The sequence below is a fragment of the Rhea americana genome, unplaced genomic scaffold, assembly GCF_003343005.1.
Source record: "Rhea americana isolate MKP2758 unplaced genomic scaffold, rheAme1 scaffold_84, whole genome shotgun sequence".
NCBI classification, from domain to species: domain Eukaryota; kingdom Metazoa; phylum Chordata; class Aves; order Rheiformes; family Rheidae; genus Rhea; species Rhea americana.
In genome coordinates this window covers 2,365,588-2,506,739 of record NW_028187023.1, presented here as the reverse complement: position 1 = coordinate 2,506,739, position 141,152 = coordinate 2,365,588, and the positions used below count along the sequence as shown (strand labels likewise).

Here is a 141,152-nt window from a genome sequence, read left to right as displayed (position 1 = left end):
CCGCGGCGGCGGATACCTCACTTCTCATTTGAATGGGGTGGTTYAGGGCCGGGCTTGTGCAGAGCTCATGTCCAAAAATGGTAACATTCATCCCTTTTTTTTAAACTTAGAGGGTGGCGGTGGGGAGGGGAGTGCAGGAGGAGTTGGAGCTGCTCCTTTTCGTTTTCTTTCTTCCTTTCTCGTTTTCTCCTTGAAACCGAAAAGCAGCGTGTGTTAGAGCACCCTGCAGTCCGCATCCCCGGAATATTTCCGTCTCGGTCGCTGCGCCAGGCAGCAGTAACGCAGGATTTAAACCAGCGATAATGCTAATGTGGCTGGGGCGCCCAGCGCGGCGGGAGGCCCGGCCCCCGCGTGAATCGCTCCTGCGCTTSGCTGTCCTGAGCCTGCCTGAGCTGCAGGCGGGCAGGGGGCACCGGGGCGAAGCGTGTTTAAACACACGTGTCCATGCGCGCGTGTATTTATGTAGGTGAATGTGTGTACRCATGCATGCATGTATAGCGTCTGCAAGGCTGTTCTCAGCCCCTTACAGGAAGCCTGACAGCAGATGGAAAGCAGGGAGCATGAGTGAGAAGACTCCTCTCCCTCTTTAGCCCCTTTCTTCCCCCTACTCCGCTTTCACAGGAGGGGGCTTGGAGTCCTCCTGCTCTGTAGCTCTCTGAAATGGCGCATTTGGGGAGCGTTTCCCCTGGAGTCTGATGAGTTAATTGAAGGTGATGGCTATGGAGCTTCTGTCAGCAGTTTCCTCGCTTGGAGAGACTTTCGTGCTGAGGGTAGACAGCATGAGAATTAAAGCATACAAACAAGGGCATTTAATTGAGAAAGATGTCGTGGTGTGTGAGCTTACATTTCAACAGAGGAGAAAAGAGGAATGTAATCTCAGCTTGCGGTGTGAGTGCCAGATCRCTTATCTGAAGGCTAGGCTCCAGTCCTTTGAGGAAGGAGGTTTGTTCTCTTTCAGAAGAACTGTGTGGCTGCGATCCCTATCTTCAGTTGCACGCCTCTGTTTGGCTGATACAGCTGGGAACAACCTGTGGGGCCTCCTGGGGTCCAGAGCACGAAGGACAGTATTGCTCAAAGGTTGAGGGGAAAYGTTTCGTCACACTGCTTGTGCTTTGCTGGGACGGAGAGTATTTTGTGTGTGGTGGGATGAATTGTCAGAAGCAGGAATTRAACCTTTAAAAGTTCTTTAAAAAGTCCCAGAACACAAGTTCTGGCGTGTTCCCTGAAAGGTCAGAGTCTTTTCTTTTTTCCTTAATACTATCTYCTTCCAGGAGCTCTTAAGTCATCTTGGTCCTATCACAAGAGGGGGACAGAGAGCTACTCTGTAAACTTGGGTTACATGAACAGAGGAGGGGAGAAAGAGAGTTTTAGAGAATTAATGTATCTACTTCAAAATCATTCAAAACAACTTGTTTTGCTAGCAGACTGCTGCTAGTGAACTTGGTGTACAGGGTGTCATTCTCCAGCTCCCTGAAGGAAGGGGCTCTGTATGGTTAGGTGTCCTTCTCTGTGGTGGCAGAGTCACTTTATTGTTTCTTCTCCTGCGGCTGCACAGCTGAAACCATTCTCTTCTGCAATGGATGCAAGATAATAGTTTAACTGTGACCCACCTCTCTAGTTTTTGTATGTGGAAAGACCAGCCTTGGGAGGGACAGTTTTTCCCAGCTTCTGCCCACCAGGCTAACCCCTCTCAGGGGAACTGCTGAACTTGGCTCCTAGCCAGAGCAAGCTGTGCAGATGCTGAAGGATGGTCTTGTGCCCTTCTCAGCTCTGGAAGTGATGGAGAGCCCTGCTGGGATCTTGGGGCTTGCCTTCTTCAGAGGGTGGGGAAGACAGTGGTACCCACCAAGCACAGGCCTGAGATTCATAGTAAACTTCTGCAGTCTCCTTTTCCTCCTACCCTCCACCCCCTCTTTTCTTATCTGGGAAGTGAAATAATGACTGTAGTTAAATGTTCAACACCATACCAAGATGAATAGGACAGTTTCATGTCTGCCAAAGCTATTCATGTAGGTTCTCTTCAGGCTCATTCTTGATTCTTTACTGTTGGCTCTGTTTTTTTTTTTTTTAGGTTTTTCTTCTGAGTAGTACCTAGAGAGCTTGTCTGTCTGAAATAAGAGCACTGAGATTCTGGAAGAACAGTAACAGTGCATGGGAAGTGTCCTGGGATGATGCTAGGTGGGCTGAAATTCGCTGTTTATGAATCCTGAGTGCGCGTGTTACTTTTCCACACACATAAATGAGTGTTTGGACAATCAGTTCTTAGAAATCTCTGTGCCTGTTTCAGTGTTGCTGTTTAGTTAGGGGTGCTACATTTATCGATGGGAGAATGCTGCTATTTCGCTGTCTGCAAGCAGCAGGCCCAGGGGTTGCATACGAATGAGGAAATCTGCTTGAGTTTTTGAAAACAGTAGACCCCAAATCTTCCAAGCTGTTATGGAGGAGAGGTGCGAGGAAGAGTGCCTGTATGGGGGTTTAAGTACTACCGAATTACTGTTATTATTATAGTACTCACGACAACCAGTGAGGCAGATTTGAAGCCTTCCTGCCTGGCTTCTCTCTGGGAGCAGGGGCAGTGTCCCAGCAAGCAAATGTGTCTTTGAGAAGCATCTGCGCTTTGCTGGCCGTTCCCGTGCCAGCCCCGACRTCCCGGCTCGGTCAGGCCCCGCGGGCCACGCCGGGCATCGGGGGAGAGCTACACCACGGCGCTGTCCTGCGTGGCTCTGCGCAGCTGGGACTAACTGAGACTTGGGAAGCAGACAGTCCTGTGGAYGTTTCTCGAAGGTGCATTGAGTCCGGTTCCCGTTCTTGCGGCTCTGCAGAGCTAACGCCGGGCATGAGAAGCGGGAAGAGTGGCTGATTTCACTGACCGGAGCAGGAGGCCTGTTGAGTCAAGGAGGAGGTGCAGTCGCCGAGTTGTCAGGAGTTGGACCACAGATTTCCTGCCTGTGCAGGGTGGTGGGTACAACAACCTTCCCTGTCTGGGAAAATGCTGGAAATAGGATCTCRTGAACTGCTTTGAGATGGGTAAATGGATGAGCTGCAGAGTGAATTTTCAGTCTGGAGAGTGAAGCTAGGCCTCTTTAACGTGATGTAGAGAAGAGCCTGTGGTCCCGCATCTTTTCCCATCTGCCCTTTCCAGACCAAGTGCAGTAACTGGAATCCTGTGATTTGAGGACGAGAGGTTACTGGATTAAAACATAGCCAGAAAGTGACAATTCTTGGGAGTGAAACAGCTTTCCTCAAGATGCTTCCCCCCCCGCCCCGGATGAGCCTCTAGAAGGCTTTAAAGAGCTTGTGGCATAAGGAGCAAAAAGCAAATTCTCAAAAATCTAACTTTATATAAGGCCTGCACAGCCCTTTTCACAGAAGCAAAGGGTTTCTCTGTTGGGAGTGAAAACACTTTCTGCTTTGGACTGTTGGACTCCTAGTAACTTCTTCTAGCAACCAAAATTTCTTTTCCTTTCTTTCCTCTCCAGATTCAGGCCTCAGAAAGTAGCACTAGCTAAGGCATAACAAGACTGATCCCGCTCCTTTCCAGCGTTACAAAGCAGAACTTGCTAAAAGCTGTTGCCAGAAAACCACACCTGAAATGTAGCTGTCAGAGTAGACAAGCTTCCCTTGTAAAAAGTTTGCATGTGGGCATTTACTGCCTGAGGGATTGCCACGTGATTAAATTGATCCTCTTGATGAGAAAAGGCCAGCGCCCATGTTTGAACTTTGCTTGGGWCGTGCAGGGGCTTTTGCTGAAGGAGCTGGATTAGGCCCTGAGCGGCTGGATGAGCCGCTTGGTGCTCAGCAGCCCTGGCTGGCTGTCTTTGCCCGCGAGGAGAAGAGCCTGCTGCTACCATCTCCCAAATATCCCGCAGGTTTTTAGAAACGATATTTTGGTGAAGCTGGTGCTGTCAGGGTGCCGCAGCTGAGGTGCGTTTTGGGTCGGGGCCAGCCCCTGGCCCTTTGCTCTGCAGGCTCTCGAGGTTTTGTGCTGGTCACAGTCATTTCATGAACTGGTTACTTACGGTTCACGTATTTAAAATCTGGCCTCAAGTGACTTGCCCAAACTGCAGAGCTGGGGGAAGAAGCTTTAAACTGCTGTCTGACCTGACAGCTGCTATCTTGATACAAGCAGGAAGCGGTGATCGTTTGCAGCACRAAGAGGAAAGCCACATGCAGCTTCAGCTCTGTAGGGGATGATAGTAATGCTTTTATTTTAAAATACTGGTGAAATGGCTACAAATGTAGCCATTTCATCAATAAATGTGCCTCCTCTTTCTCCAGCGCTGCTCTGCCAGGTTGGTGTTTCTGCGGTGATGTGGCAGTAAATGATATCTCTGGCTGAGAGAACTGAACCATTCAGATTTATGGTGCTACTGAAGCAATGACAGTACATAAATTTTTAGAGCACCTTTTCTGCCTTAAAGAAATATTTATCAAGTACAGTTATTTATGGAAATTACTGAATTCCCTGTTAAAAATGGCAGCCTCCCAGAAGCTTTCTCACCCCTCTGTGTACCACACGCTACGTGTGAAGGTACACGTGGAGACAAGGGTGGCCGTGTAGCTCACCAAGCCATGCATCTCTCACCCTTGCTGTGTCTGCATCAGACAGGTCTTGCAGCCCTTGTGCTCAGCAAAACAGAAGTCAAATCATGACAACCTCTTCTGAGGTGTTTTGAGGTGAAGTTGTTAATAATAAAAACTGCCCGTTAAGCATAGCTGAGGTCCCTTGTGGAAGTGTCCCGCTTCTAAGCCTGCTGGTATACACTCGTACCGAGTGGCGTGAGTCTAACTATTATCTGTGACAGAATTTAAAGTTGCAATCACAGCTTCCTTTTCCTTTGATTTTTAACATTATCCCTTTCAGGCATTTCTATGTTGGAACCAGRATCTAGATTTTCAGAAAGCTACAACTGTGGTAACTGCTGTGGACCAGCTAAGTGTGATACCACGTTTCTTAATCTCCGTAGTTCGCTAAAATTCCTTACAGTTCCACCCTTGTTTTCTTCAGTGAGATTAATTTCTGTGGCTTACTGTCTCCTTTTGCACCTCCTGTAAGGGAAACTGCATAATCATCAGTTGATCATAGCAAGGAATGGTCCTTGCTTGGTCTTAGCAGTGTGGATGTGCGTTAGAAAAAATGGCCCTGATGCACGTAAAAATCCCGTTCCTTATTTCACGCTGAGTGATGCCCGTACTGAAACAGAATGGTGAAATTCATAGAGTTACTTGCTCAGCTGCTGTCTTACAGCCGCATAGACAGGCAATATAGGTCACTAGATATCTTACTCTTTCCCTTCAGGTCAAGCTTTTGTTGTTTAACATAGGTAGCTTATCACCAGTTACTCGCTCTTTAAAACACTTAAGTTGCTGTAAGGGGCCCTGGAAATGTCTTTCTTTGCAAATCAGTTATTTGTTCTTGAGCGTGGGAGYTGGCTCATACTTTCTGTGATCAGGTTTCGCCAGGACATGTGTTTGTGGGTTTTTCTTGAGGAAAAAAAAATGTTATTCATTGTAACCTCTTGGTTATGATGAATGAGGCATGTGGGCTTTGCAGTGACTTACCCTCCCGTACAGCATCCTGTTTTTTAAAGGAAGAACCACRGAGAAGGAAGGCACGGATTAAAAAGGAGACTGTGCATTTTTTGGGAGGCCCCTGTAACAGATCCCAAGGAGCAACCCATGAGAACACAGTGCTTGCGAAACTGGATTGAACCGTTCATCCTCCTAATCCTCCAGGAAAGGGTGAAACACTTCAAAGGCATCCAGCTACCAGCACACTGATGTGAAATGTGTCTGACTGGGGAATTTCTTACTGACTGCTTCAGGCAACCAGTTTAAATTCTTGTGCATGCGATTCGGTGATGACGCTTTTACCATGCATCACTGTAAGAGCTAAAGATGATAACGCTGTTTGCTTTCCTGGCTGCTCATAGTGCGCTCTGGCGAGCTTGGAGCGTCTGGTGTGCTAGCCTGCCATCAAGGCCATCTTTAAGCAGAAGCTGTTTGGAAACATTTATTGGCTGTCTGGTAAAAAATGATCCCCTTAAAAGGAAATGGATGCTTTTGTATATAGTAGTGTTGTTCTGCTGTGAAAGTCAAACGTAGCTAGGCTGAGGGCAGTGAGAGTGTGGGTCAGGAAAGCTGTTCAGTAAAAGCGTTCGGCCTTCGTGAACGCTTAGCCCTGCACGTTACGGTGGGGACCAAGTGAACGCTGCCTGCTCTCTGCAACACTGGAACGACCTCCAAGAATCGTAGTAATGTGCTCCCCAGCTGCTCCTCTTGTAGGCGCTTTGCTCTTCTCGCATGTGCTGCACGTGAGACTCAGTCCCACGACCTAATGTGCCTCATGTTGTTAACTGGAGGAGGAGCAGGGTTTAGTCAGCCTCCCCGACCAGGTTACGAGCCTGTGCCCGGCCTCACTGGGAGCCACCYAAAGACTTGGCTTGGAGTTCTTAAGGATGGCACAAGCAGTAGTGACAGGGGTGGTGCAAGCCAACATGGCCCTGCTGGAGAAGRATGGTGAGCTTTTTCCAGCTGCTTGTGGATTGTCACTGGTGTATCTGACGCTTAGGCCGTTCTCCCGAGGGTGGTTAGGCTGGTTGGAGATGGCTTTGCTCTTTCTGCAGATGAGGTGCAGGGAGCAGCCTCTGTAGAAAAGAGGCTGGAGCTCTGTCTGTGGAAGCTTTGGGAAGCTGCTAAAATACCACAGATGGAGCGGGCCTGCCTCACCTCGGTGTTGTCTGTCCCAGGGGCCCGCGGGATGTATTGCTGGGATTCTTGAGGTATTTTGTACAGTCTAGGCAATGATGATTGAGAAAGAGGATAGAGAACAGTTTACTCTTAATTATCTAAGAACATAAAATGGATGTCTTGCCATGTGTGACTATTAGAAACATAAAGATTACCGTAAGTCAGTGTCTGTGTGTGCTGGGAGAACATGTGTGTGGTGTGCTTGGCAGCTGCTAGGTGGAAAAAAAATGTGATCATAGTGAGAAAGGCAGAGTCCTGTACTTTCCTTAGTCAAGCATAGGATTTGCTCCCCTTGGGATTTTGGGGGTCAAAGCATGTTATGTAGAGTTTGGAGTTATTGCAATGAGTTAATGTAGAGTGGTCAGACACACTTGTCAGCAGTGGGACCTTCTGCCTGGCACTAGTCATACTGGAAAAATCTGTTTTTATTTCAGTCTCTGAAGCCATCTGCCACTGCGTTTTTGGCCTCTCCAAATGAGACTGACTTACAGGTTCTAAAATGAATCACCCATACTCCTGAGACTGAGAACTGGGAAATTCTTGGGGCAACCAAAAAAAAAACGTTAAAGTGAGTAAAACCACTGGCATTAGTATGATTAGCAAAAAAGCTAACTTCCTGTTCCCTGACTGTTGTCTTCCCTGCTCTTGTTCCCCCACCRCGTTACAGCAGAACTTGGCCATAGGACGTTTGTGGTGTGGCCTAGTGCCAGTTTAACCTCTTAACTCCCTATTAGGCAGYAAAGCAGAACCCTTTTTTCCCATGTTGGTTTCCTGTCGTTGTGTCTCTCCTGCTCAGCTGGCAATGCATGTATCCTATTGCTAAGGGCTGGGTCAGACATCTGCAAGCCAAGCCTTGTCGTACCAGTATTGCAGCTGGCTGACCTCAGGCCTTTACCTGTAGTTTTCTTCTCTCCTCCTTCCAAATCCATTGCTGCCTTGAAGCACTAGGACATGAGCAAGGCTTTGCAGGGACTTTCTCAGTCTTCTGTGCACTGGAACAGCTCCAGTTGATAGGGTTGGGATACACATGAATAAATAGAGAGGATTTTGGTTGCTCATCTGAGTCTTTGATTTGTCGTTCTGTCTATTCGGCCTTCTGGAAATGTGTTCATCTCTGTGGTGTGGGAAATGACAGCAAAACTGCCTTTCTGTTGTGTTGGAGCCAAGGCGCTACTCTGAATGGGAAGTGCTGGCAGGTGAAAAGGCCATGTCTTGGCTATTAACACTCACTACAGTGGACACCACTGATGTGAGGCTCCATTTATCACCTATCTGTCTGCTCAGAGTAGAGTGGTTTCCCGTAAGCCCCTAAATGGCAGCAATCCAGTACTTCTGAGCGATTTTACAGAAATATTCCAGTTTGGATACTTGAGAGACTAGTAGGCTGCAGGGGAGACTTATTCACAGCACACACCATTGCAGGCACCTTCCTTGGTCAGTGGGAAGGCAAGGATGACTTGATGTACCAGCTCATTGCTGCTTTGGCAGTTGCTTGACTTGCAGTGATYGCCTCATTACTACGCTGATGATTGCTTAACATCTTTGACTTAAACTTCTATAAGAAAAAATTAGGGCAGGATTTGCACCTCTTTCTGCAGTGCTGTATAGGCAGCTCCGTCCTGAGCAGTATTGCTGGCTGCGGCAGGGATCAGTAGCAGTTCAAGCAACAGTGGTAGAAACTGGCTTAAAAACATAATATCAGCCCTTGTAGCTGACTGCATTTGGTCATCAAGCAGGAGGGACTGGCTGCAAGAAAGAGGGCTTGTCCTTCAGAATAGCACAGCTGGGCTCTGCTTTTGCCTCTTACAGGCCCACGTTTTCAGAGGCACCCTTGCAAAATCTTCTGTCTCTGTGCCAAGCAGCACGTAGCGTATGGGTAGCCCCTTCGCTCTGTTCCTCTTGTGAGCGTCATATCGGATTGCTGCTGTGCTAGATAAGTTTCACACAGAATATCCATGCTGTCTTTTACAGTGTTGAGGACAACTCCCCCATCCTRCAGAGGTGTTGATCCAAGGCCTGTTGGCAGCAATGGAAGGACTCCTGCTTTCTGTGGGCTGGCTTTGGATCAGGCACTCAGGGGTCTTGCTAGTTCTTGCTGCAGTATGCAATGCTAAGTACTTCAGCTTCACTGCTGCTGTAAATGGATGTTGAGCTGTTTTATCTTTGCTCCAGGAGCTAGCCTGTAAAGGCTTCCATGAGAGGAAGAGAGGAGAGATCCATGTATGGTCTCTGCATCCCAGCTGAATGCTCTTTTCTTCATCATGGAAAGTGATATGTACATCCCAGAGTTTGTTTCTTGGCCAAATTTCTTGGCTTGATAGCAGCAGAGTTTCTTTCACTCTCCACTGTGCTTACCTGTGATCCTCTTAGTTTATTTATATGTACGCCTTGGTAAGTGATGAGTTAGTTCTACTGTTTAAATAAATTATCCTCAAGAAAACTTCAAAATTTGGCACAGCAAAGGAAAAGCAAGTACACAATTGTCAATCGCTAAATGGTGCCAGAGACAGGACATTTGTTTAAAACTGTTTAGACCATGTCTATGCCAGGGCTTATCACAATGGAAAATACTTAATTTCCTGAGGAAAACTCTTGATTGAAGCCAAGAGCAGTTCTAACTTTTTAACACCTATGTATGCTTCCGGGTAAATTTCCTACACGTTCTATCTGGTTTGGGAGATCTGGAGATCTTGTAGAGGAAAGGGTGGTAGCTCAGAGGCAAAGGGGTGGTGGAAAGAAGAGTGTGTGAGTGCATTTGTTTAAGCCTCTGGMTTCTCTACCTGCACTCAGGGTTGCTTGTAGAAGTAGCATATGCAGAGGAAGCTTCTTGTTTTGGCCATAGCTGGCTCTGCACACAAAGCAAGAACTTGCATCTCTTTAGTGCTTGCTCATCAAACACCTTTTGCCAGCAGCACTTTAAGGCAGCCGAGCTGTGAGGAGACTGGGTGAGGGCAGCGGAGGAGTCACTCTATTTCGAAATGGCTAACGTGTGGAAACTTGCTGTTTCCTGAGGGTTTTGTTAGGCTGTTAGGGAGCTCTGGCCGGGGATGAGACTATTTACAGCTGTGGGGAGCCAAGTGTGAATTCACTCTGGGCAATATGCCCARCTCCACGGGCTTTTCCCTGCCAGAAACCTTCCTCTCCACCCCAGCCAGTGATACCAAATTCAATTTTTACTAGTCCTCAGCTGAAGCCCTTAGCAGGGAAGCAGCACAAGTGGCAACTGAGTGGAGCAAGGTGTTGCTCAGGATGGGGATGAGGGAAARGACTGAAGAGCTTGAGCACTGCTGACCTTGATGGGGACCTGCATTGACTTGCACCAACCCATGACAGAGGAAGCAGTAGAGGATAGTCCCCACCAAGGACTGTGGCTGTGTGGGTAGGGGTTGGCAGACAATGTAGTCTCCTAGGGTGCTTGGAGATGGGAAGGTGTTGGTAAGGAAGCAGTTGGTTGGTTTTGCTTGGTTAGGCTGAGCTATCCAGCCTACAGGGAGATACTGGCTGGTAGTGCCAGGGTAGACTTTTGGGAATTAGAGTGCATTTTGCCTTTGTTGTGATTGTAGCAAGCTTCTGTTAAATAGGAGACCACTTTCCTCTTGAGGAAGGTGCTGTGGGGCAGGAGGTATCCTTCAAGGGGGAAGCTGTGTGACTAGGATCTCTTGCYCTCCATAAAAAAAAGGTATGGCTGTGCAAAACCTCCAGCTACATCTTCCAGAGCTGCTAGCCTTGCTCTTCGCAGTTGCTGYGGTGGGATAGGACTTCCTGCAGTGGTACACTGGTCTGGCTGCTTTTCTACTAAGACAGCAATCAGAAAGATGCTGCTGAAGATCAAAGAGGGAGGTGTGAAAGCCAAATATGTGGGGATRCTTCACCACATGTTCCTTCTATGTGTTTTTGACAATAACTAGAGGGACTAAGACTGATAAATGAGGTCCTTCCGGCGGTAGCAAAAGTTGCTAGTGAGAGGAAATTTCTAGCCGCTGTTTCTGCTGAATGCCTYGGCTCCTGATACCGTGGGTGTTTGTATCCGGCTGTTCAGTTGGAGCCAGCAGGCCTCTTCTTTTAGAAGTGTTTCCAAAATGCCTGTAGTCACAACCCATTGCATGCTGCAACAAAGCATCATAAATATGACACTGTGTGAGTAACTTAGCATGCACACACCTGTCTGCAGCCTGTCTTCTGGTCCGGTCACGTAGAGGCGTTGGAGCTGATAGGGCCGGCATATGAACAGGAGTCCTTCTGTTCCTGCGAACACACCTACTCCAGCACTGTTAACTTTCATGTGCCAACGTATCGTGTACTGACGCATTACGCTCCGCTCCATGCTGTTGCGGGCCCTGCAAATGCACTGACCCAGGCAGCTACTGACAGCTTCCTAAGGGGTAGTCCACTGAAATCTGAAAGAGGTTTCAATCCTAGACCCAAAGGGATATTTCCCTCCCCCTCCTGTAATAGTTTGTTTCATTAAAGCTGTTAACTGGCTGTAATCCAATCATTACTACTGTAATTAGTGAACTGCTTACAGTAACTAAAACACTCAAAGCCTAATACCTTCTGTGTTTCCATGGCTTGGAACAACTCCCGGCTGAGRTCCTGTGAGAGACAGTTATAGCTGAGAGCCCAGGAGTGGGTGCAGAGGGCTYGGAGCAAGCCTGACGCGGGCCCGTGCTGCCTCCTGCACCGAGCCCTGGCCGGGGACGCGTGGGCTTCCTGCCGCAGGTAGATCTTTGAGGCCCAGCACGGGTGGGCTGGCATGCCTGGGCCTCAGCCTTGGAGGCTGCGGCTGGAGCTGGGAGTGTGCGCGTCAAGGGCTGCTGCCCCAAGGGTGCTTGTTCAGCGCCAGCTGCTCGGGTCCTTGCTTTGCCTGAAGCGGTACAGCAAAGCACGAGGCGACTTTTGTCACATTGAAGGAATCTCTGCTTCACCGCCAGCACGTCTCAGCGCTGCAAGCCGTGCATGGCCATCTCTTGCKGCCCTTTCGTCTGGAAGGAGCCTCCTCTCTGCCAGTAGAGATGAAGGACACAGGGACTAGGAAGAACTGAGAGGCAGCTGGTGGCACTGAACACGTAATATTTAACGTTTGGTTTTTACATGGTAATTTTTTTTGCCATGTTGCAGTTTTGGTAGGCTCAATGTCTACTCTTTTTGTCAGAAAACCCTCTTATCCCTACTTAAGTGTCTGGGTTACTACTTTGTGCTGCCCCCCCCCCCCAAAAAAAAAAAAAAAAAAAAAAGGAAAAAAAGTGTTTGCAAGCTTCCTAGACAAGGCCAGGTGACCTCAGCTCAGCTCCCCTCTCTGCTGATTCATTCTTCTCTCCAGGACTCGGGGTTTCCAAAAAGGCATATGCCCTTGCTGTGTTCTTTGGCCACCTCTCCTTTTAGGTGCGGTGGCTTCCCTGAAGCCACCTTCTGCCCTTCCTTTCGTACCTTGRCATGAGGGCAGTGCCAGTGTACTGCCTCCAGCCTTTACCCTGCTGCTTTTTCTTTCCTTTTTTCTCTTTTTTTTATCTTAGCTCAAGCCTGTTGTAACTTGAGATCTTTTTCCTTGGGGAGGAGGGGGCCTATGAGGAGGAAAAATGGATGTGGCAGCTTTTAAAGTCGAGGGCCCTACAGGATGAGATGAGGGGAGAGGGGGGAGCACACAACTGCAGCAAGCAAAAGGGCTGTCATGTTAAAATCCCAATTTTAATTGCACATGGCTGTCCCCATGGATGTGCTGGGACCACTGTCTGTTGTGTCCTCCCTGTTCCCTTGTACTCAGCCTTCTCAGTCTGTGTCTTCCTGCAGGCTATGAGCATCACAAGATACTGGAAGGTGTGAAGGGGACTGCTTGCCCTGCGTTCATACAGAACTCTTGTCCATGAGCATGATTCCCAGATGCTGCAAGGCCATAAGCACTGAAGAGATTACTAATTTTAAATGGACTCTGAGAATTTACTTTTAGATGCTTTTTAAAAATTCATTATGGCAAATAGAAGCTACTTCCTTGCTTGTGGGAAGAGCCCCTGTTTGTGTTGCTTACCATCAACTTGATTCAAAAGAAAAAAATATTTGTTAATTCCTTATTCTCCTGCACTAGTGCCATGCATTTGACTTTCCGTCTGTTTTAGGTGCTGTCTTGGCCACTGTCTGCACTTGAGTGCATCTCAGTCTCTCTTCAGCGTGAGGTTTAGTAATTCAGCCGTGCTTTTGTRTGTGCCATCTTTAGCTCCAGATGTCTGCTTGCAGTTTTGTAGTGACATACTGCAAACATAGATGTCCCTCTCCACACCTTCCCAGCCCTGCTGCTATTGTACAGCAATGTTCCTTACTGAGTCGGATATTTCTGACATGGGCATAGAGAACAAAATTACCAGCGTACCAGCTCATGTTAAATTTTACTTTAAATTTAAACCTCAGACAGTTCTCCTTTATTTCTTTTTCCATCTGTATTTTTCCTATTTCAAACTCTCTCTCTCTCTCTTCTGTTCCTTGCCTTTCCCCAGCCTCGTGAACAGGAGCTGGGAAGGGAAGTCTACATTCCCAACCTATTCTGCCATTGTATTCCGCGTGCTCTTACACTTTGGGTTGAAGAGTGCTCTTCTGCTAAAATGGCTTGCTGGCTCTCATGGCTTGRTACATTAACAAAATAACACAGTACTGCAAAGAGCTTTTGAAACAGTCTTCTGTTAATACGTTTTTAATAACTGTCTTCAGCTCTTTCTTGTAGAGAGTATTTCAATGGTGTCGCTTTTCTTAAGGGCTTATTTTGAAGGCTCTGACCTGAGCAAGCCTAGTTCTGGTCCTGAGCAGGCCAGGAACAGATAGCCTTGAAGTGGGGGAGCTTGTGCACTGTGCAYGTTCAGGCTGTGGGAGTCTGAGGTGGGAATGCAATTTGCATGGTGCAGTCCAACGAAACAGCTCTTCAAATAGCAAAACTCSCCATGTGTAATGGGGTACAGTACACAGCAAGAGATGTCCTTTGGATKAATGTGCTTCTGAGGGTAAGAGAGTTGTCCTGGTACTGCAGCAAAGAACTAGGCACTGAAAGAACCTAGTTCTGTTCCTGTTCCTCTCTGATTTTATGTGATGGGTTGGTAAGTCGCATCCTTCTATGACTTCCCATGTGAACAGGCTTTTGTAAGGGTGCTCATTTGTCACAAAATTGAAGTGCATGGGGCAACTATCCTCCTAATCTTAATGGAAGATCATAGAAGCATTAGGTAAACATGCTTGCATGCATCCACCTCAGAAGCTTACTAGGTCTTAATTTGCCACCCATTTGCACCTTGCCTTGCCTTTCCAAGAGAGCCTAAGTGGGCTAAATGTTTTACATATGTATATTGGGGTGGCAGGCTTTGGAGCTCTTAATGCAGTTTATGCAGCASTTATCTGCTGTTTGAGCACTGAAATCTAGTACTTCTGTAACCTTGCAAAAAGGGATGAATAAATGTATTGTGTAATTGCAGTCTGTAAAAAGTGTATTCTAGATGGTTTGTCAGAAGGTGACATAAGATATCTTCAAGCTGGCAATCCCTGACGATTCCAAAGACCTGGCAGAAATCTCTTATATTTTCCTTATAGTTTGTTTACCTTTTCTGTATTCAAATATTGAATATTCTGCCTCCGTTTTGTGGGGGCAGGGTTTACTTCAGGTGCAGTTTCACAGTTCTTAGTCTTACCTGACTGTGGGCTTTCTTGTCCCTCCTCTCTTTCTCAGTTGTGTACTCTCACGATCAGTACTTCTGAGCCTATGACTGCAGGCTAAGTCTACAGGCACACAGTGGGTTTTCAGCYAGATCGGAGAGTTGATCCTGCTGAGCCTAAGGTTAAGAGGGAGGTGACAGGTTGGAACAAGTAAGGGAAAGTGAAGGATGCGACTCCCCATTTTCATGGCAACTTGATGATAAAGTGGGCAAAGCCAACTATGAAATCATGTTCTTAGCAATATGGTATCTGGAGGAGCTACAGCAAGTGCAGACAGGACCTGTCTGTGGCAGTAAGGGAGCTTGAGGTTTGTTCTTTGTTCCAGGTTTCTGAATAGCTTTTATTAGGCTGGGAAACAAAGCAGTCCATTCTCACTCTCTAAGCCCTGCCCAAATTCCTTGAATTTTTGCAACTGGGACCAGGTGATAGTTCTAGTCTGCATGTGAAAAGAATAAACTACTGGCCTGCTCTCCATAGATAGGAATGCAGCTTAAACTACCTCTGGCTATGCAAAATACTGACATGTATGGGGGAAGGGTATTGGGATAAGGGAATGGGAATCTGCCTGACACAGGTAATGTTGCATCAAACATAAGTGTAGTCCTGCTCCTTCCAACAAGGGGGCTGCACTTGCCATAGCTTCCTGAGAAATACCTCTCCCAGGTGCTCCTTCCTGTCCTGTGCAAAGCACAGCCTTTGAATTGCTCCAACATAATGGCTTAYGGACATGAACTCTGAGCTGGATCACAGAACATAGTGTTAATTTGCCCCCCAAAAAGAGGGAGAGGGTTGAATCCGGATAGTTCCCCATAAAGGAAGGAGCAGCAAGTAAATGAGAAAGAGATTAAGCRGGTATAAGAGTCTTTCAGCTCGTTTGGCTGTGGGAAGAAGTGTCATTGGATCAGTGACAATCTCTGCCTCATTCCCCAAGCCCTAGCCTAGAAGGACTGGGGTTTGGCATCTGTTGTCTTCTGAAGTCTTGATGCCTGATGGAATGCCTGAAGGCAGTCCCCTGCCTTCTGGAAGCAAGTGCTCAAGTAGCCATTCAAAGAAATGCTGAGCAGCAGCTGCTGAGCAGGGAAAGGTGCTGCCTGTGTTGCCTCTGCAGGGATATTAGCCTYCTCTTGGTCAGCCCTGCAGGTAGATATCTGAGCTCAGAGTGGTTCCAGGGTTGCTGAAGCTCTGAAGAAATAGCACCTCTCAAGCATGATCTTTAGCTCCGCAAGTCTGAAGGCTCCAAACCTGAAGATTTTACCGTGCTTCTTTGCAGGATGTCGGTGTTCTTCTGAGAACAGGTGCCAGTAGTCTGCTGCCCATCTTTGAAGAATAGCAAGTAGGGACTGCAGGGAGCAAAGAGCAGTGCTGGGGACTGTCTCCTCCTCCTGCCTGGGAGCTGGCACTTCCCTGTTGGGATAATGGCAGGCTGGCTGTTCCCACACTGAGCTGGGTGTGAATCCCCCTGTCAGCAAGGAGATGCTGTGCTGCAGCTGTCCCACTGGTGGATGCCTGGCTCTTTATTTTAGCTGGTTCCTTAGCAAATGCACAGTGCTCTGATCTGGTCTGCTTTTGCTACCCAGTGACTGCTCGTAKATCTATCTGGCCTGCCAACTATTGCCTCAGTGTAGCTCAGTCTGCAACACAAACATGTCAAGTCAGGGCTCTATGGTGAATCTTCCTGGGTAGAACTYAGCCTAGAGCAGTCCTAAGTATGGAGGAACAGTGCAGAGAGCTGGAGGCAGGCTCTAAATTAGAAGGGTTGGTTTCCTAGCACTTTTTTTCTGACTTCCTGATGTCTAAAGAGTAGCCTGCTAAGCAAAGCAAGAGGCTTAACAGTTCTGGCAACAGAGAAGGGAAGGAATAAATTCTAAATCACTTAACAATACCTTACCTGTGTACAGAAATGGGCTGGCTGGCTCATGGCATGGGAGACAGTCTAGTGTGGAAATGACTAACTTCCTTTTAGCCGTTGCCAGTACAGCACGTAGGATGTAGGAGGTCCTAATTAGCTTGGGTAACTAGTAAGTGCAGTTAAACTTGCTAAGTACTGAACTTAATGCTGTGAAGGTGCCACTTTCTGGGGTGAACTGCCAGATTTGTGTGGGAAGACAGTATTTCCCTTCCATGCACAATGCTGTATGGCTACCCAACTGCTTCGCAGGAAGGAAGAGTCCTGCAAAAAGTAGACTCTATGCGCATTAATGACAGGCCATGTGATGCCATGGGAGGGAAGAGCAGGGTTTGAAATTCATTGATTACCTGGCTTCCAGCCTGCTGGTTCCTTTCCCAAGCTGTGGTGGGTGCATAGTTGCAGCTGCAGAACACGCATGGTCTTTGCCTGCAGCAGTTAAGAGGGTGGAAGTACTGCACTGGATTGTTTGTATGGCAGACATGGTGCCGTGGGGCAATAACCAATACCTCTGTAATGCATAGCAGTTGCTTGATGAAGAAAAGGCCATGACAATTGTGCCTCTGCTCTTCAAGCCCACCCGCTGGTTATCCGGATGTTGGGAGTGGGAATATTTCTTCCTGGCCCATACACAAGATTAACTTGAGCCTCCCACTGTGGGATCTTAATTACCCATACCCTTTCCCTGTAAAGCTGCACATAGACTAGCGTTGTTCTTTGACATGGTTGTGGCTGCTGCCCAGCCATAGCCTTGGGCCAGAATGGGATAGACCACAGAATAAAACAGACTTCCTGGGGACTGGTTGTGGCGAAAATCTGCATTCATTCTTCTGTAGCCTTCTGTTGTGTGAACGTTTTTTTTTTCCAAATGAGACAGTGCTTGTGCTAAGGATAAAAGGCCAACCAGTCCGTGAAGCRGTGTTTCGCTGTTCCCATTGCAACCTGGTACTGACATGCAGCTGCTGGCAGGAAGAGGGTTAAACACACATATCACACAGCAAGGTTTTGTTTACTGCATACTTCTCTCATAATCAGGGCTGGCATCCAAATCCGGAAGAAGATTAGCACTTAACCAGAGACCCTGAAACAATGTTCTTCATGTTGGTATTCCTGTGAAGCTATACAGTCTGCTATCACCTCTCTTGCAGAGATCTCCTCCCTGCAGCCCTCAGAGTTATGGGGAGAGCAGAAAATGGATGATTTTAGGAACAAAGATTGGACTGGTCTGTATTCATCGTTGATGTTAGCTTGAAGCCAGAGGAGTTTTGCCAGGAGTTAACTTATTCCATAATATCTCTYCCAAGGAGGTTATATGAGTTTCTGGCTGGGACTGTGTGCTGAGACAAGTGCCTAAAGCTCTACAAGCTCAGCAGTGATTCCGTTTTGGGGGGAAATGGGACCACGCCTCTTGGCATAAGGGTTCAGATGGGTGGCACTGGATCTTTGCTTGGTGATTTGGCCAGTACTGAATACAAGCAGTTATGGTGATGGAGAATGACCAACTGTAAAATGGAAGTTAGTTTTTGAGGTGTGATTTTTGGACAAGAGGTCTTGGAAGGGAAGATGTAATTTTGCAGGAAACCTATAGCTTGCTCTTGCTATCAGGATGGGCAAAGCTATAGTGGACTTCCCTGGGGCCCAAGGCAGAATGCAGTTTCCCATCCTACTCCTTCTCCAGCAAGAAGGAGATCCCTCCATTTCATCCGTTCTCCTGCCAACCTCATCTCAGCCTTTTTATACACACATACAGCATGGAGCTTTGTGTTTCTTCCGTTTAATACCATTTCTCTTACAAAGACCCACCTTGTCTGACATAAGGACTGGGGCTCCAGCCCATGGGAATATCTAGCATTGCTGGTGATTTCCAAAGCCATTTCTGAAGGTTTTTTGCCTCTCCAATTCAAGCCCTGTGAGGGAGTGAGCTTAGCACAGGGTCTGGTTCTCTCTGCAGTGTGGTGATGTTTTTTCTGCTCCCCTGTTGGAATCCCTGTTGCTTCTTAGGAATTCCTAATGTTCTCCGTTTCCCACAATGCTTCCAGAGGCCTTTTCCCATTCTCCTCCTGTCTTACTTGAGAAGTCTGATCATCATCATCCATGGATGAGGTAAATGCAAATTTGACATGGAAAAGGAAGGCTAGAGAAGATTCCACCACCACAACTCTTCTTTTCCTTCTGTGCTGAAACCTAAACTAATGGAAAAGGAACTTGTCTCTCAACCATCCTGTTTGTTAGTGGGGTCTGCCTGCTTAGCAAGCTCTTGGGCTGAAGGGGTGTGGGAGAGAGCTCTTGGGCTAAGCACGAGTTTGAAATATACCTGTCTGTGTGTCTGTCAGTACTGTCAGATGGAGCATCTTTCTTCCCTTGCCTCCTGCCCTCTTTGCCTGGCCAGGGTTACCTTCTGTTTAACCACTCTTCTGTACTGCAGCAGAAAAGATGATGAGTCCTGGGTTCCTATTCTGTTGATTACTAGATTGATAACACATGATACAGTTTCTTAGCCACAAATAAATATAACAGTTTGTAAGTCTGTCTTGAGTGAACTTTACTGTATTGGTCTTGCACCAAACTAGATTATTATAGGAGAAACAGATAACCACTTGGTTATTTGGATAACCATCTGCAAATCCCAAATACCTCTAATTAACAGACTCGTGATAGTATCTTGGGGTACTAGCGAGATACCTATTTTCAGCCATTATTGTCAGATGTGTGAGATGATCTATATCACTGGAATGAGCTTTTGGGTCTAATGAAACAAGTGGAACTAAAAGTTTCTAGACTTCTTGCACCAGGGTGTAATTTGACTTCCAGGTGGTAACTAACACTCTGCTATCTGTCATCTGAATGTCACTTTGCTGCATACATTTTGCCTCATTTGGATGATTCCTTAGTCGGGAAAACAGATGACAAACATCATGGCAAGGATAATTTATAGTTTACTCATAATCTGCATGCCTGCCATTTGTGTTATCTTTTTCTTGTCAGTGCTATTTTTGTCGTGTAATATGGAACAGGATCYAAGTTCTGCTAGTTTTGTTATTCCTACTGTATCTATATATTAGCAATAGAAATGATTGAGTTCCTTAGATAAGGAATTAAAAAATCCTGAGTGTCACAGATCTGGGGGAAAAAAACAACAAAAAAAAACGAGGGTAGGTCAAACAGGGAGAAGGACTCAACAGCCGTGTGTTTTTACCGTGTAACCGTTGGGAACAATCCCCATGTATCAGTTGTGATAGTAAACTGAATCGCAAATGTTTTGCGTAGCAACTGTTGCCAAGGAAAATTGTCAGGCAACTGCAAAATTGGGGACGGCGAGTAGGGAAGGCGCTCCTTTTCAGAGATGAGCTGTGCTCTGACGTACCGCCCGTGATTAAACGATTTGGCATTTTCTTGCACCAACATGTAAGAGTATGCACATTTCTGARTATACATCAGAGAAAGTGTGATGCGGTGCCCCGGCTAGATGAACGTTTCTGCAGGCTCTGTGYGGTGTAGATGCCCTCGGCCGCTTCCCAGCGGCCCTGCAGGGTAGAGGCATGTCGGGCAGCGGCAAGCTCTGTGGCTGCTCACTGGGCAGCGCTGGGGAGTTTGGATGGACGTCCAGGCACAGTAAACGAAGGATGGGGGTCGGTGTAGTCGCTCCCCACTGAGAACCGTTCCCTATTCCCTGAAACAAGTCATATACTCGAGAGGGCCGTGTCCGATATGACTTGCCTCTTCTGGAAGTGCGTGAAGGATCACGATAGTGTGGGTATAGCAAGACAGGGCGAAGTGGTGGGCAGCGTGCTGCACCGTCGTAGCGGTGTGCRAACACCAAGCGCCTGGGCAGGGGCGAGTCGGCAGTGAGCAAGGCTTTAACTCTACCGCAGTCCGGTTTAAAAGACTCTTTGAAGGGGGCTATTCCGGGCGTCTTGAGGCCTAATAATCTGAAATAGGAAATGGCACTAAGCTGAACAGCCGCTTTAGACGCTCCTGGCAGGAAACGTCTGCTTCCACGCACACCTCCTGCCCTTGCTGCAAGGGGCTGTCTTAGCAGAGGCATGTGAGTAGTAGCTAGGTATCGGAATACAAATACTGCCCAGGTAAGAGCACTTTCATTTGCCGTTACTTATTTATGGGAGACACGATTAAAGGCAAAGGAAACTTACCTTGAACTGTGCCTCTCCTCAGGCTGCGCAGGGAGCCCTGGCAGCTGGGTTGTCTGCGAGGGGGTTGCTTGGCATGTGGCTTACGGACTTCTTAATTGATTATGAAATTCGATGCAAAAAATAGCTTGAAGAACTGAAGTTATGTAAGGGAGAGTCACGGTATAGCTGTGTAGCAGCCTGCCCACACCGCTTGCCTAGTCTTGGAGTGAAGGTTTTGGTTTTCTTTTTCCAGAATCCTGGTGTTACAGTAGGGTTTTATAGTGCTCTCATTGCCCTTCAAGACAAGGGATCAGCTGTAACCACGRTGTGTCCTGAGTACTTGCCTTTTCTTCCTTGCCTGTCCCTGCTGTAGGAAATGGGTTGCTAGGGTGAGAACGTTCTCCTGGTGAGCCATGAGGGCCTGGCAGGAAAACACTTTCAGCAAGGCCTCGTCTTTTCTGAAATTTTCTTCCCACCTGAGTCCGAGATATTTCTTCAAGGCCTGTCTCTTGCAGTGGAAGAATGGTGATGATGAAGAGGACGTTACTCACGGGCGTGTTGTGGCAGTTTGYATATGAGCATTCACGCTACTTGCTGTGCTTTGGACTCAGTTGTGTCATTCTGCTGGTCTGCGTGATTTTTTTTCTCTTTCAAAGGAATCCTGCTTATTGCAAGTCATAGTAGCTCCCAAATAAAGGTAGTCCCCACTAACCTCATCTATGCTCAGATGAAATGTTCTTATGTAAATCACTTGCCTTTCCCTAGGCAGGAGCCTTATTTTTTTTTTCTTTACATCAGGAATGAGAGCCTCTCTAGTCTCACTGTGCCACTGAACTTGTCGGGCAGCAGAAATAGTGAGGGATGTGTCTGTAGCTCCGTTAGAGACGTAGTGCTGTATTTGATATGCTCGATCTCTTATGTCCTCTGCCTTTATCCCTATGTTGACAGCATGAAACAAGATCCTGGGATCTTCCACAGCTACTGGAGGAGGCAGATGCTGCTAGCGGTTACCGGGGAAGCCTGTGCTGTGGTTACTAACTTGCTCCTTCCTGCATTTAAAAAAAAAGAAAAGAAAAGAAAAAAGAAAAAACAACAACAACAGAACCCTTCCTGAACGCACATGCTTTTCTGAAGGCTGTTCAACAGTGTGAGCTGGAGGCTGTTTCAGGAGAAGTGGGTGGGAGGATAGGAGGGCRAAGCGCTGGCCCTGCAGGTACACTGGCCTGCTAATGGGCCTGTAAGAGAGCATGTGATTGCCAGGATGCTCAGAGAGTGTGACCTACGCTATCTGTCTCCTGGAAACCAGCTGTGGTGCGGTTGGTCCTTGCTGTGGCTTGTGCCTCCTTGGCACTCGCCACCYCTGTTTATTCCAGCTCTGGCCTCGGCGCTTGGCAGAGCGATCTGCCAGCCTAGCTCATGGTGCCCCTCTCCTTCTGTGCAAGGTTTGGTGTGCTGTTGCTAAATCTGTGCGGCTGCTGAGGCTGCATCCCATGTGCTCGCAGCTCTGCTGCCTCCTACTTCAGCAGCAGTGACTCATCTCTGCCAGTCTCTCTGTGATCATGTGCGCTACGTGCTGTGCTTGGTTTCGCYGCTCTCGCAGGGCAGTGCTGGATGCTCTTCTGTGGGAAGAGAGAGGGGATTGCCACCCCRCCACTTTCCCAGTTAGAGGGGGGATCCTCCACCCTGCAAGGGTGCCGCCTGTGTCTGCACCCTGTGAATTTATGGCTATATAGTCTCAGTACAGCTTTTGTCCCTATTTACTGAGCAAAGACCTTGGCAGAGCCTGGAGCTTTGCCAAGCTTCAGCGATGTATCTGCCGACACAAGAAACCGGTTTACTTGTGCCAGGAGGCATGGGTGAGAGTTTAGATGCCAGCTCTAGTAGCAGAGGCCACTGAGCGAGCATCCATCTGTACGTGCCTCGGGGTTTTGCTGATTGGGCCTAGCCAAAAGAGCCCGGACAGAAACAGGGATGATGGCTGAGAGTTTGGATTTTCAAAACACAGCATCGTGGTGCTTGCACATCTTATCACACCAGCGAACTACRCTCTCTGGGTCCTCAAAGTGGTTTTCCAGGAACTGAAAAAAAATCCCCCCTCCTTTTCTTTTTTTTGTGTGTGTGTGTGCCCAAATTAAGGCACTGGTGATGGACTTTAAAGCCTGTGGGACAGTGATAGAAACCTAGGAGGGTACCCTAGTCCTGCGGGAGCTCCTGTCTTATTGCTGGTCGTAGGAGGCATCTCAATAGGGACCAGTGAGAAGATGAATTCAGTTTTTTGCCAGCATGTTGCTTAGATCAGTACACTTTCGGAATTGTCACAGAGAAAAGCTCATAACTTTGCCTGGAGTTTTATCATCCTGCTGGATTGAAGAAAACTGGTTAAACTTCCAAAAGAAACTAAACTTATTGGAGAAATGCTATATTCCAGAATTAAAATGTACATCTCTAATGAGTGCATAGGACTAGAGCTTTTCCTTCTTCCTGAGGAAGAAGGTGCCATTCTGCTGTGCCAGACTCCCTGGGTGACAAACTTCTCAGCAATAGTTTGGGGCCACAATTATAAGGGTACCTTTGCATKTCTTAATGTATGCCCCCTTTTTAAAAAAAGTTAAGGTTTCTTTCTCTAAGGTTTCTTTGCAATTAATTTGTGCAACAGAGTTCAGGCACTTGCAGATGTTTCAGGCATCACAAAAACCAAGATGAGCCCACATCCTTGAGATTTTCTAGGTAAAATGAGTATTAGAGKTTCCAGCTACCCATGTACAGGTATAAAGCAGCGGGCATCCTTGTGCTTTGTTCTTCCTGACAGCCTAGACCACAGATTGCTTCCTGTGGTCAGGAGCCACATCTGGGAGTTTCGAGAGCAATGTAGGTAGGTTGGAGACCTTCTAGCTAAATAACATACAGTTTAGATGAGATCAGAACTTACTAGAAAGAAAAAAAAAAGCTAAGGAAGGATATGGGTTAGAGAGATGATTACATGGTTACTCAGTTTAGGCAAATTGTGTGTCGTGATGATTTGGTGTTTTAAATACCTGATTTTTATAAGGGGTGCTGGAGCACTGTGATTTTAAAAGCAGCACAGTTCTGTTACCTGCCCAAAATGACCCTGTTACCTGCCCAAAATGACCGCATCTTTGTAAGAACAGTTGAGGACTTGCAATGCTCAGGTAAAAGGTACTCCTTCCTCTGAGTGGTTTGATTTGAATATGAGAGAGAGGCATTTTTTCCCCACTGTCCTCAAAGCTGCTGCTGTTGGTGGCAGTTCTCACTGGTAGTTAATATGCAACCCGAATGTCCACAGAAGGTCTAGGTTTCGATAACCATTGCTGTACCTTGACAATGTCTTTTTTAAAAGTGGCAAGGGAGGGGYAGGAAAGGGCAGATTTACTTTGCATTGCCTTAAAAAAGCTAAACAAGCTGACTGTAAGCCACTTAATGTAGCTCTGACCTTCATCCAAGTCAAACTCTACATAAAATCTGCCATAGGTACCTGGAACAATTGCTGCATAATTATATTCTGCTCTTTCCTACTGAGCTGTAAAGCAGAAGTAAAGCGAACGCTGCAGATGATTTAAAGAGTTTGCTTACAGTAATGTTTTGTCCCTGCTCCTCCGTCGTTAAAGTTCAGAACCGTGCAGCTTTCCTCAGGAAAGCACAGCATGGGTAGTGTGCTGTTACTGTAATGGCAGTAATTATTTTATATGGCATTCCTTACTTTTACTTGTAGTACCTCTTTTCAGGTATTACTGTGCGTTAAGCAGATGAATTGGTGAGCTGTCCAGGGCTCTTGCTTGTTTTGTCCCAATTAATTTAGAATTAATTTAGGATCCAGTAAGATATTTAAATAGTTGTTATACAAGTAAATCCTTGGAAATTTATCACCAGTGACTTTTATGCTGTTGTGTTGCCTGCTCAGCTACCTTTGATTAAATCTAGTTCTTTGCAGCTAGTTAGGCTTTATAAACCTGAATGTTTTTTCACCTTATTGATCAGTTCATTTTTCTCTATCATGAATAATTATATTAAGTGGTATTTGTTCTTATCTGAAACAGTGGATCTAACCCCTTKCATAGCTCTTGCCATGATGAAGTCACTTTATCTTTCATTTTCTRTCTTTCATCCAGTTTATAGTCCAGGAGAGAACAGTCCTTTTTCCCTATGACTGTTTGTCTTTGAAGTGTCAATGATTTTAAGATACAATGAAGTTAGGGAAAATAAGTAACGAAGGAGAAGGATGCAAAACATATACTTGTTTCTGGAGGTGTGGCAGGATGGGAAAAGGGAAATAGGTTTGCTCATTATTAGGCATCAGAGAATGCACACCAGAGCAGCAYAGGAAGCCAAACTTCATTAGTTCTGCTGCTTACTCAGTGGTTTCTTATCAAAGAGTAAATAGGTTAATATTTGACTTTAGAGGTGAGGTATTAATTTTCAAGAAGGGCTGAAATCAAGTAGAAATTTAATACTGTACATGGACGTGTACTGTGTTGCATGAAAAAGTGTGCACCAACATTATTGCGTCTTTCAAGAATGGCACGTTCGCTGCGACGCTATTAGTGATGTGTGTRTGAATTGACAAGGACAGCCAGTGCTTAATGGTGCTAGGAGGGTAAGGCAACATCCTGGAAAAAAATAAGCTGCTGATAACCAAAGTAGCTGTAGTCTTTGACAGCCCAGTAAAGGTGGGGAGTAGCTTGACTGACGTACAAGTTTGATGCCCTTTTAATGGTTAGCCACAATCAGTGGCAGATAGTGCTTAAGGCCTTGAGTGGGCAGAGGTTGACTTAATGCCAGTGGCAGGTGCAGTCAGTTCAGCTGTATTATACAGCTGACCCATGCGAGTGTGATGGTGGTAATGCAGCTGGATCCCGTCTCCTGAAGGGGTGTCAGATGCTACTGCCCTTTGCTATGGGACCTCTCCCCAGTGGTCTGTGGATTTCCAGTACTCTGCTTGTGAAACAGAGTTTGTGATGGGGTACTAGTTTTGGTCACCTCTGGTCCTTTTCTCTGGGAATGCTGCTGAATTACTCTAGACATCATAGTTGAATTATTTTCACAGTGAAAGTAAAATGAGGTGTATCCTGCTCCACCTCTTTATCAAGTAGGGGGGAACTCTCCTAAGGCTTACGCTCRGTTTGAACAAATACTTTGGACTGAGAACTGGAGTAGCCGAGGTTCGGTTGCACACTCCTGCCGCACCTCTCAGCAGTATTGTCTTAAAAGGCAGCAGAGTCTGTCGGAGCCTAGCCCCTCTCGTTAAAGCTGGGGAAGTTTGGGGGGTACAGAGTTACCCAGTGTGTGATGCTGCTGCTTGTATGCTTCTGCTGCACGGGATCATAGTTGTGTGCAATGTGTGTGTCCTGCTCTCTGCTGTTTAACAGCCCATCACGTGTCAGACTGCTGCTTAACTCTTTCGACCTTAATTAAAGGGGATGTGCCAGGCGGGAGCCTGGGAATCTTCAATTCGGATGCGGTCGCTGCGTAACTCTGAGATGTGCGGGTGTTGTTCTGTTTATTAAGTAGGTAGTTTGTGCAGAGACCCCCCCGCACATTCTGCTAAGTGCATCTGGCATGTCACCTCTCCCTTCCTTCCTCCTCCAGTTTGGAAAAACTTGAGTGAACAGATGGCACTGGGTTAAGCCACTAGCGTTTATGTGGTTGGAGCAATGAGCAGAGCTTTCGTGTTATGACTTCACCTGCAAGGCTTCTGGRCGCCCGAGCGAATGTGCCGAAGAGCCCGGCGGGCTCTTTGCTCTGAGCGGTGGTTAGAAGGCCGGGGTCTCRGCCTTCCAGACTCGCAACGAGCACGTGCTTCCCGGGGTGGTCGCAGTTATGTTCGGCCAAGTGGGATGGAGTGGAGAGATGAGGAGTGTGTATAGGCCCTTTAAGAAGGAATTGGCAGAAGAAGAGCTCAGTATTTAAATTTAGTGCAGACGAAGAGGGAAAAAATTCCCCCCAGCATCTGTTTTATATTACTGCTCTCAGCTTCAGTAGAGGGAGTGTTTACAGTGAAGCTCTCCAGGGCGTAGCAAGGGGGGTGCTCGAGCTCTTTGCTTCTGGAGGCCTCTGAGCTCGCAGTCAGCCTTGCAGCCCTCCCTTTGGGTTCCTTAAATAACCCCGTGTCGGCCGTCCGGCAGAGCGGAGGGGGCCCTGTCGGGTCTGAGATGCCTGAACGCTGCAAGCGCGCCGTCTCCCAGGGCGCTCGGGCTGCGCTCACTGTCCTGGCAGCTTCCCGTTTCACGGAGCTCAGAAATGGAAGGCAGATACTCCCTTGCTTGTGGAGCGTGTTTGGCCACCCCACCAGCAGCTACCTACAAAGACTATAAAGCTGCTGRTGCAACTGTGTCCTGGCTGCTTTTGTGCTTTGAACGCAGCTGGTCATTTCTGACTCGTTCCGAGCGCAAGGTTCGGGATCAGAGCGGGAGGCRGAGCGAGCAGAATGGCTGCGTTTTAGCTCTGGTGGAGTTTCTCTTCTCTGTGTGCATGTGTGTTTTCTTCATTAAAGTGTGGTTTGTGGTCTCTGAGTAGTTTTAACAAAGCCAAGCTCTGAAAGGAAACCTGAATATAGTAGTATTAGTTGAACGAGCTACTTGTAAGAAAGTAAGTCGGTCATGCTTTGCACAGGACGGTGGTAACCCACGTAAACGCTCCCTTCTGCTGGTATCTTGTGCATCCTGCAGTGCATTCCCTTGGGAATGACTGCACCTTTAGTCATACAGGCTGTGAAGCACAGTTGTCGGAGACAGCAGTGAGCTCCCATGCTCCATTTGGCAGGCGGGGAGGTAATAAATAAATAAAAACAGAAAGACACCCCCCCAAAAAAAAAGAAAGAAAGAAAGAAAAGAAATAAGCCTAGAGCTGGGAAAAATAATCTGTAGTCTTCAGGGCTAGCAATAATTCCAGTGTCTAGTGTCTGCTATTTGAAATTCTTGGGAATAGATGCCATGTGCCTCCAGGCAGGAGAAGGAAGGAAGAGGAATGGAGAATTCTGGATTTGTGTTCATGTAGAATACATTTATTTTTTTTTTTTTAATATGGTCATTCTCTCCAGTAGCTGCTGGACCAAAGCCTGTTGCCACCACTGCCAGCTGAGTTTAAAGCTCATAACACAAACTTCCCCCAACTATTTTTGCAATTTCCCTCATCCAAGGAAAGATTAGTCCCCACCTCCCTCTTTTTCTCCTCTTCCCATCCCAGGACGAGTCAGAAACAGTTCTCATCTTGCAGTTTTCATCATGCCTTCTCTTTAAACAGCAGCAAAAGCAAATGATAATTAATCCCTGTCTGACCCCATTAAAATCAGTACCCCCTCCGCAACCACCAGTCATCTTTCTTAACTAAATGTATCTTGCTACAGATGAATCATAGTTAAACTCTACCCTTGTCTCTGTGCCATGTTCTCCTAACTGCTGTCTTTTGAACTGCCATGTTTATCTGAATAACTGCTCCTAGGGCTAGTTTGCTACCAGGGAGGAGAAAATACCCTTTCTGCATTCATGGTAAGCCGCCTGAACAGCAGTACCTGGGGGTGGTTTCTGTCCCCTCTGATTTGAGGCATCGATCACTTGGATCCCTGTGTAATTACGACAAAGGACTGGTTCTTTTCAAGCTGTTAGAATTGTTCCTTGACCAAAAATGCATATATTTTTAACTGCAGGATTACAAGTTTTTAACGAAAAATGTGCTTTCCATAGGAGAAAAGTGATATTTGTTTTTTTTTCCAGCAAAAAGCCAGATACTGAAAACCCCAAATATGTTGGCCAGTTTCCTTTACCCTTTGCAAAATGCATTTGGGTGTGCAGCTCATACAGCTGGTTCAATCTTATCTGTGGAGTGGTTTCCCAGGGGAGCTGCATCTCTCCTGGTTTGTACCTGACAGAGATTCCTGTAATATGCCATCCATCTTGGTAGTTCATCGTGGAAGATGCCATTGAACAAGAGTACCTGCACTAGACAAGGAAATGGAAGCGTGAGGCGTCCAAACTGTGGCTCCCAGAAGATACCATAAGACTATCTCCAAAGCAAAATGTTGCAGCTTGTGACAAAATATTTCTTCTATATGTGCCCTCGCTGAAAATAGACCTTTTTCTGTAGAGGAGGAAGAAAAAAATCTCACTGATTCACTCTAGCCGATATCTCAGATTGTCAGAGCTGTGCTGGAACTGATGATCTTTGCTGTGGAAGGGTGAAATTGCAGCTATCAAACGGGATCACTCACTAGTTAGTAAGAACATAGCTGGTAGTGTTGTTAGGGTTGAAATGGAGCTGCAGAAAGGACAGGTAAATCCAAATAACTTAAACTGTTAAGTAATGTAGAAACATCTAACAATTCTAATTTCTGTTTCTGAGTGGGATTTTATTGACAGTCACCCACACTTCTCACCTTCCCCTGTCCTCTCTTTTTCCCCCAGGTATTTGCATCAATGCACAGCGTCCTGGGAGGCTCAGCGTAGCAAATAGAAATTGTTCCCACCCCCCTTTTCTTTAGGCCAAAAACTGGATAAAAAGAGCTGAGATCTAGCTGKTTTTATTGGAATTAGCTAAGACACCATTAACTTAGAGACTTGTTCATTTTTCATGGTGAAAATCTCTGATTTTCCTCAGGGAGTCTCTTTTCGAGCCCCTTCCAGAAAGCTGCTCCTCGGAAGGATGAAATGTTTGTTGTTGTTGTGGTGGGGTTTTTTCCAGTCATCCTTTAACTGGGAGTGATGAGCTCTGGAAATTGTGCTAACGTATTTATACCCTCCTCCGGCCTGCTGAAGAATGCACCTTTTATACCAGTGGCCTTTCCTATAAATGGAAAGGCTCTGGGTATGTTCAGAGTACGCTGAAGAAAAATTAGTGCTGGCATTCAGCATCCAGTTTACATCATCCACCCTTTCTTGTGGTGAGCTCTTTGACCTCATCTCCTAGAAATGAGAAAATGCAAGAATGCGAATGTGTCTGTGGCTAGGGCTTAAATCACACTCTGTCCCCAGCACTGTATAGCTGCTGTAGCTCCAGCTCATATCTTYGCTTTCCTGACTGGCTCGTGTGCTAAGTTAATTTCTCCAGCTGGATACAGTAATGGGGTGTTTCCAGTCTAGGTACGGTTAGGGCTTGTCACATCCTTCTTGAGGAAGGAGCAATTGAGAAACTGTGTAGCTTTTATAGAAGATGGGGATCCTGGGCTGGGGACACCCAAGTCCTCATGAACAAATGGGAACTTCAGTTTGCCCAGGGCAGCAGTACCGGACTGTCCTCCTTTGCCTCCCTGCCCTCCCCTTGTGCTTTGTTGCATGGAGAACATTGCATGAGGCCTCCAACACTTTTGAGCGGAAAAGTAGAAATAGCAAACATTTCCGGATGGGCTGAACTGGCCTGTAGTGGTATTTTCCTTCCAATTCTTTCTGCAGTATGTTTTTTCCCTATGTTCGCATAGGTTTTCCTGTCATTAGGACAGTGAAAATCTTGTTGCTAGATTAAAAAAGAGTCATCAAATTCTTACTGGTAGTGTTTGGCAAAATGTTGTGCGTATCTGCTTTGAAATAACAGAGCAGAGGCTCCTTTTGGCTTCTTGGGACTCGGAGCCATCAGACTGCTGTTCTGCCATTGTCCTTCGCAGGTAGAGCCTGATTCAAAACCCACTGAAGTCAACAGAAATGTTTTTAATGACCTTGGTAGCCTTTGGATCAAGTCCAGAAACTTTGTCTGTGTTTCCTACTCTTTACCTAGGACAGCTGTTCTAACAGACTTGAAATCCACCCAAAATGTTGCAGATMCTAGGACGGGTGTCTTTAAGTGTCACTTCCTTCTTTTCTTTTCATATAAGCTTTGAAAAATTAGACTGTAACTATCATGCAAGCTTTCTAAAGAATAAACAGTACCAATAGTGTCTCATTTTCTACTAGCTTAGTGCTACTGAATTCTTGTTGAATAAAACATCCAAAAAAAAAAATGCTTGAAGGTTCCTCCTTCCCTGTCAATCATTGGTTTTACGTTCCGCATCTAACATGTTTTAGTGAGAATTTCTTGCTTTCATGAACTACATAAACAGTTTCAAGAAAAACAAGGTAATCAAAGTGAAGATTGATGAAAATCAARTGAGGTTTTGTTCATTAGGTCAAGAACGGTGCATCCCCTTATAGTTAGGTCATCTTTCACTTAGATCCCCAGTTGGGAGTMTTGGTGGTCATGAGGAAGTCAAAGGAGCATGGGGTCAGAGTAAAGAAGGAAGACTAGTGAAGAAAGAGGACAAATGCTGTGCTCTCCTCAGGTGTTTGGTGGGATGAGCTAGCATCACCTGTCCCCCCCCCCCCCCCCAGCTAAGCAGCCACTTCTGTCTCGAACGTTGAACCACAGCAGTCTGGAACAACACTGCTGCTGTAATTATCCGCTATCATAACTTCTTATCTTCCGCTGCCTTTTTTCTTACTTTAAGATTTCCCTCCTGATTCGAGCATGCATGCTAGGAAGAAGACCTGGCCTGACTTCCCATGTTCCTYTGCCCCACCTCAGCATTGCGCCTTGGTTTCTATGCCTGCAGCATGCTCATTTCTGCTGGGGAGGCCTGGCTGTGCCCCATATTCACAGTATGGCTCTTGCATCACGTGGCCCTTGCTGAGCTTTGCTTTCTCACTGCTGCCCTTTCCGCTGCCGTTGCTCAGATGCCTCTATGCAGGGTTTCACCATACCGTCTAGGTGTGCCCATAGAGACTTGCCACAGACCACTCAAAGCACAGCTCAGTACCAGGCAGGGTTATGTGTGCTGGGTGAAGAGACGAGATCCCATAATTTGCAGGGTGGGGAGTGGGGGAGAGGTGATGCTATAAACTTGCCCTGGCGTGCGGAAGCCTTAGGGCCCACAAAGATGCTAATTAATTAAGGCTGTTCCTTGCCCAAAAATGCACACTAAGGAATAGCTTGCTACTCAGTGCTAGTGTAGATGGCTTAAATCCTCCTTTAGCTTAGTTCTTAGATGACACATTCATGCCTCAACAGTGAATGTCTTGAGATCCCATAAAAGACCATCTTTATAATCTCACCACCCACAGTAGCTTTAGTGCTTTTGCTATCCAATTAAAAATGGTCACGATGCAGTTCAGTTATAAATATGACCATTACCTTAATAAATAACCCTTTCCACAGTCACAGGACACACAGACACTCACGTGTATGAATTTCTCATTTTCTTCACTATTGGATGTGTAGGATATTTAAACTACAAATGAAAACACTCTGCAAACTAACTGCAAACATGAGCACCTGCTTGAGAGTTACAGCCTTGGAGGAGAAATACCTGTTGCCAGATAGAATTTTCAGTAGGTCACCGAGGCTCTGATCATCCTGGTGCTGCTTGTCTGTGTGCTGCTGAAGGTCTGCAGGTTCAGTGAGACACRTTGTGGACTCACTGGCAGGTTGTGCACAGTAAAGACCCACTTCTCTTCATGCAGCAGAAGGTACAGAGCTCACACTTCCTGGGTTATATGTGTTGCCTTCATGGAGGTAACAGCAGTGAAAAGTGGTAACACCTGCTGCTCTGTGTGTGTGAATGAAGGGAGCACAGCTACCCATGGGATACACAGAGGAACAATTCCATCTTTTCATGGTGTCTCTTTTCATGTTAAAATTGTACCTTTTTCTGTTTTTCATTTTTAGGAGGTGGGAGGGATTGGGGGAGCTGGGTGATTCCAGAGTCAGAACTCCTTAGACTTCAATTTTATATTTTATTTTTTAAAAGACATTTTAGTGCTCACAAGGTAGAAGTGGGACTTTTTTCACAGTGTCTTTATGTAAATATTTAAAATCTTGCCTCCACTCAGATCAGTTAAATCCTTTCATCTAATAATAGACATGGCGTTCCCTGTTCTAACCTGATATGTCATTTCCCTCCAGAATGGTTGCTGGATCTCCCCTAAGACTTCCACCTGGGCTTTGGACTATCTTGTGTCTCAGTAACCACAGCATCACTTTTTTCTGACCTTAGTAAAGCAATCCAGCTACGTGCATTCACCCAAACAGCTGCAGCACAYGGCATTTTCCTAAAGCATCACTTACACACGTGCCCTGCAGTTCACATCTTGCTGGTGACTCCCCTTTCTTCATCTCATTATGCATCAGGTACCTGTCTTTGTTTTCAAGGCACTTCATGGTCTCACTCCCTCTCCTTATCGTTTCTTTGCTGTGAGATGTGAGCTCTCACCCCTGTCAGCCCCTGACGCCAGCTGTCATAGCTTGCTCACTGCATTTTGTAACAAATGCTTTCTAGCTCGTTTGCGCTGCCTCTCTCACTCAGGAGGAGCCTGCTATCAACAGCCGCAATTCCCCTTGTCCTCTCCCCTATATTTAGGCTGTCAACAATAACTGTATGGACCAAGTTAAAATAAATTGTACAGCAGTAGCAGGATGTAGCTTTGGAGAGCAAGGTGAAAACATCAAAATATAACTTTGGTAATATGAAGAAATTGGTCCTGTGGTCTTGCAAAGGAGGTTGCTGACTGAATGCAATGATGTTGCTTTTAGGGACTGTGTAAATTGTGGCTTTCTTCAGATAGGGACAGCTGGAAATGCTGTAGTTTATCTCACCATTTTGGGGGGTTAAATCTCTCTTTTACTGTGACCTCTGCAAAGAACTTGACAGGAGATAGATTGTGGGTATGCAGAGGCCACTGTCAAGCACCTTGGCTGAGAGGACCTCAGTGTTTTGAGATCCAGCGTATCTATTTTGTTACCTCTGTCTTACCTGGAAAGTGCTTTGGGGCAGGGAGCAGCTTTTCATCCTGTGTCTGTGTAGTCCCTAGCACCATAAAGTCCCTGTCCATCTCCAAGGATGCTTCTTTGGTAGTATGCGTGTCACAGTCATCTTGACCCAGGAGCTACTTTGTTAGTTCTGGAAGATCACATTTCAAGTGTAGRATATTAATAATTACAGGCCTGGTTGGCAAGCAGAAAACTCTGGAGCTCAGGTGGCACATTTCACAGATGTGAATGAACATGAGAGCTCTGCACGTTGAGGGACCYGGGTTCAGGATATGGTCAGCCTGCTTTGCTGGCTGATGCATATGTGGCTGGTGTTGGCTACATCCAAAGWCAGGCTGCCATGCTGGAGCCTGAGGAACTGCAATTTAAGGAAGCAATAGCATATTGAGCTAGGAAGAGAGATGATGACCAAAAGAACCATTTGAAGCCAAACCGGTGACATCTTCACGGCAATAGCAGTGCTGAAAAAATTTCGGGCCTTATGCTGTCTTCTCAAGCAAACAAGGGCTGAACCAGATCCACATGTCTTGATTTGTGTTACAGGGCCCAGGTATTCACTGTCTTCCCTCCCAGCCTTTTCCTATGGCTGAGTGAGTACTTTCCTTCAAATTCCCTCCTGGGCCTGAGTAAACGGTCTCAGAAACTTTGTCTGGTGAGATTTAAAATGCAGACCTGCCTTCAGTGGCATGACGCTTTATGAAGGCTTTCATCATGGTGTCCTGGCCCAGTTCTGTGCTGGATAGTTGAGTTCAGCATCTCTGAACTGAATAGCTTATTTTCATCCTTGTTTGCAGTGGTTTGCTGCCACTTTTCATTCCATAAATGGTTGCATCCTAGTACTCAGTAAAATGGTTTCTTTGAACGTCTCTTCAAATGCTATAAAGCATTTGGGACGCTCTGGATATAAAGCGCAGAGACTAGCTCTGTTTAACTTTTGTTATGAGAGAGCTTTAAAGGCATTGACGTTTATGAGCTGATTTCATAGGCTAGGGAAATGCCTAACGATGTCTTGCTAGTCTGACCTTCACAATAAACTATAAAACCAGTTCTTACCCGGTCGATCTCATTGTTCAATTTTATGCATTGTTTTTGCGTGTCCTGTAGCTTCCTAGCTATTAGTACTCCCTGGTAACTCTGGAGGAAAGACTGCTTGTACTTTGTTGGTCTGAAATGCCACCGACTCTTTGATTTAATGGTCAGTAGCTTTCCAATGCCAGAAGCAGATTCTTCTTGAAATGGTGCAGCTCTGTATCAGTAATAGAGATAAAGGTGCCAGAGGTACAAACGTGGAGAAGAACAAATATTTATCCAGCGTTGGAAGGGAAGTGCGCTGCATTGAGATTTCTGCTCTCGCTGTTTCAGCCTGTCGTTAGCTAATAAAGGGATCGTTCTGGCTCCAGAGCAGTTAACACCACTCCAGGGAAAACAAGCGTGGCAGGGATTCCAGCTTGGTTTTCTCCTGCCCTCCAGGGGAGAAGAATTAAAAATTGTGCAACAYRGTAACTGTCTTCCACTGAGCAAAAACAAAAAACTGCTACACTGAATTTACTTGCTTATTGTGTTTCCACTCTCCAAAAGGATGAATTTGTTGTCAGGAGGGATATATTTTCCCTATACTTCGTTTCCTAGCTGTTCTGGGCAGGGAGGGACTCTGGTGGCAAATGCTATGTTCCCTGTGGGATCCAGTCTAGCTTTTGCAAGTGCAGTTAGGACTGCTGACTTAGCGTTGTTTTCATTGCGAGCTGCAGGGCTGCTTTGGGGAGGTCACTGAAGCCAGGTGTGCTGAGGGCACTAACCCTACTGGAAAGCAGAATTCTTCATTGCACGTTGGTCTCATTGGCCATTGCGCCTGTAATTCCTTAGATGTCAGTAAGTGATAGCATAACTCTTCAACACAGATCAGGCTGTTTGAACYTCTCCAGCATCCTGGGACATGGGCTCTGAAACTGAAGTGGTTTTAAATACAAAGCACTGTGCAGTGAGTCGAAGCTGGATTTCAGGTTAGAAGAAACTAGACGATGGGGTAAATGATAGTTGATCTCTTAATTCAGGTTCAAACAAAAAGTGCTTTGAGGAGCTCCCTGGAGCTGTGACGAGGTCTGTGTAGGGGAGTTCCCCTAAACCCAGGAGCTCCTCTGCAGGATGAGGACAGCTGCCTGTGAGTGTTTGTGGGCATTGTAGTAGAGCTCTGAATATGCCAAAGAGAATAAACTAAGGGGCATAGTATACAGAAATGAGAGCTGTAGGACTGCACTTCCTCTGTCCCAGCTGAAAACAAGTAATATGCACATTCATAAAGCTTCTGTCACTTGAAGGTYGTGGGTACAGAAACTATTTGGTTGGGCCAGGAGACTCTCTGGGCTTATTTGATCACAGTTGTAGTTCATGAAAGCCCCTTTTGATGCCAGGCTTTCTTCACTAGGGTTGTTAGCGTGATCTGCCATGTCCAGCCATGGCCTTTTCTCTGCCAAGGAGCCAACAGGATCCAGGATTATTTTATAACTACTCAAAGCAACTGAGCACCTCCTTGTCAGCTTATGCTACAGCCTTGGGCAGGAAACAAAGCTGCGACCGAGCCTGTCTTCTAAGCTTGTGTTAAGTTTAGGGAGGGAGTGGGTGACAAGTAGCCAAGGGGACAGATGATCCAGCAGTTCTTCCAAATGCCCTAAGGTGTGAAATGGGGGCAGGAGAAAGGATTGCTAGAAAAATGGTCAGAGAGCACCAGAAKAGCACTAGGCTGGGGAAAATCACATGAGACTCTGGAGATTAATGCTAATAATGACTTGTGCTGAGTGCAGGGAAACTTGGACCGGATAGTCAAGAGACATTTCATGGCCTCAGTCTTTTAGCCCATAAGTTTCTGATTAATAAGGTAATGATGTCCTAGTCTACATGTTCAAGTGGAAGGAGAGAGAGGTTTGTGGAGTCTGTGGGTTAGGATCCTTCTTTCTTGATACAGTATATTCAGCTCCCAGGTTACCAAAGGGGAAAGGATCCAATTTTGGGGCAGCTGGAACTGCTTTATTAGTAATTTTATTGCTTAAAAAAGCCTTGTGTGCAGCAGTTTTCTGCCTGTTCTTAAGAAACTATTAGTTGTTTCTGGGTGAGTGCCTCAATCGTTCTGAATAATTTCATTTAAATAAAATTCTTTGCAGTATGGAATTGGCTGTAGAATTTGCTTGCAAGAATTAGTGGAATTGTCTAGGCAATCCTGCAATGTATGGAATTGTGCTAAGCAGGCACTGAAAAGTGCTTTCAAACCAGGCAGCAAATGTGGGCTGTGAATGCACATTCAGAAACACAGGTGCGCTCGTCTGAGCACAGGACTCTCCAAAGAGAAGTGCTTGCAGCTGGGTAAATCGGTTTTATTTTCCAGCTGTGCATGAAGTGTCATTTGAATATACATCCACAACTTTTCTCATGGTTGAGAAGGAAGTCTTCCTGTCAATCTACCCACAACACCAGAAGAACACCTGGATCTGTAGTTTACAATTTGTTCAAGACCTCACTTTGCAGAGTACATGTACAGACAGTGTAAAACATTGCCACTGGGTTTGTACGCCAGCAATTCTGTCCCTTTCTTAATAGAAGCCAAACCTCTGTGGATGCATCTCAACAGAAGAACTGTGTGCAAATACCTAATCAAACTTCATCCTCCAGCATAGGCACAAGGAAGAGGATGTCTTTATGGCTGTGAACACTGCCTCCCTYTGAGCATGGTAGTGGTGTGCAGGTGAAGCTGTGCTCCAGTGAATTCTTTCTTTGACTGCTTACTCCAGACTTCTTTCTCCTGTTAGACAGGAGGCAAACAGGACTGCTCTGGCTCAATTACAATTTCCGTTTTGTAAATRCGGCAGTGTCCTTGCTGTCCCAGCAAGTTTCTGCTCTCCCATGAAAAAGCAGGGCTGTGTTGAAGAGTGATTTAGGAAGGAGTGAAGAAGAGAGCATCTGGAAAGGTCAGATAAAGTTGGAATGTCATGTCACAGCCACAAAGAGATAAAATTGCCCATTTATTCTTTTAATATCTGTCATTCATGTCGTTGTGATGACTTTGACATTTACATTGCTAAAACTGCTCAAAGGCTGAAGTGCCTTATTTTCTCACTGCAAAGAGCCCAACTTACTGTTGCTTTCCAAGCAGAAGCATTCTCTGAACTTGAAAAGATTAACTTACTGTCCTGTTTCTCTGGATCTCAGGAACATTATGAGAGCCAATTTGATGCAAGAAGGGTACAGAGTCTGGAAAAGAAAATGCAAAGAGAAAAGGTCCAGATTACTGACTTCCAGGAATGGAAGCAAAAGTTTGGAGAGTGTGAAGAGTGCCAAAATGTGTGTGAGCGTGTGTGTGTACTTTTAATACAGGGATAACCAAAAGTAACTTTACAGTTGGCAGGAATGACAGATACTTGGAAGGAGCTAGYGGAAGATGGTATTTCAGAGCTTTGGTTGCAGGACCTCCAGCAATCACCTGGCTATTGTTTCTAGGTATCTCGTGTACTCTGAAGAAGCAGAGATTTCCCATATAGTGTCAGGAGAAGGGTGTGCATGCCTGTTAAAGTGGGTATGCAGGTAGGCTTGAGGAAGTTGCCTCAGCAGTRAACCTGTCTGATACGCTGAGGCAACAGAACGGTTAATCATATTTGCTTGCTTTTATTGAATTTTGTTACTCTTTATTATCTGGTAGGTTATATTGTGGTAGAATTTGAAGATCCTACTGTTTGTATGGCACYGAGTATGCGAATAGCAAGAGGTGATCTCCTTCTCAGAGACCTTGCTAAGAAAGCTGAGGTGTAAGCAGAGCTGCAAGTCACAGCCACAGGTGGAGGCAGGGAGGATTCGTGACGAGTGCGCACGTGCACACTCGCACGTGCTCCTTCGCTGGGCAGCACGACATTGTGAACAGCAGAGGAGGGAACAGCAGCAGAGGAGGGAAGGCAGCAGGGAAGCACTTCTGTCGCTTCAGAGCAGCGGTTTGGGTTCAGGACTAAGGAGACGGGAGCTGCGGCTGTCCCTCCTGCAGTGCAGCCCGCCTGCTGTGACCCCGGAGACACGGGTGCTTTTTTCATCTGGCCGCCCCCAGGGCCGGGCTTGTGCTGGACGTAAGGCTGGCTGCTCTCGGCAGCCCTTTCCTCTCTCAGAAGCCTGCCTGCTAGTGACAGCGAATACAGCGGGGTTTAACGGCTGCCAGGTGCCGATTGCCGCCGCCGCCACCACCACCACCACCACCACCACCACCACCGTTGGCTGTGGCTGAGCGCGTGGGGAGCAGCGGGTTTATTGCCCACAGGGCGGATGGGGCGAGTGGGTGGTTTCAGGAGGCTTCTCAGAATAACGGAAAGGATCCTGCGCTTAGGCGTGGGGCCAAGTCAGTAATAATGGCTCCAACCAAGACTGCCAGAATTGCAATGCCCAGTGGACAACAAAAATTTCTCTCTCTCTCCTTCTCCTCCTCCCTACGCGCACTGTTCTACCACATTTCTTCAGCCTTTGGCTTCTCTCATCTCCTCTGTCAAAACTCCTTCCAATTTGCTACTTTGTAATAAAGAGGAATTGTATCCCTGTGCAATGTGTGCAGCAAATGTAACATAAAGCTCTTTTCTGCTTATTATGTTTTGACTGATGTTCCTTTGGGTTGGTCTGTGAGAACTGTGTGTGAATCCCTTTGCGATAGATGCCCCTGCTTATTAAAAGCATTCATCATCCTGCTTTCTTGTGAAATGGCCTAATGCATCTGCACAGGGCTGTGGCTTGTTGCCATTCCCATATGCTGTTGTGCTTGTTACTGTACTTTGGAGTTACTGTAGGACCTGAAAGGTGCCCTGAGAAAATGTCGTGGCATCTGGGAGTCGCTRTCTGGGAACTGCAGGTGCTCTATCTATTAACCCTGAGCAGTCCACCTCCTTGAGGAGCTGAGATGTCAGCTTTGCCATTGATTATTAATGGCCATGCTTTGCAGAAGTGTCTGGCCCCAGCACGTCCAAGGGCACAGTGTGGTGGAAATGTCTCCATCAGAGACATTGGGGTGCTGGCTGTGGTGTGTCCTTTTCCATCAAGGCTTAGGTGACTCTTGMAGAAGCTAAATACAGTCACTGTAGTCTCACTGGTCTGGTTATTATGCCAGACTTTATTACTTTATAGTAATACACAGATTATAAGATTTGTGATTTGTTTTTAAATTCCTCTGTGTTGCTTGGCAATGTTGCCGTGTCATCCTCTAGCATTCTCAAAATGTACAAGGAGGTGCCCAGTTGAGCTGTGCTGGGATTATCCATTATCTAGAGCAGAGACTCCTGATCTGCTGATGGAAAACTGTGAAGTGGCTTCAGGGAAGTTATAAAAGAAGTAAAAGTGCACTCTGGTGGCCTTGTGAGTTAGAGCTTGGGCTTCCTCCTCACATCAACACAGATTTGTAATGTGACCTAGAGCCAGGCACTAGCTCTAAGTGTCTTGCCTCCTCTGCRAGAGGGAGGTTAATGGACATCCACATCCTTCGTGTAACTTGCCATCATACTTTGATGTGTGATGATGATGTAGTATTTGAAAGCTTCTCTGTGCTGTCGTTTGTCCCTTTAGAAGAGTGAGAGCCTGACTGCAAAAGCCAGGTGAATAAATTTCTTCTCACATAATAAAGAGCAGGTGATAGAATAAGGGAAGTAGTGCCAAAAGGATCTACCTCAGGATACAGGATCCATTTTCAAATAAAGTCACTCTTATTTCTCAGGGGAATAACAAAAAGCAATAAAAGATGCTTAGTGATTTGTTCTTCTTTAAAACTTGCAAAACTAGAAGGAAATCAGGCCATCTTGAAAATAGAGATCCCAGGCTTTCATAATACATGTACCCATCCAAAGGGCTATTACCACGAAAGTATTTACAGCTGTGCTGCTATCCTGGTCCATCCCACAGTCCCTGCAGAGCACAAGGCCAGAACACAATAGAAAGCTCATCAGCTGTTAAGAAATGCCTTCTCCTGGGAAAGATTCTGCTATGCTGTTTGTAGTCACTTAAGCACAAACACAAGTAAGTCAATAGTGGAAGCCCAGCATCCAGGCAAATAGGGAAAAAAAAGCCCTAATACCCTTTACCATTTGAGGCAATCTTTCTTTTGACATCTTATGCATAGTGCAAGCAGTGGTGAAGCATTTCTAAATTTTTGGCGTRCCTTGTTCCATACCAGCTGTCTCCTTTTGCTGCAGTTCCTCAGTGGCCTAAGATGACTTGACTGCTGTGGTCTACCCTCCTGCTTGGCCCATGTATGCCCAATTTTCTTTTGTAGAGGCTCATTAGACTGCTGAGCTGTCTCCATGCACTAACTCAGCAGAAAACCAGCCTTACCAAAAAAAATGAATAGTTCTTTGCTAGGTCAGTGAGTTGAACTGGCTCTGGAAGCACATCTGACAGAGAGAGGGGGAGAAAGACCTCCTCCTTTCCGTGACAGCCCTAAGCTGTTGGAGCAGCTCAGKTTTTGAGTAACCTCATCCTTCTATTTAGAGGATGTTTGAGTGGTTATCATTTGTACAAAAGAAAGGGTTTAGTTGGTGTCCTGTTCAACACCATGAAATGCGTTCATTAGCACTTGGGCAAACCTGTCAGCCRTGAAAGAGTTGCTGAGTTGCTCCCATTTGCTCCTCAAACTGTTCTTTTGTTTCAAGTAGTTTCTGGATTTTCRTTTGGATTCTTTTATTTGTCTAGTTAAGAACATGACACACTTCAAATCTGAGGTATTTTTGTATTCACTTCCTGTGTTTTGAGCTTCCAAAGACAGCACTTGCCTTTCTCTTGCAGAGCCGTTCACATGGCTTCTGTGATAATCTCTATTATCACATCTTGGAAGTTCAGACCATAGCTTGGGTCTTACTCATAATGATGAGATGGGCTCTTCCCCCCGTTAGTGCCCCACGTGTCCATTGTTCAGAGCATGGGCTGAGAGAATGCAACCACGGAAAATGTGTATTGTCATCAGTTGTGGTGATATTCATTTCTCTCCTATGAGAGATCCTCTGTCCTAACCGCTTGAGGTCAGAATTACTATATTTAAGACCAGAAGGCATTTCCAAAAAGGGTGTTGTTTAGCCTTAATGCTAGTGCCTCTGTTGCAGTTTGGACCTTATCCCTCCTGCACTTCAGACTTAYATAATTACTCCAGGGCTCCTGTGTAGTGTCATTTATTACAGAGTGGCTGCGATTTCTATCATTGCAGTGGCTGCAGTAATCCCTCTGCCAGAGRCTCTCAAACAGTGGGGGTTTAGGAGTGTGCTAGATGGTCAATGGTGGTGTTAGGTAGTGCTTGCTTTTTTTTCTTTACGGCACCTGTAGTAGTACGGAGATGGCTGAAAGCATCGTTATTCAGAACACATTTACTCCTCCACRTGAGCAGCTGCTGCAGCTAGCAGGACAATGTGAAACAGTCACAGAGGTGGTCTGCTTAGCAGTGAGTTGGAGAGACTGTAAACAGCAGGACATACCCTACTGAGATGCAGTTTATGAGGTTCAGGTGCTCTGCACTCTGTCCCCTGGTGCCTGTCTAAGAGCTGCAGCGTTTACTGATGATGGAGCACACTTGAAGCAGTTGGCAGTAAAAGAATAGTCAGTTTTGGGGGTGGGTTTTTTTTTTTTTTTTTTTTTCAGTAATATGTGACTGGAATGGAAAACATTTTTCTCCTCTTTGCTTGTCATTCTTTCTCTTACTGACCCTTAGAAAGAAAGACACTTGAATTTTTTTTTTTTTTTTTTTGGGGGTGGTTTTTTTTTTTTTTTTTTTTTCCCCGGTCACCTAGCTAGAGCCAAGGAGATCTGGTATACTGTTTCCCTTTCTCTCTCATACTGTGTTAACATGTGTTGCCTAACACCAGCTGGAGTCCTAGAAGCTTTGAGAGCTTAGCATGTCTTAAAATCAGTTTCTGGATATTTGAAACTGAACACAAAATTTAAGGGTCTCTCTAGAAGATCAGACATGCCGAAGCCATGAAGTGGCTGTCTCTATCAAACTCCCACTCTGATGGAAGGACCTTGCAAATTCTTTGGATGTTTGGGTACTAGCACTTGTGCTCTACACGGACAGCAGATGGAAAGACAATAATCTAATTATCATTTGAATTTATATAGTGGTATCCTAGCACCACTGCTTTGGTTCTGAACTGTTGTTTGGCTTCTGGGAAGATTACTGACTACTATTTTTTTTTCTTCTTGTGTTTTAGACATTTACAGCATGGTGTAATTCTCACCTCCGCAAGGCCGGGACACAGATTGAGAACATAGAGGAAGATTTCAGGGATGGTCTTAAACTCATGTTACTTCTGGAAGTCATTTCAGGTGAGAGAGGTTCTGTGTGATGCTCTTAAGTGTTCTTTTGGCATTGCCAACCCAATTCTGAAATTCCTTCCCCTTTCCTACAAAATAGGGACAGCAAAGGCTGTGATGCTGTAGGTTTTGCTGGAATATAAGAACAGCTGTTTTCTGATTCAAATTTTCAGTATCTGATCTTCAGTAATGGCCATTAATGTGCTTTTGGAATGTGCTGCAAGCTTCACAGCCTGTACATGGTGCCCGTTGCATTTCTGCTCCTGCTTTTGGGCTTTCTTCACCCATAAAAATGTGCAGCCTCCTGTAAACGCTCAGGCAACCTGTTACTGCTTTGCAGGGCTGACAAAGCTGCTCTGAGAAGCACGTGGGAATGCTGCACTGGCAAATCATACCACAGCCTCATGGCAGTGGGAATGGCATAGAAGTTATTGAAGGAGAGGAGTCAAACTGGTAAATCTTTTGGTGTAGTTCAGCTTCAGTTGTGACTGACGTTTTTCTGGTGTAGTTTCCATCTGAGCTTAATGCTCAAGCCTTCAGGGGAAAAAGAAATCCCAAACAAAAAGCAGAATCCCAGCAAACACAATCTGAAATAAAAACAGTGGTGTGAATAAGTTGTGGGGTCAAATTTGCTTTGACTCCCTGTCATAAATGTCCCACTACTTGGCAGTGATCTCCCTGAACAGGGATTATTTCATGTAATAATCCCTATTCATGTCCTGATGAAATGAATGCCTTAATAAAGTGTTGTGAGAGACATCAGAGGAGTTAAGTCTGTATGTGTGAAACTGGGGCCTTGTGCTCACAGGCTTACTTTGGCATCTGAGCCTGTAATAACAATCCTTGACTTTTACCTTTGCACTTCTTGGTATGTTTTCCAATAAAATTGCCATGGTAGAGGCACTCAGACCACCTTCTCTTTGCACTTCCTCCAACCCTCCCTTCCTCCATCTCCTGCAAAGCTATTGTCAGTGTATGTGTTCTGGAGAATTTGTGGCGATGGGATAAAACCTCATGGTCTTTGCCCATCATGGTGGTTTGGAGGGATCAGAGTTCAAAATATTATCAGAGCTTTATGACACGTGTACTGCTTCTGCAGTGCCTGTAAGAAACTAGCTGATGGAGTCTTGTTAGTTTATGTTCTGCATTTATCTTGTTGCTGAACAGTTTGCTTGCAGAGGAGGATGGCAGCCTAGAGGCAGGGGCAGACAGGCCTTGATGGTTTAGTTTGATTGCTGAGCTGGAAGATAGGGAGAGGAGGACGTATGGAGGAGGGAGGGTGAGTGTGGCAGGCTGGGTGCTAAAGCAGCAGGTCTCATGCCTCTCACCACTCACAGCTTAGTTTCCTTGCCCCCTTTCCCACCCTTCCTGTCTTGTTGTCCCTTCAATAGCCCACCAGCAGGACCTGTCGATCCCCACCTCAGTTTGGGGAGAAGCTAACAGCTCCCAAGCGCAGCAGTAATGAGGGCACAGCATTTTCTCATCCACCGCAGCGTGGCTCTGCGCCCACAGCCTGATACTAGATGACCAGCAGGCAAAGGCATGAAGAGGTGCTGTGGGCTTGCAGCCCTTGGGAGGCTGCACTCCTTCACACACTAAGGATCAAGCATTCTTTCCTTAGAGCTGGCCGAAGGTAGAAGTACAGTTTTCCTATCTGCAATGGCAAATGATGGTAAAAGAGGAGGAATTTAGCGCCGTTGTTTCTTCCTGTGTCGTTTCCTTCACTGGTGGCTTGAGGTCCTGTTGTGAGCCCYGCTTCTCCTACCGAGTCTCTTTTTGACCGCTTAGCTTGGGAAGCAGTGACCCAGCGGTTCCTAGTGCAGCCCATGGGAAGGGAGYCTCCTACTGGTGCCTTCCGTGTTGGTGACTTGCCTTTATATTCCAGCCATAGTTTCTGCTGACCACCGKTCAAAAGGGTGAGTCTCTGGATGGCTTTTAGCCTGCCAGTTCCAGCTTCTGGCTTTTCCATTCAGCTCTTAGCTCTCTCCTAATCTCCTTTTCYCATATTTTGGGGAATTGCAGAACTCTACTGACTGGGCTCTGAAGTGGGCAAGGTCGCTCTGTGCAGGCTGATCTTTTCATCTTACTCAATTAAGCTGTGGATAGAGTGATGACAGCAAGACAGTCCAGCTGTGAGAGTACTGGTAATAACTGGCCAAGAGTTGTGTGGAGCTGAGTGCCTCCTCCACGTGGTAGTCTGCCCTAGATACTTGAGAAGGAGGGAACATTATCTCCCATCTGCCTCAGACTACAGTTGTGGCTGTGACTGTCAKGGCTGTGGGGAGGAAGGGTGGAGACTGCAGCCAGGAAAGTGCCAGAGGCTGCAGGGTGAATGAGGGTGTTGCTAGGGCTGTGCGAGCGCAGATGTTTCGGTGCAGCCTGGCTTGATCTCCTGCATGTCCTTTGAGAGGCATCACTACAGTGCACCTTAGTCAGGTAGAAAACAGTGTCCCATCCTATGACACTTCCCAAAGTGTTGGAAACAGTCATGTTCTGCAGGAAAACCAACAGCAGGTGTGCTAAAGACCTCCACACCAGGACTGCCATGCATTTGCTGACTTGTAGAGTGTGGCCCTACCTGATATGCCTCCCTCCTTCTCCAAGAATGACACGTGCACACGGTGACAGGACAGTCACATAAAATGAGGAAATCAGAGTTCAAGTCCCTGCTCTACTTGAGTCTGTTCAGGCAGATATTCCTCCAGCAAGAAGCCTCCCCTCACCACTTCACCACCACCTTGCCATGCCTTTTCATAATGACCGGATTTAAATTCCATGCTGGAATTTAGTTCTCATCAACGCAAAGGTTTTTTTCTTCAAAATCTGTACATTTCCACAGAAGAGCCTCAGTTTTACTAAGTTTGGTATTTTCTAATACATAACTGTACTGCTGAAAGATCCCCTTCAAGCTCAGCCAGAGCCCCCACCAGAGGCATCCCAAAACAGGATGTTGAGGGAGAAACTTCACAGGTGCTCCTGCRACTTCCTCATCAAAAGTCCTTCACTGTTGGCTTTCATGGTGAGAAATAACAGTTTAGCCGCATAGAAATTGCCCCAAAGATACACTTTCATTATTTACTGSATGTATTTTCTTCTCCTGGCAAAGTCATTTAAAAAATATTGCTATCAGACTGAAAAGAGCTGAGCCCGCATGTACTACTTTTAAAATAAAGTTRTAAGACTTTTTTTCCCCAAACAGAAGGGTGACTAATTGAGATTTCTGCTAAACAAGCTCTGCTGTAAACAACTTTTATGCCAACGTTTCCTTGCATTGTTTGGCTTCTGATCTCTGGCCTTGGGCTAGTACATGAGAATYGGAGAGTGGAAACGTACAGACCATTTTCATTGTCTCAGCTAGGAGGAAGACTGAGAAGTAAAGCAATGATGCAACTAGCTGAAAGTAGAATGTATTTCTAGCACACTTCCATTTTAGCAGTGTAAATCATTAATAATACGCGCTGCAGATCCAAATGAAGCTAAAACAAGTATTGCACAGAAAGGAAGACAGCAATTTTGCAATCACGATCAACTGCCGTAGGAGCGCGCTGCTGTYGGAAGGAGGCTCCCGCCCTCCCCAGCCCCGGGAAGAGCGGTGCAGACGCTCTCGCTTGTGTTGGCAATRTGCATTATGCAGCCCCAAGGTGAGCTAGGTCACCTTGCTGTTCCGCTTGAAACTTTATCTCTCTTCTTTTTTTATTCTTCCTTTCTCTTTGTGCAAGGCCTAGTTTTCAGTCACATTAGCTGGAGAAAGTGGTTATTTTTAACTGGCTGAACCCCTTTTGTTGAGACTTGGCAGCGTAAGTCCACTTCGGTCTATTGTGAAACTACGTGTAAAAATGTCATTGTGGAACTGTCACAAAAAATGCTTCCACTTCTGTTTACAATTRCTAGTGTTATCCAAATGGATAAAGAAAGCAGCACACCATGACGTGTACTTCAGGCTCCATTAAAGCAAAAGAGATTTGCTTAATCCTAGGATGGAGCTAGTACCATAAATGCATCTTTTTACTTAAATTGTCAGAAATTGGTGTTTCACTTTCAGAGTGACTCTTTTTTGTGTCCTTAAGCCTGAGAGCTAACGACAGCAGCGTACTGTAATAACTGAAACGGCTTGGAAGGATTTTCATTTCCAGATTTTTTCTTTGGAGGGCATGGCTATGGTGATAATCTGTTTTTCTCCCTTTTAGCTTTTCTTCACTCTTTTGTTAGGAACCAAGCCATTGAGTTTTAAGATGAAAATKAGTTCTCTAAAAAGTGCTTTTCTTTCTCACCTTAAGCCTCAAGTAAAAGTTYTGAGTCAGCTCTCAGTGACTTAAATATTCAGGCTCAAGATACAGCAAGAGACTCTGGAACTGAATAAATCTGAGTGAGCAATTACTTGCCTAGACTTGCCATTTGATCTCTTTTTAGTTATTGCATAAATTCTTCTTCAAAGTGGAAAATCTTCTTGCATTTTGTTTGGATCCTTTTTGTATTCTGGAGCTTGTGATCTGAAACCCAGGCCAATTTTTTTTTTAGTTTTTGGGTGCTGTGGGTTGTATACAGGTGGTTTCTAATGTCTGATCTGATTATGTTTCTGGTAAGGATTCCTTTGAAAAGTCCATGTGTTGTCTGTATAAGCTGTAATTTGCTTACTGTGAATAYTGGGTTAGTGTTAGTAAAAGTAGGCTATGTGAGTAGTTACTGGCAGCCTATCAAGAAGAGCATAACTGTACTACAACTATACTTACTGTTTCAAATAAATAAGATCAAGAAAACAGTTTTCAAAATTTTGTAGCACTATTCAAGTCAGAAGCTGGTGTTTGCTGTAAGGCTTGTTTCTGTCAGAGATTTACCTGCTCTTACCTCAGAGCTGGGCTACTTCTACCTGTCTGCCTCCTCATAAACATTTAAAATGCTTGCCATTGTGTTAAGAGACCATTTGACAGAGACAGAAATGTGTCAGACATTTATCGGAAAGGAATTGAGATGGCAGTCCTTACAGATTCAAAGCTGCTCACTGGAGAGGTGATTTTATTTCCTGGTATGTGCAGTCGCAATCATTCAGTGCAGAGGCTATGCACTGAGGAATGAGGTCTGCATCCTGTTTGAGGGGGAAGGAAAGATGATAGATGGACCGTAGAGAGGTCCCAGAGGGAAGAGGTTTGCTTTGTAAGTGCTGGAGATCACCTCCTCACCTGTCCCTGTGAGGAGGTGAGGTTTGTGCCATTTCAAAGCACTGTTACCTGTGATTAATGGTACAGAGTTTATTTCCACTGCAGTGCATCAGTTTTTAAATTGTCTAAGACACAACAAAAAGATAATTTTCTGTCTATTTCTTTCTGAGAATACTTCAAAGTGAGTGTGACCATCCTGCATTTACCATCAAGAAAAGATTCGGGGAAGTCTACCCTCTGCTTGGCAGTAGCAGCCACCAGACTGAGGAAAGTCCATCAGAAAAAGGTTCAGGATTATTTTCTAATACTTCTTTTTTTCTCTTTTCTCAGGTGAACGTTTGGCTAAGCCTGAAAGAGGCAAAATGCGAGTCCACAAAATCTCCAATGTGAACAAGGCCCTGGATTTCATTGCCAGCAAAGGAGTCAAACTAGTATCTATTGGAGCAGAAGGTAAAGAAACCAGCTGATTTGTCTGAGCCCAAGCTGCACTTAGCACTGCCTTCTCCTCACCTCTGCATACCAGTTCCCTTTGTCCTTTCATAGCTCTGCCATGTCCTTAAGCTGTGGAGAAAAAGAGAACACATTAGGTCTTTGCTAGRAATTTGAATCCCACCTTCACACTGGCCAAGCTTGATTCCTGGTTGGGCTTTATTGGTCAGATTCCTCCTGTTCTTTTTTTTTTTCTTGGCTCTCATGAGTTACAGACAATGTTTTGAAGTGATAGAAACAAGTTCATTGGAATCTTTCTTTCCTGAATAAGAAAAAATTCTCAATTGAAGTAGAGCAACTGCTTGCTTTCAGTGTGCTGCAGAGCCACTAGGAAAGATCCCCTGTTGCTGTAGAACACCCATGGGTTGGGGCTGAGAGTGGATTCTGGAGGTTCCAGATCTCAGGGCTTCCAGGCTTCTTGTCACACACCCCAGAAACCTGGGTGTTCTGGCTGGAAGCATGTGTACCCTTGTGCAGGATTTGTTGAGGGCTGCACCAGAGATACCCTCTAGACATACTAGCGGATTGTGCGGACAGCAGGGAGTTGGTGTCRGATTTTTGTTTTTCTGGAAAAGATGGTATTTTGCAGAGATGTCACCCAAGACCTAGAAGGGCTTGCAGGTTATTCTATTTGCTCTGACTTTTATAAACCTAAGCAACTTGTCATCTCACCTGGGTTACATTTTCCTGACAACTGTTTTCATGTGCTCTGAGCCTGTGTCCAAATCCTGCCTATGTAGTAATGTTGTCACTGTTGCTGGGGAGACACTCTGCTTCTCTGGTGTCTCTGGATTTGTCTTTATGGTGACTGTGGAAAATGAGGGAGGTTTATTATCTCCATCTTACAGATGGAAATACGTGGTTTCTCCATGGAAACTTGTGACAGAGTCAGGAAATCAGCCCATGATACTGTTCTGGATTAGCCTTCCTCTGGAAAGGCTGAGCCCTGCCTGTTCTTAGCCCAGGAAGTTAGAGCTGTTTGTACATGCTGTCTCCAAGTTTGGCATTTCCTACACGCTCTTGGGAACGTCTGCAACACATGGGTCCATCTTGTGGTCCACTTGTTCTGTGTCAGACCAGGCAGGATACCTTAGCCTCTGCAGGCATTTGCATTCACTTTTCCTAGACCTTTATCTCAACTTAAAACTTTATCCTTATGGAGACTTTGGAACAATTTCAAGCTAGCACTGTTTATGAAGCACAAGTTATTGCACATGTAAGGTTCTTCTGTACCCTTACAGAAGGTCAGTATCCAGTTCAGTAGTCCACACCTTTATTGGGCCCTTTCAAATTGGAGGCTSGACCTGGAGCCAGAGGTCTCTTGCCTTAAGGCTTGACAGCTCCTGCATGCCATAGATCTTGGGTAGCATCCTTCCCTGGGTCTAGAGCATATGTAAAAGCCATTGTCTTCCGTTGTCTGATCCCGTTTTTTCCCTGGTTCTAGTTTCCCTGCTACTAGGTTGCCTTTTCCACACCCCCTGCTGGATTCTTTTCTTTCATTCTGTGCCCATGAGTCAGCTGTGACTAAACCCTACAGCCCTTAAAAATAATTTGCAAGTAGAAGGGTCTGTTTCCAGTGGTCTCTATGGTCCAGTTATTTAGTTGTTACCAATTCATTGCAGTTAACTTGTTCTGAAATAGGCTGAGATGCAGTTTGCAGCAGGAACCATGGTTTAGATCAGCCTAAACTGATCCTTACCTCCCCTGCCAAACATTCCTGACCCTCCTTTGTCCTGATGCCTGTGCATCTACCTGGTGAGCCAGTTCTTGCAGATGATTGGGCTGGAAACTGAGCCTTCTTGCTTATTTGTTTGTTCATTTTTAATTAATTTTCCATCAAAGTAGCTCTCACTGCCTGGCCTCCAGGGTTGGTAGGAGTATATGGACAGAGATGGAGCTACAGCAGCCCTCATTAACAATGGTCTAAGCTGCTGTGGAACTGCACATGAAATACCAGAACTAATTCCCACCATTAACAAAAATGCAATGATAGTCTGGTCTGTATAGAAAGGCATCAGTATTGTCTGTCCCTACAGATTTCCAGAGTACCAGTTTCAGTGTTCTTCCACAAGTTTTTCACAGACATATGCTTACAGCCCCCCGCCACTCATTCCCATCCCTGCACCACCCCCAAGATTGCACAGTACAACTGCTCTTGAGCTGAATCAGTGAACCATTTGGGAAATCTGAGCTCAGTAATCCCACAAGATTTTTTTTTTTTAATTACAAGTTTCTGGGGGCAGATTTTKTTAGCTCTTGCATTCAGATCCCCTGAACTACCTGCTCCATTGCTTTGGCTGCAGACACATTCTTCTTCTACAGTCCTTTYTTCCAGAGAGATGTGTGCTGACAGCCACTTGCATTTGCAGCTCGAGACTAGACTATAACAGTCATTGATGCTATTGCCACCCCCAAACCAAAATGAGTTTATTTACACCACCAAGATCTGCATCTTAACAGATCAGGTGAATGGCTTTGTTTTCGATGGTCAAGAGAAATATTTCCTGGGAAACTCTGGAGATGTTTGATGCAGATGAAAACTGACTGACTGCTGCTGACAGGTAGCATAGGTGGAGAGCCCTGTGACTGGCAACTAGCAATTCCTTAGTGCGAAAGGGAGTAGGAGGCAAAGAGGCGTCTTTGGGACTGACAGTGTTAAGTTCTACTTTGGTCCRTATGTCCAAGTCTCGGATTTCAGAAGAGAAAGATAACGGAGCACCAGAAGTTCTGACCAACCTTAGCTCTGATTTYTATTCAGAGAATTCAAGCTGTGCTTTGATGTGTGCTCGGGGCACCTGGTGTGATCCCAAAACGGACRTGAAATGTCCACTCTCATTCCACCCTCATGCCAGTACCTGCCTATGAACCGAGACTGAGCCCAGGCCACTGATTGTCAGCAGTAAACATGAGCTGTAGGGGCTTCTGCCCGCTCCATTGAAGTACTGGATGTATAATACACGTTAGCTTTAAAAATGGACCTCTACTTTGCATGGCATGGCAGTAACTCTTTCTATTAAAAGGGTTATGAACCTTCCTGGAGCATGAATTTTAAGAGCTTTAAGTTTTTAAAAAACCATCACACAGCAGCAAAGTAGAAAATAAAAGCCAATGAAGCCATGAAAACATTGCCTCAAGAAAATGAGTGGTAAATGCCTCAGGCAGGTGGGACTGAGCTGGGAAGCTGTCCAACTTGCTTTTCTACGATGGGGAAACTACAGTCCAGTGACAACGCAGTGTTACTGGCCAGGGCAGTGCGCTGCTCACCTTGAGGTGGCTGCTCTGTCCCAAGGCAGCTGCCAGGCAGCGGAGTCCTATACAAAAGATCTGCAGCCCAGCTGTATTTCTCTGTATGCATTAGATAATGTCATTGGCTATCAGTGTTCTCCTTTCTTTTTGTGGTTAAAATGAATAGTTTTCTACCTCTTCCTGACAAAGTAAGCTGCAGAAATAATCCCAAGGAGAGACTCAGGTCAGTTTAAGCCTTGTGAAACATTCTGTTTAATCAGAGTTAAAATCAGCAAAAATGTTTCCATGGCATTTCTCTCACATTTCATCAAATAAAGATCCCTCTTTGCTGTTTAGAAGACAGGCTTTACAGCCTCGTCCCAGTGAATGAGAGCCAGAGTTGAAGCAGGCATCCTACAGACAGCATGAGCGCAGGACATGGTCCATGTCCGTATTAAATGGAGCGTGAACTAAGCAAACAGAATAAGCAGTAAGAGCTGCCTTTTACAACTGTCTTTGACTGTTAATAACCTACAGCATTGCTCTTAACCTTTACAAATGATTTAGCCAGAGTCCATTGGATTGAAGCCATTGTGGCACAAAAAAGCTCTGTGTAAATCTCTGTCAAGGAGGAGTCCAGCCTGTTGCAGCTTCAAATGGTTCTCCATCTACTTTTAAGTATCTCTCTCCTCTGACATCTCAGGAGCCTTCTTTTGAGATAATAGATTATATACTAGTGTCAAACACTCCTGGGATTTAACATTTTGAGTAGGCCAGTATTTGACCTTAAGACTGTTTTATTTGCATCTCTAATCTGCATAGGAAGTTACCGTTTTCTTAGATGTGGCTCAATTCAGCATGAAGATACCTTTGCAGGAACTGATCTGTATTCTCAGATGTGCAAGTGAAAGGAGAAATAAAGCTTAGTGATTTCAACCATTGCAGAAGTCCCATCTGAGCAAAACACTCTGCGACCCACTAGGCAGGACAAGCATAAATCTCAAAGTGACGAGTGGGGAAAATAAGATCTGTATGTGTCAGTGAGTGAAATATAACATTACATTTGTACCCATCTTCTGCCCACTCACAGTTAGGGAACTGGTACATGTAAACCCAATCATTGATGCCACCAATATGTTCTAGATCTGTCTGGACCATCAGTAGCAATGGGCTTTCTCAAATCCTGGATTTGGGTGCTGATCTTGCTTTATTTGGCTTTTGTTAAGATAAACAAAATGCAGGACAGCTTTTATTTTTATCACCCTTGATGTCCTGTGTCTTGCTGAGTAAATGGTGGTGGGTGCTCTTTAGTTCTCAGGACATAACACTGTTCTGCCAGTTACTCATACCCTGCAACTCCTTCTCTGCATGGAGTAAAGAGAGGGTGTGCCTTCATGGGCAACTCAGAAATAGCAAGGATGGAAAACTGTTTATGTAGCATTGATTTTGCTTCTAACTACCTAGGCTGGAGGTGGAGAAGAAAACTTGGTCCTTTTTGCATTTTTCAAATCTGAGTTATTAGTATGTGCATTTGGAAAAGGTGATGGTATTTTGAAAGCCACGTCTATGTAGCAAGCCAGTCTTGCTCTTAAGGACTGGTTATTTGTTAGACCCTTAATTGGCTGTCAAACAAATGGATGAGAGTACTGTAATTTTTGCATATTTTGTTAGTGGTATTTCATACAATAATGAGAGTTGGGTAGAAGCATATTCAGTGGTGCAAAAAATTTCCTTCCAGTGGTTATCAAAAGCCTCATCAGCTTTAGCCTGCAATTGATCCACCCCCATGTTGAATGTAAATCACATTAATAACACGTGCTTGCTGCTGCTGCTCAGAACAACAGCCGCTGTTAGTCGGGGGAAGTGCAGCGAATGCTTGCAGAAGTCCTGCATAGGAAGAGCATTTAGGAAGCAGTCAGGCAGAAGACCCTGTCTGATTATTAGCCTTTTAATATCATGTGTGAGCTGTTCTCACATTACTGAGTGTTACTTTCATCAGCAGGGAACAAACACAGCCTCTTTAATTGAACGAGCATTAGATTGCTCTAGCTTGGTAGTGTTATGCTCAACCTATTTATGAAGGAGAAAGGAACTCCACAGAAATTGTAACCAGGAAGCACAAGGCATCATGCAAACTTTTACTTCACTTTTGCTCCTTGGCCATATTCCACTGTATTAGAAAGGATCCGACACTAGCTGAAGGGCAGTGAAGGAATCCTAAAGTAAAAGGAGCTGGAGACTGGAGAATGTAAGGATGGAAAAGAAAATGAGTGAGGGCCAAAGAACTTACAGGCTTTCTGACCAAGCCAGTAGATTTTTGTAATCAAGTTGCCAGGGGAAATTTTTAGCTCTGGAAATGAAAATATGCTTGCCTACTTCTAACAAAGAGCAACAGCTTTGTCAACTCCATTTGAGGGGGAAAAAAAAAAGAAGAAGAAAAGATGTGAGGATGGTATCGTTGATTAAATCTGCCATCCTGGAATGGATCGTTCCCTAATCTCACTGACATCAGCGTCTGCTTGGTAGGTGGTGGATTTTCCCTTTGTCAAGAAAAAATAAAGTGATTTGTAGAGATAAAGTGGTGGAAATCTTTTGGACTTCTTCCAGAGCAGCTTTGGTGCAGTGCCAAGGAAGGATCAGGCAAGGGAGCAGGGTGCACACATTTTTTTTAAAATGAGTGATGTAACGAAGAGTGCTGAGGAAGAAGAAGAAATACTTTCCATCTTAACTCCACTGGATAACTTGATAAAACTGGAATTTGAGAACATGACTGGAGCACAGTGCTAATGCCATATTAGCCACTTAACGCCATCTGGTTTTATGTAAATATCTTGACCTTTATTTCCGATTAAAATCCATGAAACAGTAATATTAATTACCTGTTTCAGCTCACTGATTGATTCATTAGTGTTCATAAAGTGCTTCCAGTATTAAAGTATTGCCATCAGATTTTAATCTAGTCCATTAAAATAAATTTGGTTCCAGATCTTAAATATACCCTGGGGTCCTCCTACCAACTGCTGTGGTTTTTACAAGCACTATTTATTGCTTTTTTGTCCTGGGTTATTTTAGGTCTTTGAAAATCCACACAAAGATTGATCAAACGAACAAAATAAACTGAAAACACTGATACTTTCTTTTATACTTAAGCTGTGATATCCTCAGGTATTTGTAACACTAATAAGGATTTCCTTTAAGTTGACTGTGGTGCTTTACTGTAAGGGTTGAGAATGCGAACAGTACAGACTGAATATACTTGCGCTCACAACATTTTTTCAAGTCAGCCCGGAAGACAACCTCCTATCCCCAAAACATTTCTAAACATTAATTTGCAAGAAAACTGTCAACAAGCAAAAATAACTTTTTTTCATGCCAGAAATGTATCAGGCACTTGCAAACAATACCTATAATTATTTTGACCTGCGTTGAAGAGTACGATGTTTTTTTAATTCTGAGCAAACTGATGTCCCCACCAAGAAGTGTAAGTACAGAAGGGCGGATGCAGGGGTTTGGTGGAGTTGAACAAGGTGGCATGTCTTGTTCTATATCTTTTAAATCTGCAAATCCCTCATGCAGATGTATGTCAAAGCAAAGTAGGGATTATCCTTCTAGTTTACATTGGAAGTTGCACCACATGTACTGCTAAATCTCCAGGAATTTAGGCTGCATGAACAGTGTTGCTGAAACAATGTAATTAGAGTGCATAAGGCTTCTCCAGTGGCTTTGAAGATTCTAAAGTTCATATTTTGGATATTTTTCCTATGTGAGCAAGCTTCTTTTAAAAGCTTTTAGAGAATATATTGTAAGAATCCAGAGAGATGGCAGTAGCCTATGGTACAAATTTCTCCTCTCCCCAGAGAGTGATGTGTTGCTGGGCTGGGCAGCTCTGTGGAGGCAGTGACACTGAGGTGTCTTTATGAGCACAAAAATGTTTTCTGGTAGCCTTGTTATCCTTTGAGCTATTCTAACCTGCAATAGTAGGTTAATTTTAATGCTTTTCTTACTGAAAATATCTTTGTAATTTGTCAGTTTGTGAAACATCCTTCCACAATGCAGGAAACTGCCACATAATGAGTTGGAGAAGATAAGTGTGTTAATTTTGCTACCCAAAAAAATGAAGATTGTAAATATTATAATGTGTACATATAGCCTGTGCAGAATTTTTGTACATGCTGAGGGTCAGAGCTTGAGACCCAGATGCTGGCTAAGCCATTTTAAATGTTTGGCACCAATCTATACACAGTGAAAAGTCCTTTCTGGGCCAGCGTCCACCTAGTGTCTCCCCTCCAGGACCTTTTTCCCCTCATCCTAAACAGATCGTTCCTCACACAGGCAAGTGATTGCTTTCTAAATCCTCTGAGTTGTTGACCCATGCTGATTTATATCACAGAGTCCAGCGAGCAATAGAATCCAATCTGTTTGACATCTTAGTTTATGTTATGCTCTGCTTAGGCTGATCAGCCTGAGCTTTTGCTTCCTCTTCAAGCATGATGTATGTACTCTGAGGAATGCTCTTTTGTGTCTTTTGGCAATTATATGATTGAAGAGTCCTACCCGGGCAGCCTGGAGGTCTGTATTTAAGCTTGTTTAAAAATGAAATGTTGATATTTCTTGGTGGTATCTTTTTCACACCACAAAAAGAGCTGTCAAAGCTTATCTGCATTGAGAAGTCTCACTGGTTATACTACTGTAATTACACTGGGGCAGTTGTATTGGTGTGATGCAGAAAAGGCACATCAGAGTAAAGGCGGAAGGCCTTTCTTTTTCCCCATTTGACTGCTTCTAAAATGATAGGTATGGAACCTGAACAAAGTATTTTAGGTCCCTCTGGGGAACTACGCTGACCTAAACTGATGCCTTATTCCTATTTGGATTGTCAATGTCTGTTTTACGCTCTGTCGTATATTGTGGGAAAATCATTGTGATTGTTTAGTGCTGCTGGTCAGGACTGTGCTGTGGCAGCAGAGCATTCAGGGCAGGCAGGGTGGAGCAATCTTTAGCCAGAATTCCAGTTCTCTCATCTGCCAAGGGGAAAGCTTCCCAACACCGCTTTTCTTGCAGGATTTGCACTTGTAACTTGATGCCTTCTATTTCTTCCTTCTCCCTCTTTCCCCTAGAAATCGTGGATGGTAATGTTAAGATGACTCTTGGAATGATATGGACCATCATCCTTCGTTTTGCCATTCAGGATATCTCAGTTGAAGGTAAATTTCTGTTCTTTCCAGCCATTGTTCAAGAATGAATAACTGGGGTAACCACATGGCTTTGCCACTTAAAAAGTGCAGGATGTACTGTTGGATGGTTCACTGGAAGATTCTAGGAAGCTAATCATTCCCAAGCTGCCCTCTGGTCTCATTGATGTTTCTAGCCAGTTTATGCTTAATTCGTATACACTAAGAAGAGTTTTTCACATCCTTTTCTTGGAAGAACATTTAAGAGCATCTAAAAAAGATGGATGAGCATGAAAGCCAACTTTGATGTTGGATTCTATTGCATTCCTTGCTGACTGAGTGACTAGCACTGAAAATGGACCTTTCTTTTACAAGTCCTGTGTAAAGCTTTCCTCTTTAATCCTGAAAAGGCCATCTGCTTATTACAGAATCTCATTAAGAAAATAACAGTAACAAAACTCTCCCAATTTAATCTTCCCAACAAGGAAGTTTCTGACAAAGGAAGTTCGTTAGGATGCAGTTCAGTGCTGTTCCTATTAAAGAAGAGTTGGTCATGTTTTCTAGCATATGCTTGGGAGACTCTTGATTTCTTGAAAAAAAAGAGAGAATTAATTGATATACATTCTTTATTTCTCTAGAGACATCTGCTAAAGAGGGACTTTTGTTATGGTGTCAGAGGAAGACAGCCCCCTACAAAAATGTAAACATCCAGAACTTCCATATCAGGTGAGTTACCGGCACGAAGGTAGCTTTACAGTCGTGTTATTTTCCTATGTCTCTTGGCATATTCAACAATGTGCCTGACAGATCTGCCAAGGAAATGGAGGTGGATGTTACACAGTAACAAAGTAGTCCAGCGAGACGCATAGAAATTAAAGGCAGAGCTTATAAGAGGATCCAAGTACCTACATTGCAATTACTCATTGTGGTTACAATTGCTGCTCTTGCAAGATTCTTCAGAGCATTAAGCCCTCTGAGAGTAGCATATGTGCTGCAAGCTAAGCAAGACTCTTTTTGCTCTTTGAAAACTCAGAACATTTCAGGATGCCTGAAATAAGGGCTGCACCAGGAACTTTGTAGTATAGCATTGCTGGGAAGAGATGAGAGTTTTTCTTGGTCTGGTTGATTGCTTTTTTAATTAATATTTCTAAACTAACAGATGTTCTAGTGTAGATTCAGCATAATGGAGCTTTTGCCAGCACATCTTGGAGAACTGTATGAACCATGTGAATGTAAAGCACTTTTTGAGAGCTTAAGTTGCATCCAAGCCAACCAATCTTGTAGTGGACCTAGCTATGGGCTTCGCTGAAGATTGAGGTATCTGCATCTGCGTGAGTGCTGCTAAGCAAACCAAGAGCACCAGTGCTTCACATCCCCAATTAGGTTAATGAAGTCTTTAGATTCAGTAGATGGTACTGGTCCTACTGATCGGAATGAGGAATTCTGGTCTGCTTCTGCCCACAGGTCCAGAGCAGATAGGGAGGCAGAACAGTGGCTTGTATATTGCCCTCCTCCTCCATCGCCTTTCTTCTAAAGCCTACAGTTGTTCCTTCTTTGGGCATTTATCTGTATCTTTTTTCAGTTCTGAGCTCTGCACCTGTCCTTATGTGCTCCATACAATGGTAACAGTTCAGCACAGAGAACTGGTGTATAAGAGGTGGCAATGCAGAGATCAAGTCCTAATCATGATGGATTTTTCTGTGGCTTGATAGGGATTTTTGTTGGCATTTAATGCAGAGAAGACATGCCTCCTTCCCAAGACTTGAAGAGGCACTGTTGCTAAACCACAGTTAATTATTCCAATGTCTTGGTGCCCTCCTTCATACTCTTGCCCATTACTGTGCATCTCGCTGGCTGAGCACTGTTCATTGTGCTGTTTCCTGTCTCTCTTACAGTTGGAAGGACGGCCTTGGTTTCTGCGCTTTGATTCACAGGCACCGTCCAGAGCTCATTGACTATGGGAAGCTACGAAAGGTACAACGCAATTTATTTGTCAGACCAGATGCTTGGGATCCATTGAATGGGAGAAGGAGAAGAATTAGCTTGATAAACAGATAATTGGAGAACTTCAGCTCAAGTTGGCAGTTGGTGGGTTGGGGAAAAGGAAGGGGAGATGAATCAGTACATTTAGGATTCTTTAACCCTGAACTTAATGAGCTGCCTGCTTGCCTTTCCCTGCTTTCAGACTGCCTTGCTTTCTAGCTCACAAGAGGTGTCTGTGGTATGTGGATAATATGAACTACATGTGCTCTAATCCTAGCAGATGAGCAAAAGCTGATAAATAAAGTATGAGGCTAACTATACTAATGTAATGGACTAGCCAGACAAATTGGAGTTAACATTTCTGTGGAAATGGATGTGAACACGTTACTAGTATTCAAGTGCAAAAACGAAGTGAGGTGGATGTATGGGCCCTCACTGAACGCTTTTCCAGTGCTTCCTGCTTAGCACTGAGCCATCTGCAGTACTGGCTTTTTCTTAGCATGTAGATATTAAGTGCCAGAAAAACATTTACCACAACACTTAGCTTTACCTTTAGAAATTGTCACTGGTAACATGTTACCTAGCTACTCCAGAAGACTGCTAAGCAGAGATGACCGGAGTAAGTGTTTAGTTCTTTGTGTTGCTTCCTGACCCAGCAGGGCCATGGTAGAGCGAGCCAGGTTCTCGTCCAACTTGCATATTCTCCGTAGAACAATCTGCTTAGATTTTGCTTCACTATATCTATGCACACCTGTATAGTGAAATGTCACCAAGGGCATAATGCACAGCTGTTATTTCTAATACATTTGAAGTTTGACCATCTGATTTCATAAGCTGGATATTACAAATGATGTAAGTGCTAGATCTTAGCTAGCGAAATAAATATAATCGCTAATAGATCTGGCCTCTTGGATCACTGCACAAATAGACAACCTGCACATGAGTTAATCAAATTACCATGCATCTTTGAGACAATTAATTGTACAATGCCTGATGCTCTTTTCAGTAACCTTTTAGATCTTTACTGTCTTGCAGAGCGGTTAAATATGTTATCTGATCAATTTTGGTATCTGGAGTGAGCACATGATGAATAAACAGTGGGAAGAGACTCTATCTGTTTAATAAACAGCAGCAACAAAAAAAGAATGGTCAGAAATAACTACATTTTCAGAGGCTACTCTTGGGAAAATAAAAGCAGCTAGGCAATGTTTGTCTGAAAAACACAGCTGGGAAAATTCTACAGTGCTCCCCTTTACAAACAAAGGCCTAAGCCAAACTCAAGCAAAAATGGGATGACGGGTAAAAAAAGAAAGTTATCTGATCATTTTGCCTGCAAGCTTTTCAAGGCAAAAGAGAGGGTGATTGTCCTATCAAAAATCAGTGTAGATGAGAAGGGATTTACCCACCTTGGAGTAAGGCTAAGGGAACTGTTCTGTGCTCCCCTGTCCACCTACCTTTGATTGTAGCCTTCATCCTGCAGTCTGCCCTCCTTCTGAGTCTTGCCTATATCCTTTTTATTGTTGTTCTGCCAAGTTTGCTCTAAAAATATAAGATTAAGTGCACATTTGATATTCTACCACAGCTAAAGTACACTCTTTTGAGTCAGTAGCTGGGAAGAACTTACCTCAGAGCTTAGCCTTTAACTTTGGTAGTTGGTGTGTGCTGAAGGAAAATTGTTTTTGTTATGCTAGCTCTTTCAAACACATTGGTAGCATGTACAAGTCTGATTTGTTCCTGAACACAGTATTTGCCTGGACTATTTCTGTCACATGTTTCCTCCTTTATTCCTTCTTTCTTCGCCCTTGGCTCAACTCAGCTGGTCCTTGCCCTTCTCTTTGCAGCCTACTTCCCCTCTCCTCCTCCCCCTCAAAAAAAAAAAAAAAAAAAAAAATTGATCTTTCCCTGGCTCTGCCAGAGAATTTTATCTTCCAGAGGAAGACATGAGGAAAGCTGCTGAGAAGCAGCCATCACAGTGGAAGGTAGATTAGATGGCCATATGCAGGACTCTTTCAAATCTAGTGAGTGATTAATAGCATCTTAGTTTGTGTCTGAGCCTTTGGCAGAGTTGTCTGTCTGTATTTCTATGCGTACACACATGCAAATACGTAAGAGAGAGGTGTGAACATCAGCCAGTCTAAGCCATCAAGAGATCTTCATTGTAACTCCTATTTGAGCAGTATTTTTGTGCAGTCTTAGTGTATTTTATCACTTCACAGAGGCTATGTCTGTGCTGTCAACCCACCTTTGGCAGTGTATACTAGCAAAAGGTAGCCAGTGTAGCTCTGTGTCTTCCCCCCACAGGTAGCAGATTCTTTTGTTAGCACAGTTTTGTCTTCAGTTTTGCTCCTAGCTCTTTTCTCTCATCTAGTTTTGTTAGTGAAGAAAGCATAATTCTCTTTTCCCACACACAGTATCTAGCTGAATTTGCTATACCTGCCAACCTGCTTGTGTGGACCAGGCCCCAAAATAAAAGGTTCAAGTCAACTCAATCTGATATCAGTAATTCCCTGACATTACAGCCATTTGTTCGGTGAGATGATTTCTATGCAGTACAGGTCTATCTGCTATTGTTCAGGTCACTGTAGGTAAGATTTTGACGTTTGGCCCAAGGTCTGCATGTGAAGGATGTGCAGAAGATGGGGCTTCCCTTCCTCCTCCTACTCCTGTTCTTAGCTGAGCTGCAAACCGCATCTAAGATCTTTTCATCTAGCACAATAGTTGACTGATGGCTCAAACACCGCCTCATATAATGCGGTCCATACAGAAACGTGGTCCATGTGAGCTTTGTACTGTGTGTTGGATGCATTTATTCCAGATGCTCCTGAAAACGTGGACTATACTAATTGGATTTAATTCCTAGAGTCTTTAGCTCTGCTAGATATAGTAACTGCTTTTTCTTTCCTCTCAACTTCCCTCCCCCTCCAACTCCTATCCTGATTGCTAGCTAATAGAAATTTTTTTTATGTGACACTGCAATAATTGCCATGGCAACATTATGTGCTGCAAGGACGTAGAGATAGCTGGAGGAGAGAAGTTTCCCCCATGCGAGTTAGAGTTGTGGTGAAAAAAGAGGAGCTGTGGTAGAGTCTTTAGTCAGCAAAAGCAGACTACATGTCAGGTAGACATGTCTGTTTTGGTCAGATTTGCTCTCTGTCACCATTAAAACAATGTAATTCTTGCATGGGAAAACTACAGCTTTCCTCATGGTTGGCCCAGCCAGAGCCTGGGAAGTTATTGCTCCTCTTTGTGCATCTCCCACTTCAGTATTCACATGAGCAGTGGGGAATTGGGGCAACTCTGCAGAATCTCGTATCAGCCAGTGCTATTCTTGGATATGCATGTAAATGTGGAAGTGAGGACAGGTGCTTTGGCTTCTGTTCTGCTTTGTTGCTTTTGGGTTCCCAAAGCATTCCCACAACTGTAGTGCTGGAGTGCTGCACTGCAAGCTTTGGGGCTGCCAGGCCGTTCTTAGCTTTTCTCCCTTTTCCATGGGGAGTTAATTGTAATTAGGGATTTAAAATAAGGATTAACAGGTGTGTGATGAGATGGAACTGAAAGCAGAGGGGTTTGGAGAAAGTACATAGGAGCTGAAACCCCATTCTAGTCTTGGACAGGCCCCAGAGAAACCATCTCGTGCACAAAGAAGCTTCATTTTTATGATGAGCCACCTGTTGTGCATGACATGTGAAGCTGTTTCTACAACCTGAAGGTTCAGGCACTCTCTCATGTCTGCCAAGGCCAGAGTAAGTACCTTAAATAGAAGAAGTAGGTCTGAAAGCCTGGCAAGAGAAATTACAGAAACCAGCAGCATTTGGAGGACAGGCAGCTTGTCTCATGGGAGAGATGAGCTATTGTGTCTTGTACTGCTTGTAGTTTTCTGAAGGATGCAATGGATAGATTGCATTGCTCCAAGTTTATATTACTGAGGTATGGACATAACCTACGAGGCTGGACTGCCTCCTCCTAGCTAACTAGGGTGGAATTGATGTTAGTCAGTGCTTTCCAGGAGTGCAGGTATGTTCCTGCTGCTCCTGCATCAACAGATTCCTTTTGAAAAGACTGCTCTTGCTGTAGCAGTTATTTCTGAAAGTAATTGTAGCCAGGGCCCTTCTCAGGTTTAGCTCTTTGGTCATCTGTTAGCTAGTCTTGGGCCTAGGTAGCTTGCTTGCAGTAGCACCACCTTCACCTTCATTCCCCTAGAGACCACTTCACACATGYTTTTCTTACATAGAAAATAGAAGTCTGCTGCCTATGCCTAAATGACTCTTAATTTCCCATATACTGAGACTTCCAGCCCTTCCTTTGGGAGCGCCCAAGCCAGTAAATTTTCCACCAGGAAACCTCTCCCAACTTTCAACTTACAACTTTTTTGCTGTAATGCTCCTGGCGGTGTTCCTTGTAAACTGGTAGGAAAGCTATCTGCAGTGAATTTGCCCCTCCCTTTCCTCCAGGAGAGGCTGTTGGCTCTGACTGCCCTTCAGACAGCTCAATCAGGTGGATCTGTGCCAAGGAAGAGTCTGTGTTAATACTAAGCTATTGAGTGGTTGGTAATACCATGGTGTTCACTGTCAGCGTGAGCTGAGATTAAGTACATAGTGGTGGTGTTTCTACAGAAGTAAAAAATGGTGCATGGGCTAGGGGAGAGTTGACAAGGGAACTGCCACTTGGGATTTTTGGATGCTCCTGCACTTGTGCAACAGGTTGCTACTTTTCCTTCCTCTAAGTCTAAGTATTTGCTTGTATTGAACAAGCATGTTATATACCAGCTAATCTCAGCTTCTGAGGTGAGGCATTTAGTTACACTTCGGGATTTTTAAGAGTTTTCCCACAGCACACATAGGATAGTAGTAGGCTGAAGCTGAACTTGTGCCAGTCTCTGTAATTCCCTTGTATAGGGCAATTGTAAGATAGTTAAAATCCCCTGCACACTGCTAAGCTTTGAAGAGGTGGATCTAGAAATATCTCTTGCAGTAACCACTGGAAGGTGTACCATGCGGGGACAAAATACTATTTTGTGCTGAGCTAGGGGTCTGCTAGCAAGTGTGACAGCTGCCAGTTTCATTGTGCTGTGGTCCATGCAACATTTCCTCACTTAATATTGGCTTATTCCAGTGGACTAAATATGAATCACTGGTAGTGTCTTATTTTGGTGGCTTCCATGTGATTTATCTTGGTACGCAAAGTGTTGCTGTCCACTGGAGATGCTCATTTGAAGCAACATGATCTTGATAGAGGATGCCAGCTTAGTACATGTGTTCATTCCTGTGGAACTGCTGCAAGAAACTCAGAATAGCTGTTTCTTAGCTATGAGGGCTACATAATGACCAGTGCCATAAAGGAACCTTTCTGCATGTCTACTCCCTGTTTGCCTGAGCCCATGTAACTTCATCTGTCTCGCTGGATGGGTCCAAGGGAGATTGCCTATTGATTAAAGTCTGTGCAAAGCTAAATCTCCCAGGTCAATGCAGTAATCAAAGGCACATGCTCTTAAATAGAAAAGAAACGGAACATGGATGCCAGTCTAAAAGAAGGTGGAACAATTTCACTCCATCTTCTAATTTTTAAGGCAGATCTAACCATAGGTATCACAGATAAGAATATGGAGAGAGGGACACCATCCTTCCTCTCTTCTGAAAGCCTCTTAGCAAACACAGTGACTAAACACTAGCAGTTTGTGCACAGCCTCTCCTCCAACAGAAGCCAGCTGTCTCAGCAGTAGAAACTGGTAGTGCAAATGTCATTTGCTCGGTAAAATGGATTGATCCTACAGAATAACTAAGTATCATGGATATGCAGGAATATAGAATATTTTCATAAAGTAGCAATATCTTATTACTGTAGGTGCTCCAGTGAACCTTTATTGAGTCAGTTGTATGAGGGCTCATACAGGTCACTGGTTGCTTACCATTATGTCTGAATGCTGTAAACAGTTTGCAGAAGACTTTCTTTTCTGCTGACATCTGCCTTTCAAATTCTCTTCTTTGACTCTTTAAAATCTGGTTACCCTTGTGATATGACTCACACTTGTTTTGTTTAGGATTTGATTACTGTGTATTGATGTCTGTATCTGAAGTGCATCCTGTCACAGCAGAAGGTTTATATATAAAGAAATAGAAACATACGAAGGAGATGGCAAGTCCTGTGCAGTGCCTAGGAGGAAAACCAATACTTAGACAAAATGGGAACTTTTATATATTTATTTTATAGAAATATGTTAAAACATTTCTCTTCCTCCCACGCAACTGGTGTTCAACAAACTGTACATTAGCTAAGGAAAGCAACCGTTCCAGATGTTGTTCCTATTTTGGTATTGCTTAGATGTACTAACAGATATAATGCTCTGCAGTTCTTTGAAATGGAAGCTGCATACCTAATGTAAACCTAAGATATGAATGTGAGATACAGCTGTTTGCTATCAATCTGATGTGAAACTGATAGTACTGTTTTAAAGTAGGTTCAAAACAAAATGCATTATTCCTTCTTGATGCAAGCCCATAGATTATATATTGTTACCATCTCATGAGTCTCCAGGTGCTGCTTTTAGAAGGAAGTTAATTATTGCATCCTATTACATGGGATTTTTGTATAATTTTGTCAGGACAGCTAAGTTAACATGAGTCAAATCAGGCAAAAATGCGCTGTTTTGAGAGAAATGCTATGTACCTTGTTGCACATTGATGCTGATGCTCTGGGTCTTTGTTTCTTTTTCAGGATGATCCTCTCACTAATCTAAACACAGCCTTTGATGTAGCTGAGAAATATCTGGATATCCCCAAAATGCTGGATGCAGAAGGTAAAGTAGAACCCAATGGCTTTTAACTTGCTTTTTCTCAAGAAATTTCCTACTTCTAGGTGCAGTTGTATTATACAGAATTCACTAACCTCTGAATGCTCCCTTCATCACCATGTACCAAATATATAGGAAAAAATGACAATGAAATAATCACATGTTCTGCTTCCCCCTTCCTTCTGTGTCCCTCAGTCTTCTAAGTCTGGTATGGAGATCTTAACCTGGGGCTGATGCACTAGGCAGAGGGGAGTAACACCTGGCTATATCCATTGCTGGCTAGAGTATTCCCCTTCAAGAACCAGGCTTAATACTGAGAAAACGTAGATTGTTGGACTGTGCTCACTTTGGTCCAGAATTTATATTTTAGGCTCTTTCTGGCACTGCTGGTGGCCTTCTGTTAGGGGATTTTATATATATATGTGTGTATCTTTGAGAACGAGGCAGATGTGTAGAGCAGAGTCAGCAAGAACAGATCTCTTACTTTTTCTTAATTCTTATCGGCCATGCTTCCCCCATGCCTGATATTATAAATTGCTTCTTCTTGACTACTCAGAAGTATTGGGCACAAAGATCCCTCACTGACTGGATCTGAYGACCAAGGCAGAAATCCATGTTTTTCAGAGATGCTTTTCCTGCTTAGTGTGACTGCTTCCCTGAGGCTACTGGGACAGCAAGAATTACATTTCAGTGGCTTGTGGGGACCAGCTTGACAGTGGGCTTAGTATCTCTAAGAGTGCAGCCTGAAATAGTTCACTGGTACAGTGGCTGCTTGCCCAAAGCCAGCTAGTTTCAGTGGTACAAGCTATATTTGAGGCTTGGTTTGTGCAGCAGAAGCAGTTAGAAGCTTTTGTTAAATAAAGAAGAGAGAGAAACAAGGGGGAAAGGTGGAGGTAGGACAGCTGAACTCTGTTAACCTGTGCTTAGGTAACTAGTATTTTCATGTTCATTCTTCTGAGGCAGGATTTTCTATCCCTCAGGATGAGTCTTGCTTTCCCTGCCTTCATCATGTCAAGGGCACAAAACATCATGAGGCTTCTGGAGTAGATTAAGTTTGAGTGTTTTCTGCTGTTCTGTAGAAAATAGAACCACCTCCAAAATAGCAGAGAGAGCTTCAGATCTCAGCCAAGCTAACAGTGATGAAGAGGATCCCTTGCAGGAGCTCCCATTTGTCTGTCCTAGTGGCTCTTCTCCCCAGCAGAGTGGAGATAATATGCAATCTTTCGATTCCACAATACCAATCTCAGGAGGTGTTGAGTTTCCCTTGAAACTGAGAGTGCATTTTGAAATTCAAGCCCATCAGTGTGTTGAAGAGGTGGGGGAAGGGAAGGGAGGAAGCATCTTCCCTGGAGAACTACATGGAAAAGTTGCAGCATGATACATCTATAAATACCATGTCAACCTGTTGTTAGTCTGGATTGATTCAGCCCGTCGTTCATAGGAACATAGTCTGGACAGAGTTGAGCTCTGACGGGATATGTGTGCTGACATATGGCCCCATTAGGCTGGCCAGACTGTGGAAGCAATTTTATCATGAGGGAGGGGAGCCAGGAGGGTGATCCTGGCTCCCGAGACACATCTCGGGAAGGCTGGGAACCCCCTCAGAGTTGCTATACCAAGCAGATACACTGCAGCAGGCCTCCTGGACAGTTGTGGTTCGCCCTCTCCTTTACTTTCCTCCCATCAGTTGATTATGCTCTTAACGTGAGGTTTTTTTTGACAGACATTGTTGGAACTGCCCGTCCTGACGAGAAGGCCATCATGACCTATGTTTCTAGCTTCTACCACGCCTTCTCAGGAGCCCAGAAGGTATCGCAGGATCCCAAGATCCCTCCACAGAGCACACCTGGTGCCGTTGCTAATGTCCAAACCTTTTTTTCTTTTTCTCTCTCCTCTCTAGCTACGGGCATCTTTATTATGTTTTGGTAGAGTTGGCTGTTGGTTCAAAGTGGTGCCCCAAACATAACACATTGGGGCAAGGGAGCCAAGAGTCCTATTTGCCTCTAGTCAGTGTTACTTGTAGCAGCCCTTCTGTATGCCAGCTCCTTGGCACGCACACAGCTCCTGGGGAGCAGGGAGCTCTGCCTTCTGTTTGCTTTCCTGCCTGCTGCCTCGTCAGCCGAGGACCCGCACCCGCTCTTCCAGGGAGAGTAGCCTGGGAAGTCTGAGCTAGGATGCCTGGCATCACAGTGAGGGAGAGCACATGAGTTGTTCTGCTCAACAGACACTACAGCCTGTGCCCACTGGTGACGATGCCGTTATTTGTTTGCTTTTTTCCCCTCTTTTTCAAAGATGGAGGTCCAGAGTTGACTTCGGGCTTTTATGAAGGGTCCAATGAATACCCAAAGCTTTATCTTTTATCATACATGAACTGCAGGTTCCCGCACCTTTGCTTCAAGATCTAGAACTGTTGCTTTCTCAAGTTTTGCCAAAATTCAGCCCCAGTTCATCTGGGGCTTACAAAGTGTGTCTGGTGAGGCGCTTTGTGGTGGTTTTGCAGGCAGAGCATTACTTATCAGGGCTGAGATGCCTGGTTTTGTTTATTCATTTTTTTTCTTGTTTCTCCCCAGCCAAGCCAGAGATTGGGCAGCTGAGTCCTTGCAGTGTTTGGTTTAGCAATTTTGCTCTTGGTAACGGAGTCACTTAAGGAAAACATTTTGTGGGCGAAACCTTGTAAACATCTCGTACCGAAACCAAACAGCCGGTCTGTACTCCGGTGCCGTAGGAACGCACAGTGCGTGTGGGAGCTGTGATCCCTGGCTCCCCGGCATACAGAAAGGCCTCGGGCGTGGACACGAACCCTTCAAACCGCCCGTGTCTGTCACTGGGCCGGGCCCTGAGACTGCGGCTGTGCAGGTGCCGAGCCCGGGTCCTCAGCTCGGGAACCCCCTGGATTTGGGGGGAGGGGGACGGGGTGCCCCTTTGAGCCACAGAGCCAACGCTGCTAGCCACCTTCTGATCCGAATTCCCAGCTCTCCGCATGGAAATCTGTTTGGCCTGTCCTGCAATGCATGATGGGAAGTTTCTCCCCCTCTCTCACGCCACCCGTGACTGTTTTGTTTTATTCTATGTGCTGCTTCTTACTTTATCCTTTCAACCTCTTTTCCTTCTCTGCACAGATATTGTAGGCACGCTAAGGCCGGATGAGAAGGCCATTATGACCTATGTTTCATGTTACTACCACGCCTTCTCAGGGGCGCAGAAGGTGAGACTTTACCGCTAACAACCCCCTCCCTGCTCCCTGCCCTGCCCACCAGTCGCCTCCGCCGAGAAACGCTCCAGGCCCTCCGTCCGCTGCAGGACGTTTGCAGGGAAGCCCAGCGCCGTGCTCCGGCTGAGCAGCCTCAGCTGCGCGGCGTCCAGCGAGGTCTGCAGGTGTGTGATCTGCAGCCTGGCTGAAGGAGTGATTTAATGAGGCTGAGAAGATCCTTTCAAACAYACTTGAGCTGCTCCAGTTTCACACCCTGGTGGTGGAGAAAAGATTTAATGAAGCTAGCATAGAAAGAAAACTGAACGTCCGCTCTGTCAGAGTCAGTACCCTTTCAGGGACTAGTGTCTTGATGGCATCGTGCTGGCCAGGTGATGCATTTCCAGAAGCACCCTAATCRAATCAGCCTTATCCAAATAAAAGCCTGATTAAGACAGAAGCTTGCAGACCATCCTCCTAGAGCTGCCTTTYCCCCTTTCACACTGCTAGGTCAGTAGTCTCTTCTTCCTAGGCTGAATCATCTGTGAGCTGGTTTCATAGGGGTAGCCCTCAGCATCCTTTGTGGCACTTCTGTGCTCCAGCCACAAAGTCCATTCCTGTCAGGTCTTGAGCTTTTCCATACTCACCCACTTCTCCTTTCTTGCCTTCTCCCCAGTCATTCTCCTTCCTTTCACAAACCACCTATGTTTTCTTTCCCCTTCCCTTACTTTGCCCATTTCCATAACTTGAACTCTAYTTTACCTGCTTCCTCCTTATTCAAAAGTCTCTTTGCCTAGCATCAGGACATTTGTCTTCAGAGAAACCAAACAGTCACTCACAGCTCCTTTGTGTGAACTTCCTCTAAAATGGCAATTCCCTTGCAACTCTTTGAATAGACAAAAACATCCATACTCTCTACCCAGGCCCAAGCCTGGCTGAGCTACAGCCTTTCCAGAAGATCATTGCTGATTTCAGGGAGTGGACTGGACTTTGGAGCAATAAAGTCTAAAGTTCAAGACTGCATTYTTCGTGTTAAGAACAGGACACAAAATCTCCCTGGTTCCCTTTGCCACAACTTCTTTGTCTCACCCCAGGCTTTTTCTGTCTGAGACACAGCCCACATGTGGCCCAGCTTGAGGGCCAACTTGGCTCCAGAAAGACTTCATTGCTTTTGTACAAAACAATGCTGATGGTAGCAGCMCTGGTGTAGATACCATGCTGATGTTGGCTTTCAGAGGGCGAATACAGGCAGCACATTCYAGGGAGCAGCTCTTTAGCTCAAGGTAGAATGCTGCATTTTGTTCCGAGTCCTGTTTCATATGAATTAGATGATGCTGTCTGGTTTCCAGGGAACTCTATGTCCCACAGCAATGCAGCAGATCTCTCCATTTGGAATAGTTTGCATCATTGTGACTTGTCCAGTAGAGTACTGCTTTGTAAGTAGTTCAAAACCCTTAAGACCAGGCTGCAAGCTTCAGTCAGCTGATACTTGCCTAGGAAGACTGCAGTCTCAGAACTCATGCCAACCCAGTGATAAGGCCTGCTGTTAGTGAGGTGCTCCTGTRAAACCTGAAGTTCTCCAGATTAAGGAAACAGCAAACCACAAATGTGAGCAGGGTTCTGGCTGTGCTGGAGGAGCAGCCTTGCCCTTGCCAGTCTGCTCCTCTTCTCTCTAGGCCCGTTCCACCCTTTGCAGACCTGCTTAGCAGATCCCATGYTCTTGTCAACAGTTCAGGTGTATGCTAGGACTGCTAGGAGAACTGAAAGCAATTTTTTACTGCTTCAGGACCTAAACCAAGGAACTGGAGCAGAACCTAGATGCTGAGCTTCTTAGTTATTAAAGCTGCAATSCCATGTACTCTTAACTGGCTTATAGGGAGCATTAAAGATTTAATCATTTATTAGATTGTCAACAGGCCTGATGGGCCAGCAACTCACCTGTGATATGGAAGGAGGAGCACAGCTTCGCTGTGGAGCTGCCACAGCTCCTGCTGTACATTAGCCAGCTCTTGAGTGACATAGGTTTAAACCCCTGGGAAAATGCAGGGATTACTGAGGGCAGGCGCGAGCCCCAGCCCTGAATTTCTCATGGCACTGCTGCCTTGTGCGTGGTTAGGTAACTTACTATGATATCACTCCGTTTTTCATTCAGATTTTTCATTACTGCCACCAGCCCTGAAGGGGAGGTCCTATGAGCTGCTTTCTGCTTCTTTCACTGTCTTATACTGAGCCTTTGAAGGTACAGGGACCCTAGTCTGACATGATGTGTGTGTGGATGGCTGCTTTTCCTTTATGCTATTTTTATACATACATATATATATATATATATATTTGTAGGTATACTTGCTTTGGTTGGTTTGCTTGTTTTCTAACTGCTTCTGACTTTCACACTAAACGCATGATTGTTTACTACTGATTGCCTTAATATTTTGAAAACTTGATGTCGGGATGAAACTTTCTAATGTTTTACCATTTTATTAAAAGAAGTTCGGCATACATTGTTCTGGGCTGGTGCTCTGAGGCCAGAGGGCAGCAACAGGCAGGCACCCCACTACGCAGCGCACTATGGGAATACCTTCCTTTATCATCCTTCTCAGCAGAGAGACCTGGATCCATGAGCTACAGATACAATTCCCCTTCTGCTCTAGGCAGACCAAGTCAGGACTGAAAAGTATAGAAAAGGCAAATGGCAGAGAAACCAATGCTACTTTGGCTATTCACAGTTTCATTCTGAGACCACCAAATGGCATGTGCATGTCATGCAGCAGTGCTGTTGTTGAGCAGAAAGCCTGAAAGCAGAACGGGCTCGCCCTCCCCATGCTGTCTCTGACTGCAAGTAGTATAATTTGTCAGTGCCATGCTGCAATGAAGCTTATCAGTTCATACTAGTGCTCTAAAAGTAGAGGAGGTATGCAGTGTCCAGGCCCCAGGATAGTACCTCTTCTCAGTGCTGCTCTGTGCCTTGTGAGCATCCTTGCAAGTTCGGAGCCAGCTTGAGCATCGTAAATGCATCATTGCCTTCGGCAGTGAGGGAAGCCTAAATGTTTTTTCCCAGTCTGTTGATTGAAGGTGTATGGAGAGCTGCCTTGGCCTCATACAAATGTCTTAGTGTGCAACTCTTCTTTTGCCTGAAAGTGTTTCACTGAGGTTGCTGTCACCACAGGTCTGCTCATTAGTAGCAGTGTGGGAGGTATTCATGGAGGTCACCAAAAGCATTGGGATGCTTTTGTCCTACTCTGCTCTGAGCAAGTCGGTATAACATGTTGCTCATGACAATAGTGGCTCCAGTTCCATTTCTGCTGCTTTTGCAGCATAGAATTGCATACAGCAGTCTAGAGCAGGCAAGAGCAGTAGAGGAGCAAGTGGTGCTGTAGGAGAGAAAGAAGATTGACTTCTACATGACAATCATTAGGATGATACAAATAGTCATAATTACTGCTATTCTGGAAGCTTTTGTATTTGGATAGATCTTAAAAACACATACACACACATTGAAAAACGTGTGCAGCTGGAGGAAATGTATCCTCAGATACATAAAAATATACCCTTGTGAAATGGGGTCCCTACTGCTGCAGTGAGCTCCTGGGGAGTAAAAAGCGGAGAAAGTTAAGCATGTACATGGATCACCTGTTCAGTGAAGTCTGAGATACGTATGGTATTACCAGTTCCCTGTAGCCACTAGATGCCTCATGATAATGCTCTAGGAATGTTATTTTGACATACAGTTTGGTCCTATGTCCACAAAGCTTTCTGTGGATGTCAAAAAACAGTTTGCTGAAGTACAAATCTTTGTTAAAAACAGATCAGAGTACAAGCTCCCTTTGCACTTTCTATTTTTTTTTTTAGATTGAAATGGCACTTTCTCCTCTGCAGAGCCCTCTGATGTGTTTTTAATTAGTTAATATCTGTGTATCTACGAGCTGGCCCATTTTAGCAAAGGGACAGGTGACTGAATTTTGGGAGTTTCTTACAAATGACTAAGATCACCACTTCCCCTGGGACCTTAGCAATCCATACGTCACTGTGGAATCTATGATTTTATTGCTATTATTGCTGCCACGGATCAGCTGCAAAATCTAGAGGATTTTTCTCAAAGGCCTTGGAGATTGAATAAACAGATAATAAAAGGCCTCTTAAAAACGGTTGGAACTTGCCAGCTATAGGCTTATTAAAAAGAAAGTTCCACACAGCTGTAAAATCACATGCAAAACTTCTTTTGGTGTCAGTCCCATGACTGGCACCTGCCATGATGATGATGATGGTAGGAGCTGTGCAGGTCCACAGAGAGAGCAGGCTAATCCCTGCACAGCAGGTGTCTTCCCCATGCCGAGCTCCTGCATGGCACTCTGGGGCAGACTGCTCCTGAGTTTGTAACTGGGTTTTTTCTAATCTTTGCTCTTTTCCAAATTTATATTTTAACACATCCAGCTCCCTGTTGACAGCCAGGTTTTGGTCCCACAATGGAGGGAAAAAAAGAAAAGGGGGGGGGAAATCCTAAATAACAACAGGCCCTACCTTGTGAGATTTTATTTGGAAGAAAAAGCAGAAAGTTTACCCAGAAAACAAAAAAAAAAAATCTTGTTCTCAGCTGGGCCAGGAAAAGCTAAATACATGGTAGGTATCACGCAGCAAGGTGTTAGAGGAGCTGGCCCCATGATGGGTGTCAGAAACCTAGGGAATGTTGGAAGACAGATCTGCTGGGCAGATCTGAGGCAAAGAAAAGTATCTACCATTTTATCTTCAGAATGAAATCAGAAATTAGCCAAAGTCCAGTATATGGATTAACTGCCTTTARGAGCTTCCCTAGGGGTAAAAGCATGTAGAGAGTCTCATCAGTTTGACACCGCTCAGTTACTGGCATTTTAGCTCTTATCAGCGGTGAATGGGGTGGAAGCAATGGCAGAAACGCCTGTGTAAGAGGCAGCTGGGGTCCTTCTGGTAAGAAACAAATAATGGAGCTCTCTCTCGGGAACAGCTTCAGGAGAAGGCACAGAAATGTGGGTGTCTCACAGCAGCTAGGGCTGGGGTCAGTAAAGCTTGCAGTGTCGGAAGGAGGGTATTCACCTGAGAAGGGAAAAGTTATAGAAGGTCAGATAGAAAACAAACAGGGCAGGGMAGGCCTGCTGGAGCGGAGATGGGCTGCTAGAGCCAAGGTTAGGAGACTTTACCACAGGTATGTAGCAGGAGACTGAACCACGAGCTTTGGTTTATGTTTTTTTCACGCTTTTCCCCCCTCCTGTTTTTCCTCTTTCGGCAGGCGGAGACAGCAGCAAATCGTATCTGCAAGGTGCTGGCAGTCAACCAAGAAAATGAACAGCTCATGGAAGACTATGAAAAACTGGCCAGTGATGTAGGTGTCCATGGTGCTGTTGGTTTCTGGGCAGTGTTATGTGGAAAGGAATTGCATTTAAACCCAGATCCTGATAGCTAATCCTGGGGAATGTTATTGGCCCATGTTTCTCTGGAAAATTCCTTTTTCCCCTTCTAGCTGGAGAAAAATGAATTATTGAATTATATCTGAAGGCAAATATAATCTGCTTTAAAACAAATCTCCTATGGAGCAGCTTTGAGTTTCTATAGTTTATTAAAAGGAGTTCCAGAAGTACTGAAATTAAAGGAAAAAGCAAGCTGTTTCAACTTGCTTTGCTGAGGACTATACAAATTCATAACATCTTTCCTACAATCGGTGAACAGGGGTCGGGGAGGAATGGAAGTTAGAAATAAATGAGGAAAGAAATATGGATAGGCCACTCATATCTAAAGCGCTCTCCCCCAAAAGCATGCAARCTTTTCTTCACAAGCAGTGCTGTTGGCAGAATCTTGCTGACAGCTAGCRTAAAAGTAAATAGTCCCTAATAAGGTCAGAGCAACACTTGTACTTTTAACACAATTTCAATTCAAGGCTTCTTGTCATTGCTTTTTCCAGCTGCTGGAGTGGATCCGTCGCACCATCCCCTGGCTGGAGAACCGGGCTCCAGAGAACACCATGCAAGCCATGCAGCAGAAACTGGAGGACTTCCGGGACTACCGCCGCCTGCACAAGCCCCCAAAAGTCCAAGAGAAGTGCCAACTCGAGATCAATTTCAACACTTTGCAGACCAAACTGCGGCTCAGCAATAGGCCAGCCTTCATGCCTTCCGAAGGGAAAATGGTCTCGGTGAGTGGGGATGACTGAGCATATATCCCCCAACTGTGCCTAAAAAAAGCCCATAGATGGGCAGAGCATGCCTACCTTCAATGTGAGCCACTCTGAAGGGAGAAACCCTACAGAATATAGTTCAGTAAGCCCAGAGGGCCTCCTGTATCTAAACTAGGTTCTGAGACTCTTCACAAGTTGCTTGCCTTTGCAAGGAGATGTTTGGGAACCTCTGATTCTTTTTCATTCAGAAATAGTTGAGTCTTGTCAGGTTTTGCATGGAGGAGTGTTCAAAGAGGCACTCCTGTGCAGACAGATGTATCTTGATACTGTTAGGCATGCCTGTCTTAAGACTGGGACTTTTTGTTTCTGACCTGTGTGCACAGCTCTGTGAGATCAAAGGCTCATACTAAATCTCTCCAAACAACTGGAAGCCACTGAGACAAATGCTGAAGAACACCTCTCCCCATCTTCTAACCTCCCTTTTCTTCTCATGCTGCTGTCTCTAGGACATAAACAATGCTTGGGGAGGCCTAGAGCAGGCTGAGAAGGGCTATGAGGAGTGGTTGTTGAACGAGATCCGGAGGCTAGAGAGGCTGGACCACCTGGCAGAGAAGTTTCGGCAGAAGGCATCTATTCACGAGTCCTGGACAGATGGTAAATGCCAACCTACGTGCTTCCTATTGCCCCAAAACCATGCTTTCTCTAGTCATTTATCTAGGGAGGAAGAGATTAATCATAAGTGGATCATTCTATCCAATTTTTCTCTCAAGAGTGCAAGGTTGAGTTTTTATTTTATTAGGAAAAAATGAAAATCAGCTTGATCTCTGTTCTGCTACCTCATCTTCAACATCGACATCTCCTAACTGGAGCAAAGCAAAAACGGCAAGGGTAGAAGAGAGCTACAGAGAGGAGGAAAGCAACTAGGATTGCTGCTGCCAGTGTTGGCTTCCTGTACAGTAAATACTGCAGGTGGCATTTACAGGACCAGCATAGCCCAGTTTGCAGATGCTGAGAGGAGTCCAGTATAGTCTGTGACAGCCCTGGCTTGAGCTGCACTATTTGCATGTCTCTGTTCTCACAGGCAAACAGTGATTTCAGAGTGAGGATTGTGCATCTCTATGCTAGCATGCATCAGGGCAAGCCTCAGATGGGATGTTTGGAGCAGGGCAGTTGCCCTTTAGAAGATCTCTGGGATTGCCTCGGTCTGGGGGAACTGGCTCTGAGGTGCTTTGGCCTGTCCTTCATTCAACTGTCCTTTGGCTCCCTCCCCAGGTAAAGAAGCGATGTTGCAGCAGAAGGATTACGAAATTGCTACACTCTCAGAGATAAAGGCTCTGCTGAAGAAACACGAGGCCTTTGAGAGTGACCTGGCTGCGCACCAAGACCGTGTAGAACAGATTGCTGCTATTGCACAAGAGCTGAAGTATGGCACCCTAACGCGCATCCGATCCTCAGGGCTAGGGGGACTTAATCAGCTTTGCTTTCTACCCTCTGGAGAGCTGTAAATCYATCACCATGCAAAAATGTTGGGAAGTCCCTGTGTTTCCAAACAGTATCTAGGATACTGCTCTCCAGTGTCCGGGCACACCAGAAGAGCAGGCCAGAGTACGAGTGAATCGTGGGTGCTGACGAGGGGGAGGCAGAATTGTGTTCTCGAGCCAAGTTTCCATCTTCTTCCAGCTCACTGTGCTGCTGTGAATCCTTCTTAAAGAGTTTGACCCTGCTCTGGCCTCTGCTAGGTTTCAGAGTTGTGACACTGCCATACTTTTCCAGAAACAGGAGGAAACAGTGGAGGCAGGCACTCCAGAGGCCCCTAGTTCTTTTATAGAGCATGTCCTGCTTATTCTGGCAGTGAAAGTCTTCAGTGGTTTTAGCTCTCTGTGGCCTCTGCCACCATCTCAGGCCCTTTGTCGCAAGAGTCCTGCACCATCTGGACTCCGGTCAAGCGGAGGTCCAGGAGGTCCTCACAGTGAGTCTGTTCCCTCCCTTCTTCCTCCCATGGAAATCTGCACCCAGCTCCATTTCCAGGAGTGAGGAGTGATGCAGGGGTTACCAGCAGAAATGGAGTCTCTTCAGTGCAGGAGACTGGTTCCTAGGACTGGGAGGCAGGTAAAGGGCTGGCCACTACATCATGCAGAGAGAAATTTTGAAGCCATGCGTGTTACTTGGCAAAATCAGTCTGAACAACTTGGCTTTGACTATGTTTCCTATTTTTAAAGAAAAAAAAATCATATTGGCCTATCTTAAGCCAGATACAGCGCCTGGATTAAAATCAGTACTCTTGGGCTGCAGGACTGTTTTTCATTTTAAAAATCAGGATTATTGGATCAAGATTATTATCTCCTTTACCAGCACAGATTTACAGAATTGTTCCCTTGTCCGCTGGAGGATTGACCTTGGAACAGGAGGAGGGTTCAAGGTGATCCTCCATCTCAGTAAGATTAAAACCAAGGCTGGCTTGTCAGCAAGCATTAGCTGACCTGCCACTTTCTAGAGCACATGCCACAAGCTAGTCAAAACAGCTGCAGCTCTAATAGCAACAGGGAAGGCTAGGGGAGAGGTGATCTCTTTCAGGGTGGTGAGAACAGAAGGCTCTGCTGGGTTCCCAAAAGCCATCTTCTATGTCAGCAAAGAGGCTATGTCCTGAAAAGACAGGGCTGCTGAGCCTTTCTTTCCACCACAGATTCACTGCCAGGGAGATGACAAGGATCTGGAGGAAGCCGCTGGGGCTGCCCGTGCCAGGCATGTTCAGGGCTGGGTCCCTAGGACCAGTGGTCCAACACAGGCACATTACAGGTTGTGCTTTCAAAAGCAGTTCTTTCAGCAGCAGTGCTGGTTCTGCAGCAGAGTATGTCAAGGAACTAATCTGGATTAAAAATCCAGCTAAGAAAAACTGGGTTTTTAGCCCAAATCATTTTTCTGACTAATTTACCACAAAATTCTACCAACAGTTGTGCCTACACACTTGAGGAGGGCAAAATAGTGGTGGGAAGAAATGTGACTGGGAGAGACAGGACAGAACTGTTTAAACCTGCACTACTGCTTAAAACAATGTTCATCAAATTGCTGAGAGTCACTCAGTAGCTCAGCAAGTTATTCCATCATCTCCTTCAGGGCTGACACCTTGAAGCCTGGCTTGTCTCTGTCTGCCTGCAGTCTTCTCCCTCTTTGACCATGTGCAGACCCAAGAGCACAAATACAAGACCCTTAGTTTAAATTTACCCCATGCACTTGCCGTGCCCATACTCTTACCAGTCCTTCTTTCACGAGTGCTGAGCCTTAGACAGCCCAGGCAAAGCACACTCTCTGGGATACAGGAGAGAAACCTACACTGTAATTCCATGATAGGTCTAATAAATGAATGGATTGTGCACTTAGGCTGTTCCTTACCACCCAAAGGTTGCCACCTGTACTCTGCAACTCTTAGAACAATCTTAGGTGGTTTCTTTGCATTTATAATGAAACCCTTGCTGCTCGTTTTCCTGAGATGCAAGATTCAGGTAGTTAACCCGAGCRATGTTCTCAAGCAGAATACAGGGGCTTGTTGCTCTGCTCACAGTCTGCTGATTTCCARCTTGAGCAGAAGTCTGTAGCCCTTCCCCAGTGCCCAACTATTCCCTTCAGGCAGCTAGCACAACTGTTTGTAGAGAGGCCTTGGGTGGTGGTTGTTTTTCTTCCTGTTCTATGTTGTCTGATGTGCTTTAACCTATGGTGTCCCCAAAGCTAGACTCTGTGGTTTTCCTGGTTCACGCTCAGAGATTGTGAGTGCTTTGTTTGCTTCTGTCCTCAAGGCTAATAAAAAATTCATACTTGATTTCTCTTTTTTCTCCAGAAGGTCCTTATTTGACTTTTTGTTCTTTTCCTCCCCCACCTATCATAGTGAGCTGGACTATTACGATTCACCAAGTGTCAATGCCAGGTGCCAGAAGATCTGTGATCAGTGGGATAATCTGGGTGCMTTAACCCAGAAACGCAGAGAAGCCTTGGAGGTGAGACATATTACTGGTTGGACCCTTAGGAGCACATTGGCAGGTCATTTGCAAGAAGCAGGCTGCACTAGGCAAGAACATCCAACTCTTTCGTCCACTCCTAGAATATCCCAGACTGTAAACCARGGCTATATTTCAGTATATTCTGCCTCTACCCTTCCAGCCTAGTTATGGTGACATTCGTTTGCTCAAGCTATTGAATTTTTTCCACTTTTTTGTGTTTTGTAATTTTGTTCTGCATGAAAAGACTGTCCTTGTTTTACTTCATTTTAAAAGACCTCATATTTTTTCCCTCCAAGAGAGCGAAATCCTATGTGTAATCTCTTAATCACAGAGAGACTTTTACTGTAGTGCCCTTCTGGGAGCACAGGGGAGGTCTGACAGGAAAGAGCAGCTCAGACAACGCACGTATCTGTGTGATGACTCTACTCTAAATGTTTTTCTTGTTTTTTCTTTCTTTTTGGGGGCATGCCCAGAGGACAGAGAAGCTACTGGAAACAATTGATCAGTTGTACCTGGAATATGCCAAACGAGCTGCCCCTTTCAATAACTGGATGGAAGGGGCCATGGAGGATCTGCAGGACACGTTCATTGTTCACACCATTGAGGAGATCCAGGTACAGAGCAGTCCACACTGGGTAGGCTGGGGTAGAGAGAGKTCATCAGGGTCTTCTGGGTTCCTGGTGGTGCCAGGTTTGTAGGTCATGTGTTGGTCCTTCTGCTCTTGCAAGTGAGCCTTAGCAAGAGAAACAAAAGTAGTATGGGTTTTTTGGTTGATTTCTTCCAAAAAACTCGATCTGAATAGAAGTGAGATGTGCTCAAACCATCCTAGCTGAAATAGAGAACTGAATGTGAATTTTTAATGTGACAGCAGTCTGACTCATGAGACCYTGAAAGCTGAGAGGATCTTTCAGAGTCTGAGATTTTTTAAATCCAAATGAGCAAGGCTTAATGCTGCTCTTGGATTCTGGAAGTTGTCCCATGCAACGTCATGTCCTGATCGTTTGCGATGTGCCATGAGGGCAGTCATTGAGCTGCCGACTGCGTTTCAGTGCTGATCRTGGAGAAATCAGGATTCTCTACTTTGCTGGTGGATTGCCATTTGAAGCCAAAGGCTTCCTCGCTCTTAACAGGTAAAAACTGAGACACTAATCTCAGTTTTCCTGCCTTTGAAAGGGTGTTACAAAAGAATTTGAGATATCTACAGGTAATTTTCAAATCTTTGAGAGCATAGACTACCCTTCCCTGGGTGCCAGTGGGGATTTCTATTTCTCCTAGTTGATGGGTTCATGAAAAGAATATAAGTATTCATTTGGATTCAGCTTGCTGAGATGAMGAACCAGGATCTTGTTCTTACCAGTTCCTGTACTATTGCCATAATTTCCTCCTGACATTGTGCTCTTTGAGGACTTCATCAGAGTTTGTCAATACCTGATCAGCTCTTTGCAGGAGTGGCAGAAAGCAGCACAGCCATCAATGAGGCAGTGAATGGGATACCAGCAGGGGACACAAGGCAGCCAAGGTGGATGAGAGGTGGTGAAATAGCTTTATCTCAGTATGAGCGGTTCGTGAGCTGCTACTTGCTACTTCCACCCTTTCTTCCTGGACAAAAGGGTTCATAAATTTTTTCATAACACAGACCAAATCTGAACATCACTTATAAACACTTGCATTATCTATTTGTGACTGTTTGCAGTATCTTTCCCAGCCTGCTAGACTTACATTACATSTCTATGGCCACTGCAGCAGCTGCAAAATAGTTAGTCACCATGTAAGGAAGCAATTTTACAAAAGTAGTTAACAGCGTTTATGTCTTAGGAGAGTGGTCAATCATATGGTTTACTTTTATTCCCTCTTTTGTCTACACTGTTCCCTCCTTTATCCCTGCACATGCCTTTCTGTCCCCCAYTCCTTTTGCTGTCTTTTCCCCTGCATTTGCTTCCCTAGTCTTTATCTTCCAGGCTTATGGGATTAAATACCTTAAAGGCCTGTAGAAGCAGTGGGAAATGAGCCAGGACCAACTGGCTTGTCAGCTGTCCACAAACTACCAGCAACTGTGCCCTCACCATCAGTCCTTGGATCACAGTCCAGGCACCACAGCAATAAGGGGAACAAAAAGGGCCAGTTGTGTKCAGGGAGAGGGAGCCGTTTTCAGCAGCAGGAGCACATGTTGCATATGTGAGTTTGCTGTAGGCTGGAAGAYCTTCCCCTAATTCTAACTGCCTCTGACCAGACTAGATCTACAGACTCCTGTACTCAACTGGAATCATTTAGATGTAGAACTACTACATTCCTAGCAGGAGAAGAAAAACATAGCCCATTTAGACTAGTGAGATATAGCTGCTATAAAGTAATGTGACTAATCAGATCTTCTTCCCAGAGGGGCTGACACACATTATTGTYGTTGAACAGTTTCTCTCACTGCTGGAGAATTAGCTCACCCTAATTTATGAGCAGGAATTGTTCCACCATGTTTGAGAGTATCATCTCTGTCACTGGTCAACATGGGRCAGAAACAAAGATAGAATGAGACTTCACTTCATTTAACTACTTAAATTCTACTGTGTAGAATGCTTGGGAGAACCTGAAAGGTATATTAGAATAGCCTGTTTTGTATCCTGAGAATATGTGAGCATTTGCAGTCACATCTATAGGGATATGTTTACTGAGGAGGCCCTTCAATGACTAATGCTCTTGTTACTCTGCCTTTGCTGCTGCCTTCCTTCTGCAGGGATTGACCACTGCCCATGAGCAGTTCAAAGCCACGTTGCCAGATGCCGACAAGGAGCGACAGGCCATCCTGGGAATTCACAATGAAGTCTCAAAGATTGTCCAGACATACCATGTCAACATGGCCGGAACAAATCCTTACACCACAATTACCCCACAAGAGATCAACGGCAAATGGGAACACGTGAGTTCTTTCCAGCCTTGCAGTTAGTGTGGGAGGAGGCTGCTGCTCAGTTGCTGGGACCCAGGAAGTGGATTGTTTTCTGTCAGTTGTCCTCTCATGCTTAATGTTGAGCTTTTGCATGCTTGTCATTTGTTTTCAGCTTGAATAATACCTGGTGCTTGGAAAGTGGAAGAGATCTTTAATATAAATGCCTGAGTGTCAGATCTCTTTTGCTTGCTATTTTCACTGTGAAAGATGCTAAATTAAAAGCTGTAGGATTTTCAGTCCTTAGTTGACCCAACAAGCAAATATGGCATGGGAATCAGTATCCTTGTCCACCGTTCCGCCCTTCAGATGTTTTATGTCTACAAGCCAGTAGACTTTCTTTGCTCTAATGCTAAAAGCGCAACTAAACACTCCATACCAACTGTGCTGATGGTTCTTACCACCAAAACAAAGAGATATGAACACAGGCATTAATGTGAACCACCAAAAACCCRGCTAGTGGATGGCAGCTTCTTTTGGTGTTTCATGACCTGAGATGAGATTGCACCATTCATCCCTCAGCAGATGGGATCCACACTGCATGAGCCTTGCYGCCAAGGCCAAAACCTTATGACAGCTTATGACAGTAAATACACTCACTCCTTTCTTCCATGCATCTATTTTTGTATTTATTATATATGTGCCTTTCTTTGTATAAAATGCACTGTTTCTTGCTTTTTGCTGTAGGTGCGGCAACTGGTTCCCCGAAGGGATCAGGCCTTGATGGAAGAACATGCTCGCCAGCAGCAAAACGAACGACTTCGTAAACAGTTTGGTGCACAGGCCAATGTCATTGGACCCTGGATCCAGACCAAGATGGAGGTAGTGTTTTGCTCATTTCAAAACATTCTGTTTTCCTTTGTGACCTTCATTGGTACTCTGGGCCTTTTTGACCACTATAGTGGTCATTTTTTCTTCAGCTTATAGCAAGAGAAACTTTCATAGAAAGTATGGAGAACCTTAAGATTGATACTGGTTACCCAAGTGCATGTGTTTTTCTCTCCCTAACTCTTTAGTACAGAGAGGGAAAAAAAATTTTAAATGGGGAGCACTGGTATTTGAATARAGTGGTGTTTATATGCAGAAATTTAAAACACCACAACAGCAACATATTTTGTTGCTTTAATAGCAATAGTCTGGATATGCGTGACAAAAAAGTATGACTAGCAGATTAAACATCAGCAGAAGAGAAACATTTTTAAGGGAGATCTTTTCTTTTTAGGTAAGGTTTGAATTAAAGTAACTGGAGTTGATGAGATGGGAAAATATGAAGCTATTATTGATGGCAGGAGCTGTAAAGGAGTGAGCAATTATGGAAATAAATCTATATGTCAGACAGCACCAGGAAAAGGCATCAGGAAAAAGGGCCATAAGTCTAAATCTGTAATGATAAAATGCACAACATTAGTTGAACAGCAGCAGCCTTTTAAAGGAGACTTAATGGAAAATCTTTCTTTGCTAAGGAAGAGGGAAATGCTGGCCTGTTCYCTATCTGTCCTCCAAGCCCACTACTGCCTTAGCTATCCGGAGAGCATGTGGCCAGTCTTCGTCTTTTATCCCTCGGCTTCAGTAAGGGAGAAGGGATTGACATTTGTTCCACTCCTATGCTACATGTGATCCTGGCAAGACATGATCAAGTCAGTTTTGCCCCCACAATCCATTTTTGGAGTATGAAATTGCAGCACAGATGGGACATATGATCAGGGAAGATGTTTGTCGCCCAAGTAGGTTATTCCTCTGAGTTTATTGACAGTGCTCTGAATAGGTCTTTGCAAAGTTCTCACATCACTGGGCTCACACTTGGTTACTTCTGAAGGCAGGGGGGCAATTCTACTGGACCAGGTGTCTTGTGTCTGTATTTCCTGGTTAAAGACGGGAAAAGGTCACAGAGCAATAACCTTAGATGAGCTGAGCATTCAGCAAATATTTCAACAGAGCCCTGAACAGTCTCCAAATGGAATTTGGCACATGAGATGTGCCTAATATAAGGATGCAGAAGAAGGAAACTGCAGTCCATAGGCTAGTAATGTAGCAAGCCAAATCCTTAATTGCTAGAAAGGGATAGGGATTCACTGACTTACAGAGCTATATATTTCTGCACCATGTCATGTCATCCTGTGTGAGGGTGAAATAGCTGCAGTTAGTGCYAGGCATGCTGACGCTTGTCCTTCTAATGGGGTCCAACACTTTGACTTTGCTGATGTAGGAGATCGGCCGTATTTCGATAGAGATGCATGGGACCCTGGAGGACCAGCTCAACCACTTGCGGCAGTATGAGAAAAGCATTGTGAATTACAAACCAAAGATCGACCAATTGGAGGGAGACCACCAGCAGATCCAGGAGGCACTTATCTTTGACAACAAGCACACCAACTACACTATGGAGGTAACTAGACATAATGACTAAGCTTGCAAAAACATGTCCCTGAATGTCTTTTCTGCCTTGCTGTACTTCTGGCCAACCTAGTCCCCTGTACTCCCAAATACAAATGATAGAAATTAACTAAATAAGATCAACAGTATTGCTTGAAAAATTGACTAGTCCCACTTCTGCCACTAGATTGTGGCAGCCTATCAGCTAGGATTAGAGAGACTAGGGGAGTGCTGGTGGTGTTGAGCTGCTAAAGCCTGGCAGAAAAAAAAATACAACAAAAGATTTTTAAAATCAGAGTCTGGCTTTCTGTTGACAACGTGAGATTTCTTAGAAGTAATCTGAGTTCATCGTGAGTCCAGCAGAACACAGACAGGCTTTGAAACCTGCCTTTTGGTTTTTGGCCAACTCTCCACTAAGCAACAGCAGAGGCAGTGGAGCAATGTGGCTGATGCAACAGTGTCTTCCAAGGACTGTGGGTTTTTTTCTTGGTTCTTGTAGGGAGAGTTTTCTGCCCAACTATGYGCTAGAAATGCTGTGTTTGATTTTCATTTGCATTAAAGGCCCCCAGTGTTCTGCTCTGACAAGGCAAAGGAGCTTTGCAGTAGGACCAAGACTTTCTTGCAGGCAGGAACTAGCATCCTAAATATTTTTTCAGTCAAAATCCAGATTTTGTACATCCTGTTGACTCACACTGCAGATGAGAAGGAAGCTTTTCTGAGCAAATGGACTTCTCCTGCCTTGGCCACCAGTATCATTTAATCTGCAGCAAGTAACACATTAGATCCAAGGGTGCCAGATGCAGAAGATCTATTTTTAATTTAAAATTTGTCTTGTCCTCTTTTCCAGCATATTCGAGTTGGTTGGGAGCAGCTACTAACAACAATTGCTAGAACCATCAACGAAGTAGAAAACCAGATTCTGACCCGTGATGCCAAAGGAATCAGCCAGGAACAGATGAATGAGTTCCGGGCTTCTTTCAATCATTTTGACAGGGTAAGTTGGTGCTGACTGCAGTGTGGTAAGCTACAAGGGCTCCACAGTGCAGTAAAAAACAAACAGTAACTGTGATAAAACTGGATCAATAGAAGATGTTTCATTCTTAGAAGTGTCACTCCTATGGAGCAGTTGTTTCTGTGGAGACTGCCAAGCAATCATTAGTCTGGGAGAGGAAGTGTAACTGAAGTGTGAAGCTTCCTGACTCAGCTGAAGTATGAGAAAGTTTGAAGGAAATGAGTTTTTTGCCCCTGTTTTTTCAGAGAGCAGATTATTATTTTGATTTATAAAATCCTTTGGAGCACCTGTTGTCCATATCATCACATAAATCTGTACTGAAGAAGGGCCTGATGTAGCCTCAGATCCTGCAATAGTATAGATGCATAAGGTTCTCAGCAGGGGCAGAAACTAGCATTACTCTTGTATGGAGTAAACAGGAGGATCCATACACAGCACAGCATTGCATGATGTAGATAAGCTGTAAAGTAAAGCCTGCCTTGCTTCACTGCAGAAATACATACCACGGCGCTAACAAGTGCATAAAGAAAAGAATTCCGTAACGGAAATCTTCCTCCCCTCATTTGCCACTCTGCCTGCAGCTCTTCCTTCTACATTGAGAGGGCATCAGCTGGCATCCCTCTACCACCCAAATYGCAAGGATGTTATAAGGATGTCGTGCAGGGAGTCAGAGATGGTCCCCCTAGCCTGAAACCATCTCAGAACTGGTTCTCCAGACTCTTTTATGTTCAGTGTTGCCTGGAAATCCACCAGCAGCCTGTAGAGGTACCAAGTCAATGATGCAGATGTAGGTTGCTCCCACTACTTGCTGTACCAGCCACACTGTTAGAAAGGTCTCCGGAGAATATGGCTACAGCATGCTCTCTCAGATATTGGTGACTCTTTCAGATTGTTGAACACTGGCCATTTCAGCCCTTCACAAGCTGCCCAAGGATAACGAAAGCCATGGCTTCTTAGCAGAGGGACCCTGAGAGTCCTGTAGATTTTCTGTTTTGACCTTCATGTCATTTGCCCCTTGCTCTACAATAATCCTAATGGTAATGCGGAGAGAAAATGACTTTTTCAACTTCAGCTGTGAATTTGAGTTATGAAGCTTTAACACTGGTTTTAGAAGCTGATTGTTTGAGGAAGGTCACTTGCAATTGGTCCTACGATTCTGTCTGTAGCTTCCTTTCTCTGGCCAGAGGTGGTAACTGCAGGTGGGGGTTCTGCAGTGCTTCCAGCTGATCCTGAGCTAAAATTCAGGGAAAATGAGGACTCTCAATTCCTGTGTGCAGTTTGTGATTATGGGCACATTCAAACATTGGGGGAAGGGGGATGAGCAGGGAAGGGAAGAGCAGCTGTGGAGCTGAGTTGTGCTGTGCTGTACAGCGATGCTGTTTTCAGAGCTGAACACTTCAAATAGCTTTGCCAGTCAAAGCTTTGCCTCATATACAAGTCTCATAAATACAGCGAGAGCACTGCTCCCCTGAGCTTCAGCTGTTTTTCCTTCTCTGTTCCTGGGATGCTCTGACAGCTAAGCTTCCTTGGGAGCATTGCCAGACAAATGCCCTAGCCTGCTCCTTTGGTGGGATCTTTGACTAGAAGAATAAGGCAATGCTTCCCACTGCCTCTGCCTGCTTCCTGCACTCTGGGTTACTAGTGAAACACAGGGCTTCTGCCACTATGGATAATGAGCAGTGACGCAATTAATTTACTTAGGAAATGGAGATTCTTGAGGCCTCCAAGCGTCAACTGTTTTTGTCATTCAAATGCTCAGAAGATACGATGAGCTCTCTAAAAAGCAACTGTTCCAAGAGCATTTTTAGCGCATCTTGAAATGTCATTGTGTTATCTAACGTTGTGCACTTTTTTATTTTTCTTCTCTGTCTTTCTATCTGCATGTCATTCCTCCTCTCCCTCCCTCTCCTTTCACCCACTGCATGGTGCACCTGTTTGTTGTCTTTCCACCGCCCTCCAATCTTCTCTGTGTCTCCCTTCCTTCTGCCCCACACCATCACCCCACTGGCACTGCATGTCCTGCTGCCTGGCACACCGCATAACCAGGACCACTCCGGCACACTTGGCCCTGAGGAATTCAAAGCCTGTCTCATCAGCTTGGGTTACGATATTGGAAACGATGCACAGGTACTGAATGCTAGTGGTGAACACAGCCAGATATTAAACTATGAAGAAATAACAGTTTTTTCCTTTCTTTTCTTGTTTGTCGTAATCCATTTGTCATTGCTGTTGTGTCTGACTGTATACATCACTTTTCTATACTCCTTTCTCTTTAAATGTGTTTTGGTATCTGCTCCTCCTTAACTCCCTAATTGTTTGTCTTGGGAAAATTCCTTTTACGTCTTCAAACTATTCCATTTACTTCTGTGTCACGTAATGCTCCTTTTCTTCTCCATTGGTAAATCTGTCTTGGTTGATCTCTTAATTTCTCTTTTTTATCTTCAATATATTCCATGTGTGAAAACTATTCCATGTCCAAAAACATCTTTGCATCTTCATGGTTTCACGAACTACCTTTGTTGTATTGTTTTCCATTGTCCCGTTTATCCTTTCTTCCATCTCCTCCTCCCTCAAACTCATTCTTTGTAATGTCTCCTGTGGGTTCATGTCTCCCTGGACTGGTCTCCATTTTCTCTCTTGGCTTTTTCCATCTTTGCATCATTCCCTGTAGAAGAAGACTGGTATGATGGATTGTGAAGATTTCCGAGCCTGCCTTATCTCCATGGGTTACAATATGGTAATGTAGAGCCCTCTGTCGCTCCTGTTCAAAGTGATTCATGTAGTCTCCTTCAAAGGGGAAGGGAGAATGTGTAGTGAATCAAGGTAAATGCAGCCTTATTTTCCAGCATTATCAGAAGTTGAAGTTAAACCTAATATTAGTTGTATATGTAAAATTCTTGTCTTGCAGCAGTAGCTGAAGGGAAAAAAATGGGAAATCATTGTCTAATTCCTGTGTATTTGGAATAAGAATTATATTTATCAAACTGCATAACTGCAAGTGGAAAGAAAACAATAATCTTTTTCATATTGGTATGTGCACTCTGCACAGCAACACATAACTTCCCTAAGTATCAGTGGAATTCATCTGGAAGTATACAGAGCCTGATAYCTGAATACACTCAAATGCTGCTCTTCTCATTCCTGCCATTTATTTCACATCACATCTCTCCTTCCTGTTCATGTAACTAGATTCAAGTTCCACTCGTCCTCCCCGCAGCTTTTCCCAGGCCAGAGTAACTGTGTGTTCAGAGCAGTAATATGGGGTTCCTCGAGAGGGACAGTAACTGTAATAAGAGCTTCACCCAGAGACTGAGGCTCATCGTAGGGCAGGACAAGAGCATGGTGTGAAAAGGTTCATTTGTACCCTCAGYACCGTTGCTCCTCATGTCAGGCAAAGCAGTATCCATCTGTATCCAGTTCATCAGCTCAGTATAGCGTGCCAGACCATACTAACATCTGATTAGAAATCCCAAGCTCTCATGCGCATATTGCTCTTGCAGGTATAGCGATATAGATCTATTGGAAGAGCCTGTTCTTAGGAGAAGGCTCAGCTCTGTTCTCCCCTCCACCTTCCACTGGGGAGGAAGAAATTCCACAGATGAGAACTAATGATCTTCTGTCTATATGGAGGGAGAGGAAACAAAAACAGAAAAATGCGCTGCAAGGTTTTGGCTTCTGTAGCAAGCTTCTCTGTAGGACCTTTCCTGTAAAGGCTTCTTCCCTGGCCCTTTCCAAATATGTAAGTCCTTCTTTCCAAAGCCTATCTAGTAAAAATGAACTAGATATTATTGAAAGTCCTGGAGAGGTTCCTCCTGGTGGAATCTTTTTTGGCAGCTGAAAAGAACAGTAGAGTTCTCCTTTAGTAAACAGAAGTAAAAGGATTTGAGGAATGCAGGTCTTCAAATGTTGCCACAGACATCTGGCATGACATGTATTATAGAGAAACTCACATCTCCTCCTGAATTTTGTATGATACTGTTCTCTGATAGGGCCATTATCCCAGAGCTAGATGGAGCTGTATGTTATCCTAGGGCATAGCTGAAAATACTTTTTTCTGAAGGACAAATGAGTAGCAAGTATTTTTACCGAACAGCCAGCTTTWAAAAAAAAATCCTAATAAAAGATGAAAGATTGAAATAATTTCTATTTGGCTGTTTTTTCCTAGCCGTGAGGTATGCTGCTGAACCATTTCTCTCCACCCTTATAGCATTGCTGCCTAAGTGTCCAGGCTTATATGACTCTCTTGTTCTCCAGGGAGAGGCAGAGTTTGCCCGCATCATGAGCATCGTTGACCCTAATCGTATGGGAGTAGTGACGTTCCAGGCCTTCATTGACTTCATGTCCCGGGAAACAGCAGATACAGACACTGCTGACCAGGTTATGGCTTCCTTCAAGATCCTGGCCGGAGACAAGGTATGCCTCTGCACCCACCTTTCTAACCTGCCCCGCTCCTGCTTCCCCTCTGCCCTTCTGTCTCAGAGGAAGGGCGTCAAGGAGAGCGCTGGTGCATGGAGGGTTTTCACAGGAACACTGTGCAATGCTGAAGAAGTTGTAAGGCTAAAGTGTGGGTTAATTGTAGCCTGCCAAGGCACCTCAAAGTCCCATTCAGCTGTCAGTCAGGACTATGTTACCCACTCTTGCTTAAAATATTTAATTAAGAGCTTGGTTGTGATTGGTTATTTTAAAATGTGTTAGCAAATTCAACAGATGGTTCTTGATTAGTCTTGAAAAGCTATTAATTACTGACAGCTGCAAACTTGAGATGAGCTTTCTCAGATGTACGTGTGTCTCTATCAGTGGTTGTACAATCAACACTAGGTTTTTGTTGAGGATATGCTATATCTGCTAGTAATAATATGATTTTAAAGGAGCATCTTTTAGTCATAGAAATGGATCAAAAATAGGAAAACTACAAGATGAGGATAAAATATTAATTTTTTCAATTTGCATCATCAGTGGAACTAGTTGATACTAAAATAGTCTTCTTTTTCTTGTATAATAGCCACTGTTTTTTTTAAGCAATTGAACAAATAATATGTGTATCTAATATTAAAATATTTCCGTAGCTGGTAATGGTTTTATTCCTCTCACTTGAAATATGGGATATCATTTCTCAGCTTGTAATGAATTATCCTTAATTCCAGGACAGGTTTCTATGTTTCACTAATAATTTTATCATAATCTCTAATGTGGAAACCCCTGCTACCCACCTTTCATTTAGGCATTACATGTGACCGAAGTCGGTCCTATTGTCTTGCAAGAGTGGAAGATTCCAGATTATTGTGATAAGCTAAAAACACCGAAGAAATAAATGTTCTTTTGTTACAGTCTTATTTATTAACTTGTTTACTCTGTATAGTACATCTAATATGATTGTCAGTTTAACATGCTCTAGTGACTGTAGCATGAATCAGACAGTATTTCGTTATGAAGAAAAAATACCTCCTACTCATTCCAATCATGAAACTGAAAGACAAGAGTGAAAGAATAAAAAGTCAATGGAGAGAGAGAGAGAGATGCTCTGAAACCTGAACCTCTATTCAGAAGACTGCAAAAGCCCATGAGTCAGTTAGCTAAAGACAACATACTGGTTAGCAAACAGGCAACTACTGTTACCTATTGCATGAAATGGAGAGGAGCCAAGCTAGCCTCTGCTCTGCTCATTCCATCTCCAAAAGCCAAATTTACATTGGTAATTTTATTTCCTTATTAAAAGTATCTGCTGTGAAAGGCAAGGCTTGTTGGGAAAACTCTGGAATGAATCAAAAGTGTTCCCTTGTCTGCTGCCTGCACCAGTGCTTGTGGGAACAGCCTTTTCCTTGCTTTGAAGAGAGGGAATGGCAACTACCAAGCAGCAGGAACAGCTGTTACCTCCTGCTAGTGAGGCCTGGATCCAAATGGAAGTTTCTGCTTCCTCCTRTTTGCCTTCAGCAAGATCTCTTCCATCAGGAAAGCACGGAGCCTTATGCTAACAGCTCTCCTTATTTCCCACCAGGTCTTCTCTTCAGGTGTGCCAGCATCTCTCCTACTAAAACATTTCTCACTATTGTAAATACGCTTTCTTGGCCAAACTGTAGGGAGAGTAACTATGTTTCCCCACCAGCTGTATGCCCAAAGTACTCCTTATGAGTGTGTGATACTAGACTAATCGGTCTAGTGGTCTGGCCCTGGTTGTTGCCTGCTGCCCTGGTTGAGCAGGGAGCGGTTTGTCCCCTGAGGAAGGCCAGTTTTGTGAAAATAACGATCACTTTATCTTGTGTCCTCTTTGCAGAACTACATCACTGTGGACGAATTACGGCGGGAACTGCCTCCAGATCAGGCTGAATATTGCATTGCCAGAATGGCACCATACCATGGCCATGATGCTGTACCCGGTGCCCTGGACTACATGTCCTTCTCCACAGCGCTCTATGGCGAAAGTGACCTTTAACTTTTTTCTGTCCCACCACACGCTCCCTCCCCTCTCCCCCGTCCAACACACCCTTCTTTTCTCTTTGCAAAGCAGTCTCTGCTCCGCTCTTTTTTTGTGTTTTCCTGTTTTGCTTCAGATAACAAATCACCTTTTTAAGTGGGGAGGGGGGACATTAACATGACACCGCCTACCTTGCCCTTGAAATTACAGTTTACAAAATTATTTTCTGCAAAAAAATTAATTTTAAAAAGAACAGACATATTTTATTATTAAAAGGGTATTTTTCTCCACCAGATCGAAACTTAAAAAAGAAAATGTTAAAATATTGCACCAAATATTTTTTGTTGTGACATAGAAAGTCGAGCACAATGTTACATTCCATCCTTTCCAAAATGAACCAAACAAAAACAAAAAGCCACTTGTTCTGTTAACTTTTACATCTGCGTATGTCTCTATCACGTTTATCTTGGGAGGGGGGAAGGCACACAAGTGCATGTGTTTGCTGGTTCACTCATTTCATGAAAATATTTTATGATAAACTTTTGAAATTGCTGTGTTTTCTAGGGAAAAAATAATGTACACAGCTCATGTTTTCATATTTAATTAAAAAATACAATATGCCTCCTATGTTTATCAGTGCACAACTTTTTTTGTTGCTGAGAGTAGTCTGGTTTCAGAACATGAAGCTTGAGAGTTGATAACTTTGATATTGCTTGTCACAAACCATATTAAAAATTACTTGTGATAACAAATCTAGACTTTATTCATTTGTACAGTAAAATTGTTTAATACCATCTAGTCAAAACCACAAACACAAGAGAATTCAAAATCAATATACTTACTTTTGTATTCAAGTTACAACACTTCAAATAGAAGCTTCCCTCCCCCTTAAGTTTTCCTTCTTGTTGAGTGATGTTGGAATTTTCATAGCTTTCTGACCACTTCAGGTTAATGCCCTGTATCATTTTTAACCATCATACACTCATCTCTAGGAACAATATTATTGTTCTTAAAAATCCAGCACAGAGTTACTAAAGTTATGCCAACAGACAACCATCATATTTTGAACCACTTAAAAAATTCCTCCACTATTCAGTGTTCAATATTAAATATCTTGCTTCTTTTGGTAGCATGTTTTCTGACATTATAAATTCTTCCAGCACATTCCAGATCATCTTTACACTGGACATTTAAAAGAAATTAGAAACTTTGGGGGCCTTTAAGTATATCATAAATTAACCACACACATGCATGCACACAAAAATCAGAAAAGGGAAGCAACTAATCCCTTCCCAGCCATCTCATGTTACTGATACATTTCTTGCCTTCGCATAACTTTTTCCAGAAGTATGGAATTTTGAAGCTGTCTCCAGTTTGGAGGGCAGTTGTTATTTTGAAGTAAGCAAGCTGCAGGAGCACATAGCTTGCAGAGTCACAAGGAACKCCTGCAGTTTTGAGTAGAATTGCCCTGAGTTTTCTAGGACAAACCTAAGTCCTGAGGCAGGAGTTTTACTTGCGTTCAGTGCAGCCTTCTGGTTTAGTCGGGTCCTTGAGAAAAGACAGGTAATAACAATCACAGCACTGTGTTGTGCTGTATCCCAACCTGACAATGTCCGCACACCGTATTTGGGAGAAGGATGCTGACGTCTACCACCGCACTTCTTCCAGCAGGCACTGAGCCTTCCTCTCTCCTCTTACAGCACCGGCTAACGTGTTACCAAAGCACAGGCAAATGAACRCCGGTCAGCTTCACATATATGCAAGACGAGCCATAGCTGGTCCTCAAAARCTGAAGCAGAGGCATAACTTACCTACAATGTTAATCTGCTGGAACTGAGTTGAAGCTAGATTTCCTCAGGTCCAAAGCTTTCTTGTAATCAATAATGGTGAAAACCTTGGAGAGGCCTATATGAAATGAGTCATCTAGGACTTGTATCTACATCAGTATTTAATCCACTGACAAGCTCTTCTATGGGCCCATTTTCAGCCAAGTCACTACTACATGCTGCTTCAAATGGGACTGTCCTCTTCCAGAGATGGAGAGCTGATCCCTTTACAATATTTTAGCACACATAACACATAGGCTGTTTTAAAAATAAAATATCAGAGGGGAAGGATAGAGGCATAAGCAGATGATCTGAAATGACATTTACCTCAGAGCACCCATTACCCTTGCTTTGATAACCCCCTTTCTTCTTCCCCAAAAGCTAGTCTGTCCTTGGTTTTGTGCAGCAGGACAAGGACATGTTTGCACTTTAAAACAAGTTGAGGTTCTCTGAGGAGTGGGTTATACATGTGAAGATGTAGATATGTAGATTTTTTTTTAATTAAAACACCAAGGGTTTGGGGGAACAATCTCCAGCTGGGGTATTAAATGACCAGTCGCTGGAGGAAAGACCCATACTATTTTGAAATAGGGCTGGAGGAAGAGCAGAAGAAGAGAGTAAGTAAGTGCACTGTGGGCTATCACAGCTCCACACACCTCTCACTACACTGAGGATGGAGTCAGAGGTGTATTTGCAATGACCCTGCTGAAAGCACTGTGCAAGCCCCATGCTTACTCTGCAGGTAACAGAAGTCCTTTGCAAAAACCTATTACTGAGCTGTGGTAGTGCTGCACAAAACTCCAGCTGGGTAGAAGTATTCCTGTTTTTATGAGGCAGAAAGAAAGCAGGTGACTTCCCTGCTCACACCACAATGGTAGCAGTGTGGGGGCCACAACATTCCTCTAATAGCATCATAGCACTGCACCTTTGTGCAGTTCAGATGTTAACAGCATCAGAAAGGTCACACTGTGTTTTTCARTAGTTGAAAAGAGTTATAATTTAGCAATAGGCTTACCTAAAATTTTATGCACATTTCTGCTGCTTGGGTGACTGGTCTTTGACACTACCCCTGCCCCCAGGCTGCAGATACAGTCCCCCTTGGAGGAGGACTAGTATGATCCTGCAACACAGTACACCACCTCATGTGCAGCCCAAGACATATCTTGCAGTCACATGGCCTAACAGTTTCTGGCACTTAGTATGCTCAAATTTGAAAACAGCTTTTTGTGTTAGGATCGTGGTTTTCCAGCTAATGTGCTGTTCATTAGCCAAGTCTTGACATCARCTGTGATTAAATTCATTGCTGGAAGCAGCTGTTTGCAGTTCAGTGACTGGCCCTTCCCCTGCCAAGGACAGAAAAAGCAGACAATGTGTTTCAAGTTCACCACATTTCCCATTCAGGGATGAACTGGTTGTTTTCTTAGTCTGCCATGTTCCCTATTTTCAGATGGGGAAACTGAAGTAATTCCTCAGAAATCCTCCCCATTTTAACTTCAGTGGTATTGACATCTTGGATCCTGAGATCTTTGTACCTGCCCCTGCACGGCTGCCTCACAGTGCGGGGACAAAAGACACATACATAGTGCTCAGACAAAATGGATCTGTCTTGCCTGCCAGAATGCCAACCACATTTTCAAAAGCCTCTCAAATGTATCTTGTGACTGTTGCATGTCTTCAATGCTGCCAGCATCTGGATTTGAAGAAGAGGAGCAGAGCCAGGAGTCTCAGAAAACAATGAAAGGAAACTAGACTGCTACCTTGAATGAACTTAGAACTTAGTTCCAAAGAAGTATTCATGCATCAGCAGAGGCTCTATCCAGCTGAATCAGACTGGTTTTATCAGTGAAATAACAGGGTGAGGAATAGAGAGGATGACCGCAATGACCAGAAGAAACGGCTTGAACTCAAATTACTTTCTTAAGAAACCAGAATGCAGGAATGATTTTCAGACCATAACAAGAAAATTAGCTGTACAACATTACTTACACTACAAATACTGGGGTAGGACAGATTTGCTAYCCCCCGTGGTAGCCAAATACAAAGAAAACTCAAACCTGCTGAATTAATCAAACTTCCTAGGTGATTCTTGGCTACCGAAAGAGCTGCTACTAYGTAAAACCCATTGCATTAGCTCTAGACTGCCGAGAAAGTCTTAGCATAATAAACCTAGATTAATGAAGTACAGGACATATCCCAAGACAAGTAGGTAATTAGAACATTCCCCAGCATGCATTAAGAAAGCTTGTTCAATATTGTGGTTACTAAAAAGTCAGCCATAACAGGGGATAAAGTTGGATGATTAGCACTTGCAGAAGGGAGGAAGTTTTATAAGGCTATTTAGGTAGACTTGCATCTTACCAATTTAAAATCACAGGAAAAAAAATAATCTTTTCTACATCATGAGAACGTACAGCCATTATAGAATACATAACTCCCCAGTCAAATATTAAAATAGATTCCTCTCCTTYCTTTGGAAACTACACTGCAGTCAGGAAATAGTTCCTTAATTTTGCTCTCACACGTATACTTCAATTTCTGGGACATGAACGTGTGAAAGYACTTCGGCAAAAACTGCACTACATGTCATCACTGTCTTACTCCTTTTCAGCAAGTCTGTTTACACCTTTCTGTTAATTCTAGTGACCATCATATTAGTTTCCGCTAGAGCAAAGTCTCCAAGGGGAAATCTAGCTTTCATAATACCTCAATGACCCCTATCCTCACTATCTGAAAAAAAAACATAGCTTCTTACTACTTTTACAGGAAATTGAACTGGGATTATTTGCATTGTGCAGGTGAAGKCAAATGGAGGAAAAAGGACTGGACYTCAAGATACGGTAGAATTGAGGAGCCTGTTTTTAAAATTGCAATCCAAACTGTTTTCAGTTGCTGCCCAAACCCACATGTATTACTCACTAGGTCTTCCTTGTGGTACCTAAGCCGCCTCTGCATGCCCAYGTCTGCTGCCAGGCAGACCTGGAATGGTCCAGTAAAAGCAAATCAACACCTAATTTCCCTTTGACTGTCCACACTAGGGCCCAACCATTCATCTGGTAAAGACCAAAAGTCACCCAGTATGAAGAGAGGTACAAAGCAGCAAGAAGGGCTGTTTTCTTTAAAGTCACCAGGTTAGTCCAGCACCCATTTGCTCYGCAAGAGCCTGCCTGCCCAAAAATACCTTCTTATACGGACAGTAACCCAAGGTCAACAGTTTATCCCTCCTGACATCTCAAAATGTCTTTTTGCAGCTAATGAAAAGAATGAGCCCTAGTCAGTTCCTCATAGGAACAGATGGGGCATTTCTCTTTGCAACAGCTATGAGCTGTGAATCCTAAGTGAAACAAGGCTATGGTTTCACAGCTATAGATGGGTGTCTATGTACTGAACAAGGGCAGAACTTGAGGCCCACATCTCTCTCTACTGTTCCAGAGCTGCTCCTCATTCAGCATGCAGGTATTTTTGGTCAGCAGATGCCTACCTTCCCCTATTTGCTGTGCAGGGAAGAGTAGAGACCTAACTCTAGGTCTCGGACTCCTTTTGGGTTGCTGGCATCTCTAATTTAGGTGCCACAGTGAAGACATCTAAGCTGATATTGTCTCCAGCCATAAGTGACTTGCCTATGGTCTTCTGGGAAGTCTGTGRTGGAGCAGAGAACTGAACTCAGCTCTGTCACATCCCAGTTTAAGTACCACAGTCATCCTACAAGTATTTCAACTCTTTTCCCAGACCATTCCCCCTAAGTCCTTAAGTACTGTTACTGCTTTTTGTATGAACCCTGCGGCTTTTGTTGTATAGATCTCTCTAAAACCAAGATCTACTTAAAACTGTAATATAGAGATCTCATGAAAAATGTTAAGAAAGCATTTTATACCTTCTTTACTATTCAAATGACACCACCATCAGTTTAATAAAGAATTTCTCTCCTGCTGCATCTTAATTCAAGCAGGGGATAATCTTTAACCTGTCGTTCTGACTCAGAGTATCCTGGGTTTTGCCACAGAGAATAGAAAGTCCTCTTCAGGAAAGCAAGATAAATGTGTTTTCCTACCAATAGATTATATATTTTTAAATATTCTGATTCCAGCTGAGTATTTGTTACATTTGTAKGTGTGCAGTCAGGGTGCTAATAGTTCCCAATGGGCTTTCAAAGAGTTCACTGAGACACCAATCTCTTTGTGCAACCAAAATAACTRGAATAAACTAGAAAACTAAAATACAGCTCTACTCTGAAAGTTGAYTCTGCACACAATACTGACTAGAAACGCTACCCATACACTAGAGGAAACCTTAGTAGGCAACACTAGTGGCAGATTCTTTTAATTAYATATTTCATGCTTTTTACCACTCGTGCAGAGTGTCCACAACTTAACACTGGGAAAGGGAAAGCCAAATTCCAGTCTGGCTCAGGCATCATCAAAGCATTTGGAATAGCGTTCCTAATGCACAGCAACATTCTTTCTCACTTACATGATCCCAGTGACTCCAGAGACGCAGGGTAAAGTAAATAAAAGCTTYAATGGGGCTTCTTGCATGACTTATCTTCATTACTGCCAGTAACTCAAATCCTTAATACTCTCATGCCGTTCCAAGACTGCCACCTAAAGAGCTTTTTTCTACTTCGGAGCTTCTCACACAGCAATTCAAGCACACRGACACATGGAGACCCTGATGCTACCCCTGCAATATTCCAGTGCTACCAGCTACATAGAATTTATACAGAAAAAGTCACAGCACCACATTCTGAGCGTCCTGGACAGACAATCTTATCAAAGAAAAAAGAACTAAACTATCCTTACAACTGAAAGCGGCATTGAAAGTTGTAAGATACAGTTGCCCCAGCTGATATTTTTCTTTTACTACATAATAGCTTTGTTAAACTGCCAGATTACACCATTTTCTTACCAAAAAGAAWTCACAGCAGTTGGTTATTATATAGATCAACTTCATATTTATCTCAAAATGTRTACTACATTGTAAGGGATAATAATYGGAGGGCATGAAATCAGAATCTAACATGTGATGTCAAAAACACAGCTTAGATATTTACTCGAGTTAAACCAGAAAATCCAAATATGATGCTATCAGCAGATGAGGAGAAACACGGGCAGGATATACTATAGCTGTATTTTAAACCTCTGGGCCGTGAAGATTTAAGTGTTTCTTCGGTATAGTCTTCCTATATACACTGAAGAAACAGACGGCAATTTTCACCTCGGTGAATTTTCACCTTCACAGAGACACTCCTCGCCCCTCCGCGCCGTGCGGCGGGCAGCGCGGCGGCGGGCACCGTGCCGCGCCGCGCCCGGGGGCGCTCTCGCCGCCAAACGCGGCCCCGCGCCAGGCACCGGCCTGCGCGGCCTAGGCCGCGGCCGTGGCCGCCGCCGCCACGACATCCTGCCCCGGCCCGCACGGCCCGCTCCAGCCCCCCACGCACACGGAGCCTCTCCCCCCGCCTCGCGCCTGCCCCAAACCCCGCGGCAGCGAGAGGGAACGGAGGAGCCCAGCGCCCCCCGCCCCACCCCCGCCGCCGCCGCCGCGGCGCCTACAGCTCCCAGCGGGGCGCGGCGCGGGGCACGCTGGGAGTTGGAGTCGGGCGCCGGCGGTTGCGCAGCATCCGTTGGGGGAGCGCGGCGTTGTCGGTCTCTCGTAGGAACAAGGCAGCCATTACCGCGGCGGCTGGGAAGAGCGGCTTCCTCACGGCCGGCTGGAGTCAGCGCTCAGCGACGGTGGGTAACAGCCCCTCGCCTGCGCGCTCGGGGGCGGGAAGGCCCACGGAGGGCCCGGCGGCGGGCTGCGAGCGGGCTCTCGCAGCCGCGGCCTGGCGGCGGGGCGGGGACGGGCCCGGCCTTTCTTGCGGCGCCGCCGCGCCGAGGGGAGGAAGCTGCGCGCGGAGGCCTCGCTGGCGCCGCGGCCGCTGGCGCTTTGGTAATCGAGGCGCGACGCCCGCAGGCCGCGGAGGCCGTCGCGCCGCGGCCTCTGCGGCTCCTTCCGTCGGTGACCCGCGCCGCGCCGCGCCTGCCCGCCCRCCCGTGTTTTCCTCGGGGCAGTGGCCGGAGCCATTGGGGTTTGAAGGTGAGAGTGGAGCTGCTCGTGTGCGCCAGGAAGGAGCGGAAGGGTGGGCGCCCGCCATCGGGCCGCCGCCTTAGTTACGGTGAACTTGAGGAGAGGGTCTTTCCGCCTTGGGAGAGGCGAGTCTAGCGCTGTCCCGTCTCGTCTTCACAGAAGGACGAAGCAGATTATTTTCTGCTCCGGGCCTTTGATTCCCAAGTGCTTTTCCTTTGCTGTGCAGCACGTTGTGAGCCACCGGTAAACAAACTCAGATGCATTGTGCTAGGAACAACGTGTTAAGCTCTGCAACTAGCAGATGCGATACAGATCTCAAACTATTGTGATCCCTGATGTTCGAGTGAATAATGTGTTTTGCAGTTCTTAAGCTATATCTCTGATATTTTCTCAGATAGTCRGTTCCATCTCTCCCTCATTTTGATCCCTGATTCTTTGCCCCTCCCCCTGTTGTTTTTCTAGAACTGAGAACTAAAAGTATTGAGCAGCAGTTACGCAGTTGGTTTAACTTGACAAATCCACGTTGTTCCTAAAATGAGTTCCGCTGTCAAAATAAGCATTCTTGCTGTATTTTAAATCACACAGCTACAGAAGCCTGTGCTACCTTTCTAAGGGTCTGTCTTTCCCTTAAAGGCTTCTGGCCTTTCTTATCTCACACAACTATGGTAAGCTGGATCAGGGGGCCAGTCTGACTAAAGACTAGCTTCTCTCTAAAGGAGCTGGATCTGTTCTCTGGCCTGGCTTTTCATGTGGGCATAAAAATGAAATAGCCATCACAAAGGAGTCAGTGGTTACAAAGGGTGGAATAGCCCCTTTTAAGGGAAGCACAAACTTACTACCTGGCACTGATTAAATAGCTATCAGCCTCAGGCCATGCTTCCGTGAAAATTTAGGCTAGCCTGAGTGCTGTCACTGTTGCATCCCTCTCCCTTTAAGATATCCYACAGCCTGCCATCATAAGTTCTGGTACTTCTCTCATGGCACACTGAATTGACAAGGAAGCTAATCAGTATAAACCTAGTCAGTGCTAACACAAAAGGTAAATAAAATCAYACTAACCCCAAATAATTCCTCCAAAGCTGAACTACAGTTTTATTGCTAACTTGATATGCTATCCATACTGTATTCTCTGTCTGCTTTACAGCCCATCCTTGTACTACAAGAGCACATTGTACTTTCACTCTTTAGGGCTTGGATTCTTTGTGTTTTGTATGATAACAAACTCAGTGATAGAGCAAAACAGTTAACATTTTCTGCTACTGTGTAAACTTAAAATGTATTTTTGTGCTGTTTAGTTAGCTTTTAACCCAATATTTGGATCAATAAGCCAATATTAAAATGAGAAATAATGAGGTCCTAAATTTCAGATACCTTTCTACTGAAAAAGTGGCATGCTTAAGGTGATGGAGCTTCCATAGAGTATCTCAAATTATGTATCTTGGATCAATAGATTGTTTTTGAGAATCTGAATCTCTGAAATGGTCTTTGGTTTTGCTGTGGCTGAAATCTCACAACAGCAAACTTTCCTTTGTTCATGATTTGATAGACTGTTGAGACATTTGATATTTAGTGCAGAATGAAGTGATTTGATTTACTGGTGTCTGAAAGATACATAGTATTAAACTTCTATTGCAGCTGGCCTCATAGGTGAAAATAAATATTTGAGAATGTTTTATATCTTTATCTCAATCATTAGCCTAACACTTCTTTTCAGTTTTGTATGCTTTTACTACCGTTAGCCCCATAAGTTCATCCTAGAGCTTATAGTATATTCATTGTATTCTGAGGTACAAAAGCCTCATTAGTCTAGCAGCTAATGAAAATGTCAATTCATTTACTAGAAGCATTAAAGTTACGTGACTAAAAAGAGCAAAGTAGGAGYTCTCCATAAGTTCTGTTAAAGTTAGTGCGAGCAGATTTTCTCATTTCTCTGGCTATAGAGAAGAATCAGATTTTTAGCATACATACTTGGAGACTAATAAAAATTGCCTCCATTTAACAAAGATTTCTGAGATGTGAAAGTGATCTTAACCTATTTTATGTTTATTAATCTGATAAACAGTACTGTTTTTTTTCTTAGTATCATACTTAAGATGAGTGGCTGCCGTGTCTTTGTTGGACACTTAAGCTCACGTGCTCGGGAACGGGATGTTGAGAAGTTCTTCAAAGGATATGGACGCATACGGGAAATCCATCTGAAAAACGGCTTTGGATTTGTGGTAAGTAGCAGCTGGTTTTCTCTTCTCTTGCAGGTACTAGCCTGGCTAGACTGATACTAAGAAGGAAGAAATGCTTGAGAGAAAAATCAAATGGGAAACAGAAAATATTAATATATATGCTTCAGATTGCTTTTCAGGTGATACGGTTATAGTTTTCTCCTGCTGAGTTATCTATTTACCTGATTTTGGTCAGGATTCTCTCAAAATCTTGGTAGTATTCCAACTACATTAAATGCATGGTATTGTAAAACTTGATATCAAGTCTCATCCTCAAGAGATGGAGAAGCTTTACAGTCTCACTTCTGTTTCTCTTCCTTGTTTCAGTCTCCTGGACTGGGAGGTTATTTATCTAAATAATGGCCTAGCATAAAAGAGAAGTAGTTGACTGAGACATCAAGGGTAATAGGTGCTTGCAATCAGATTTGAGCAGTGCAGTCCAGCTGGTGTTTCTCTCTCGTACAGCTAAAGCTAGGAATATCCACCATGAATGTAAGTTCGTAAGGCATCTGTGTCACTCAGACTATTCTCTGTTCATAAAGAGAACAGATAGTTCTTTTGGTCTTAGTTTTCTACTGTAGCTTTCCAGAGGTCTGTATCCGTTAACTGTTGTCCAAATCCTTGCAACTTCACAGGTTCCCAACCTTACGCTGTTTTTCCCTTGAGACCCGGGACTTGGAATTCAATGCTGCAGAMTGGCTAACTGGAAAGACTTATATTGCCCTCACATTGTGGCAGACATTCTTTCTGCCAGAATCAATCCCTTGTTTGAAGCTACGGAAAAAAGTGCCTCTCTGCCTACTTCAGTTTCATATAAATATTACTTATTGACTCTTAAACATGCCGGTTCTTGATGGCCCTATACTATGAGCTACTTCTTGCTGACTGCCAGGCAGTGGGTAAATACCTGCCTCTTGAAGTCTGGATGTAAATGGCTAGTCTAGAGATGAAACTGAGTTTATTTAGTCCATCCTTTCCAGTTGCTGCTATTTCCTAATCACCTTTCCCTGAGCCTTCTCTTTTTTATTTTGGGCAGGGCTGTTGACTCATTCAGGAACAACCTCTGCCCAAATCTTTCACATGAGTCAGCCAAGCCTCCTTCCTCTCTCCTACCGTTCCTAGGTCATTTTCTCTTCAAAGCCCACCAAGTAATAGGCTTGAATAATTATTTTATGGCTGTGTCAAAAATGTTTAACTGTTCTCATGGTGAAGAATTTTTTTTTCCTATCCAGACAAAACTTCACTCAAAAGAGCTTGTGCCCTTTGCCTTTGTCCTGTCACTATGCGTTCATATGAAGAAAGTATCATCTCTATAGCTCTATGTGAGGAAAGTCTATACCTATGTTTTAGATATTGAAAGACTGACTAGATCCACCCTAGAGCCTTTTCTTCACGAGGCTGAACAAACCCAATTCCTTCAGCTTTTCTTTACSTATCAAGTGTCCAACCCTTTGATCATCTCAGTGATCCTCCTCTGGTCAATGTCCAATTCTTCAATGCCTACCTTGAATGGGAGGACCCGAACTCAACAAAGTATTCCAGGTGTGGCGTGACAAGTGCCAAGTAGGGTGAAATAATCACATTCCTTGATCTACTGGTTGTATTCTTACTAATGCAGCCCAGGACATGGTTTGTCTTGATTGCTGCAAGGGGACACTGCTGACTCACCCTTAGCTTGCTGTCTGCCAGGATCCCCACATCCTTTTTCAGCGCAGCAACAGTGTGGCTGTTCAGACCCCAGCCTGTACTGTCCCAGGTGCAGCACTTCACGTTTGTCTTTGTTAAACCTTGCAATTCTTTTTGCCTAACCTAGCCTATCAGAGTCTCTCAGTATGTCCTTCTGGCATATTTACTTCTCCTCCCGGTTTGATGTCACCCACAAACTTGACGAGGATGCATTCAGTCCTGTCATCTAGATCATTTATAAAGATAACAAATAGTATTAGCCCCTGAGAAACTAAATTCCTGACCAGCTGTCAGTTTAACTTTGTTTTTATTGGTATAAAATTTGTATTTATAAAATGTTTTACAGAACCAAATGATTCTTACTGAACACTGCTTTAGTGTTGGTATAGCTAAAAGAAGAAAGCRTATTTCTGTGTGCTTGGTCTGAATCATTGCTTAATCTTTGAAATGAATTGTATTTACTTGAATTATGTAGACTTCTGTGCAGAATGTTTTCAAACTTTAGTTCCCATAGCTAGATAGACTTTAGACATTCAGTGTGTTAAAAATTAACTGAAGTCAGTGAATTGTAGATGCTAATAYTGATATTCTTAAATACTAAGCGTAAATAAATTTCTCAAGATAATCTCTGCACGATACTGCAAGGATCTGTGGTGGATGGTTGTGAAGCTAATTTAGTAGGGATGGGGGAAGATTTCTTAAGCCAACATTGCTTCTGAAAAGCTGTTCCTAGTTATGCAGACAATATCTTCAATTTGAGAAGCTCCTTCTCTGTTTCTCACTGCTCTCTTGCAGCAGTTCCATGATCTTTTTTTCACAAAGCTGTTGGTTTGAGCAGTCCCTATCCAGCTGCTTGCTCTCACATCTGTCTGTCTTTCCCTTCTCCCCTTGCCACAGGTTCAGCCATATGATGAACCTACCTGGGAAGCTGATCTAGCTGAAAAATAACACTGTCTTTTTCACCCTAGCCCGTGCACCCAGTACTCTTTTCATCTGGATAGGTTTCTTGACCTAGTTTCCTGCGGAGCTACACAGACAGCTTTGAAGAACCAGTAGGCTGGATAGGAGGCAGGGGCTACTGCAGCRGATTAAGCTAGTGCGGCTCCCAAAGGTGAAGTGGCAGATTCCATTGCAATAGAATATGGAATTGCGTATTATAGCTGATGCAGACCTAGAGCTTGCCAGTCTTGTCTGACTTACTCTTCTTACGCAGGCAGCTTTTGCCAGAGTAGGAAGCTGAATTAGCTCAGGGAAAAATCAAGGGATCTTTTGTTGTTGTGTTATTTTCTTGATTTACTTTTTGGGTACTTTTTTGGCTTTGTTTTTGTTTTGTTTTGCCAATTCATTAAACTAGCCAGCCTTGGAATTATATCAGCCCCAGAACTCCTACAAGCTGGTTTTTGGAGAGTGCGACTCTTCCCCCTTTTGGTAGCAGCTGGATCAACTTGAGCTGTTGCATATAATTTCCTTATATACAGGGATGTGTTTCAAACTGTATGCCTTGAAATAATCCACGTGAACTCTCATCTAAAAGATATTTTAGCGATCTTTTTAATGAACCAGATCATTTCATTTATTTGTTTTACACAGATCTCACAAATAATTATACTGAAACACCTATGGGGACATTTGCTGCAGAAATTGAAAATTTATAAAGAAGGTGTCTTTTCTAGCATTTAAAAACATTATGAGGGAAAATATTTGTTTATTTGCATTTCTTTCCTAGGAATTTGAAGACCACAGAGATGCTGATGATGCAATTTATGAACTAAATGGTAAAGAGTTGTGTGATGAAAGGTAAGCTTAGTAACATGTTTTTCCCTTAAGAACAACTAAAGCATTTTGCGTCCAGATATGGTGCATTAGCTTGTGCTTTGATGCCTGTTTCCTGTGCCTCTGATGGGATACGCCTTCCATAACTTTATCTAAAGAGATCAGTCAGGATCCTGGCTTTAGTCTTATATAAAGAAAAAAAGAGTTCAGGGCTAGTGGGGGGATGGTTGGAGTAGGGCTGGTTGTTTTCTCCACCTGCACTCCTTTAATACATATATTTCTGCTCTAAAAGTTTTCTCATGGTTTTGTCTCCAGAAATGTTAGTCAAAGTGAATTGAAATTATTTTTCATCTGTCTACCTGTTGGCTTCAGAAAACAAATTGATGAGAAGCTGTCTTTAGTGTTGCCCTTCAGCTTGCAACTATTTGAACTRTAGTCATTGTACATTACAGTAATTTTTACTTTCATTGTGGAAGTTGGGTTTAGGTCTTTAAGTTACTGTTGCATTCCAAATACTCATTTTGGTACCTTTTTCACTCTGTGATTACTCTTAGGCTCTGATTGAGCATAATTGATAGAAACAGTCTGTGTTACAGACCCATGATAATTCTCGTGAAAGTCTGAGGGAGGCAGATGAGACAGAAAGATGCTGTTCTGGCTCTTTAAGAAATGTCAGCAATTCTAGTAAAAAGCTTTGCATGTAAGGGCAAGATACTTCTTGTTTGTGCACATGTGCTTCAGTTGCGAAAGATTTAAGCCAGTGTCAAATCCTTAAAAAGGAAGTCTTTTTGATTTTTTTGTTTTTTTCCCTACTACTATCGTAAGGGTTACAATTGAGCATGCTCGAGCCAGAAGAGGAAGGGGCAGATTCGCACAACGCTTCAGTTATTACCAGAGTGGATCTAGGTAGGTGGTTTTGACTCTATTTTCTACAAATAGAATAACTGAAGAACTGTACTAAAACTATTTTCTTCCCATGATTAGAGTTAGGGAGACCCCTGTTTTGTTGTCTGTCATCATGGGAGAGGCCTTATGTTCTCAAACCTCAGCACTGCCTGAGCAGGAGAATGTGGACTTTGAAGAAGTTTAACTGGTTCAGAAAGACTGACAGACACATTTTGAAATGCTCCCTCTCCATGTTCTATGCATTGCATTGGTCTTGCTCWCTAATATAGTGTAATATAGTGTACATGATGTGAAGTAGTAGTATTACAGTTGGATTTTGCTTGATTTAGTTTTAAAAAGAGAGGAAAAAAAGATTTAAATAAAAGAGATTTAAAGAAAAGAAAATTAAAGATCTCAACAACAATCTACAACATGGTTCAATGTAATTTATTTTCAACCAAATTCTTAGGAAGAAAATTAATCCAAAACTTCAGATTCAAAGTTTTTGGTCAACAAGGAGTGAAGTAAAACATGCTTCTTAACATCTGTTGTGCAGAATCTTTAGTAATTTAGATTTTGGATRTACAGGTCTGTATTTTTTTTATTTCAAACGATGCTGGCAGGTGTATTAATTCCATAATATAAACATTCAGAGATTTTCTGTTGAGGCTTCTTTCATAAACTTAAAGGCTGCGTAAAGTTACTGCAGAGCAGTAGTTCTCCAGGGTATTTACTATCTAATTAAGCTTTTACGTTTCCAGTTATATGGTTAGCAAAATGCTTACTTCAGCACAGCATACAAAATGAACTGCATTCAGTAAACACCTATTACCGTGTGCAGAAGCATTTAGATACCAGGCAACAAAGGTTGCTGGCTGACTGGTGCCTTGCTGAAGGACAGTCTCTGTCCAAAAATGGAATCTGAAACGCAAGATACAGCTCATGTCCAGAATACCTGTAGAGAACATCTAGTATTTGTGGAAGCATTTACTTTGAGTGATTTCAGTTGGTGGTGAATTTTATGCTACTTTACAGTGAATTTTCTGAAAGTTCTGCAGATTTGCCTATATTACAACAAACAACTACACTGTAGGTCTTTGTAGTTCATACCTACCTACCTGAGGTAAACATGCATGAAATTAATTTACTTTGTGGACAAAATTATAACCATGGCCTATGCAGAATAGCTTTTGAAAGAAAGAGAAAGGCTTAACTGACATACACCTCTGCATTTGTTTCAAAGTCAGAATTGCTGCCAGTTACAAACCAGTGAGTGTCTGGAACATCTAATTTGCATATGCAAGTATGCTAAATAGATTATTTTTTCTTTAGTGGCAGTAACCTTGATGCGGTAGAATTGGTCCGAAGTCCAGGCTAAAAGTGGACTTTTAAAGTAGGAAGTGTGATTGGAGGTCGTGGGCATCTGACGTTGTAGTCAGGTTCATGACGTCAGACTCCCGATTCCTGATGCCAGACAGGAAGAGACTACGATTTGCAATAATGGAAAAATGAGACTCAGCCTGCCAGTTTTGGGACTCTGGGACTTCTGTTTAAATGCTCTGAAGATCTGGATGTTCTGAAAAAAATTGGGACATTTTGAGGTATGCACTGAAATGAAATTGCTTATGCTTCAGTGTACAAATCAATATGCACAATTTAGGGTTATGTTTTTATAGGAGGAGAAGGCAAGAACAGTTTGCTCCAAGGTCACTGTTCTTGATTCCTCAGTGTTTTCATAGCAATACAAAGCTTTTAGAACCCTACATTATTTACCAAAAAGCTGGCATGTATTTTTCCAGAGTTCTCAAATCCCTTTGGATTCAGAATAATTAGGATTAGGAACACAAACTACCTGCAAAGGCAGTATTTTTTCCAAACTTTCTYATCTCGTTCTTTTCTTTGTCAATACTTTAAGCCACAGTTTGCTTTTTTGAGAGGATCTTTGATTTTTTTCACTTAGAAAATTAACTTTCATCTAGGAACTGCCACTGTTTTTTCAAGACAAACAGTTAGCTAGATTCCTTTTTACTAAAATAAGAGTGTTTCTTCCCAGAAGACTATCTAATATAGGTCATGTTGACATATACAAATATTAACCAAAGTGATTAGCAGTTTAGAATCATGAACTAAGATGCCTTTAAATTGTGCTTTCTGACTCCCTGACTTGGAGAAGCAGAATTTATCCTACTAACTACAGAAAAGAAAAAAGCCCTTTACATGAATAACTTCCAAAGCCATGTGTATGAGTGATGCATGTCAAGGACCTAAATTAAACTAAAGTTTAAATAATTTTCATTCCACTAGGCACTTACTTCAGTGTATCTAGAAAAATAGGAACTATATTGACTGCCTTGGTATAAAATTCTTCATCAAAATCCTTTCTATTCCACTCGTTGCAGCTCTCTTTTAATGGATATGGACTCTTAAATAAACTGTATGTTCTTGACTAGGGAGAATAAAATCTGCAGTCCATCARTTAGGAAAATATTTAACTTAGAACCCTCAACAAACTACAGAAAACATCARGTTGTGCAAGTTTTGAATTCCTTACACTGGAGATGCGTTTTTTTCTTTCTTTCTTTTTTTTCTCTAAATTCTTCTAGCCGGTATGGACCTCCTGTTCGTACTGAACACAGAATCATAGTTGAAAATCTTTCTTCCCGTATCAGCTGGCAGGTGAGTTAGCCTCTTATCTTCTTTCTTCACTGTTACAATACTCTCATTCAGAACACCTTATTTTCCAGGTCTTTAAGTAGACTGTTTTCAGCCTAATTCTATATTAAAGCCATCATAAATATGTAACCTGAATAACAATAAAGCAAAAAACCTCAGTGACTGCTAAAAATGAGTACTCAGACATTTAAAGAAGTCCGCAGTTTCACAGCTGTGCAAATAGTTTCATGACTTGATTTTTGTAGTCAGGAATCAATTCTTGCTTACTGCTAATGACCAACTGATAAAAATTAAAAAAGATTCTAGATTGTTTCTAAATTACTGAAGCATAACATACATTTCAAACCATCTCATCATTTTGTAATGTTGTACCTGTGAGTGCATGCCTTTGTTTTGAGTGAAATTTAAGGTCTTGTCTTATGTCTTACGGAGTATTCTTTGTTATATAATGCATGATGGAGAAGTCTGTTAATACATCACGAATAAATGAAATCTCAGGAAAACTACTTTATCAAGTGTGCTCATTATAACTACTAAAAAACCCCTCAGTAATTAGTTTTTGAAGCTTTCTTACCATTTTTCTGTTTTTTGCCAATCTTTCTAACATTTAGCTGTCTTATTAACATAATAACAACATGATTATTTAATTGTGTTCTGCTTACAGTCTGCGTAAATTTTCCTTTTGTTACAGACATAGCAACAGATATTTACAAAAGATGTAATGAGTAGTGTTTATTTTTGCTCATTAATCTTTATATTCTTTGAATAAGGGGACTTAATTAGTTCAATGAAAAATAGAGTAGAATACTCGGAATATTCAAAGCACTGGWCTTGCAGCTGAATACACATGAGGAGGCTGTTTTGCTTGCCTGAGGCTCCATTGATGTGTTTCATAAGAGCTTCGTTACGGTCCATGCAGACAAATGGCAGAACTACATTTGTTTGTCTTCTGCATGAAAGGCTCAGAAATTCCTAATTGTAAAGTTATGTGAATTATTGAATAACTGAAAAAACAACTTCTGAGTTGATGTGATGAGCAAGTGAACTTCATGTAAATCACTTCTGGGTATGCTATGCAATTTTTGTATATGAAAGGATCGTTCTGAGGCACACAGTATTTGGAAAGGACAATAGGGATGACAGAAATAAGCTAGAATGAAGTGTTAAGAAAGGTGACTTATAAATTGAACACTAAACAGCTTTATAACTTGAAAAAATTGACATTTCTGTAAATTTTCTTTTTACTGGTAAATATTTATAATGGCTTTATGTTTACTTACTCTTCTGGAGTAAAATCTATCCACTTAAGATTTTGTATTGATGAATCTCAGTGTTTTTTCTTTAAATATTATAATATTTTTAAATGTATTTTAAGTTACTGTAAAATACTTGATACTTGCCTAAATAGCAGAACTTACTTGAAGTTAAAATCTGTACGTAAACCTCATTTAGTTTATTTTAACTTTTTAACTATGCTATTTGTACAACAGATTTAAATAGATAATGCATGAACAGTAATGGCATTATTCCTTTCTAATTCCTGAGATCCTAGGAAGCAGTGATCAATATGGAACCTCCTTGCTTTAAAACTCATGTGCATCTTTTCATCTTCAATATGTGCAGGTCCCAAAGCTTTGAGAACTTCTGTCTGTTTTTGTGTTTGGATGTTTTTTTTTAAAAAAAAACAAACCCTCAGACATTAAAAAAACAGATAAAATTTGTGTTCAGGTCAAATTCTTCAAATTTCATTGACTATATTAGCGATAGATAATGTAGTATTCCTATAGTAAAAAATGAAACTATCAGAGTTCTCCTTATTTTAACACACACGCACATTTCTGCATGTCCAGAGCTTTCCCACCACTCTTAATGGTTCTTAAGTTTCCTGTGAAGTTTCAGATTGGTCTGTAGCTGGGAAAACTAGATCTGAGTTGCATCCAGATTTTTAATATGTATTTTTTCCTATTTACAGTCATTCTAAGCCTTGTTTTCCTTTGCTGCTAAGGATAACATGGGTATTTTTGTGCTGAGTAAGGTGAATCGGAACAGTAAACTCAGTGGGACAGTTAAATTTTATTCTAGTTTTTATTAAGTAAAACAAGGTAACTTCAAAACATTCCACTAATAGAAGCAAATACTTTGTTAATCTTTTATAAAATACATGCACAGTTCCTCTCTTTCTGAGTAATAATACACATTATATTTCATGATGGTATTTGTTAGGATTCAGAATTAAAATATTATGTAGCAACTGTATGGAAGCCTCAATTTTAAAGCGTAAAATTACTGACTTAGAAAACAATTATGTAGACTCACTTTTTCTAACTTTATTTTGATATATAAATTCTGTTCTGATTAGGCTCCCATTGAGTTGAGTAAAACTAAAATTTTTCTCTTTCTACTTGAAGTGCTATAAACATACTTAGGCTGAAATATTTTTAATGATGCTATAGGGCCCATCTCTTATTTGCTATTAAGGTTTCTTTGTGTTAAGCATATGTGAAGCAAAGAAAATATCTGCTAGTTTGCATATGGCAGTTTTAAAATTAAACTATTGAATTTTAATTAAAAGATTAGATAAAACTAAGCCTACTTATATTCTGTGGCAAATGTTCTAAAGTTCTAAAGTTTTTCTTGGCTTTTTGTTTTGTAGTCTTTTATTCCTCAAGCATATTTCTAACCAAGTGCATTTTGAACCTCTTCTAACAACCTTGATTTGGGTTAACCCTCATTTTTCTTGTGTGGAGGAGAAAGARCCAAAGATTTGGGGGTTTTCTAGTGGCTGAAATTCTAGGGTTTGGCCTGTTCTGAATTTTCCTTTTGGTTCCTATGACACTCCTGTTTTTTGGCGATCTAGATCTTGGTTTGCCTGGGTTTGATCTCGATTGGCTAGCACAGATCATCCTCGGGTTCTTTAGCCACTTCTGGAGACTATGTCCAGTGCTTTCAGGGCCTCTGGTACCTCCGTGAAGCATATTGCTATGAGCCATCACTCTGCCTTTCTCATGTAAGAGAGTTCCTCTTGGCGAGCTAGGTATTGGAGAAGCAACTCTTTGCTTAAGGTACCTTCTTATATCATCTGCCACTTGTGGCATGTTGCGGTAAGTAGTCTGGGACTATAAAATAACAGATACTGTTTGGCGAAAGTACTATTTTAACTTTCACAAATGTTTAGATTTTTAATGACCTTTTACACTGTTTGTACTTTATCCTATTGCTGAGCAAGTAAATTTATAATGTCTGTGTTTAGCCCTATTAAATTAAACACAATGGGTGTCTCTTGAAATGACACTGTAGTGTGACAGAATATTGAAATTAAATTTAACAAAGTTTTTCCTTTTGTAAAAGTATTTATTATACGTTAATTGCACCCATTTACATTTAATTTTGTTATGAAATTGGGGGAGGTGAGTCTATAGAATAAATTTGTCTAAATATATTGGATTTTCATTTAGCTGGGGTTAAGTTAGTCCTGATAAGTTAGTGCTTATAGTCAGTCATACAAATTTGAATTTAATACTATATTACTTTTCATCTGGTATAATTCTGACATTAATGCATATGTTGGTGTTTTAATTACTGCATTATGTTTTCATAATAGCAATTTTCAGTATGTGGGATTATTTTCAAAACAATATTTTATTCATTGTATTGTAATAAGAGTGAGCRATTCTTTCTATATGCAGCTGCTGTTATATAGACTGAGTTTCGGAAACTTTTTTCCAAATTATGTTTTTACATATATAAAAATATAAAAGCAATAAACAGTTTTAGTGGAGAAAATTTTGGGGGGTATTATTTACAGCTAGCTCATTCATGTGTGTACTGTTTGAGACTAAAATGTTAATTTTTACTGCAGGATTTGAAAGATGTCATGAGAAAGGCAGGAGAGGTAACCTATGTGGATGCACACAGAAACAACAGGAATGAAGGGTAAGTTCATATTTTTGTACAAATATATGTGATAACTCTAACTGTTAAAGACAAGATTACTGTAATATAAAAATAAGTGAAACATAGGTCTGTGTGTGGTTTAGATGCTACAATCTTTCCAATTAGAAAAAAAATCAGTCAGTAAATGAGAGTTCAAAAGTGGTACTAAACTGTCTTTCCTCTTCACAATGGAAACAAAATCAATATAAGRGAAAGGAGAAACCCTTTTGACAGTTGAGTTATACTGCCCTTAACTTTCAGTCATTTATTTAGTTAGTCATTTATGATCTGACATTGATTCTTGAGGCCAAAATATCTCCTGTTGGAGATAGGCTAGGCTAGGTAAACTAGCCTAAACTAGGCTGCTTTGCTCTAGTTTATCATACTCCGTCATGGGAAACAGACATACCCAACCTCCGTAGGGAGTAGGTAGCTGTCTGTTCTCCAGACATTCTTCTTAACTTGTGCACAATGTAAAGGTCCTGAGGGAGATATGAGTGGAGCATGCATGCTGGCGAAAGAGTGCCTAAGAACCACTCCAAGCAAATGCAACTTAGACATTTTTGAGAGGAAAACCTATCAAAAGAAAAATGAAAAGGGGATTTTTATTCATCATAAGGCTCTAAAGAAACACCCAGACTCTGCAAGTTTATTTTGATAATTGGACAGCTTTAGAATGCACTTTAGTGAAGGATTGAAAGAAATGTCCTCAGCTGGTTTGTGTAGCTTCCTGGATTTGTTTATTTTACAGTTCAGTTGAGAGTTTCAGGACTGTTTTAAGATGATGTGAAAGGTATGGATGGCTAAGACAGTTAATGTCATACTTTCCTTTTCATTGTCATTTTAACCAAGTAAAAAATTAGCTTTGAGAAGATAAAATACCAAGCTGTGAATCAGCAGATAGAAAAAGGCCCAACATTTTTATCCCTGCTTTTTCAGTATCTCTAACTTAATTTTTTTCTTTTTGATTGCATATAGGGTTGTGGAATTTGCATCCTATAGTGATATGAAGAGTGCACTGGAAAAATTGGATGGCACTGAGCTGAATGGACGCAGAATTAAACTGATTGAAGATCACAGAAGGCACAGGTATGTCACCTGACCTAGTAAAATTCTACTGAGAATAGTATTGATGCCAAAGGTTTAATATCTAATTCTTTGGCCCCAGACTAAATATCACAGCACTGAACCACTCCCCAGCAGTGTAAACAAGTTTAGATAAGAGCTGACTTACTGAAAATAGGGTGAATAAAACACTTTTGGATGAGAGAAAGGAGAAGATTTGAAAAAAACTCAGATAAAATTTGATATTTAGATGAATGGATTAAAAAATATTACCTATAAATTTTGGTATTATAATCCTTTTAATTTAATGGAAGGTTGCTTCACAGTCCTTTGAAGTGCCTGTCACCCATATTCAGATAGTTGTGGAAACCAGCTTTTTGGTGAGAATAAAAGAAAAACAGCTAACTGACTTGCATTATTCCCCAAACAGTTCTGCCATTTAGTCATTTTTTAAAAATACCATGTTAGCCGTACCTATTTCAAAGGCTCTCTTAAAAATAATCAATTTCTTTACATGAGAAAAGAATGTATAACTGGAGAATGTGTTAAACTGTCAGTCCTTAAGGAATGCTGGTGTTTTTTTAGAGAGAATAGATATCACAGGTGCAAACTTTTATTTCTGCTCTTGATAAATGGCTAAAGATTGTTTGTCTGCTCATGAAGAAAACAAAAAGGCATCTTTTATGAGGCAGTTCTCATTTTGCCAAGGTAGCAGCAAATGCCAAGGCCAGCAGTTCCAGTCCCCAGGCTGCTCTTGGTCCAAGAAAATAATTGTTATGATAAAGCGTAACAGAAATTTAGCAGCACTCTGAAATAACTGAATGCTGTGCACAGTGCGTTCAGATGTGCAGATATAAATGCTGAGCATACACAAAGTATGCTCGAAGTATATACAAAGTGAAATTTGAAAATTTAAATTGATGTTGAGTATTTTAAATTTAGTAGCAACTGAAACTAAGGCTCTTTACTGTGCTTCTCTAGAAGCAGGTCTCGTTCAAGGAGTTACTCAAGATCTCGCAGCAGGTCCAAGTCTACAGGATCTTCCAGATCATACAGCCGTTCCAGGTCCAGGTCAAGGTCCAGGTCAAGGTCGAGGTCCAGGTCCAGGTCTCGTTCTCGGTCCCGGTCCCGCTCTCGCAGTCGTACACCTAAAAAGAGTTACTCCCAGAAGAGCCACCGCTCCAGCCTGCTAGCTTCTTCCCCATCTCCTTCTTCCTCTAAAAGGAAATCTCGTTCTAGGTCAAGTTCTGCTCATAGCCGTAGTTAACCTGCTCTTAGAGATGTATTAACGCGCTTAATTTGATTCAAGTTTCTTGAAGACTTGAGACAAATTATACATGAGAACTGGGAGGGGAGAGTTAACATGATGAAAGGGTAACCTCCTTTTTCATTGCCAAAGTGCCTGTCATCAATTAGGCCATCTCTGTGAGGAAGGGCTGTCAGCTTTCTCCTTTCAGTGAAGTCTGGAGTGGGAAGTCTTTTGGGGTTTTTTTTTCCTGCTATTAGTAAACATTTCTATCATAGATATATTATGTACACATAATGTTGAGGTAATGGGATGAGTCAGTACGCTGCTTTGTCCCTCCCCTGCCCCTCACTTTTCCCTCCACCTCCAAGGCCTTTGACTTCCAAAATATTACATTAGCTTTTTGTCCTTGGTATTGAATCCACAGAACAGGAAGTATAGATTTTATTCTTTAAGGTTCTGTGGCTACTTTTCTGTGTGAGAATGAATGGGCCAGCTGAATTTAGTTTAGAGTTCACTTTTTCCCCATTGCTTGGCTTAACAGGCTATTTAATTTCCAGCTTTAAATGACCTTGATAATATGCTTAATTTGCAACAGATTTTCAGGAATATGCATTGGCCAGTTAATATTGCTCATTTTGGTAATGAATCAATACAATGTTAACCAGTAATGAAAGCTGGAATTCCCTGTTAGAATGAGAGACACCATCCAGATGACAGGATTATTGGAAATCCATTATTCTTATGAAATTTCCAATAATTCAGTAGTTTGTGATCTTGTATGTAGAGGCCTTATTTGACAGGTGACTCCATAAAACTGCACAGAAATGTCAATATGCATGTCCATGTTTTTAATGTTTATAAAAAGTGACATAGCTTTCATACCCGAAAGTATGATATTGAATATTGTGTGTATGATTAGCAATAGTCTTCATGGAAAGGAAGGTTATTTTAGTGAATGTGAGCAGCAAAAATTCCCAGGAACAGTCTAGTCATTTGTGACAGGAAAATTTAATCATGTTAAGGGGTAAAGAGGGTAATTTCTTTAGAACTCCTGAATGCACAGTTGTTTCAATTAATAGAAATTTCCACTGCAAATACTGTTTGTTCTTATAATTTGGGATTATTTTTTTTTTAACTTCTGAGTCATTAAAGAAGGGAAGCGTTTTTTGGAAAAATACATGTAAATTAATCCCAAAGTCTTATGTGTGTTAAGTGTACCAATCCTAATAAAATAAAACCTTTTTCTGGCTTATCTTGTGGAGTTTTATTTAGTAATGTTACTGTTGCCATTGTTCATTTCATGCAGTCTTGCAAAGATTATCACAAGGAAATTTATTTTGAAGTGTGCTGTTGTGGAAGCAAACAAAAAGGAAATAAGGAGCACATGACACGTAAGTAACCAGATGCTATAGGATTTTACTGTCAGGGCCATCAGCTGCTCGGGAGCCTGTTTGAATCAATTGATGGCAAATAGCAATCTTTCTGCATTTTCTTGCAGACAGGGTTCTAGCTGACTTTCTTGTCCACCAATTTAACAGAAGAACCAACAATCAAATGTCCATAGTTACAGRTAAAGCCATTTTGGAAGGTTTCAAATATGGTTGCAGGGAATCTTACATTGCTGAAACTGTGGCAACTGCCATGCACTGCTGTACATGTAAGATTTCGTGGCTGACACCTTTATTCGAGCAAGTTACTGCTAATCTTACACTTTTGTGTGTTTGGCTTGGTGTGAAGTGAATATGCTAGAATTTCAGAAAAGCACAAGAACACATATAAATTGTTTTGCAACAGAATTTTGCTAGATGCTATTCTGTTGGGAAAGCTGGATGGGATGGCTTCTGCCCTAATTTTGCTCAGCTGTGTTAAATGTGTTGCTTGCTTTGATACATTTCTGTCACTACTAAAAAACCTCCCAAAATGCTGGTGTGTTGACAGTGCTTCAGCTAATGGAAAATAAGCTTTCTTTGTGCATACTTAGCACAAATATCCACCACCTAGCTTGGTTACCTGTGAGATTGGCAAGTGCAAAGTCAGACTTTGAGTGCCTCTGGCCACAGCATGCTTACCTTGAATTATTGATTCTTGATTCTTCATTTTACAGAGTCATTTCCCTTTGAGAATTTTCTGTTTCACTCTGTAGTACCAATAGAAAAATTGCTGACCAAAAAAAATGCCMAAAAGCTTAAGGTTATGTAATCTTGTGACTGCAACCACAAATGCATACAGTTTATTTCTCAACCTAAAGCCCAGTGTACCCAGAGGTCTATGCTGCTATAAATGCTGGTTAGAACTAATATTTTTAATTACTTTTAAATTAATATGATTGAAATGATGGTGATATAGTGTAGATAGTGGTTTAATGTAGGAACTCATAAGACTTTCTTTTCTGTACTGGAATAGTAGTGGCTTAAACATCTTTACCCATACAGTTGTGTCAAAGTTAACTGTAGTACTACTTCCTAAATGTAGCAATGGATAACCAAGGGCGGCAGATTGTATGGTGCTGATACCAATGCAATGTGGTATGTCAAAAAGAATAGACTTTGCACTAATTTTACATGTTTTTAAAGGTGGCAAGCAGTGGCTCTTCTTTGTTCCCCCATGACCTACGAAGGACTTAAGAGTGTTTAAGTGGGGAAAAGGTGGGCTTTTGAAATGTTAAGAATATCAGATCTGATCTTTTCTCTGTTTGGGAGTGGTATGTTTGTTTATGGTAGATGTGAACTTGGCAGCTTAATCTTTATTTGAAGGGGAAGGATAGGAATCTTGAGCAGCTGTCTTTTCCTTTAAAAAAAAAAAAAAAAAAAAAGGAAGAAAAAAATCCTTTTTGACAAGGTTGCCAGGCTCAGTTGCTCAGCTCTTGGTTGTTTCTTCTGGTGCATTCATTAATTAAAGTGGAGAAATAACAGAAGTTTAAGCCCAAGTTTCATTTCTTGTACACACAATTCTTTCTGGCCTATTCGGTGTCAAAAAGGTTTAAATCCCTATAATGTACTGGGCAGAGGGGAGGAAAGAGTGGTCTGATTAATCCCACACACATTTCCTACTGTGTTACCACTTTTTTTTTTTTAGAAGACTATTGGAATTTTGTTCCACGCGCACACACACATACACACACACACACACACCCTACACATCCTCTGGAGTATCGTATCAGGAAATCCTGACAGTTTTGAATAGGTTTCAGAGCAGCACAGCCTTGTTCCAGCACACAGTACTTACAGATATGAAAGCTACATTTTCCAGTGAGGTTTAAAGTTTAACACATTACCTTACATGTAAAATGAACTACAACTGTGTACTGTTAATTACTACTTTGATGAAGGATAACGCATGGTGCCACTGTAAGTCGATAGTGTCTGACCTCTTAACCTGGAGCAAGACCAATCTAGAATTTGTTGGTTTAGGGCATATATGTTGGYGGAGGGGGATAAAAAGGCAGTTCTGTAGCCCAAATAAAATACCCTGAGGGGTGTTCAAACCCTTGCATAGAAAAGCTCTGGGAGGGAAGAGGAGGGACTAGGGCAGAAAGAAGCTGTGAAGGAAAAAAAGGACCAAAAAAAAAAGAAAAAAAAAAAAAAAAAAAAAAAAAAAAAAGGCAGTTTCACTGCCACAGACACTGGTATAGGAGGAGAAGAGGAGGAGCTATGACTCCTCCTATTGCTCTAAGAGAACAACCTTCATACTCAGGAAAACAGTTCAAATTTAGAGGCATCCTCCAGCCCATTTTCTTGAGATAAAGAAACTGGGAAATGTGTGTATGTGTTTGTAATTTTTTTWAAAAAAAAACATTTTGTGCTCTGCTGAAGAGCTAAAGGTCTAAAGGAAAACAAAGCAGTGTTGTGTTCCTGTGAGTGTCTGTGAGTCAGTTTAGCATCTTCATTGGTAGATGTAGACTGGCTTAGTAGACTCCTTTTAGGGAAACATGATAGTCTGAGACTTGGCTGAACTATTACTGTACTTCAGAAACTAGATTATTTTAAAAATAGAACATTTTTAGACTCCTTTAAAAATGTTTTTAGACTGCATTGAAATGAATTATTTATCCACAAATGGAGTCAGGTGTCTTAGTTCCAGCTTTAYGGGGCCCAGGAACATAAAACCCACTTTAATGTAACCTAAAGTAAATTTCTTTAATGTATTAAAACTCATATCTTCTACAGGCAGCATGTTAAAACATCTGATACTTTTTCTCCATGAGAAACCTGGAAATCACCCCTTCCATGTGGCAGAAAGTTTTGACTCTCAGCCCTGCGAAGCTTTGAAGTCATGATGCATCTGCAAATAAATCTCTCATTTCTCCTACCCTTATCTTGTTAGCCTGAGTCTTGAAGAACAGTGTTCACAAACTTCTCCTCAACAAATAGAGATGATGTAAGCCAACATAATGGTTAAATTTACATTAGATTTAAGAGTTCTCGTTACACCTTTTGGTTATAGTTGGACAACACAGCTAAGTGATCTAGCTGCTCACTGCTGGCAGGAGGAACTGTACCATTCGTTCTTCCCATGCTCCTGCTCTCTGTCTTGTGTCAGCTCTGGTGCTCATCTGATCCTCCATAAGCCAGTTCAATCAAATCACAGAAAATGGGTATTTCAGATCTCTAGTACTGGTTTTTCCTGTTTTATTCCCTGAATCTGATGCATAGAGGAAGGAAGTAGAATCGTGACCTGGGGTACAACTCCAGTGTGATCCTTTTTTTCCCTCCTTCACAGGTATGCGCATCCTCTTGTTCCTAACCTTATCTACCCATTCTATTCTCTGAGCAGTGAGTTTCCAAACAGAACACCATAACTGTCCTTCCATCTTGGATTTCTTGTGCTTCTCCTTCAAAGGACATTTTTCTCCCCATGAAAGCTTTATGCTGCAGTGTAACTGCCCTACTTGCAGCATAGGGCACTGCTGAAAGCAGAGCACTTGATTGCATTAGATGACTAGCTACATCCCACCCCAAAAATATGAGAGTTTTTTTCTCTGTGATATTTATGGCACTTCTGATTACTATCTTTCTCCATTTATTGCAGGACTTCTCACTCAGGGGTATCCAAGCAGTTTATGAAGATAAACTTCATTTTACTTGGCCATATCATATCTCTGCTCTACAGCTGAGAAAAGCAAAGCAAGTGAAAAGGGGGGTGAATTCACCTGTAGTTGTAAAGTAGGAGCGGTCAGGAGCAGGCTGGGAATGCAGAAAAGGCCAGGAATCATTGAACASGTTCATCTCTGACTCATGCCATCTAGTGGCTGTACTTGCTGTCAGTGCTTATGGAGSCGTGAGAAGTGCTCAGAAGGGTTTTGGATCCTCTCAGTGGAGAAAAAGCGTCTCTCTCAAAAACAGGGTGAAACAACAGTGTCTTTCAGAGTAGGAAGAAGTGTGCAAAATAGGTCTGGACGTCTTCATTGTGCACTTAAGGATGTTTGCCCTTCCCTCATACCTCTTGAAGGTTATATYTTGTCCTTGCCTAAATCCTCCACTCCTTTTTGAGATGCTGCTCTTCACTCTCAGCAGCAGTTCTTATGCATGAGTTCCCAACTAGTTACTTGCAGCCCTAGGCACCTACTCAAAGCTGCACTTGGTTACCTAGCTAGCAGGGCGCTTAGGAGCAGGCAGTGGTGGCAATGGTAAATAGCGYAGCCCTAGCAAATACTACTGCTAGCTGCTGCACTGGGTGCAGACACCACTTTAACTTCCAGTCTCAGCTCTTCAGCTCTGAGCCTTCTCTGGCAGAGCAGTTACTCCTCATTTTATAGGCAGGTATAGCACAGGGACTCTAGGGCTGCATTTTTAAAAGGTGCAGGTGGCATCTATTTCACGGTGATTTCTACAAGACTTGCATCTATCTGTGATTTTCTTTAAAAAAGCTCTCCAGGTGTTCTAGCAAGCTCAAGAGGCTGCTAGTGTGCAAGCAGGATGAGTCTTCTGATGCACACAGGCTTTATACAGAAATCTGGAGAGCCAAGTGCTCCTTCTGCTTGATTGCAGCACACACCAGACTGTGGAGGGCAGCTGACTTCGTGGGCTGAGATCTTTGAAAATGCAACCCTTGAGCTCTGGTGCTCCCTGCTTCTGCTACCCCTCAGATACTGTAACAGCCCTTTGGAACAACCGCTTTCAAGGTCAGAGCAGCTGACAGTCAGGCTAACTTGTGCCGAGGGACCAGTCTGTGCTTCAGAGCCAGGTGGCCTAGCAGCAGGCATTCCCCACGTATGCTGGGGAGCAGCCTGGATCTGGGAACTGTTTGGACTGGGGCTGGCACAGAGTTTCCTGTCTGAACATCCTTCTCGGAAAGCTTTTTGGTTGAAACGGGAACAGCCTACTTCCATGGTGCTGGGAGTCTGCACTCGAATGTGTCATGAAACTTCTATCATTTATCAGTCTCTGCGCTGCTGGTGGGGAACGCAGGGGGAGCTGGGCGGAAGGGAGCCCTGGTGCAGACTGGGATCTGGACCYGCAGTGCTCTGCCATTGCCCTAGCAGAAGGGGTTAAGGGCTACGAGCTTTGGGGTGGGAAGTTCTCAGCTCTGCCTGCTTCTGCTGCTCCCCGGTAGTCTTAGAGCAGAGTGCTGTACATTTCCTAAGTGGCTTCAGCTTTTTTACAGGGCTTTTGGAAACATGTAATTTCCAGCCTGTTTCCTTCCCTCCCCCTACTGTTGTTCGCTGTGAGACTGAATACTCTGTGTACAGTACCTGAGGGCATATTTCCCATCTTACCAGCCCTGCAATCAGTCCCCCCTCCACCCTCTGTCTTTACAAACCTGCGAGAGAGTTGTTAGCCTTTCACCCAGGGGGTGATTTACGAGGACAATAACGCTGATTAGCTACAGTTATGCGGAGCAGAGGGCTATAGCAGGGGGAGCAGCATGAGCAGAGTGCCCTACGCCTGTCACCTTAAAGGAGGGGATGCAGCAAAAGCACCGAGTTCACACAAGGAATCCAGCATAGAGTCAGAGCACTGAAAGGGAAGTGCAAGGGTTAACAGGCTGGGGGCCTGGAGAGAAACAAGGCCAAATTATATGCTGCAGTGAAATACTGGGTAATGGCAACTCTGAATGTCTGGGTAGTCTCAAGATGTTCAAAGGACAATCACTGCTATTGATTTGCTGGGCTTAGGAGCATGAAGGAGTGATAAGGGAAGAGGGAGAAGAGAGAGTGTAAGGTGAAACCCGCTCTTCAGGATTAATGAAGGGCTTGAAATAAAAGGGTAAGAGTTTCACTGGAACTGAATGATACTTTTGTGTTGTGAACGACTGCTTCCTGTAAACAGGGTCGAATCTCTGGTCTCCTTCCCATCTCTTTTTTCATTCTAGAAAAACTGTCCGGTGTGGGAGTGTAGCAGTGACAGATCAATATGCCTAGAATAGATGTTTCAGTTCAGGCCAAGAATTGCTCTGTAGGTATGTCTGCATGTACATGTGATACAGCATCGGAGACCCTGAGATTAGGTTTAGCAAGACCTTGCATGCATGCCGAATTTTTTTGTCCAACAGCCMGCACTCCAGAGTTCTAAGGCAACTGATTTCTCCTTGCATATGAGGGACTTCTGGATATTATTTTGGGGCTCATATAAGTGAGAGGTAGTAGACCATACTTTTAAAGGAAGTAAGCACTCACTGATCTAGCTGAAATAATTAAAATCTGCAAGTGTCCCTACTGTAGAGCCTTGAAAATAATGGTACCACAAACTGATGATAACAATTTGGGCCAGTTTTTTGTTTGTGAGAGGCAATGAATCAGATGCTAGCATTGCAATCATAGGAAAAGGAAGCAAGGGAAAGAAGAGATGTACAGAGAAGGATAGAAGCGTGATGAAATTTTTGCATTTCATATCTACAGCTACCAGAATTACTCCTCAAACTAGGACTGTGGGTCTAGTCCCTGCTCAGCACTATGACTTTTGGCTGGGAGAGCAGGAGTTAAGGGCAGCAGCTTTCCAGTCCTTGGCCAGAGCTCCCAAAGCTTGCAGCAGACTGTGCCCACCTAGGCTACCAAGTTCCTACTACAATCTAACTTTTACTGCTTATTGAGCACCAGAAAAATCAGTACCTGGCCTCTCTAGACAGCCTAGTCCTTCCATGTCTCTGGCTAAAGATGGACTTCACAGAACAGAATTAAACACAACACCCAGAGTTTCAGCTTATTGTTTTTAATTGCACTTGGCATCATTCCTTCCTACGCTTTTTCCCAGAAAAGTTTCAGATGATATCGACTGTTCAAGAAAAAGGATAAGGAAACAGCTCTGCTGTTTCTCTCARACATGGCTATTGCCATGCTCCCTGCATCACTGCTGGTTCCTGTGAGAAGTGTTATATTTAAAACATACGGTTTTTTATATGTTTAGAAAGTTCCTCATTCTTTTCCTYCAAATTGTTGTAGCTGGTTTCTACCACTATAAAGGAACTACTGCTGATCATGTAGATGGGTTTCTGGGTTTACCAAAATGCTTTTGCCTTCTTTTCTGCAAGTTTTCTGTCCACACCTGCCCTCCATCTGCTTCAATTTGTTTTACCCTTTCCTAATTCTGGCACTCAGATGGTCTAAAATGCMGGCATGGTCATTGTACAAACTTCCTTGAGCTTCTTCTACTGCAGTAGTTCATATCCCTTATCCTTGAACACCAGGAACTCACACTTTGCTGGATTCCTCAGTAAGAATGGATGATAATGAGTATTGCAAAACATGGGTGAATTTACCTAGCTCAGCTAAGACATGGAAACTTGCACTATGCATTCTTCTACTCTGAGCTTGCCTATACTAGGTGACCAACAGCAACAGCTGTATGCAGAAAAAGAGTGTGGTGGGAGTGGTTTATGCCTGTGCTCAGGGTGAAGGAGAAGTTGTGGTCTGTGCAGCAGCCTGGACTGTCTTGGACTTGTGTCTAAAGCTTTACCGTCACGCACACCTACAACATGACTGTGCAATTTACGTAACAGTGGGGTTTCTCTAACATAATTAGATCTCAGGGCCACAATATTGGCTGTAAGACAGTCCTAGAGAGAACCTTACCGTACCTTATCAAGATATATTATGGGAAGGAAGCAACAACATTAATATGGAGTTGCACACTGTAATAGGCTGGGGAAAGCAGTGGCTGCTGAAGGCAAATGTATCCTACGGGAGCTTCCAGACCACCCTGACAACATATGCAATCCTTGATGTGTTTCATATGCTAGTGTCAGGTAGAACGATAAAGGTTAAGGGAAGCTCTTGCGTATGGAAAGCTCTCCCCAGTTACAGGACAAGCATAGGATTATAAACCAAGGTACCTGCAATCCACTCCCAGTTCTCTTGTCACAAAGCTGCATAACCTCCAAACTGCAGCAGYTGCCCTCTATAAAAATACAGGATGGGTTCAGTGCTAAAGCAAGTAGGATGCTACAGGATGCCCTGACAATGCTAAGTACTTTAAACCCCTCTATTGTTCTGCTGACTTTCCAGCCTAAGCCTCCTTGCATCACTCCCTGAGCGCACCAGGTAGGCACTGCAGCCTGACTTGCTTGGCAAGCCCTGGCCATGCCAAGCACAAGGCCTGGGACAGTTCACAGCATAGCAGTAGGCTCTACTTTCAAAGGGCACACAGCTCCCCCAGAGCCCTTAGATGCCAGTCAAGGACTGGTGAGCAAGGATGGTGGCTAAAGAACTCACCTCTGCTCCCACTAACTCACCCACTTGCAAGGGTAGGCAGGGCCCAGGCTGACCCCCATCTCCTGCAGCGACTGTGTTTCTGAGCAGTTTCTGAGCGGAGTAACTGTGCACTGAGTGTAGAGCCCTCATCAGAGCAATTTGCAGAAATCAAAGCAGACCCTTCCCTGCCTRAGGTTGGTTGGGACCCCACCAGATGGTGCTGTAACACTGCCTCACCGAAATACCCTTGCTAGAACAAATTGCGAAACCCATCTTAAAATAGCCCTGGTGACCCAATCCTTTGCCTTTGTGGAAAAAAATAAAATAACAACCAATCAAAAAAACAATAACAACCCCCCTGACTAGAGAACTGGAAACTGTGTGTTCCTCCCCCCCATGCGGTTTCCGGCACGCTCACCTGTCAGGGGAGCGGAAGGAAGAGGCAGGGGCACGGAGGCCTCAAAAATCAACCAAGGAGAGGAGGTGTGTGCAGCTCCTTCGAAGGYGCTGCTGGGAGCCACGTCTGTCCGTGCAGACATCCTGCATCCCCTCCCGTCCTGCCGGCCCGCTGGCACAGCCTCCTGCCCTTGGAAGTGGCCCACTCTGAGAACCGTCCCAAGGGGCTGCTGCTCTGCTTCGCTAGCCCAGCTGCTGCCCCAGGGCAGCTCCCGGATGCACAGAGCAGCTTCTGAAGGACACAGAGGCACAGCTTCCGAGAGGCCCCCATGGCCTGCCCTTGTGACCACGAGCGGGGTGGGGAATGTAGTGTTTGCAGTCCCACAAGGGGATGGAGGGGGGTTGAATTAAGATCCAAGATACTAAATTACAACTGTAGAAACCACAAACCAACCACCCAGGAACCTTCACAGGCTATTCTTGAGGGGAGAGTGGTTAGCAAGACTTAGAAGTAGCAAGAGTTTACAAATGCTTCTTTTCTGACCTACACTGAGAAAATAAGCTGCCTGCTGAAGAACCAAAGCCCCACCACCAACAGCTCGACAGCACCATCCTCTCACACACGTGTAATCCATAGGAACTACCCTGAACTGGGGTTGGCACCCTCTCCTGCCATGGCCCATTTCTAGTCAGTGTTAGTTAAACACTGAATGTTGCCATTCTCCTAAAGCGATTTGCTAAAAAAAGTTGCAACCTGGTCTTTTCAGAGAATGGTTAAAATGGAGGTAGGAAAAAGCCCCATAAAAACATGAGACTGCTAGAAACTGCTAACCTGAAGGAAAACAAAGCCAGACCTCAGTCAGGGCCTCTATGGTGAAGGTTTGCCAACCCTCTAAGAGCAATGTTGAAGTGTAGGCACAGAAGAGGAGCTCTTAAGGTTAGGGAACTAGGCAATGCAGCCTCGGACAGGCAGGAAAAGCGCTAAATCCCTTAAAATCCAACCTCCAAGAGCAGAGCCGGCTCTGTGCGACTCCCAGGCTGCGTCCTGGCTGTACCATGAGAGATGGTGCAGAGGTGCAGCCAGTTCCCCAGCACGGGAACTCATCCAGCTTTCCTGATTCCCCCGGCTAAGCGGGAAGAGTCGGGAGCTGTGAGGTGACTTTCTTTCAGGGTCAGAGCTCGAGGCCAGAGCAGCCAGATGACAAACTGCTGGAAGAGATCAGCTCCAAGACCGCCCAGACCCCTGCTCCCACAGCGGAGCAACTCTGTTAGCCCAGCTTTCCATGGACGTGACTTTTCCAGGATTTAGGGAACCTTGGGCCAACAGCACAGGCCCTTTTCAGCAGTCGCCATCTGACCTGGGTTAATGTGCTTCACTGTTTTCTTCTCACCGCCCCAGGGCAACGGCGCTCCGCTGCTCCGCGCTCCCTCCCGACATCCCCTCTCGCAGCCAGCGCTGGCAGACCTGGGCCCTGGGCCCTTGCTCTGGCCGCACTACGCTGCGAAGGCACCTCCGCCGCCGGCCAACATGGACGTCATCCCGGCCTGCTCCAGGGACAAGGSCGTCTCAGCCCGCAGCCTCACCAGAGAGCCCCGTTCGCACCACCACCACCACCACCCCTGACAGCGCGGGTTCGCTTGTTTTCTTTTTTTACTTCATAAAGCAGGTTGAGCCTATTTTCTGATCCTAATTCTCCAGGAATGAGTGCCAAAACCAGAAGTGTTTGAGCTTGGCTCCAGACACTGCAGCCCTCCCGTGCCTGCAGCCCCACGCCACGGAGGCCTTTTGGAAGAGTTATCCCCGCGGTGCTCGAATACGTCCCCGCATTTCTTTCATGGAGAAAAACACCCTGGAAGACATTCCACCGCGGAAAACTTTTCTTGTCACCAGTATCTCTGAGATTTGTGTGTGTGTATATGTGTGTGTCTCTTCTCAGGGCAAGACCTTCTCCGGGGGGCTGCCCTACTTCTCAGAGCTGCTTTGCAACCGAAGCACACCAAACCGGCGAAGACGGGAGGGGAAGTGGCCGCTCAGGCCGCAGCGCAGCGAGGGAGCTGCCTGCACTTCAGAGCTCCCGAGGCTCTCTGCAGACAGGAAGGGCTGCTCCGTGACGCTGGGCCCAGAGGCGAGYCGACGGCGGGGCCGATGGGATGTGAAAGCTGCGCGCGTGTCAAAGGCRGGACGGAAGCGTTGTAGGGGGCAGCCCTATTTTTAGCCACCTCTTGCAGCACTTCGCTAATGCTTGCTGTAGTGAAATAGCTGTTTCCCCTTTCCTTGATGTAAGCAGAGCTGACTGCGTCTGTTTTTATTTAGCTACTCACACGGGAGTATTGAGTGAAAGGTCCCTTAAGCCCCTTGGACTCGAAAACACCCATGATCAGAGTCCTAGGTGAAGAAAACAGAAAGCGTCTGACTGTTTCCCTGTCTCCRTGCCCGTGAGAGGTAGAAACCGAAGCTGAGGCTGCAGAGCATGACTCTTAGTCACATCAGCATGGGGTTTTGCAATACAGTGGGTGCAGGGCACAGGGTGTTGCACACAGAGTGTGCAAGCGAATCTGAAGCACTTTGCTGGGGCGTTCGAWTGGGGTTCTCTGTCTCCAAGACCTGAGGACCAGCATGCAACCCTCACCTTCCCGCTCCCCTTCAACCTGCCCAGCTGCTCTAGGTGTGTGGGAGGGCAGGAGGGTTTTAAACGCCTCAAATTAGCGTGGAGCATTGTGGAGAGCAATAGGTTGCCATGGCTGTCCTGTACTTGGCTCCTTTCAACATCTGTCAGGATTAAATGGCTCCCACGCCTGTCATAGGGAAACACCTAGGGAGAGGCCACTCCTAAACCAGACCAGAGAGAACATTAGGTAGCAACGCAGAGGAGCGGTCGGGGGGAAAGTGCGTGTGAGATGCGATGCAATTGTTCTGTGCGGGGCTGTAAGCGCCGAGACGGGATCCGGACTGAGTCCAGCTACTGGGAGTTTGGGTAGTTCCTGGGAAGTAGGTGACTTGCAGTATTCAGTTCAGGGGCAGGTTGGGAAGCATGGTGGTCAGGCCTACATGATCAGAGCTCGCTGCTGCTCTGAGCAGACGTGGCCTCCCTGTCTGATGTCAGAGAGGAATGAGATTGCTGTAGGGAAGGKAGAAAAGAGCATTAGGAGCCAGAATTGATGCAGTTCTGGGGCATTGCCAAAGCAAACTCTTTCCAAGATTGGCAGCAGTGGGGAGAAGCAATGAGATGAGCAGATGAAAATGATGCTYGCTCTGTGTCCAGAGAGCCTGATGTAACTGGGAAGCAACAGGAAGCCCTGTCCCATACTTCAGTCTCTCTGCTGTAACTCCACTAAAAAGACACACATTTCATAGCATTCCCAGAAGCCCAGAGCTCCTCAGGGCACCCACATGCCCCTACAGTGCTTTATACCTGATGCTTTATACTGTCCTTCATCCCAATATTGGATTCATTGATTAGCTACATAGCTCTTTCTTAAGCTGGATTGATTAAAGYAGGGTTTGCAAGTCTTGAATGAAAGATGTGGATGGAGAAGCGCTTTGTTCTATAACAATTATTAATTAGAAATGAGAAAGCCTTTATAAGGAGGTAGCGAGAGAAGCAGGTTATTAACATGTCTTTCCTGTCCAAGGGAATTGCTGGAAAGTCACCTTGGCCTCTAGATGGCAYCCCTATTATTCACTCATCAAAATGCTGAGAAGCAGAAAAACCCCTTCCTCTTAAAAACTGGACTTAAAGACAGGGCTTGCAGTTGGGTAGTTCAGAACAAAACCTACGGGCAGTCAAGCTTCCACTGAAAACAAACTGGATTTGTCTGTTTTTTTCCCCCACTTCTTGTTCAAAACGAGAAGTATAGCTCTGCTTCCCTCTTGATTACATACTTGCCTCTAATGGACCAGCAATTATATTACTTGGGAACTGATCCTGAAATCCCCAAAGCTGGATGCAAACCAAAGCAGAGATTTGGTAGTCTGTGTAGGGCTGAAGCCTGTACAGGTGCGGGTATGTGCTTCTCCTCATGCGTAGAGCAGAATAAGGGCCCCTCAGTGCGCAGGATGCTCACAGGCTTTGCTGCTATCTGGGGCCTTCAGGGCTACGGGGCTGTGAACTTCCAGAGAACCAAAGCCATACTGTGCCAAAGCTATTTGTACAGTAAATTGCTTTTTTGCTTCACTAAAAAATTGCAGCCAGGCATTTAGTGGCTCCCATCTGCAGCAACTGTATGAATCACTTTCCACTTTAAGATTCTAATCCTTTTTTTTTTTTWAAGCATGAGGACAAAAAAGGAGAGTTAAAGTCTCTAATGTTGATGGATGTGTCTTCATGCTCTGTCTCTATTTTAAATGAGATAAACCGGGCTTTAGAGGGAGAAGGGTCATAAATATTTCCTTGTGTGAGTAGAGATGCTGGGARTAGGAATCATGGGAGCCTACTAAAGCTGGCTATTAGCAGAAAGTGTTAATAGATTGTCTTTCTAATTGACTTAAAAGGTACTTAGTTGACCCCAATACTGTATTACCTGAGAGCTCATAATCTTTACTTCCTCCATCCTTGCATCACCCTGGGATGTACTGCCAAAGAGGGACTGACACACAGAGAGAATACGAATCAAATTTTATAGGTGCTTGGTGTCTACAGATAGGGTTCACATGTCCAACCTGACAGAAATCAAAAGGAGTCAGGGACCAGACCCCTTTTTGAAGTCCAGCTAGGCATTCTGCTGGCATCTTTAAGTGCCTTGATACCTGCAATACTCCTCCCTAGATGACAAGTGGGAAGCGTGTGTCCCAGCCTTGCATGAACACAGTGCACAGAGAAGGCAGATGACATCCACAGGGGACAGAAATGTGAAATTTTTAATTGCTAGTTTGGGGAACTGGTAATAAGACAGAAAGAATTTCTTACGGTGTGTAATTTTTCCTTGATGCTGTTCTTCATGAACGATTAGCCTTTAAGTGGAACATTCCACTGAGGTCCCACGTGTTTCATCAAGGCGCCTCAGAACAGGGCTGAATCAGTTGTTCTGCACTGCCAGCAAGGCCGTGGGGCTCAGGAATATACTTCTCAGGTTATGGGCAGTAGAGGTGTCATCAGAGGTGGAATATGCTGATCCTGGTGCCAGGAAGGAACAGAAAGGAGAATAAATGTATAAGAAAAAGGGAAAATAGCCTTTAAAATATTTTTTTAAACRTTTCTTCACTTTAATAGAACAAAATGCATAAGAAATGTATGGTCTGGGCTGAATCATACTGATGTTCATGGAGAGCTCTTCAGTGAGTGTAGAACCAGCCCCAAGAAAGGCAYGTTATTATTCCCTTAACTTCTATTTATCCATAGCTGTGCCCTGCTGCATGCAATCTTGTTAGAACTTGCCAGTAGGTTTAATATGAGCCTCATCAGCAGTGGGCCTGGATAAGAAATTGAGATCAGCTGCCTCTTTACTCTGAGCCAGTCTGCCCTGAACAGTGCTAACAGTAAAATGCCTTGACTGCATGAGAGGTAGCTGCTGCCTGGACCAGAGCATCCTGGTAGGATCCCTTACAGTAAGACTCAACTAAGCAATGCATGACCTCTCTCTGTCTTCTCTTTTGTCTCCTCTGCCTACTGGGTGATTTTAGCCATAGCAAAACATAAGAGCTCAATAAAATGGTTTCTGCATGAACAGTTTAGTGAAAATGTCTATGTTTGGTTATGATCAAAAATGTAAATTAAAAGTCCTTTGGGATATATAAGGAATGGACCAGAAAATCACCTTGTGTTGCCAGGACCAKAACGAAGCCAGGTTACAATCTCTCCTCCAACCTGGGAGACTGGAGATGAGAGAAACCAGGTTCCAGCCCTCACCCTGCCAAGGGTTTCTGGGTGCTCTCTTTAATGAGTCACTGCTGTATCTGTGCACCTGCCATAAAAGAAGTCAATAAGAAAAGCTGACTCTTGTCTTAGGGAGGGTGTACTGCTTTGGGGGAGTTTTGTGCTTGAATCTCTCTACATCTACAATGTCTTTGGTAAATGTGTTTGAGTTTGCAAAGCCAAGAGGCTTGAGCCTTGAGGTTTGACTACTTGTGCTGTATGTAAGGATATACCTTCAATATAGGCCAGGCTCCTGTCTGCTCTTTGGAGAGCAAGAGTGTTTATAGAAGTAGTAATGTAAAGAGTGAGTTTGAGTTCAAGGCTTACCTGAACCCTGAGTTATCAATATGTAAGTTTATCAGCACTTGGAAATTCAGAATGAAGGTTTTATCTAAAATAAGCCCAAACACATTAAAAGGTTGGAAATATGATCTTGAGATAACCTGTCCCCCTTCCTTTCCCCGTCCTGCCTCTCTGCTGTGTAACTATGGCTAGGACATCCTAGGGTGTGTGGGTCTAGCTTAGATTAACTTTGTTCCTGAGAACATGCTATGTTTTTTGAGCTGTATGTTATGTTTTTTGGCTGTGACTGTTCTTGGTGAGCTGTGAGATAGGATTAGCCCACACATCCCACCAGTTGTCTGTCCTTCCGCAATGTTCGTTTGCTGTACAAGGTGCAGAGTGGGAGCATGTGATGGAAGAACACAGAGGTTTCTGCTGAGGTATCAGCAAAGGAGGCTTCTGRTGTGCCCCCCAAAAAGGGAACAGGAGCTGCACCTTCAATCCTCTTGGGTTAGGAACAATGACTGCCTCTGGGACCTCAGGAAGCTGCAAGCTGCTCCAGATCCACTCTCATATGAGAAGAAAACACCCCACACTTCTGTCTGTGTGAGGCTGCAAGTTCCTTGCCACAGCCTGAACCAGCTCTTCCTGACGTGTGGGCCTTGGGTGGTGTGACACCATGCTTCTTGGGAGCAGGGCTATCTGGGCTGGCATTACTGGGCAGGCTTCCTCACTTTGCCTGTGTCTTTACTGCTGTGCTGTCCCTATGAAACCGCTTCTTGCCAGCTGGAAATTCAGCATGGCTCTGTATCTTCTGAAATTAAAATTTCATTAAACGGTTTGATGAATTTAATTGTTACACAGCTCTGTTTTAAGCTTCCCACTATCCACCTCAAACAGCTCATCGGAGCTGCTCCACCCATGCTAATCTCCTTGATCTGGGGCATTCACACAGCATCGACTGGAACAGCACCTCCCCTCTGCCGCACTGTATTTGCCAGAACAGGCATAACTCCAGATATCCAGATTTGAAACAATCAGAGCAGGAAGCAGCAATAACTGGCCTGGAGGGAAGGCAGGGAGCTGCCCGTAGACAGTTTTTGAGAGGAGGTGCCCAACTTGTGATTATCTGATCTCTTTCCATCTCCTTTAGCCCAGGTACAAAGGCAGAACGTAAAGCTTGCAAGAACTCCCTTCCCTAGCTCTGAGTGCTTCAGTTTAGACGTGCGCTGCCCTTTTTTACTGCAGGGTTCAGTGCCTGGTGACACATGTGCACTGACCAATGTATGCGCACGATAAAGACTTCCAGAGCTGCATYGGGTTCGGACATAGCCCTGACATCATCACTGCTGATACTACTTTTTCTGTAAGTGGGAGGAGACAAGGTGGTGGACATTAAAATGTTATTTTCTCTTCGGAGCACAGCAGCCTGAAGGCTGRTTCTGCTGCCTCGCCACAGGTGATGGGTCCCACGACTTGTACCCCACAATCTGCATACCGTGAGCAAACCAGCCGCCCAGTCAGGACCTTCCTATTGCAGGGGTCAGAACAGGCCGAGGCAGGTCCTGGGCAAGCGCTCTTGCTGGTGAGTTGACAGCTTAGTCATCAGGTGCTCTCCACAGGACCATGTAAACATTACCCATGGTTTCCCGTATCAGCCCATGCCACAGGGCTCGGCTGGAGCCCTGTCCTTCTGCACCCTGTGCCAAGGGTCATGAGCTGGGACCAACAGCCAGGTGCCAAATGCAGCCCGTAGCTTTGTGCAGCCAGTCTGCTAGAGGTCGTCACACGCCTCCTTAAGCAAACAGGGATCCACGCCAGTTGATAAATCATTTACGAGGAGAAGTCAGAAGCAAAGAACTAGATTAACCAGGTCACTGGGTGTCCTGAGGGAATGACGTGTCACTGGAGCTGAAACAGCAGATCCTACAGTTGCAATCTGTTGCCTTCTTCTGTCCTGACGGCAATTCATGGAAATCCCTGGAACTAGACACTAGAGATGGAAAAACCCATTAGCTCATCCAAGTCAGCTCACTAGTTAAAGCAGTCATCCCCATTGTAYGTTTTTGGCAGAGTTAAAATGTCTCAAGAGAGGGGATTTCCACCAGTTTCTTCTCAAGGGGAAACTATTCCACCTATCAGGAAGATTGCCTTCAGTGGTGTTATTTTTGTAAAACAGAAGTAACTCCAAAACCAGAAGGAAAGAAAAGAAGCTCTGATGCAGAAATTTGGGTAGTCATGTTTTTCTGAATTAACAGAAATGCGCCATGCATGGCAGATCTCCAAATGGAAACTGTGCTTACGTGTGTGTGTGTGTGTGTATGTATTTATATTTATCTACCTAGGTGTGTGTATATGTGTATTTATATGTGTGTCTCTCTCCTCCCTCCAAAGAGTGGTGTGACTTTGTGACTTCATTACAATCTATGTGTTTTATTGTGAACTCTCGCTTGATTTAGAGTTATGTAATTCCACTGCCATCAAGAAAATGGCTTTAGGAGAGAACATACCCAYGGGGAATAGGAGACATCAGCTGCTGCCGGTGCTCCTGTGCACACCTGCGTGAGCCGGGATGAGTGCCTTTCACCTCCCTGGGCCTCAGCTCCCCTCAGCTGTGTAATGGGGAGAGCGGCCCATCYTCACCGCCACCCAGGGCTCTCAGGCTAAAAACGTTAACTTTTGAAAGCGCTCAGGGCCTGCAATAACGGAGAAGACACCACAATGTGGAGCTGCGTTGCAGAGGTGATTTTGGCAGCTAACTTTTCAGCACCTGGGAAGCACCTTGGGATACTGRGAAATAAATAAGCTGTGTGATGGCATTTAAATCCTTATCATTTGTTTCAGAGCTAATTCTGCATGTAGATGAMTGGGCGTAGCACGCCACGCTGCGCTAGAACCTGTAGAGATAGTGAGCGTTACCCTCTGTTCCCGTTCAGAAAGCTTCCAGCCAGCAAAAATGTCACTCGCAGCGCTGGTGGCTTAGCTCAGGCAGCGGAGATGCGTGGCTAAGGCAGGTACAACGGCAGCCCCAGCGGTTTACGAATGCTGCGTTACCCAGGGCCCGATCGCTAGTGCGGTGGGCTGTGCCTGTAGGTCTCTCGCAAGAAAAAGGTGCGACGTTGCCTGCGCGTTTGCCCTGAACTTGTGACTCCTTCTCCACAAGTTGTTTTGTTTGTCTTTCTGAATCTCACGGCTGGCACCGCTGTCTTCCGCACCTGGGATTCTTAAATTTAGGTGCTGTGTTTTGCAGCGTTTTAAGGACATAGACTTTCACTTACCAGTCAGTTAGGTTAAGCTAACTCCTGAGCAGCACGTGCACTGCTATGTCACTGTGAAATAGTTCACGAAGGCTGTGCAGAACATACATAGCTTTGATCTGGGCTTTCTCCTTTACAGGGATTTTATTTTGTTCTCTTTGGCAAAAAAGCACATTGAAGCATGAGCAAGGTCTATAAAAGAATGACATGAACAGTGGAAAAGGATCTAACAGAAAAAGTATAGGTCAAATTCTGGGCCTTGACCGGGTTCCTTTAATTGCTGTCAGGAACTAGCCAGTTGACCTACTAAGCCCCTTGCCCCTTGCACTGTGGAAGGATAAGAGCAGGTAAAGCCCAGTAATATTTTAACCATGAGATTAACTCTCTGCCAGTTCAACAACACAGTTCAACAACAGAGGCTCTTCTGTTTCTTCAGATGAAAGGTGCTGACTCGAGGCTCTTCCACACACCACCCAAACACTCTCCTGCAGCCAGCTGCGGTGCTGGCCTGCCCCGCCTGCCTCCACATCCTGCAATGTCTTTGAGAGACTCCAGTTCAACCCTCAGTATGGAAAAGAAACTTGAACCCCAGAGAGAAACGCAAAGAAAGCTGTTGTCATGATTCTCGAAGATTTCATACTACAGCCCAGGTTGCTGGCAGAATTTAGGTGGCCTTCCTCCCTAAAGGAAACCCAGAGGATGAGGAAGGAGTCATCTCCCTTTTAGATCTTCAAGACTCTTCTGCCTTTCCATTCCCCTATGACTATAAGGTGCCAGTGCTCCCCAGAACCRCAAGCCCTAGTAGGAAGAGATGTAGGGAGGCTTTTGAGCAGTCCAGTCACTCAAAGGTGTTCCCTTCTTCCCTCCAAGTRCTTCTGAGACCCTGATCCTGCACGCTTTGAAATTAGTGGATGTTTTACCATTGCCTTCAACAGGAGCAATAACAAGCCCTGAGAGACTGGTCCATCGCCTATAAAAGCCAAGGAGGATCTTTGTGCAAACTTCATGGTGGCAACGGGAACGAGTTGTGCACGTGGCAAAGCACGAGGCAACAGAGCACAAGCTTAGTGAGGATGACTGTGATACGAAGATTACATTTAAAAGAGGAAAACACCAAATGGTTTATTTAAAAATGAAAGTTATGTGAACAGATTTGTACAGGGAAACCCAAGCTCCTCTCCAGGACTCTGAACCTGATTACAGCAGCATCCTGTCAGGGCCTGAGAACCAGACAGTCAGACGAGCCAGTGCCAGAAAGTGGAACTGACTAATCTGACTAGTCTGCGATGAGTTGAAGATGAGTGAAATCATGCCCCATGTAAATAGTGTGAAAAGCAAATGAAGGTGGTAAAGTGTGGGGTTTTATTGTTGTTGTTCTTGAGTCTCTGCGGAAGAGGATAACAATATTGGCGAGAATTTTAAATAGCAATGCAAATCCAAACAATAGCACCACATGGCTCTGAATTTTCAGCTGTGATTAGAGACTGTAAATGCTCAGTTTCCCGAGTGCTTGTATTGAGCCACCTTTAAAAGGCCTGATTTCCAATAAATGCTAAGAACCCAAAAATACCCGTTTGCCTTGAGAATTTGGGCCATGATCTTTATCTGCTGACCGGGCGCTTTGAGAGCCATTTCCTCTGGAGRAGCAAACATTTTCCTTCCATTGCCTCACCAAGCTATGTTTCCAACCTCGATCATTTGCACCAGGATATCTTTGTTCTATATAGGGCAGAAATTAAYGCGGGACGAACAGAGATCAGAGGGGGTGGGGGGAAGCCTGCACAGCRYACAGATCATTAGCAGATCCTCRCAGTGTGCTGAGACTACCCCACACSCTGGTACAGGTTGAGGTGGTTGAGGAGCACGCCATCACTGATTTTGAGCTGCCTACCTATGTTCTCAGAGCGTCCTTTGGTTTCCTAATAACATCCTGATATCATAATACTATATTATACTCTGACGACACCATCACACGGAGTAAGCCACAGCAATCTGATACCATCCTGCAAATGTTGAGAGGAACATTACTGCTTTGCAGGTCAAGTGGGTGGTAGGTAGATGGGGCTGGCACTACCCATAGTGCTAGCTCGAGGTGGGAACGTGACCTGCTGGGTAAAATTAGGTGGCTGGGAGCTTAACACCTCAGTTTTAGATCTACCTCGGTTGCTGTGGGTGAGTCACTAACCTATCTGCATTCACTTCTTCCATCTGTGAAACGGCGACAATAATATTTCCTCGCCCGGGGAGGGGGAGGGGGGAGGGAGGGAGAATGTGCAAGAATGAGCAAATGTTTACAAAGCAGCTTGTGCAACGCGCGTGCTGACCGCGGCTGCGCCCGGGAGGAGCTCACACGGGCGCCCTGCGCGCCGCTTCCGCCGCTGGGGACTGCCGCGCGCTGTGCGCGCCCCGGGAGCCCCAGCCGTCTGGACACCCCCCGCCAAAGCCGGCAGCTTGAAATCAGGGTAAACGAGAAAATTCGTCAGGAGAGAAGCGGCGAGCGAAGGCTTAATATGTTCCCAGGCATTGCAACAAATTCCATCTTGGGAAAAGCAAAGTTGCTTCTGAAAGACGAGAAAGAATAAAGTAGACAAAGAAATGGTCTGTGACCAAATCTTTTTTTTTTTTAATGGCACCACGATCTGAGGTTTCACTTCCCAAATGGGAAACAGAACAGAGAAGTGAATCCCCTTGAAATAAAAGTGAAGTTAATAACGGGACGCCCCTAGCTGCTTGCCACATCCTGTGTACGCTGATCGCTCTGCCCGCGGCCGGCAGGAGCCCTTCTAGACGCCTCTCTGCCACGTTAACTCTTTGCAAAGGCCAAGGCAACTAGTTGCGTTATAATAAACACGGGAAGGAGTCGGGGAGGAATCCCACTCGTGGCAGCCCTGCTGGCGGCCTGGCCCCACGGCGCTGGTGGCCGAGCCGCTCGCTGCAGCGACGAGCGCTTGCTCACGCATGCGCATGCTGCATGCAACCTCTTGGGCCACCATGTGCACCCTCAGACCTGCGCGCTCTCCTGTGCCCAGTCCAGCCCAGGCGCTCGCAAGTGCACACGAACGCAGGCACACAGGAACACTTTTTTTGTATTTCACAAATAAAATATAAGCTCGCCATAACTGTATATAGCACAGATATGACTTAAACCTTAAACCACTCCATCACACTGTCATTGCAACAGGCCTCCTGGCTGGGGCGAGAAGTGCCCGGAGGGTTCAGCTGCTTCAGAAAATGCAGCTTTAATTAGCATAGTCTGTGACCTGCACAACTATTTCCATTGGCTTATTTATTTTGAATTTTCATCTTCTGGTGCGTTGCTGGCTCTTACTGCTGCTCCTCATCATGCTGCTCCTGCCRTCGGCACCCTCCCTGCGGCAACGGACTTGCTCTTCTGAACAGTTTCACCAGAGACGGTTCAGCCGTCCACCACCGCCCATCTGTTCCTCCGTGGGGTTTCACCATTTCAGCGGCACTTAGAAATTCCGGTTTGCATTTTGGACCAGCTGCATCTGCAACAGGCACGATCGCATCCAGCGCAGCATGAAGAGCTGAACATTTCCACCCCACATCCTGCCACTGCACCGGGGCAGGGGGGCAAYCTACTCCAAACGTCATTAACAACCAGTGAGTGCAACCTCTCAGCTGAAAGGGCTCGATGTACATAAACTGAAGGGCAGTGGATTTTGGAATTAGAAGCCATCGATTTTTTTCTTTTAATATGGCTAACAGTGGAGAAATGTASTCGGTAGGCCTGAAGATAGAAACTGTCCATCCACAGACAAGCTGCAGCAATAAACAAAGCAGCACAGGTTGTGCGGGTGCTGTTACTGTTCGGGTGGTAGGAAGYGTCAGTTGGAAGGATGCTTTTAGGAAGAAATTCTATTTCCGGATAATTTCAGTCCTCTCTGCTGGGCTGGCAGGGAGAATGGTCACGGCAGAGACAAAGACACCAGTTACTGCAGTAATTAGGCTGTGGGGATACTTGTGCACTGAGAAATGACCGCACCGTTGGCTGAACTGTCCTTCACACAGGACACCAGGTAGCCGCGGAAGGGCAAGGGTTTCCCGTCGCCAGGAGTTATTGCAGGAACTCCTCTCCAGCTGGGCTGGACGCACTCAGGAGAGCTGAAAGGGAAAGGCTGCTCTGCTTCTCTTTGTGACCTTGCAGAACGGGGTCCCAAACTTTTGATTTCGCTCTAGCTATTTGYCAAGTAACGCCTCCCCTGCAGAGCTGCGAGCTGGGATTTTGACACTTCCCAAGTGGCGCTAGACGGCCAACGGTCTCTCCTTTCCAGGAGAGCTAACCCCAAACATTTGAGAGTCAGGTTACAAAATAGTGTCAGTCACCTAAAAAAGATCATTAATATATATATATATATATTTATTTTTTAAAAGTAATAATGTTGGATTCTGTATGTTTTACCTTTTGACTCTTTTTAGTYTTTGGGCTCACACCCCAAGGTTTTCAAGTATTTTTTTCTGCAACAGCTAGCAGGAAAAATGTATTTTGCTGTACTTAAAACTGATTTTTTATAATCACCTGATCCATGGAACAAAGTCTTAAAGGAAAAAAGAAGTAACAGCTAAGGGTGGTGGCCTCTGYCCTCTTCTCACACCACCTGTAATCRGTGTCTAACATTTATGCAATACGTCTCATCCCATTATACAAAGAAAAGGATTTGTACAGAGCAAGTGCCCTGCTGTTGACCTCTAAGACAGCCTGGGCTTGGTAACATCTAGGAACCTGTACTATGGAGCTGTGCGTCAACGCACCCTCTGTCCAGCCAATGCTACACTGCGAGGCTGCCCAGACACCAGGCCTGATGTCTCTCCTTTTGGGAGGAGCATGATTAGATCGTCTTTGATGCCAATTAATCGGGGCCTCGCTCTTATTTCTCAGCCAAAAAYCTTCTTCTCCAGTGACACAGTGCCCTGTGCAGCACTAGGGCTGCAGAAGGGTGAGAAAGCATCAGTCTCCTGGCTTCTCTTGAAAAGGTCCAGCATGTTGAACTTGCGGGAGCTTGTGAAATGTCAGGCCAACGTACATTCTTTTCCCATCTGATCTGCACTTCCTTTTGAGGAAATCACAGGTATAATCACTCTCTTATCAGCCCTCCTGTTACTCCTTCAGCTCACTGGTCTCCATTTTATCCTGTAGGTCTAGGTATTAGACTCACCTGRCAGCAACATGGAGTACAGAAAACATGCCTGCCACGAATAATAACCTAGGGTAGAGAAATCCTGCTCGAAATATTTGTCAGACAGACATTTCTCAGCAGACTGTCTCCTCATCTTGGTCCCTCCATGGAGCTCYGAAGCCTTGGAAGCAGCCACAGGTAGCTGTGCAGCATTTCACCCTCTCTAGTTTCTCTGAAATGTTTAGTGTGTTCAGGAAAATTTGGCAAACCTGGAGCTACTGCTCCACTTCCAGCCAGGCTCCCTTCCCGGACGGAGAAGCTGGATGGATTCCTTTGCTCTTTGTCACCTCTCAGTGTTCAGTCACCAAACTTCAGCCTCTGAATTTGTATGGTTCTYTAMTGACTTTATAAAAATACACAAAGGCCTGGTAGCATTTAGGTCACACTAGTAAATCATTTACTCCCTCCCTCCCMCTTCTTACTGCGTGGGTCTGCCACRCGCTGCATCTGCCTCTCTGCGGCRCAGCTSCCGCTCCGACGGCCGSACACCAGCGCGCGAAGCAGGCTGGAAGCTCGCGGCCTGGGTGCCCAGGGCCAGACGTCGCCTGCAGGGCAGCTGCGTCCGGCCACCGCAGAAGTGGGTCTCAGCCATCCAGCCCAAGCAGGGATACCGTTACGGGCGGATTGGCCCGCAGAGCCGGGGTCGGGCCGGGTATGAGCTTATCAGCAGATCAAATCCAGCGTGAAGCAGTATTGCAGGTGTTAAAGCACAAGCTTTCCTTGCAACTATTTGTAAAAGCACCTTTACATCCTTATCTTCCCCTTGTACGGCACAAACAAAATGCAAGCATCGGCCAGTTGTTATTAAAGGGAATCATTATTTTGCAGCCCTCTGCTTCGCTGTTGCAAATGAAATAACATTATACTTCCCTATCTCCCTTCATATGAAAGGCCCCCTACCCAGCTCTGCCTTTGATCCTGTTTCTATTCTTCCGTGCTGCCTTCGCTGAACTTTTGATGTGACTCAGCATGGCCTTTCTTATGATGTTTCTTTGGGTCCTGCTGCTATGACCTTTCAAAGTGGGCAAGCTGATGGAGAGTGCCGTGCCTGACAGTGTCTTACCAGGCTGTATGATGACCTATTTTTCATGCTGATCCGGGGTCCGGATCTTTTACGAACAGTGCTCGAACAGTCCTTACCCGTGGCCGTTGCTGACCCCTGCGAGCTAGCTTCTAATTCAGAGCACATAGCTGTGCGCGGACGGCTCGTCCAGTTCCTTCCAACACGGCTTGCGCTGGCGTTTGTGTGCGCTGGACTTTCTCCGTCATTGTGGTTTGGTCTCCTACTTTGGTTAGAAGCTTCTGGAGCGCCTCCCAGCCCTGCCTAGCTGCGCTTGCAGCTATAATAAATAATTGTATGTTGGCAGCAAGTGCCGTTGCCATGTTATCGCTCTTACCCCGCTTCTGGTTTTCGAAACGGTATTCGGAGGGCTGCTTTCATCTCCTCCGCACGCRGTCCCACCTCCCCCACCTCAGCAAGCTTCTCCTTCCCCGCTGGAACACTAGCCATTTACTTCTAATGGATATTTCCCCCCTCCTCTCAGCTCTGACCCACTTTTTAATCCATGACAGGACTTTCCTTTTCATCCCATTGTTGCCAAGTTTCTTTATTAGACTCTTGGAAAGGTCTTTATCAAACAGCTTTTGAAAGCRTGTATTTACTATAGTCCCTACTTTTTCCTAATCAGCTTTCTTTTTCGTTGCTCACTGAAGTCAACTGACTAGAGGGGCGTGATTTAGCTTTACAAAAAACTCTGCTCATTTTTTATTACCATAACCTTCTCATTTATTTTAGATGC

General features: G+C 44.3%; 2 protein-coding genes across 3 annotated transcripts; both read left to right on the top strand.

The window, feature by feature from the left end:
* Positions 1–41,539: 41,539 nt before the first annotated feature.
* ACTN1 (actinin alpha 1) lies at positions 41,540–92,126 on the top strand. Its single transcript, XM_085323355.1, has 21 exons — positions 41,540–41,644; positions 42,411–42,525; positions 48,000–48,119; positions 56,501–56,587; positions 57,193–57,280; positions 58,450–58,528; positions 65,249–65,330; positions 67,048–67,133; positions 73,769–73,861; positions 74,438–74,668; positions 75,157–75,304; positions 75,923–76,073; positions 78,531–78,639; positions 79,116–79,256; positions 81,371–81,553; positions 82,265–82,399; positions 83,784–83,963; positions 84,798–84,944; positions 87,634–87,699; positions 89,217–89,375; positions 91,234–92,126. The coding sequence occupies exons 1-21, from the start codon at positions 41,540–41,542 to the stop codon at positions 91,390–91,392; spliced, it is 2,664 nt and encodes an 887-aa protein (XP_085179481.1). The 3' UTR covers positions 91,393–92,126.
* Positions 92,127–98,790: 6,664 nt separating this feature from the next.
* Positions 98,791–115,995, top strand: LOC146585223 (serine/arginine-rich splicing factor 5-like). 2 transcript variants are annotated; one of them, XM_085323386.1, is made up of 8 exons: positions 98,791–98,926; positions 101,344–101,482; positions 104,892–104,962; positions 105,764–105,844; positions 108,427–108,499; positions 112,356–112,429; positions 113,408–113,518; positions 114,476–115,995. In XM_085323386.1, exons 2-8 carry the CDS (start codon positions 101,357–101,359, stop codon positions 114,759–114,761), a joined length of 822 nt encoding a protein of 273 aa, XP_085179512.1. In that variant the 5' UTR covers positions 98,791–98,926; positions 101,344–101,356; the 3' UTR covers positions 114,762–115,995. The 2 variants fall into 2 exon arrangements, with proteins under 2 accessions (XP_085179512.1, XP_085179513.1); XM_085323387.1 differs by lacking the exon at positions 98,791–98,926 and adding an exon at positions 99,221–99,272.
* The last annotated feature ends 25,157 nt before the right edge of the window (positions 115,996–141,152 follow it).

Bases quoted from the DNA above. Each gene is read 5' to 3' on its own strand.
- LOC146585223 (XM_085323386.1), top strand. From the start codon at position 101,357: ATGAGTGGCTGCCGTGTCTTTGTTGGACACTTAAGCTCACGTGCTCGG. The intron at 112,430-113,407 runs GTAAGTTCATAT...GATTGCATATAG, and splicing joins AGAAACAACAGGAATGAAGG to GGTTGTGGAATTTGCATCCT. The intron at 113,519-114,475 runs GTATGTCACCTG...GTGCTTCTCTAG, and splicing joins GAAGATCACAGAAGGCACAG to AAGCAGGTCTCGTTCAAGGA.